The 111766-nt window shown below is 34.7% G+C and overlaps 10 protein-coding genes and 1 pseudogene across 12 annotated transcripts in view; 8 read left to right on the forward strand and 3 right to left on the reverse strand.

The window, feature by feature from the left end:
• Window positions 1-2112, forward strand: part of LOC131843013 (uncharacterized) — a 2681-nt gene extending 569 nt beyond the window's left edge. Inside the window, exon 2 of the mRNA XM_059191604.1 lies at window positions 1-2112. This exon is cut by the window's left edge and continues 156 nt beyond it. Coding sequence (XP_059047587.1) covers window positions 1-1879 — 1879 coding nt within the window. The 3' untranslated portion in view covers window positions 1880-2112.
• Window positions 2113-9523: 7411 nt separating this feature from the next.
• Window positions 9524-15311, forward strand: LOC131843027 (putative nuclease HARBI1; annotated as a pseudogene).
• Window positions 15312-19657: 4346 nt separating this feature from the next.
• LOC131843028 (uncharacterized) lies at window positions 19658-20074 on the reverse strand. The gene has a single exon (XM_059191618.1). It carries the CDS (start codon window positions 20072-20074, stop codon window positions 19658-19660), a length of 417 nt encoding a protein of 138 aa, XP_059047601.1.
• A 1766-nt stretch (window positions 20075-21840) lies between these two features.
• On the forward strand, window positions 21841-22296 carry LOC131843029 (uncharacterized). The gene has a single exon (XM_059191619.1). The coding sequence runs from the start codon at window positions 21841-21843 to the stop codon at window positions 22294-22296; it is 456 nt and encodes a 151-aa protein (XP_059047602.1).
• A 4377-nt stretch (window positions 22297-26673) lies between these two features.
• Window positions 26674-28854, forward strand: LOC131843009 (WD repeat domain-containing protein 83). Its single transcript, XM_059191600.1, has 2 exons — window positions 26674-26885; window positions 27725-28854. The coding sequence occupies exon 2, from the start codon at window positions 27818-27820 to the stop codon at window positions 28727-28729; it is 912 nt and encodes a 303-aa protein (XP_059047583.1). The 5' UTR covers window positions 26674-26885; window positions 27725-27817; the 3' UTR covers window positions 28730-28854.
• Window positions 28855-29018: 164 nt separating this feature from the next.
• LOC131843042 (uncharacterized) lies at window positions 29019-37065 on the forward strand. 2 transcript variants are annotated; one of them, XM_059191633.1, is made up of 6 exons: window positions 29019-29749; window positions 30508-30673; window positions 30863-30999; window positions 33791-34038; window positions 34738-34914; window positions 35470-37065. In XM_059191633.1, exons 1-6 carry the CDS (start codon window positions 29679-29681, stop codon window positions 36723-36725), a joined length of 2055 nt encoding a protein of 684 aa, XP_059047616.1. In that variant the 5' UTR covers window positions 29019-29678; the 3' UTR covers window positions 36726-37065. The 2 variants fall into 2 exon arrangements, with proteins under 2 accessions (XP_059047616.1, XP_059047615.1); XM_059191632.1 differs by lacking the exons at window positions 29019-29749; window positions 30508-30673; window positions 30863-30999 and adding an exon at window positions 32038-32524.
• On the reverse strand, window positions 30895-63694 carry LOC131843045 (uncharacterized). Its single transcript, XM_059191635.1, has 6 exons — window positions 63060-63694; window positions 62279-62464; window positions 61378-61559; window positions 60760-61009; window positions 60314-60402; window positions 30895-30953 (listed from the first exon to the last, which is right to left on the reverse strand). Exons 1-5 carry the CDS (start codon window positions 63227-63229, stop codon window positions 60318-60320), a joined length of 873 nt encoding a protein of 290 aa, XP_059047618.1. The 5' UTR covers window positions 63230-63694; the 3' UTR covers window positions 30895-30953; window positions 60314-60317.
• On the reverse strand, window positions 44044-45261 carry LOC131843030 (uncharacterized). Its single transcript, XM_059191620.1, has one exon. The coding sequence runs from the start codon at window positions 45259-45261 to the stop codon at window positions 44044-44046; it is 1218 nt and encodes a 405-aa protein (XP_059047603.1).
• On the forward strand, window positions 46751-50035 carry LOC131843044 (uncharacterized). Its single transcript, XM_059191634.1, has 4 exons — window positions 46751-46994; window positions 47944-48089; window positions 48536-48695; window positions 49562-50035. The coding sequence occupies exons 1-4, from the start codon at window positions 46802-46804 to the stop codon at window positions 49999-50001; spliced, it is 939 nt and encodes a 312-aa protein (XP_059047617.1). The 5' UTR covers window positions 46751-46801; the 3' UTR covers window positions 50002-50035.
• Window positions 63695-64260: 566 nt separating the features above from the next.
• Window positions 64261-78983, forward strand: LOC131842997 (uncharacterized). The gene is made up of 13 exons (XM_059191593.1): window positions 64261-64545; window positions 65321-65422; window positions 65644-65768; window positions 66753-66895; window positions 67535-67644; window positions 67965-68071; window positions 68660-68773; window positions 69890-70239; window positions 71352-71445; window positions 74643-74701; window positions 75006-75246; window positions 76593-76707; window positions 77015-78983. Exons 1-13 carry the CDS (start codon window positions 64384-64386, stop codon window positions 78080-78082), a joined length of 2790 nt encoding a protein of 929 aa, XP_059047576.1. The 5' UTR covers window positions 64261-64383; the 3' UTR covers window positions 78083-78983.
• Window positions 78984-80234: 1251 nt separating this feature from the next.
• On the forward strand, window positions 80235-110382 carry LOC131843010 (cyclin G). 2 transcript variants are annotated; one of them, XM_059191601.1, is made up of 11 exons: window positions 80235-80752; window positions 100655-100768; window positions 101591-101789; window positions 102673-102788; window positions 103632-103759; window positions 104200-104381; window positions 104850-104952; window positions 105839-105945; window positions 106153-106275; window positions 106731-106819; window positions 107159-110382. In XM_059191601.1, the coding sequence occupies exons 3-11, from the start codon at window positions 101625-101627 to the stop codon at window positions 107238-107240; spliced, it is 1095 nt and encodes a 364-aa protein (XP_059047584.1). In that variant the 5' UTR covers window positions 80235-80752; window positions 100655-100768; window positions 101591-101624; the 3' UTR covers window positions 107241-110382. The 2 variants fall into 2 exon arrangements, with proteins under 2 accessions (XP_059047584.1, XP_059047585.1); XM_059191602.1 differs by lacking the exon at window positions 80235-80752 and adding an exon at window positions 80891-80992.
• Window positions 110383-111766: the final 1384 nt, after the last annotated feature.

A 111766-nucleotide genomic window follows, 5' to 3' on the forward strand; every position in this document is an offset into this window, starting at 1 on the left:
GTTAAAGGAAAATCCGGAGTCGCCAAAATTTGGCTACGGCACTCCCAGATTAGTGTTTAACCAAGAACAAGAAACTTCTCTCTGCGAGTATTTACTGACACTTGCACAAATCTTTCACGGTATAGGCCCTAAAGATGTTCGTCGCTTGGCTTATGAATGCGCTGTAAAATATAATTTGAAGATTCCTGAGGTATGGCACACAAATAAGATGGCTGGAAAGGACTGGCTGACGGGATTCTTGTCAAGGAATGACCGTCTCTCTATCAGGAAGCCAGAGGCTACTAGTTTGAGCAGGGCCACCTCTTTCAATCGAACGAACGTTTGTGAATATTTTGATAAATTGGCACACGTGATGGATCGTCACAAATTCAGAGGTTCGTCTATATGGAATGCTGATGAGACTGGTGTCTCGACTGTAAATAAACCTTCAAAAATAATTGCAGCCAAAGGGAAAAGAAACGTCGGGTCTGTCACATCTGCTGAAAGAGGAACTAATGTAACATTGTTGGTAGCTGTTTCGGCAACTGGATCTTCGATACCTCCAATGTTCGTATTTCCAAGAAAGAAATACCAAGATCATTTCGTGCGAGATGGGCCAGCAGAATGTATTGGTGCAGGAAATGCAAGCGGCTGGATGACTGATACGGAATTCTTGCTTTTTATGAAACATTTCATCACTTATGTGAAGCCAACTAAAGAGTCGCCAGTTTTGCTTTTACTAGACAATCACAGTTCGCACTTGTCAGTGGAAGTGTTGGATCTAGCGAAAAATAATGGAGTAGTGATGCTGTCGTATCCTCCTCATTGTTCCCATAAGCTGCAGCCCTTAGACGTGTCTGTTTTCGGGCCGTTTAAAAGGTATTTATCGTCAGCACAAGATTCATGGATGCGTGGCCACCCAGGAAAAACAATGAGCATTTACGATATCCCAGGCATCGTCCGAACAGCTTTACCTTTGGCACTGACTCCCAACAACATCTCGAAAGGGTTTCAAAAAGCTGGGGTTTACCCGTTCAACCGGGAAGTGTTTGATGAGTCGGACTTCGCTCCAAGTTTTGTGACAGACCGACCAAATCCGAACAATCCAACAACGTCTTCTGTACCTAATGAGTCACAGCCGCCTATGTCTACAGAGCCCCAGTTGCCTATTTCTCCAGGTTCACCAAGTTTGTTAATTTCTTCGCAGCCCGAAGTTGTAGCAGTTGTTTCAGCAAGTATATCTCCTGTATCTCCTTCTCAGTTGTCTACAGTAGGGCCTCAGTTGCCTACCGTCTCAGTTTTGCTGTCCTCAAGTGACCTAATGTTGTCTTCTACAGCTGCTGTTGAAAAAGATTGTCTGCCATTAAGGTCCTGTACAGTTCCATCTTCAAACATTGAGCCTCAACCATCTACGTCAGCTTCATCCTTGTTTGCTCAGCCATCAATATTTTCTCCGGAATCCATCAGGCCTTTCCCTCAGGCAGGACCGCGTAATGTTACCAGCAGGAAACGACGAAAGGCAGCTATATTAACAGACACACCTGAAAAGGAAGCGTTGTCTTTGGAACAAGAAAATAAAAAGAAGAAGAAAATGGTCTCTCGTAAAAAAGCTGTCTCGAAGAAAAATAAACAAGTGAAAAAAAAGATTTTACAAGAAAAAGATACAAATAAAAATAAACAAGTGAAAAGAAAGATTATACAAGAAAAAGATACGAGTTCGAGTTCTGAAGAAGAAGAATGTCTTTGTCTGGAATGCTGCGAGTCATTTGCTGACAGTGTTGCAGGAGAAGGCTGGATTCAATGTAATACCTGTAAAGGTTGGGCCCACGATAAGTGTGCCAAACATCACTCATCATCTCTTGCATACGAATGTAAGAATTGTCAGTCTGATGAAGATTAGTTATTAGTTTTTTGTTGAAAATACTTATTTTTTTAAATTGTTTAAGTTGCTAAAGATGTTACCGATTTCTTTTATGAATATGTACGATTTTGAGATACTACAATTGTTTTAAGATGTTACCTTTATCAAGATCAAAAAGACCAAAGACCTAAAGATTTGTTATTAAGACTGATTATAACTGTGCCTTATAATTATATAACTTAGTTACCAGTGCAAAATAGGTCGCAACATATCTGTCGATTAAAATATAATAAATATAAAGATTATTTATTTTTATTTATTTCCTACATTTGACCACAAAATATGATTTAGTTGTCGTGGTTCTTTTTACCCCAAGACTGGTCCTTTTTACCCCACCTGCGGGGTAAAAAGGACCATTTGACATTACATTTTGTATCGCCCATATTGGGCGCATTGGTAAATTCTGGCCGTATTCACCTATGGCAACTTATAGATGAAGGATTAAACTTTCTATTATTATTAAAGTCTTTCCCAGGAACCTTAAACGTACGTAGTTATGACACAATATACGCAAAATGGACCTTTTAGCCCCGCCCTACCCTACTCGGCTCCTTTCGGCCCTAGATCGTGAGTATGTCTGTCCTTGTCTATTACACGAGATGTGCATTTAAACTAGTTGTGGCGCAAACAAATAGGGATATGAAAAGTTCAACACTGATCCCAGATAATGTTATACCACTATTAGCTACTATGAAAGTTCATCAAGTTTTCTGTGAGAGGGCTGGTGTTCTAATGTATACAAATTTATATTGTTTCAGTCATTGCGGCTTTTGCTCTTGCATGTATACCAAGCTCGAACGTGTACACGAACACGTTCTCCAATTGCGATAACAATTTTCTTTCCGATATAAGCAATCTTCTTCAAAAGCGAGCAAAAGCATTCTACAGTATTGTTTATAGATCGGACTCCGATGATGAGGCCGCTCTAATATCATAAAAAGAATCTTCTACTACGTATAACAACGCGGTACTTGAAAGGCAAATGACGATGCTTTGATAGAGAAGGTATTTGCGTCTTAGTTAAAATGTTTAGCTTAAAACAGGAGTATGATATCTGGGATAGTCCTATCGGAAGTAGAAGATGATGATGAGGTTAAAATTGTGTTTTTTAAGTCAAACGATGATACAGCAACAAAATTTAAATTAGTTGAGTAGTTGAGACTGATATATCTTATGAGCCTTTTGATAATTTAGTTGCTATACTTCTAGAATCTAAAAAAGGCCTGTAAAAGTAAAAGAATATACTACCAATTAGATACACCTTTAAATATAGTACATTTGATAAATAAGTAACTTCAATTTTTCATTGACCCTCTCAAGACAATCTCATTTTTATTTTTAGAAAGTTCATTTTAGATTGGTACATTGCAATCATTTAATTATAACTAATATCGACGTTTATTATTTGTTGTGTAGATCTTAAACTACGTACAATTTCTTTAAATTAGACAACATCGGAGTGAGGCCTTAAATTCTACCCAAATCCTCCAGATATCCATACATTAAGACGTAACTATAGCACATTACCATCGACCATAAGTCTACCCCAGCTCTCCGAGAAATGTGTGGCCATAGGGGTTTATTCCAGCAGTATTACCGCGCAGAGACGGTAAAGTTAGAGTTGAAAAATGTAATAAAAGCCATAAAACCGTATTATGTAATTTAAATGAAAATACATAGTTCAATATTTTATATCCTTCGTAATAAACTGATAATAATATAATCTTGTCTTTGTTGCAGGAAAATGATTATTTTGTGCCTGTCAAGAGTACAAATTTATTTGCGCGTTTAAACATTGATACAAATTTCTTGAAGAAACCCGTTTCTACATGGAAAGATGTCACCTATTTGCAGGAAAAAAAAGGGTTCCTTCTATAAGGACCGTGAATGATACAGCTTAAAAAGCTGTAAAACTTATGCAAGATTTCTATAGTTTAGTCACTGCAAAGGAAGAACAAAAACAATTTTTGCTGCGCTGTATATAAGAGCATAGAAATCTGTATGCAGACTGTAAAAAAAACCCTTAAAAGAAAATATCCTTGATGATTTGTGATGTTCTTTTGATTAATAATACCTATTGTTTTACTTTGATTTTGATTATTCTTTTTTCATTTCATTTTATTACACGTATACAAGGATAAGCGTTAAAGACAACGATTTTTAAAATCTTCAAGGGTCCTATGGCACAGCTTAATCTTGACACACAAAGAAAAAAATCTTTATTTCATTAAGTTTAGGTAGTTTAAAAAGAATTAAGGTATCCATTTTGAAATCTAAAAGAAAATATTTTCACCCGTATAAGGGACACTACTATACAGTCTCCTAAAAGCAGGCACGACATAGATTTTTTTAACACCACGACTCATTCCATAGTGAGCAATATAGGTTCAAGATTTAAATCTTTGAATCAATATTTTAAAAATTTTGTTTTTCCCTACGATGTAAGAAAGTTGAAAAATGTTTCAAAAGAAAAAAATGTCAAGATTTACACACAGTCCTGCGAGTGGGTAAGAACAGCGACTTCCAACCTTACGAATTATACGAAGAATTACAAACAATGGTCCCAAATTTACCAGACTCCATGAGATATGTGAAACAGTTGCTTCAATACATAACCAAAAATAATTTAAAAAAAAAATTACCCGAATATTTATATTGTCATTTGAATTTTGTAAACGTCTTGACCCGCTACTGACCTACATTTGAGTTGATAATATTATTGGCTACAGGGCAGAGGAAAAGCTGTATGGCGGCTATGTATTTGTTTTTATTACCTCCGTTCAGAAATCACATTTAAATCAAAAAGTATGTTATTTAATTTATAGCACATGTTCGCGCTGGTCTTTGCCTCATACTGGGAGTCTATAGCCGTGCACTTAAAAAAAAAAAAGAAAGGCGGGCTACTTGTTCGCATTGCCGCCATTGTCGCAAGGTCGCATCAAATCATTAATTCAATATTAAAATAATTCTGTTATAATTTTCAAATAAAATACAACAAAACAAGAAAAGACTGTATGTGTATCATAATGAGTTCATGAAAAGCAGTGCAGTGTGGTAATTCTGCCGAAAGTTCCCGGGAACGAAGATTGTGCAAGTTTGGCGACAAGGTCAGTGTGCATTTTTGATTCCCAGTACCTATTATTGGAAGTTAATGTTAAAAATATATCATTATTCGAACAGCACATTTAAAAAAAAGAAATTTAACGCGCGACCATTTTGTTCTTACTTATTTGTAATGTTGATCAAGATATTATTAGTTTGGATACTAGTCATGCACTGGTCTTCCATATTAGAAAATCTTAAGTACAAGGCAATATCCCTTTTAAGTATGATGACTAATATAATTCTTAATGTAGACATTAAAGACTAAATTATGAATATAATATATTTAAAACAAATATTTTTTTGTATAAAAGAGGACTCGGGTTATTCATTGCGTAAAAAAAAATATGACACCAATTTTGGAGTCAGAACTAGTCACCAGAATCTCATTATTCTGATCTACATGTCAAGATTAGAAATGTATTTAAAGAACAATTTGGAGTTGAAACACTGTTTAGCTGTTTGTTAGTCCGCAGTGTGAAGCATCATCAACTACTAATGGCTGGCTACATCAGAAATTTTGTGTAATTTTATACAATATTTGTAACTTGCAGAGAGATTCGAAAATTAGGCTTTTATAGAACCATCAATAAAGCTTTAGAAGTGTACGAGGCCATTAAATATTTCTGACATATTATTGAAGCTAGAACATTGGCTATTTACACCGATCATAAGCCGTTGACGATCGATTTTGTATCAAATAAAGAAAAATGTAATACTCCAAGGCAATTCCGGTATCTTGATTTTATATAATAATTTACCACAGAATTAGGTACATACATGTACACGAAAATATTGAGTCTGTAATTAGATTCACTATTAGGGTCTTGCAAGATATCAGCAAAAAGACTGAGAACTGCAATACCTTTGAAACCACGGTACTTCTTTACAGCTTATGAAGATGTATACCAGGAGTAATTCCAGGTGGTGATTTATTGTGACATGTCCATGCAAATACTTATATAACTCCACAATTCCGGAGACCAGTATTTGACATGATAACCTGGAAGCGCAGCTATCACAGGTACAGCTTGTGGCCAGGTTTTCGTGAGTAGTGTGAAGAGTGTAGAAAGTGGGCTACGCAATGCTTGCAATGCCAGAAAAACAAGATTACCCGTCATATCAAATCTCGTCCTGCCACCTTCCTTATTTCCTCTCGTTTTTCACACATCCATCTCGACACTTAAAGACCATTACCTCTTTCGTATGATTACAAGTATTGTATCACCATCATCGACCGCTTTACACAATGGTCTGAGGAATTCCCCTGCAGAAACCTGTGCGACAGCCCTGTAATCTGGCTGGATATTTACAAATTAGATTCGGTTCCCCAGCTCAGGTGACCACAGACAGAGGTCGCAAATTTGAGAGCAATATTTTCAAATATATCACTGCCATGATTGGTGCACATCATTTTCGTACCACCCACCACCTACTATGCTGCAGCCAACGAGATCGTCGAGCGTCGCTATGGACAGCGAAGTGAACCCATTCATCCTCACAATGAACTGACGCATTAGCATTGGTACTTCTAGGTATGCAATGTTCTTATAGAGAAGACCAACATGCAGCAGCCTTGTTTTTTTCAAAATTTGCAAATAGTGGCTTTTGGGCTATCTCTGTCTCTTGATAAAGAGAGTTCTGTTTTGAGTACCAGTAATCCAGGACCTGAAATCTTCTATCGGGCGATGACAGAAATATTTGATCTGCCAGAAGCAATTGTTTACACAGCTACAAGAATACAACGGAAATGTAATAAGAGTTATTGAAAAACCTTAACTTCAAATGAATTTAAATTTTTTGGTAATAGAGTACTCAAACGAAGTATTTAGGGGATATTATTCAAAATAGGAAATTCGTGATGCAGCACAATACAGTCCGCTGGATTACCAATTTATTCTATAGCAACTATAATTACTATGTTCTTTACTCGTTCGGTTCTGTTTTTGAACTGTAGTAATAAAGCATGGAATTCTAATTACAGAGACATTGGTCTAGGATTGTCATTTTTAAATGTGTCATCAATTTAGACTTTACCCAATTAAAATTATAATTTTAAGAAAGAAAAGTAAGACAAATTAATGTTTTACAGAAATATAATAATTTGAAGATAACTTTTAAGCAAAGTTTCAACACTAGTCACAAATACTTTAAAAACTGCGAATTCGCTAGAATCAAATAACTATATGCAGGGAAAAAATGATGAATTGAAGTTAACTTTTAAGTTTCAACTGTAGTCACACAACGTGGAATTCTAATTACTTTAAAAACTGCGTATTCACTACAATAAAATAACCATATCCAGGGAAAAAAATGATGAATTGAAGTTAACTTTTAAGTTTCATCTGTAGTCACAAAACGTGGAATTCTACTTACTCTAAAAATTGTATGTATTCACTACTGTTCGCGATAATTATATTGTATAGTTTTAGTTGTTTATTAAAAAGTTATGATTTCGGTTGTTTTACTACCTAATAGATTAAGGCAGAATAATAAAATTGTGTACATAAATAAGAATAGGTTGCATAGCAAATAGTAATGTTTAAGATTGTAAATAGAAAATAAATAAATGAGTAGCGAGTAGAGGCGGTCCCATTCGCGCATTCCATCCCGCTCGCACCTATACGCGTAACACAATCGTAACCTAGGGCGAGGTGGACGAGGTGCGAGCGGGCGCTGTATAAATAGAGGTGTCGAACGCGGCACAATTCAACATTCTGCTGACCGACGCGCTAGCGAACGAACGTATGTGCCGGAGCCTTCGCGTCCCGCGCCATTTCGCGCCGCGATATGTCTCTGTTCTTCCAATTCCTGGAAAACAAATATCCCGGCATCTTAAATGGCTTTATAGCATTTAAAGCCGCCAAGCCTGTGCACTTAGTGCACAGCTGGTACACGGAGACCGTGTTCCAGGCAGGTTCTTAAAAATAAGCACATTAATTTCAGCCATGCAAACGCTACCTCACTAGGGATTAAGGTGACAGTCCCATCATTTGACGACCATCGTCGTCTCACCACCTTCCTACGGGAAAAAAACATAGGCTACCACACCTATGCTCTCGAGGAAGAGGGGAAGCTCCGCGTTGTAATACGTGGGTCACCAAAGGAGCTGTCTACAGATTCCATTCTTGAGGACCTTCAGTCCCAAAACTATCCAGCGCACGAGGTACATCGTATGTACCAGTCGCGGTCGCGTAACAAGGCTCCTATTGACCTTGTACTAGTCATTCTCGACCTCTCTCCCAAAGTTTAGTAATAAGAGTTATTGAAAAACCTCAACTTCAAATTAATTAAAATTTTTTTGGTAGTACAGTACGCAAAGCAAGTATTTAGGAGATATTATTCAAAATAGGCAATTCGCGATGCAGTCCGCTGAATGGTACATTACCTTAATAATTTATGACATACATTGACATGTCGTCATAGGGACGTTTTTACATTTTTTGACACTAATAGTTTTATTAGTGATTTTTATTTGACAAAAGATACAATGTATCTTTCTAAATCTTCTAAGAATGAAATAGCCACTTTAGTGGCTTATAATATTGACTTCATGAACAGTTTACATGGTAAACTTCAATATAAAAATTGTGACATAACAAATGATTCTATTAATTTTTGTTTAAATAGTGATATAAGTAATTTGACTGCAGATTTAAACTGCTAACAAAGACAAAGGGAAAGCAATTGGAATTGATAATTGTTCATCAGACAAAGTGAATAATGTTCTTTTTCTTTTTGTAAGCTTTCCGAACGAGTGGTAGATAAAAAACAAATTGTTAATGACTATTCAAAAGTGCTTAAATTAAGTTTATTTTAATAAATGATTTTCTATTCTATTATCAATTTGAATCATGCGTTGATCGTAAAACGGCCGGAATGGGCCCGAAGAGTAAAGTCATCTTACAACATGACAACGCTCCATCTCATACTGCTAAACCGGTGAAGGACACATTAAAAGCGCTTAATATTATCGCACCCGCCGTACTCTCCAGACCTTGCCCCGTTCGACTATTACCTTTTTGCACTCACTTGCAGAGCAGCGCTTCACTGATTTTCAAGATGTCGAAAACTGGCTTTTAGAATGGTTTGGCTGGAAGGACAAAAAGTTTTTTTGGGATGGTATCCATAATCTTTTCTAAAAGATGCGAAGTGTGTAGAATCGAATGCTACATATTTTGAATAAAGAAATTTTGGGATACCCTGAAAATTAAGTGTTCTCTAAATAACCGGCAAATTTCAACACACCTGGTAAACATGGACGCAAAAGTTTATTATGTCCTCATCGACTGGCAGAATCATGTTACAGAACCACCTATCTTGAAGCAAATGTCTACCCACGAAATGAAATCTCACATTTCTCGAGAAGAGGACAACAAAATAATTTTTTTGCGTTTAGATTATCACATCAAGCCAAGCTTCAAGAGGTTAGTGAAGACTGTAACTGAAGCTTCATGAAGCCTGTGTACAAAATCAGCACTTGACGGTTTCATCAAAGCTAAGATTGAGTCTCATAAACTTATGCCAAAATTTGATACGCGCTTTAAATATAAATATCGATTTAATAAAAGTAATGCTCAGTATAATTTCCTTGGTGTATGATCAATTAAAACAAGATCCCAGAGGTGGTGCCATTTCTCCTGAGCTGAAAGTATTAACTGCTTTGAGGTGTTGGGGGATGAAAAAAGGTAATTTTTTTTACATAACATTTATCAATCATGTATCTTCATGGTTCAGCCAACATGTATTCATTCAACCCACAGTTAGCAGAATATGCAGGGCGACAAAGGCAATTGCCCAGCTTCTTCCACTGTAATAAAATTGGCAGGAACTGTCACAGAGCAACTGTCTATTATGACAAAATTCGAAAGTGTAGCTGGTTTTCCAGGTGTGACAGAGGCAATAGACTGTATACCTATATTAGAATAAAAAAAACAGGTGATGTAGCCCAATACTACATAAATAGGAAAGGATATAATTGTTTGAATGTGCAGGTGATAAAATTATATACGGGTAGATCGAAATATTCGCGGTCTAACACATAAATACTTGAACTAATTTAATGTAACTGACCTCATTCGATTTGCTTACTCTCTGATTGTTACATTGTAAAATTCTATCGCAATAGCATTATCTGTTTTTAAATTAGGCTGAATTTTATAAACTTAAGTGCAACGTTTTTAAATTGAACAACGTGCGGTCACCTGTTTAAAAAAAATTAACTCCAAAAGAGATTCACTAAGATATGTCAACAACATTGAGAGAATCTGCTCCATCGTATACAACTGTGAAAAAGGGGGTTGCAGAATTAAAACGCGGACGAGAGAGTATTGAAGATGACCCTCGCTCCGGCCTACGACGTCTACGACTGAGGAAAACATCGAGAAAATCTGTGATCTTATATTGGCAGATCGGAAATTGACCAGCAGGGAGACTGCAGACACTATTCATGAGGCATCTCGGATGAACAAACACAAAACATCATAGTCAATGAACTTGGATTTTCTAAGGTTTTTGCGCGGTGGGTACCCAGATCGCTTTCAGTTGAACAAAATAGAATACGGCTCACGATTTCTCGCGACTGTTTGAAGCTGATTCACAGGATTTTTTGACCAGATTTGTGACAATGGATGAAACCTGGATACATCTGTACACCCCAGAGCCAAAACAGCAATCCAAGTGGTGGAAGAAACCTGATGAACCGACTCCAAAAAAAGCCAAAGCAATTTTGTCAGCTGGCAAGGTGATGGCGATATAACGATAGACACCGTTAGCATCTTAAAAAACTGACCTTGCAAAGGTGGAACTATAAACTCGGCTTATTACTGCACCCTTTTACGCCGTTTGCGTGAAACAATCAAAGAGAAAAGGCCAGGATTAGTCAGCAAGAAAATGTTGTTCCATCAGAATAATTTATTTATTTAATTCAGGCTACATGGCCCATATTATAAATACCTTATAGACTAACATACATAAGAAATAATAATAAAATATGAAAAATAAAATTGTCTGTATGGTCACGGCACTGACGACGGCAATCTGCCACGGTAGCGCCGATAGACCACCCCCTTCGGCCAGTAGTCCTCCTTCATGAAGGTGGGCAGCATATTGGTGGGGACCAGGGCCACGAACGCTTTGAAGCTCGCGTTGTGGCTCGATTCCAACTGCGTCACCCTCAATATCAGGTTGCTTTTAGTCCGGATGTAGTCAACAATGTCCTGTTCCTTGGTAGCGTAGTGTAGGCGGGATAGGTACATTGCCGTGGTCGGTGTTGCGGCACGTAACAAGAAGTTGGGCCCTGTCAGTGCTGTGCCACAATGGTTTCGATTGACCCTCTTTGTGCGCCTATTCTTTTGTACCGTGACAAAACCATCATCGTCACGGTCAGCAGACTTTGTACACATAGGGGTAATTTTCAGAGTCACTTTAGGCTCATTCCGCTGAACAGTTGGTTTTTTAGCGGCGACGGTGGCAAAATCTTGGCGCTTTGATAGCACCGCGGACTTTGCTGGTGCTGGTTCCACTTGCAGCGGTGCGGGCGCTCGCGGTGTGCGGGCAGGGGGCGCGGGACGAGGAACGACGTCGGCTCTCGGCGTCACCGCATCGATTGTAGGTGAAAACGCTGACTCGATAGTCGCGGCGGACTCATCGAGGCATGCTCCACGACGCGTGTTTACATTTCTAGCGTCATCAGATGACCTAAATAATTTTCGTGAATCACGTAAACTATCTACTTCCTTGCACAACTCAATAATGGTTCCCTCGGACACGTTTAATCGTCGGCCAGGCACGTGATAGACACACAGAATAATGCAAGTGTTCACACGTCTGAATCTATGACTCAAATTCTCCTGATTGTGGCTTTGAATTACTGCCACATCCCGCCTATTCCTCTGATTTGGCACCTTCATTCAGATTTTCATTTATTCCCAAACCAAAAAAACACCTTGGAGGTCAAAAATTTTCATCAAATGAGTAGGTCGAAGCTGCGGTGGGTGACTTTTTTTAAGGCCTTAAAGAAACTCTTTTTATAACTATGCCCTGTATGCGTTGGAAACCAGATGGAAGAAGTGCATTAAGTTAAGTGGAAAAATAAAATTACTTTTGTTTATATTTTATATTGTTTTCTTGCTGAGGTCGGGAACTTTTCAATCCATCCTCGTATTATGTGTAAAATGTAACTGTAATGTTACTGATTAAAATTAACTATAATGTATAAAGTACTTAATTATTCTGATTTTAGGTTGTTCGTGATGCAAAACGTGTGATAAGAGACTTTGTTGCAAGATGGAGGTGCAGATCTCATGACAGCAGAATATTTACCGAGTCAAATATAAAAGAAAGATTTAATAATGGTCATTTTAGAGGACGTTTACTCGGTGACTCAGAGTATCCACTTGATATGGCTTTTATACCAATTTTGAATTCTGTATATAGAAAGTAAGAAAGGTATAACTCTGCCCATATAAAAACGCAGAATAGTGTGGAAAGGTGTTTTGGAGTGTGGAAACAGAGATTCCAATGTTTATTACATGGTTTAAGTGTATCGCTGAAAAATGGCAAGGCAGTTATAGTGGCTTTAGCTGTGCTCCACAATATCGCTATTAATATGAATATTAGGTATTTTTTTAATGAAACCCTATTTTTTTTTATTTCAATATTATATTTAATAAACATTTTACAATACAAGTTTTTGCACAAACATTAATTTGTGTGCTATGAAATTCCCGTGTTCCCGTGATTTTACTTGGGAAAAGATGGACAGACAAGGTGGAATAAATCTCCTGCCTAACCTAACTAGGCGACGTGCTATCATAATCATAGTCACTCAACTTCCAGGCGCTAGAGAAGCTAAAAATTTGAAGGAACCAGGTGAGCTGTAGCGGCTTTTATTTACGACTACAATAGAACCAAAGGTGAAGTCGACAGCGTGGATAAAATGTGTGAGAGATACAGCGTCGCACGTGGGACCAACGCCGCAACTTAGATGACGGGCTCTAATGAGAGCCCGTCATCTAAGCCTAGAATCCTTGCCGAGAACCATAAGGGCTCAGGCTCGTCGAAATATGTAAATTAGATGGAACCCAGTCTTCAGCAACGACTAACAATAATAATGCTGATCGTTGTGGATATTGCTCGTAAAAAAAACCGCAAGACACGTTACAACTGCGCCATTTGCTAAAAATACTTTTGTTTGGAACAGAAGAAGTTCAGTCTGACATACAAATAGAAGAAAGTACCATTTCATCACAGAGTAGATTATTGAGGATATTGTCAGTGAAATTAATATTTATTCCACCCAATGTACAGGCAAATCTATTCTGCTTACTGAGGAAAATTTACGATATTTTAGCTATACATTGTTGGTATGCATTCTTTTATAGATTATTGGAGCACAAAATTTTGATATCTACTTATAGTGTCTCATAGCTAGCCGATCTAATGACTCTGAAACGATATGAAAAAATACGACGTTATATTCGTTTTACGGACAACAATTATGACAACGGGGACAGATATTATAAGTTTCGACCAATAGTAGAGAAAATACGAAATAGTTGCCTTACTCAAGAGACCGAAAGACGCTTTGGATTGATGAAATGATGATTGCATACAAAGGCACAAAAGCTGGCAAAAGGCGACAATATATGAAGGACAAGCTCAATAAGTGGGGCCCTAAAAACTATCAGGAATGATATAGATTCCTCCGTAATTGTGTAGATAGATGTATTTAGTTTGTGTTTATCATGGTAATAAGCTAAAATTCGTGACTTATTATTTCGTCTAAATTATCGAGTTAGTAACTCTGTAATTGGTGACCGTTGTTTTATCATGAAGAAGAACAAGAGGAAGTGCCTTAAGTGTGGTTCGTCGCCTGCTGATATTCCTGAGACAGTATTATGTATTTAGGTTTCCAAAACCTGGCTCTACAAACGTCACTAGGTGTGTGTTATTTTATTTATTTCTCCTCAAAAACATTAACATATGTCCTAAGTTTGAGGAGGATTTAGTGGAAGTAATCCCAACTTGTCAAACAAAATCTGGAAATAAGCACAATACTGAGGGTATTGTGCTTTTTTCAACACTTTGCAAATAAGTAGAAAATTCTGTACTGCAATATTCTCCACCACGATCAGTACGAAGACATTTTAAAGAAAACCCAGTTTGTTTCTCAACTACGACTTTAAAAATCTTAAATATGGACAACTCAGACTTATGCTTAATAAAATAATGAAATTATTTTCTAGAAAAATTATCTGTAAATGTGAGTAGATATCTAGAACCTCCTAAATTGATAACAGGCATTGGACCACATACATCAGAATGGATGAGATCCAAAATTTGCTTGATACGGTTCTTTACACCCTTCGGAAACTTTTGCATTGCTTGCTTCCCGCATTCTTGCTCAACGCATGACACACATCCTATAACAGCCGCATCATGCTGGAGTGACTGTAAATTAATACCAGTACAAATATTTTTAAGAATACTCACTCCACGATGACTAAGATGACCGAGCCTCCTGTGCCATAACACAGACGATACCATTAAAGCAGAATCCCTGTCGTGCAATCATTGTGGCACTGACACATTTCACTCATAGTCTATGGCAGCATGTGACCAATCCTGCATACCTGCGGAACAAACACCATGCACATGCACATTGTTCAAAACATAAACTCACAAGTCAGGCGCAGAACCGAACGAAGCAGAGGACAAACCGGAAGAGACCACAGATAACTTTACAATCATTAACCTTTTTATAGGTACACATGAATAAAAATGCTAACAACGCTAACGTCATGTGAGTATGTCTAGCAAAAAAATCGGTACAGATTACAGCATAGTCTCAACAGGACAAGCCCAATAAGTGGGGCTTTAAAAACTATCAGGAATGATATAGATTGTCAAATATGAGAGATATTTGACCGCCTTTCTGTCTTTAGAATTTCGCGGCTATGTATAAAGCACTACAGAGCTCGTATCTGGCAATACTATACATCATTTGAAAGGTCTTGACATAACCTACAAAACGACGCTTTGCATGATTAGTTTGAATATTGCGTTCAACAGTTATTGACGTGTAAACATGGATTTTACTAATGCCGAAATTCGCGCTATTTTAAAATTTTTCTTCGTTAAAGGCAAATCCGCTAAAGAAACGTTCCGTGAGATTAATGCTGTTTTGGGGGATAGTACTCTATCATTTCGAACCGCGAAGGAATGGTTTCGACGATTCAGAGCCGGTGAAAACGACACCATGGATAAGCTAGCCGGCGGAAGAGCTGTGAAGAACGACGAATACTGATCAAATCATGGAAAACATCGAGTTAGACCGGCATGTGGCATCTCAAGACATAGCCCAGGAGATGAGAGTTACTCACCAAACCATTTTAAACTGCAGAGGACTAGATACAAAAAAAGCTTGATGTTTGGGTGCCGCATGATTTGAGATTTGAGACGGAGAAACATACAATGTGGACAATGGTGTATTATTATAACTTAGGACATATTCTCAATAATCAACTTTATCCTCCTTAGCTTTAGATAGAATCTTTTTGCTTATATGTACTGCCTTTTCAGCCATACCATTACTATTTGGGTAATGTGGACTGCTAGTTATTAAACTTATATCTTTACTTTTAAAATATTTTAAACATTCAAAAGAACTAAAAGGGTTATTATTTGCAATAACTTCTTCATTTGATGAATTTGATTTATTACACAAAGCTTCACTTATTTTATTCACTTTACAGCTCACTGCCAAGTGATTTAATATCCCACATTTTGCACATTTTTTTCCATATGCAGGACATTCTCTCGGACCATGCTGACTTTTGCAACGACGACAATCAAATTTATTATTTAGATATCTTTGAAACTTCTTCTCAGTTCTTTTATTTACATAATTCTTTACTCGACCCAACCTGTATTGAAGTAATACAGGTTGGATTCATTTCCATTACTTGAGAACGACTAGCTTCTGCTGCTCTGCATCTACTTGTAGCTTTGTCCAAAGTCAAGTTCTCGACTCGGAGCAAACTTTCTTGTAATTGTTTATCAAAAATGCCTTGTACGATATGATCTCGTAAGTAAATCATCCTCTATAGACTCCATATAATTACAATTTATAATCAGTAACCTTAAATTTGAGTAAAAACTTTCAAAATTTTCGCCTTCCAATTGTTTTCTGTCATTAAACTTGTACCTTTCAAAAACGTCATTGCATTTAGGCTTTACATATTTCTCAATTTCTTGTAACACTTTATTGTAGTTTTCGCTATCTTCCTTTGATAATTTGAACGATAATATAATTTTTGTCGACTCAGGACCCATCATGTTCCTCAGCAGAGATAATTTAATTTGGTCTGTAGCCTTGTCACTACCGACAGCCACCAGATAATCTATACACATGCTTTTCCAAGCTTTCCATTCTGCTGCTGCAGATTGAGCTCGAATGTCGAAGTTTGGGGGCAATTTTACTCAACTACGCTCCATGCTGGTTGCAATTTCAATCCGTGGTAAGCTTCAGAATTGATATCGTTATAACCGAAATACACTGTTTAGACTTACAGTAAATACCGCTGCGCCATGTTTTATATGTTATTTTAAAATAATATGCAGTCTATCTTTTATATTTAATATTTATTAGGAAACTTATAAACTTACACAATGACAGATACTTAACAAGAGAGAGAGCAACATTTTTAGATTACCCAACATCACACATTGACATTAACTTTGACATACTTCAAGAAGAATGAGCAAAACTTGTGTGTTGCTCTTTTGAATAAATGTTTTTTTATATAAATAATCACACAATAACAAGAGACATGCGATAATCAATATAGAAACCGCTATGTACTTATTCCTAGTGCAATCACGTAATATTGTCAGCACTATGAATTTTAAGTTTTTCTACAAAAACATTATTATCCTTAACGAACTCTTAAATTTTATAGTATGCTTTATATATATTGTTAGGAGTATGAGTTGTAGATATACGACCTAATTGTCTGTGTATCGATGACGATGTCGTTGCTTAGCATCTTGTTGATTGTAATATCTTTTTATTCTGCTTATTATACGTATTCAATAATTAATATTGCTTTTTGTTCTCAACTTTAATATGGTAGCAGAGCAAATAATAACGACATAAAATGGCCTCCTATGGAAAAATAGAACAATTAAATAAAGATAACTATGACACTTGGGCCTTACAAGCCAAAGCAGTCCTTGTTAAACAAAAGCTATGAAAATACGTAATAACTTCAGACATAGAATATGAGGATTCTAAAATTAAAGAAGAAGACTTGCTAGCGCAATCAGAACTCATTTTATTGATGTCTGCAGCAGAAATAAAACTAATAAAAACAATGTGAAAATTTTAGAGTAGCGATAGAGTCGAGAGACACGTTACCTAAACCAGAGGATGTTAAGATAAAAATTATTGAAGAATCGGAAGCTAGAAAACATTTATCCTCTGCTGATGCAAGCACAAGTAATGAAGAAGTTTATTATGCTTTCTGCAAGATATGTAAGAAAAAAGGACATAATACTAAAAACTGTAGAAAGAAGTCATCATACTACAAAAATAAGACGACTATAAAATCAAGTCATGATAGCAAAGACGTAAATAAAAATAATATTGCGATTTGTCTATATGTATCTAAGGAAGAAAACAAAAAAAAATGGATCATAGATAGCGGATGCACCTCACATATGTCTTATGAAAGAAATATTTTTCAAAATTTAGAGTAATGGTAAGGTATTTTATTATACCATTTTTATTTCTATGAAAAGGTGAGAAGCCGTAATGGCGACTCAAACCCCAGCTAACGACGTGCCTACAGCGCAAGCGAATCCACCGCCCAACACGAAGCAGCAACCGCAAAATGCGAACAAAGAGCAAAAGCCAAAGAAACCATTCCAGCGTCCCAAAAATAAGACGCAGAGAGGTATCCCTCAGCCAAAAAGATTATCTACAACAGAAACACCACTTACAAACGATCCTTTATGGCGAGAATCCTTCGTCATTGACGGAGAAACAGGATTTGTCTCTGAAGAGGCAGCAAAGGAATTCGAAGCAGATGCAGCAGGATACGTACAGCTAGTGGAGAACGAGTACAAAGCGATTTCGGACGTGGACCGCTATTATGCGAAGTCTATCCCCGCCTCAGCCCATGCCTATTATCATGGAGTATTGTATTGTATTATATTATCAGATCGCGCTTTCAGCGCAGAAAAGAGGTACTTCCTCAAATGACCAAGAGAGGCTGATAAGATTCGTTGAAGGTTACGGAACCGCCGTGATCGCATCTGGAGCTGGAGAATACCTAGAAGAAGGCCTAGGAGACTGTCGATGCAACAGGAGTCAGGCATCTCTTACACGCACGAGAGCCAAATGACCAAGGCCACTTTGGTAAAGCAGCCGCACAGACCCACGGTCTTTACGAGACGCTCCCAGCACCAGCAATCCTCTTTGAACGGACCATAGAGGATTTGCAGTCAACCCAACAGATGTGAAATTTGTTGATAAAATTTTCTATAAAGAAAACTTTAATTCAAATAATTCAAGTACAACTGATTATGTAGATCTGATCTTTAATAATATTGAGAAATTAGAGGAGAGAGATAAAAAACAAACTATAATCAGTGAAGAGAACATTGACCCAAATGAAATTGTAAGCGAATATGAATCAGTTAACAATGATTTTGAGATAGATGATGAAAGAAATATCAAGCTGGTAGAAGAAACAAGACCTTCGGAAAGCCAAGCTAAAACAAATGATGTAGAGACACATGAAGAAGTTCAAACTGAAGTTAAAAGTTCACTTCGAAATCGTAATTATTTACGAGCGCCTACAAGATTTGATGACTTTGTGATGACTGCTTCAGAAGAGGTAATGAACTCACAACAAGAACCTGAAACGTACAACGAAGCAATGAAAAGTAAAGATAAAAAGAAATGGCTTGAAGCGATGCTGAGTGAAATGACTTCTCTAGAAGAGAATCAAACTTGGGATCTGGTGGAGCTACCTAAAGGTAGGAAAGCTCTTTCTAGTAAATGGATTTATAAAATAACAACTAACCCTGATGGAAGTATTGATCGATATGAAGCTAGGTTAGTTGTAAAAGGATATTCACAAAAACCTGGTGTGGATTATGATAAAACATTCAGCCCAGTTGTCCGCTTGAGTACAATCAGAGCAATGTTAGGAGTAGCTGCAAAAGAAAATTTATCTCTTTGTCAATTTGACGTATCAGCATTCCTCAATGGGTCAGTTGTAGAAAAAATATTTATCAAACAACCTGAAGGTTACAACGATGGTACAAACAGGGTCTGCTGTTTGAAAAGACAGTTCTTATAATCTTGGTCTGTAGAGTGGCTTCGTAAACATGTCGGCTAGTTGATATTCCGATGAGACATGCTTCACTAATAGATGCCCGTCCATTACACATTCCCTGACATAAAAATGCTTGCGCTTGATATGCTTTGTCCTTTTATGATATTCATATGCAGGGTTGTGAGCTAATTTTATTGCAGATTCATTGTCCACATAGAGAATTGGTTGCTTGTCTAGTTCCGTTAATTCAGATAGTAACTCTTTTAGCCAAATAATTTCCTGGGTTGCTTCACTAACAGCCATAAGTTCAGCCTCTGTCGAAGACAAGGCTACTATTCCTTGTTGTTGACTTTTCCAACTTATAGCCTGAGTAAAGGCATATTATTCCTGTGGTAGAGTGACAAGTTTCTTGATCATCAGAGAAATCTGCATCACTGTAACAATTTAAATTTCCTGTGATATCAGTCTTAAATGTTAGCCCCTTATCTACTGATCCTTTCAGATAGCGAAGTATTCTTTTTACCCCAATAACATCCCGTTTCGTTGGTTTTTCTAAATTTCTGGAGGCAACACTCACTGCGTAACTGATATCTGGTCTTGTCCCTACCATTAAATATGACTGTGCTCCAACTGCCTGGCGATAAGGAAATTTGCTTTCATCTAGAGATGTATCTTCACTGTTTTCTTTTATTATTGGTGTTAAAGCTGGTTTGGAGTCAGACATGCAATTTCTTTGTATAGGCTTTCTGACTTAATGTTATATATCCATCATTAGATTTTTCTAGTTCGAGTCCTAGAAAGTAACTTGCAAAAAATGAAGACAGATCATATATGAAATGCAAAAAGTATGTGAGAAAAATCTGCCAAGTAAAAAAAATTAAATATATGAATAATAATCAATAATTACAAAAATTAAATACAGTAACCTGGCCAATAAAATAAGTCCCACATTTTCATTGTTGTTGCATGAACAACTGACAAATTTTAAGATACATGTTAAGGGTCGCAATTCGACGACTGAAGACAAAATTATAGCCCCCAGACTATATAAGAGGTCCCTGACTTGCTATAGATTTTTAAGAAGAATGTTTTGTCTTCTTGCACCTACAACTTTAAATGTTTTACTAAGTAAGTTTTCTATGAATATTGGCATAAGCAAACAAATATTTGAAATTATTGACAAATACTTCAATTATCAATAAATATCTTCAATAAATTATGATGAAAATTTAATAAGAAGTTTATTGTCCCCATCTGACTCTGTGACATTAATATAAAAAAGAAAAACAAACGTAGGGCAAGCTTTACTAATTACACACGAAAAAATCAAATAAAAAAGGGACAAAAATATATGGACAGACTCTACCTGAATTCTACCGTAAAGTTGTGTCTGAATATAAGAAAAAAACCTGATGTACATAGGGAATCTGTCGCCACCTTCCAGACTGCACACCCTGAAAAACATAGGCAATCTGCTGCACTATATCAGGCCAGGAATACCAAACTGCATAGAGTGATTCAGTCACGGTATAGAGAACATACAACTCTGTGTGTATGGAGTAGCAATTTGCTTTCGAATTTGGCGTATGACCCAGATATTTCTTATGGAACTGACAGTAGTGTAGTCTTAGGTTGTATGACGTACAAGTGTCAGTCGTGTAACGCCTTGAAGTGGAAAGATGAGACACCTGGCACGTGTTGTAGCGTCTGTAAAGTACAACTTGAGCCGTTTACACAACTGCCTGAACCACTTTACAGTCTTGTTAATGATTTACGCCCAAATCATGTACATTACGTGGATAATATCCGAAAATATAATGCCTGTTTTCATATGGCTTCCTTCGGTGGAAAACAAATAAATGAAGGCGGTTTTTCACCAACTTTTAAAGTTCAAGGACAAGTCTATCATTTAATTAGAAGTATATTACCGGAACCTGGGCAGGATATACAGTTTCTGCAAATTTATTTCGTCTCTGAAGATGATGTAGAAGCTAATATTCGATGTTCTAAATTTCCTGGATTTAATACCAAATTTAATCAAATAATTCCAGCTTACGTAACATGAGGTGAACCCATACATAAAAGATCTAAAAACAGCTATTGATAAAATATCGCCTTCAGAGTCATTCAAGGTCGTAATACATGCAGATAAAAAACCACAAAGAGAACACAGGCAGATGTAATGCACCAACGGCAAATGAAGTGGCTGTTGTATTGGTAGATCAGCATTTTGACCGAAGAGACATTATCCTCGAAAGCCGAAGTAACTTACTTCAGCGTATCAGTGAGATACATCGAGCTTATGACGCGCTGCAAGTACCCGTTGATGTTTGGCTGGGGGGATGATGGCTATTCAATCAACATACCACAATGCGATCCCAAACTAAGTTGCCCATGAAAAAAACAGTCTCTGCTGTAAGTTTTTATTCATATAGAATAATTATCAGAGAAGAAGATAACTTTTTAGTGATTTGATCATTTATAATAACAATGTCGTGTAATAAAGACTCGCCTAGTGATTCTACGGATAGTGATACCACGGTGTGTCGAATCGGTGTAAAATTGCCACCATTTTGGCCGGACCAGCCCGCGCTATGGTTTGCGCAGCTTGGTGGGCAATTTGCGTTATCAAACATAACGACGGACGCAACAAAATTTTACCATGTCATATCTGTGCCCGATTATAAATACGCTACTGAGGTGGAGGATATAATAATGAAACCGCCTACAACGGACAAGTATGAGACATTAAAACAATGTAGTGAGCTAACTACCCGTCTGTCTGAGAGCAAGCACCAACGATGCTCCCAACTTTTAAACAGGCAAAAACTGGAAGACAGGAAACCTAGCCAATTTCTTCAACGTCTTCGTAGTCTTGCTGATAATAATATCGCCGATGACTTTTTTCGATCCATGTGGTTAAATAGACTACCTGGTTACTTATAAACCATTATTGCTACCCAGGAACAGTCAAGCCTGGATGACGTAGCTCAGCTGGCAGATAACATTTTAGAGATGACACCGCATACGAGTTTACCGCAGGTGGCCACAATTTCTACAATGCCAACGCAATAAGTGGCAGCAGCTGTATCACCTGCACAAACATTGCAGAAATCAATCGCAAGCTTGACGAGTTGACGCGTCGTTTAGATGCTATGTCGATGCCACGAGGATTTTGCAATTGTAGCAGACACTCCAGATACCAATCACATAGTCAGCAATGTGTCCGTTCTCGCAGCCGTTACAGCGCGGGTGGACAGCGTCTGTGTTGGTATCACGCACGTTTTTATGTAAGCCCCTCCTGGCGCCAAAGCTGGATCCACCTTTCGTCGACACCGAAAAAAGCGGTATGGCGGCCTTTTCACATGTATGTGATGTCTACATCACGACCCATACACATCGAAGTAGTGCATACCCTCAGCGCTCACTCAGCCATCGCCGCCCTAAGAAGATTCATGGCTCGGCGGGGCTGTCCGACTGAGATATGGAGCGACAACGCTGTGTGCTTTAAGGCACTAAAAAAGGAAGGTCAAGCACTATCCTATCCTATAAACAATTACTTGAACGACGAACATGCATGGCAATAGTAGTTCATGCAAGGGATCATTTAATTGCGTAGTTAGCCGATGAGCGCTTGTTATTGTATTTACTACGTGACTGTGCTATTCATTATAATAATAGTGTAATTATGGGATCGAAGCCAAAAAAGAAATATCAAGAGCAAGACAAAAAAGGCGTTTAGGTCGTCGTTGCTTGCCGACGTCTATCATAGGCAGACCACAGCTGTCATCTCAAGAGGAATTTGCATATGATGAAACTCTAATAATAGTTTTTTAAATAATAATATTCGTTAGATTATCACCCTCAAACGTTGTTGATAACCATGGAGATCCGTTAGGTAGAGGACATTTCTAACATGTATGGCTAGAATGAAAAAATGCTATTATTTAATTGCTCTTCAAAATTAAAAGATTATACCTACCCACAGTTGATAGGATCAATTACAACTGCAAGATATAAACCATAGAATTACAAATTAAAGGAATTTAAAAGTAAATTATTAACAGCATTCCAGGTCCTATTGATGTTTAGGTGACGACGTTTATGCAGTTATTTTCCTTGAACGATTACAGAAATATGGTTCTCTTATTACCCAGAATTCCCGAATAGGATGGTTAGTATCTGGTATTACCCACACACAAACTGATTTACCTACACACAATATCATAGTCGGCACAACAATAGTAGAGGTAGGTCAGTTACTGTAAAAATACTGGGAAACAGAGGAATATATGTCACAAGAGTGAAGAACATTACAAAAACACATACACGAACAACCAGATGGACGAAGAAAATTTAATTTGTTTTTCTGTTGTTAGCACTGAATCGATTACTAAATATGGAAAAAAGATTTAAAAACAAAGCAACATCTAAAGAATAATATACAATTTTCATTACAGAATATCAAAATCTTAATCATATGGAAGATGTTATCTACATCTTCCTTAACGAAAAGACAAATCATAAAGTTTATTATTTATCTCACCACGCTATGATTCGTAAAGACAACCAAACTTCGAGTAGTTTTTGATGGTACCGCTCAACCTTCAGACAGGTCATCGCTTAATGATGAATTACTAATTGAGCATACGTTGCAACAGGATATGCGAGATCGTTCATATACATGTGATTATCAGCATCGTAGACGGCGAGAGGATATTCAGTGCGACTATCCGAAACCAATTGTCTTACAACTCTCATCGGGAGAAAGGGAGAACTAGAGACTCTGAATGGGACTCTGTTAAATAGATAAGTTTGTATATTAATTTCTGAATCGAATCTTTAAAATGGTTTATGATCAAACGTGAGTTTAATACAGAAATACATTCGTTCTATGTCAGCCGTTACAGCAATAGCAAACATGCGTAAATTCATCAACAAATCAAAAATATTAGTTTGTTAATTACAACCTCTATAAAGTATGTCGTTAAGTGATAAACCGGACATGGTCTTACAACCAGCGTTGAGAACTATGCGAGTTTTTGAAGTCTGTTTATCAGGGCGATAAATAGCTCTTTGCGGTATATAGTAATGTTCAGTCGTATGTAGGATTTTTTACTATACTGAAATAGCCTTTATCGATATAATCTTGAATAGTGGAGTTATAATCTTAACATAGATCGGGTTGTGAGTCTAATTTATTTTCTAGTTGTAATACTGACGTTTTGCACTAGCGTATGAATTTCCTAATTTCGAGGGCAATTTAAATGGTAGAAGCACAGTATATTGACCTGTGTTATCTCGTGAATAAGTCGATTTAAAATTGTTTTCACAGATCTCGTCTTCTATACTCATATGAATCTTAGATGGAACACTTTCTTCTCATCAAGCAGAAGCGAGTCTGATTGACAGAAAAATAATTTGTTATTATTTGAAAGCATACTGTACTGAGAATGTGAGCCCCAGTCAGCCTTTCCATGACTATATAACCGAGTGTAGTCTCTAAACCATTAACTGATGAAGTAGGTGATGTCACATTATCACTACCAAGCAATATAGAGAACAATTCATTCCCCACAAGACAGACAACACTGCTAGGTCAGTAGATATCATCACACATGAGTGGCAGAGATTGCAAGTGTTCTAATTGCTATACATCGACCACCTACCATCGGCCTAACGCGAACATTCTGTAAATAAGGCTCTATGATATCATGGGGAGATTAAGGAATTATAAATAAAGTAATAATTTGATTTCAATTTGATAATAGTAATAATTTACTTATTTTGGGCATCAACATACCCCACCATATCCTCAATATTATTTCACCACATTAAAAAAGGAACCTGACTTCCCTGTGTACAAGTCTTGAAATGTCATCCGATGAGAAATATTTGAAAAAGTTCAATTCTGTTTTGATAATGGCATTATTTTTCAGAAGAAAAAATGCCATTATCAAAACAGAACAGTCAAGAATGACATAAAAAATAATGTAGGAAAAGATTGGATGCAAACTCCCATGGATAGAGAAGGTTGGCAGAAGATGGATGAGGCTTTTGCCCAAGGGTGGCCCTCATAATAAAAAAAATAAAAAAGATAATAATAATATTTGTAAAATATGTGGTATATGGATATTAAAGCTATAATAATAATAATAATGACATTATTTCATATTCCCTCCGACCAAATGCAACAAATATCATACAACCTAATGTCAGTATTTTAAACAAAGAACAAGTACAACAACATGAAAGAATCATAAAAAGACTGAAATATTAACACCTGATTATATTGATACCTTAGCAACCCTTAATTTGCATACCGTTCTGATTAAAGAACTTTCCTAAACAAGCAACATGCAACTTGCTGACAGAAAGAGAGACGAGATGATTTAGAACCAATTGAACAGGCCAACCAATGTTCTTCCACATCGGCCTATGACTTAGGACAAACTGAGTAAATAGAATGTACATTAAATATCTTCAAAATTGTATAAAATCAAGTTATTGATTTAAGACTTGTATACGACATCTAAACAAAATTTCACCAAGACACGCCGATACAAATCGACGTTATTATTGATAAATGCGATCAACCAATTATACATAATACTGTATACTTTCGATACCAATACAATTATCTACGATAAAAATAGGATTCTTCTCGACTTTGCGTAACAGAGAAACGAATACGAAAAACAATTTTGAGGCTTTGGTGCCTCCTTGCAATGTTCGCAGTCATCAACAAGAAACATTGAATTACAATATATTGCCTCAAGAATAGAACTTCAACCAATAAACTGAAACATTTTAATATAACACCTAAATGTTATTTTAGATTATCGTTATAAATTTCCTCACAAATGAAAAGAAAATTAAAGTTAGAACGATAAAACCGGTTGTCAAACCAAAAGACAAGTTTTTTTTCTTTTTGTGCAAAAGACAAAACATAAACAAACATAGACATTAGCCAATGTGTTTTTTTTAGACAGTTTTGCGTACTCTATACTCAACTTGATGTACTGCATGATTATTACGTCAAGTCACTATATATTATTATAACGTTTGTGCACAAACTATATAAATATATACTATTACAGCAATTTGCCGTACAAAACATACGTCATGTTTTCTATAAAAATTGCTATATGAAATTATGTTTCTTGTAAAATTGTAATAATAAATTAAATTGTTATTCTAATAGTCTAGTTTATTATATAAATCTTTCTTAGACACTACCGATTGAATTTTAATTAATCGGAGTTGATGTACTGTCTAATTGGGCTCAAAAGAACTTACACCCGGAGCCGTAAAATTAATTTTAATACCATGGCGCCCTCTGTTAGTACTAGATGTATATGTCAGTTTGGTAATGACGTTTCTTTGTTTACACTTTTAGTTGTTTTTTTTACTTTTTATTTATTTTGTCATTTGCCGCTTAAAATATAAGTAATAGCTATATAACTTATGTTTTTATCCATTAAAAGTGAAGTGAGGCAATTCACTTCGTAGCGCTTCGATATTTTCAATATCAGGTACCGCAGAACAAATTTTAATGATTAAATAATAGTATAAAATGAGATTTCATATTCACTATCAACAGTGTGGTGGGTATATTATGTATATATATATATATACCCTAATTAGCTATATAAGTATACACTACTAGCTGCCAACGCGATTTCACCCGGACGAAATTTGTAGCCTAGGCTATGTGTTATGTTATATATGTTTATAAAGGTTCTTCAAAATCCATTCAGTAGTTTTTGCGTGAAAGAGTAACATACATCAAAGAAATTATAATGATGGTTCCCAAGGGAAACATGTTGAGGTCAACCTGACATGGTACATTGCTAGCTATGGTGCTATTAGTCCACATTACTAACAATTCCTTCGTCCTTGTAAGCAACGGTTATCAATTACCATCAGGTGGGGTGTGAGCTTATTTACCATTACACTATACATATATAATATTATTTTTCTTATTATATTTGTTCTATGTGTGCAATAAAGAGTTTCGGGGCTGTTTAAGTATTATGTAAACACTGAGGGGGTGGGGGTCTTTGCTTTGCTTATTTTGGATGATATGGGGGGGGTAGGGAAGTATAGATAGTGATTACGTCATCACTAGTTATTTACTTTTTTACATAAATGGCAACCTTCACATTGTCTTTGTTAAAAAAGCTTTGCTTACTTTTGCTGACAAGGGGATGGGGGGGTAAATAATTGTAATAAATCTGCTAATGTAATACTTGAACAGCCCCTTATTATAATATGTATATCTGCATATACTTTGGGAGCACCCTATTTAAACATATATATTTTTTTCAATATATCATAATATACACTTAATAACAATATTTTTCAATTTCAGAACATCAGAATACATATTAGTGTGTCCTGTAATTCAGCAATGGAAGGTTGTCTAGTTTAAAAAGGTATTATAACTGTTTTATACAAGTAATATATGAATGTTATGACTGAACTAACAACTTTGACGACATTAAAATGCAAACAGCAAGCCATACGAGCTGTAAGATTCAACATAGATGGTACCTACTGCCTCACATGTGGGGCAGACAAAAAGATAAAGCTCTGGAATCCTCACAGGGAACTACTCCTGAAAACCTATGGAGGTCATGCTAATGAGGTCTTAGATGCAGCTGGATCTTGTGACAGCAGCTATATTGTATCAGGAAGTGCAGATAAATCTGTAATCTTATGGGACGTAACCACAGGACAACCGATACGGCGATACCGCGGCCAAGCCAGTTCTATAACATGTGTGAGGTTCAACGAAGAATCGACTATGGCAGTTTCAGGATCCATAGACAACACTGTCGCTTTTTGGGATGTCGTCAGTCGAAGACAAGAGCCTGTGCAACTGTTAAAAGATGCTAAAGATACTATAACTTCAATACAAGTAACGGATCATGAAGTTATGACTACATCTGTTGATTGTCATGTACGATTGTATGATATTAGGGTTGGTAAGATGATTTCAGATTATATTGGAGATGTAATCACATATGGGAGCATGACACATGATGGCCAGTGTTACATACTCAGCTGTTCGGATGGAACTATTAAATTATTTGATAAAGACTCTGGGGAATTGCTAAATACTTTTAAAGGGCATGAAAGTAGCGATTATTTGTTGGAGAATGCCGTAAATGAGAAGGATAGCCACATAATATCCGGGTCTGCTACTGGTGAGGTTTTTTACTGGGACTTAATAAGCAGTAGTTGTACACAGAAGTTAGTTCACACTACAAATAAGCCAACTATATCTCTGAGTCATCATCCAACTGAAAACTATCTGCTGACAGCATGTGAAGATGAAATAAAATTGTGGGGTGTTCGACGTGAAGAAAACTAAACTTTTTTTATGATTCTGTATGGCTATTATAATAAAAACTGTTTTAGACATAATTTTTTATTAAAGAAATCTATACATATAAATAAAATTGGAGTGTCTGTTTGTAATATTGAAATAACAGTTTTTTTACTATATGCATATGAATATAAATACGGTACATACACCAAAATGACATTTTTTATTATTTTTGTCTGTTTGTTCCGGCTAATCTTCAGTATTTGGAAGGTAGCTAATGTAATGAGTAGTACAAGAAGTAATTTAGGATACTTTTACTTTAGATTAATAAAGTTAAATTCCACGCGGACGAAGTCGCGAGTACAGCTAGTATAGAAATAACGTTTTTGTAATTATATATTTTGTTACCTAAGTAACAGTCATACATATATCATTGTGACTGTTTCCAGATGAAAAATTGAAAATAATGTAGGTATATATTAACTTCAACAACCGATGATATTCGAGACTTGAATGTAAAAATATTTTCATGATAAAGGCAAAGGAACATAATACTTTATAAAGCCAAAGCCGTAATAAAGTGATTAGAAGATTATATTTTCAATAACTCTTCCCTTTCTTTTGCACAATTGCCAGACAGTTTAGAAATAAAGTGACTATGGTAGAATTTGGAATTAGTTGTTTTCAATGAAGCTCAATAAACAACTGGTACTAATTTTATTTGGTGTATTATACCATTAAATTATTATCAAAAATATATTTATTACGTTATATGCAACACCGATAATATAAATTCCATGTTTATAACTAAAGTCGGAGTAATGGCCTAATTTGATTATAATAACCTGGTAACACCTATCAGTAAATATCAAACTCAAAATATAAATAAACAATATGTCACACCAACTAAATCGGTCGTATAATATGTGATCGTTGATATTTATATCGCTTCTTTTGCTATTTGACAATATTTTACGTCTATATTGAACTTAGAATGGGTGCAACATGTGTTGTGGATAATTGCAAGCGGGAGTCTTATCCAGGTTGCGGGATATCTTTTCACAGGTAACTATTTGAATTTGGACCAGTAGTGTGACCATCCGTTTAATTTCATTTTAAGGACATTCATTTCAGTGTTTGGGAACTACCTACTAAATGGCTTAATCTTCACAAATTTGGAAAGTTTGTGTACATTAAGCCAGTTAGTAGGTATATTTTTAATTAATTGAATATTATAGTCATTTTTAGTTTTCTGGAATTTGTACCTAAGTTATTCTTAAGAAATTTAATAAATTATCAGTAATGAACGGTAGTAGTTTCTATTTATTTATCCTTGTTATTGAATTCTAAAACTTAACTTTTTATAGAAAAAAATTTGGTGTTAGTTTCATACGTATTTACATTGTGTTAACGTTTAAGTGGTCGTTACCATGTAGCATGTCGGTACACGTCCAGTCTCCTGTGACGCAATATGGGGGGAAAAGGGGATTATTAGTAATGTGGCCTAATAACCTCATTACTAGCAATGCACCATGTCCGGTTGCCCTCCACGCGGTCCCCACTGGAAACTGTCGTGTTTAATTGCCATTTTCCAAGATGGACTAACTGACTTCACCTCATTTTCATTTTATCATCCTTCACTGGTGCCCCGCCAGCGTAAACCGTTAGCGCAGGTGCATGATTATTGTGCATATCACCCATAAAAAATGTAAATATAGCCCGGCGAGTTAAGGTACGCACAGATGTAGCGACCGCCTAGTCACGCAAGTCCACAGCAGTTAAAGTATTAATGACGATATATCTATCTGGTATATTATTTTCAGATTGCCTCTTAATCCAGAATTAAGAAAAAAATGGATCGATGTACTTCCTAACAAAATAAGGCATAAACATCCAGTAATTTGCAGTTTACATTTTAAACCAGATGATTATAGGACGGCTAGTCAACAAACATTGAAAGCCTCAGCGATTCCTTCTATTTTTAAAAAGGTATACAAACATTATTTGTTTCTAATCGATTTAATTAGAAAAAATTGTTCTTTAGAACCTTTTTATTAGTTATTCAAATGAAATGTCTAAATAAATAAACAATAGTTGTACAATATTTTATAATATTATGTAAAATAATAGAAGTTAAATATTTAAAAATATATATTTAAAGTTAAATTTATATTCCAGTATAAAAGAAATGTCATAAATATTGGTTCATTACGTGTTCTTGAAAACAATTCATCGGATTCTGAATCATTTCTCACCAGCAGTGACGATTCTGAAAGCGAAGAAGCATATTACACGAGGATTGCGTCAAACACAAGGTAAGTTGTTCCCGTACACAATAAGAAATTGCCTCAATTAAAAGTATTAAAACTTCTTTTTGAACTTTACAATCAGTTTTGTCTAGATCATATTTTTACATTATGTATGTCCCTAGACAATTCACATAATATATACGAACAATAACTATGTAGTCTTACACAGGGTGTCAAGCATGAGAAAAATTAGAAAAAAATCTATCCATGCAGTTTAAAGATTAAGAACATTTAAGAAAAACCTCGAATTTGGTCAAACTGTAACCATTAGTTTGTTAACCAACAGGTTATTGTGGTTAATTTTTATTATTTTTGTTCATTTAAACTTTGGAACCCTAACCCTAAATAACTTTTCTAGGATACACACACAGTCAAATATAATAACGCAATTGCCCTAACTTTTCTAGAATTAAGACTATTTGTTAAACATTAAATTAAAATTTTCAAACTTAGTCGATTTTTGAAAAAAGTGTACAAATGTGCCTCGGTAAGAAACATTAAAATTTCGCGCATTTAATCAGGATTGTAAAATGGTACAATACTTGTTAGTTTCATACTAAAAGAAAACCGAGAAAAAAAAAATAAGCACCTCAAGTTTTTTGCTAACCCATTTTACTCAGTCAAATGTTTTTATTCGCTCAAGTTCTTGGTAGGCACTTAATTTTGCGGCAAAATGATGTGAGAGATGGATAGTGGATAGGTTTACTTGTCCTTCCAAATCATAACAAAAAATTTGGTCACTATATCAGAATGGGACGGCGTCCTTCCATAATTTCATAACCTAACTTGCACTCGGGCACAGAACATTAAATAGCTTGTACATGTACGTACACCGGAATTAAAACAGTTTAGTAAAAATTATCTTAAAAGTATATCTTAATCAACAAACACTTCCCATTTATTTAAAATGTCTCGTTGATATTAATTTGTAGCTCCAAATATTTGTAGATTAATGCTTTTAATAGAGTTGGTGTTACTAGAGTCTGGACTTTTAATTTATTGATCTGTGCATGTTTAACACCATAATCTATTTATAGACATCTTAACTGTCAGTTTAATCGCGCGCGTCATTCATTATAATTTAATTCGGTATGTAGTTATGTACGCTCTCTACCGCGTTATTTAATACCAAAACATTATAGTTAATTATGAAAATGGGTGCTAAAAATCCAGCAAAACTGAAACTCCGGCGGCCCTTGTATAAATGCAACATTTGTGATAGGAAATTATTGAGTGCGCAAGCATTAAAAACGCATCAATATTGTATACATAGGACTTCAAAACGTTTACATGATATTAAGCCTGTAGTGAATAGAGGGCATGTTAGTGTTAAAAAAGGTGCTCCTGTTAAGGCGAGAGGGCTACCAGAGCTGACGATTGAGAGTGTGAGACAAAAAGATGTGCCTGTGCCGAAAAAAAAGAAACTTATCGAATTTAAGTGCCCGCGTTGTGAGAAATTGTTTCCTGTTTACTTCTCAGCGTTACGACATATACAGAAGCACCACTGCTTCGACAGCAGTGGTCAGAAAGTGTTAGTATTCATTTAAATTCGACAACCCCGCCCTGGCTTCGGTCGGGTGCTCTTAACTTTAATAATTTTATACAAAACTAGAGACTTGTCCCAGCTTCCAACTGATGCATTAAAATCTTTAATATTCTCAGATTGTTGTATATTATAACATGCATGTATTATTTTATATAGATAAAACTTGCTGTTGAATCACTCTATTTTAGAAAACTATGTTCAAATCCATTGCATAGTTTAAAAGATAAGTGAACAGAGGACTTTGCTTTGTGCTATGTAATGATAAAGATATATGAATATTAACATCAAATACAGCAAATATTGCCATATGTACACTTTATTTTTGTGCATTGAAGTTAAATAAATAAATACAATACTGTGACAAATAGAAATAAATAAAAACAATTACAAAGTACAAATATGTCAAGTCGGAAATGAATAACTAATCAAATTTAATAATAAAAGAAACTTGTATGTTGCTCTTTATGATCGATTTTTTTTATAAATAATCATACAATAACAAGTAAGAGGCATATAATAATCAACTTAGAAACCTCTACACACCCATTCTTAGTGCAACCAGACATTGTCAGCGCTATGAATTTTAAGTTTTTATACAAAAACATTATTATTCAGTTAACTCTTCAGTTTTATATATGCTTTTATACAAAGGAAGTGTTTTATATGATATATAGAGATATTGTTAACTAACAATGTAAAAAGGAGGATTTCTTCTATAAACCACAATTTTTTTTTTTTTTTTATTTATAGCCTTTGTGCTGACAATCATCAGCTTGTCCCAAGACATAGGCCTCCTCCAAAAGACTCCAACCTCCTCTGTCCAATGCCTTCCTTCTCCATGTTGGCCCGCCACTGCCCTTATATCATCCACCCACCTCTTTTTCTGTCATCCTCGTTTTCTTCTTTGTTCTCTTGGATATCTACGTATAACATCCTTAGTCCATTTCTCTTTCTTACTTCTTATTGCATGTCCTGTCCACTTCCATTTTAGTTTCTTAATGGTTTTGACTGCATCTGTCATTTTGGTTTTTTCTCTTATATTAGTGAGTTTGATTTTGTCTCTAAGTTTGATGTTTAGAATGCTTCATTCCATGTTATTTTGACATACCTTTATTTTATTCATATTTTTTGTTGTGCAATCCCATGTTTGGCAGCCATATGTTAGACAGGGAATAATACAGGAGTCATATATTATAATATAATATATAAACCACTAAGTGTCTATAAATATTTGTTTTTTATTTATTACAGCCAACCAAACTCACCAGATTTAATCAAACCAATACAAGTGGAACGATGCCAAAAATGCAACGGCACTATAGGAACTGAAGCAAAACACACCTGCGGCGATGCAGTCGCACAGCACGAGAGGGGGCTCATAAACAACTATGTGTGCACGGGATGTTCACAGAGCTTCGAGACAATGCAAGTGTTTGATTTGCATATATCAGGGCTGCACAGCGATGATGTGGAGAGCATGTTCTTCCCTACAATGACTGGTAATTACTAGTTTAAGTATGTGTACACATCCCTTTAGGGTTTAGGGATATGACCTACTTGGTTAAGAACATGGCAGCTTCAAATGATACAGTCAAGGGACAGAATAGAAGTGTGACCTTTTTGTACTACTCTAATGCTGTTGGCCGCAGGTGGCCTTTACAGCTTCACCTGACTATAGGGAGGGAGTGCAGATGGCATTCCAAACCAAGGGAAAGAGTTATGGAGCGGCTGAAGGCTAACTCCCGCCTGACGATACGACTAGTCTGAGGGCACTGCTAGTTCGAACCTAGGCCGTCGTAATTTCGATCCCTGTTTGAATAGAAGGGGAATGTGTTTAATTGAAATGTTCTGGTGTTTTGTACAAAATTACATGTATCGTGCGTACACGCGTCACTGTGAGGAAACAATAAGTACTTTTTTTCCGAAGCAACCATTGGAAGTAAAGGATCTGATTAACTGCTATACCACAGAGTCCATCGTTTATTATAAATGTATATATTTACAAAAAAGATGTATATAATCAGTTGTCTATTACCCATAACACAAGCTCTGCTTAGCTAGGTACTAGATGGTGTTGTGTGAATTGTCTTGAGATATTATTATTATTATAATACATATCCCATTTTAGAACGAGAGAGACAACTCTATTAATGTCTAACTTGTTCAAACATAACTTAATAATACATGTCGACTTTCAGAATTTTTATCATGGAAAAATCACATGGAAACGCAGATAAATATAAAATATCTAATATTAAGCAAGTGTAATTCAAAGCACACATATCGATGTACATTTCTACCCAGTGAGGAGCCCACGGACAATATGACGGCTCTGTTCTGTCCATCTAGCATTGTAGTCCAAGAATTCTCTAAAGGTATGAATCCAAACTTATTATATCATCTATACATCTATACATATAAATAAAATTGGAGTGTCTGTTTGTAATATAGAAATAAGCGTTTTTTACTACATGCATATGAACATAAATATGGTACATACACCAAAATAACATTTTTTACCATTTTTGTCTGTCGGTCTGTTTGTTCCGGCTAATCTCTGAAATGGCTGGACCGATTTTAAAGAGACTTTTTTGGCAGGTAGCTGATATATTAAGGAGTAACTTAGGCTACTTTTATTTTAGAAAAATAAAGTTAAATTCCACGCGTGCGAAATCGCGGGAACAGCTAGTAATAAATATAATTATATATACATTGTTTACTAATACCAATGAAAAGGTAAATAGCAACTGTCCCCTGTATTTTAATGCATGTATATGCATAAAAATGTATTGAAAACTATACTATCTCAATCAGTTAGTGAGTATGCATAGTACAAGCTGTGCTTTGTTTGACTAGATAGCGTTGTGTTAATTGTTCTTGGTTACTATTATTGTTTTATTGAATTTTGATTACTATTCTATTTTCTTCAGGTATTCAAGTTCATTATTATAAGCAGCATTTTGGACACCAGTGTTCTGCTTACACACTAATAGATAAATATAAAAAATATCATATAACATCATTCATAGAAAATGCGGCGCATTACGAATATACCACGGTTGTAGAAGAGGACGATAAAGATTTATATGTACAGTTCAAAACGCTAATGGAATCAATAGTATTAGAAGCAGCGAAAGTTAAAATTGACACGTTAAAGGTATTTGTGGGGAAGGCGCTAGAGATGACGACAATGCTAACTAATTACGAGGAAGACGAAGAAATGACATCACTAATAAAATCAAACACATCAAATAAAAATATGTCTGATGACCAAATATCACAGGCATTGCAAAACTTGCAGAACTCTAAGATTCATAAACGGAAATTAGATAATGATGTAGCACCTGATAAAAAAAAGAAACGTAATACTGACATTACTCATTTGTCGCCAAAAATTGTCAATGCATTCTCTATGGCTGGTATCCAGGATAAGGAAAATGGTAAAAAAGATTTAATAGTTGAAAAACAAACGACAATTAGTGATAATGAAGTGGAGAAAACAAAGCAAAATGACACTAAGTCTGTTAGTGACGATGAAGATGCAAAAACACAGAAAGCAAATAAAACAAATAGCGATGATGAGGCTGCCAAAAAGGTATATAACTCATTAATGCAGTCACCATCTTACAATGATACATACAAAGATTTTCTAGACAAGAATTTTAAAAAAGGTACAGAAACAAAAACTATGGTTAAGAAAGGTTCGAATACTGTCACACCAACCGTGAATGTTGCAAACAAAAAAGATAACATCTCTAAAACAAAAGCAGATACGGCCACTAACTATCTTCTAGTTGATGGTGTGAAAGGTATATCCACTTCAAATGTTAGTACAATTGGAAAAACCATTGTCAATCAATCAACTTCAAATATTGTTCCAAAACAGACCATAAATAAAAAAGATAAACTAATTACGAAGAGTGATGTAACACCAAAAACTGAGTCTAAAAATACATCGCCTCTTTTGAAAACAACTGAAATGAAGAAAACTGCTAATGCTGCTCCAAAGTTAGTTAAAAAGCCTGTTGTTAAAACTAAAATAGGTCAATTCAAACCTAGTTTATCTCCAAGAAAATCTACCGAGTCGAATACATCTAACAGTGCTCTTAATAAATCAGCAGTGGATGTGGAATATGAAGTTATGGAACAAGAGGACGATTGTAACATATTAATTTTAAAGATATAGTAGTTTAGCAGTATTGTACTAGTATTTAAAAACGCTGGTGAGAATGTAAAATTATGTATACATTTTCTTCTGACCCCTGTATATTCCTTTAGAGAGAGTTTGTACCGCAAAACTGGCAACATTTTTGTAGCTGTCAAAATTCAAATAATTTTAATCTACACTAAATATTAAAGCTGAAGAGTTTGTTGATTTGATCGCGCTAATCTCAGGAACTATGGGTTCGAATTGAAAAAATGTTTTTGTGTTGGATAGTCCATTTGTCTAGGAAGGTTTTAAGCTATATAACATTACGCTACGACCAATAGGAGTGGAGCTGCGATGAAAAATATTGCAAAGTTGGGGAAATGAAATGCAGACGTAGTTATCGCGCGACGCGCGGGTCAGTTAGTTAAATTATAAATGACAAAATTATTATGTATGTAATTGGAATGATAAACAAGCCTACGGTCCATTTTGGTCATTAATTTAATCTCTGAATAGCTACAAATCAAGTGGCTGAGATATGTCAATTATGAAATCTGCGGTAGAAAAAAAACAATGTTATTTTTGTATTTTATTTTTGAGTTTCTTATTAAACTCCTTATTATTTTTATATTTTATGGTAAGAGTCGTTTTTAATTTGTATGTGCATAAATTTTCTTTTAATTATCATCTAGAAATAACGATGGAATATTGTTCATTCTTCTATCAATTTAAAGCTTGTACGAATATATAATGTTATATACCAGTTATTATATTACTGTAAAAATAAATTGCTTGTTTTAAAAATCTGTTAGTTGTTTTTAAATAATCGTTCAGAAATGATTGATTGGTATTTTTTAAGTGTAATTTTAATTATAGTCTGTGTTACTATTTGAGTTAAAATAATTATTCAGATCAGATAACCAGATTGATAATTGGTTTTAAAAATAACAAATCATTTAGTGTTGTACAACAATTTTGAAATAATTATTCAGAAATAAGGTTTCAATATTGTTAATAGTTAATTCAATAATATACATATAGCTGTGTAACTTTTTTTTAAAGTGACACAACCGGACTTTGGAAGGACAATTTAATTAATTTATAGAAAATCCTATCCAATTATACACTTAAATATTTTTCGGTAATCACTCCTATTAAAATCTGATTTTTGAGGTTCTAACAGCGATAGGGCACTTTTTTTTTGTTTTATTTATCCTTAATGGAAAGGCAATCGTTAGACAGATTCGTTCAGAAATAAATGTTGACAGATAAAACAAATGCCAGATATGTATGTAGTGGTATGAACACTCTTTAATATGTTATTATAGATTATTTTTTTATAATCATTGTATTGTATTATAGTCCTTAGGCATTATATTGATTGAGCAATTAAATATTAAAAAAGCAATATTGATGATTTTTAAGACATTTATTTTAATAATTTTAGTTAAAATAGATTATTATTAGTACTTACTTCCTTACTATAGGGTTTTTTAAGGCATAATAATGAAATGGTACGCTACGCTAACGGTATGCGCTGCCGGAGGAGCACTAGTGGAGGAGGATGAGATGAGTCAGGAGGTCAGGAGGTCAGGTCATCGTACCAAATTTACCACGAATTTGACATGATGGTCTGGTCTGGTTTGACATGAAGGTCAACCTGACATGGTACATTGATAGCAATGGCATTATTAATCCACATTCCTAACAATCTCCATCCCCCGAAAATAATCGTGTGGTTTTTCTAGAGGAACTACAAATACAAGGTAAAATTGCTCCAATAGTCGCTGGTGCAGATTTCATATGGCATGGCGTTCAGCACTCCGCTTTACTTCCGTGGGTTCCATTCCTCGCACGGTACAAACAGTTGTATTCTGGAGTATGATTGTTTGTGTCGGTATGTATTTACAAAAAAGAAAATAAGTATTTATATCAGTTATCTAATGCTCATAACACAATCTCTGCTTACATTGGAACTAGATCACGTGTGAATTGTCCAGGGGTATTATAATTATATGCTTAACTAGGAGACATTCACGGCTATTTCTTATTTTGACAATTGAACGACAGCTTGTGAAACAAGCTGTTTGGAGCTAAAAATAGTGGAGACTGATTACTACTACTACAGTATATGCATGCTAAATAATATAAAGAACGCAAACCGATGGTTCCGAGCATAAAATATTAAACAAGACATAGATTATAGGCTTTAAAATTATATTGTTTTAAACAATACATTTTACTTGTATATGTATAGATACGCTTATAGTAAATGCTTGTGCGCTAGTGGAAGCTGATGGGATGAGTATAGAGTTAGTTTATCGTGACTATTTAATTTCTACAGGCTACATATTTCATGGGAGTGACACCGCGAGCACAGCTGGTGTAGAACAAAAAAAAATTGTCGTAGTGAAATTTGGCTTTAATAGCAATAGCTTAAAAAAAATAACATCAAATGTCAATGTCATACAATCGCTAGTCATATATTGGCGGAAAAAACACAGATCATAGAATCTGTGGAAAACACATTGCCAAAAAATTTGAATGTTGTTGTTGACATTAGAATTTGAATTGTAACGATTATTTAGATAAAAGTTAGTTTTATTTGGAAGTTATCAAAATATATTGAAATAAAATAAAAAGTTTTATATTTATAGTGCTTATTTATTAAAAGTATAAGTTTTAGACATTAAAATATTCAATTTTTTTTATTTGTCACTGAAATTAACTCGTCCTTTTTCTGGTGTGTGAATTTTACGAAAATGCAGAACATGCAGTCACGTCGTATCTTAAAAACTAGTGAGTATATTATTTAAATTAGTTAATATATTTATTTTCATATTGATTATGATTTTTTCGTATAGTCTGTTTATTGATTTCATTTTTGAACAATATTCCATACAGTGTTTTTAAGTATTAACTCGACAATTAATGTTAATGGTATAAAACTTGTGAAGGTTTTTTTGTGAGGGAAGACACCTCCGAACTCTCACTATTGGGCAGTACAGCAAACCCAATATATATATATAATAATAGATATTGAATTGTTAGGTTCGTAGATAGGGCATCAATAAAAGAGGAAAGTAAAATATTATATCACAATTATATTTCTCGATGAAGTCTAAATTTACAGTCTTTATTTTCTATTGTTGTAACGATGACAAGGAATGTACAATTTTCAAATTTAGATTTTCTTTATACAAACTAAAGAGTTATTGACATCCTCCACACCAGAAGATAATTAATTAATCAAATATGTATTCTAACTGTAGAACTACAACAGTTTAAAAACAATTCATAAAATTCACAATAATTATAAGTACTAGTACATGTGGCTGAGTATACGTATATGTCAATAATGTGTGTATGCAAATTTAAAATATTTGAACAATAATAAAAAAAACATATTTAAACATTTACAACAAATACCTACTTGGAATCTTTATGTGTCGACCCGTACGAGTAGTCTGCCCAACCTGTGTGGAAATGGGAACAACATTATTTACCGACCTCGATACCTCTATATTACTATCACCATTCTCCGACCTTGGACGAGACAATACTACCGAAGGATCACTAACTTCTAATTGATATAGTTTTTGGAATGGTCGTATTTTCAACCCCGTTGAAGTTTTTAGTTGAGCCGTTCTACAAACCTGATCTCGACCTGTGAAAATATTTGTCACCACACCTAATGGCCATTTAATCCTTTTTTCATCAGTCTCGATCAATACAACGTCACCTATTTTCAAGTCATTTGTCTTTTCTTTACCTTTCTGAACCAATGTCGTCAAATATTCAGTTTTAAACCTTTGTCGGAAATCTTCTCTTAATTTTTGTATAAATCTCAATCTTTTATTTAAACTATTTCTGTCTAATTCGTCTAAATCTGTGACATCAGATTGTAGTATGGGTTGTAAAAAGTGTATGGGTTTTAATGGTTCTAACGAATTACTTTTCTCATCTTCGATATAAGTTAAAGGCCGTCCATTTAACGTCGCTTCACAATCACAAAGTATAGTTTGAAGCTCTTCATATGTCACAGATGACTTGCCTAATACTCTTTTCAATAAATCCTTCAAAATTCGAATTAACCGTTCCCAAAATCCACCCCACCACGCAGCAGTAGGTGCATTAAGTTTCCATTTTATACCCTGTATAACAGAATCTTGTTCAACTTTTGTCCAGTCTATTTCTGATAGTAAATTTTTTGTTCCGACAAAATTTGTACCATTGTCACTCATCATAATGCTGACTCTTCCTCGTCGAGCTATGAACCGACGAAAGGTCATCATAAATGCTTCAGTCGAGAGTGATCTGGTTGCTTCTAAATGTACAGCTCTGTAGACTGCGCATGTATACAATACGATCCAGCACTTTTGTCCATCGCGTAAAATCAGTGGTCCAGCTAAATCTACACCAGTAATTTCAAAAGGAGCAGAACAACGTGTACGCTCTACAGGTAATGGAGCAGTCGATACCTGTACATGTTTGGCTCTGTAGCGTTTACATACACAGCAACGTGAAATTATTGCCTTTACTAATTGTCTAGCACCTATAATCCAGTACTTACTGCGTAAATCAGCTAACACGGTATTTAATCCAGCGTGTTGCAACAGAGCGTGTCTTTGTTCCACCAGTCTATGTATTAAAATATTCCTCGCTGGTAGTATAACTGGATACTTCGTGCTTTCTGGAAAGTCGGTAAGTAAAAGCTTTGTTTTTGTTCTTATTAAATTATTCTTGTCATAAAAATTACTTATTCCCTTAATTTTACTTTTAATAAATTCTTTACTTTCTACTTGAATAAGCTTGAAGATTCTTCTTTCGCTTTCCTCATATTCTATATAACTTAAATCTCCCTTTAACTTTGTTTCATTTCGAGTGTTGTATAAAAATCTAAGTATCCATGCCATCATCCTTATATTTTTGTTATATTTAGAAAAGTAAGAAAACCATTTATTTGTTACTATTTCTTCTGAACATATGTTAGTACTACAAATTGTTGATTTTTTCAGCTCGCGGTTTACTTCTTCATTATCTACGGAAACAGGTAAGTTTATCCATTTATTATTTTCCGATTTCAGCCATTGCGGACCTTCCAGCCAACCAGAAGTCAATAGAATTGCAGCATCACATCCTCGTGATGGTAAGTCAGCCCAGTTAGAATTTCCTGGAATATGAAACCAATTATTAACATCAGTATTCTTCCGTATTTCTCTAACTCTGTTACCTACAAACGTATTCCATTGTAGTTCCTTTTTAATCCAGCACAATGCTACATTTGAATCAGTCCAGCAATATTCCTCACATTCTAATTTCAAATCTCTACGTGACTCTGCCAATAATCTTGATCCAATTAATGCAGCTAACAGTTCTAAACGTGGAATAGATGGTTTTTTAGGAGGTGCAATTCTTGATTTCGCTGAAATCAATCGTATTGTTATTTTGCCTTTATAGTCAGACCTTAAGAATATGCATGCAGCGTATGCATTATTGCTGGCGTCACAAAACATATGTAATTGTAATATACATTCAGAAAATGGACCTTCTGTAAGTCGCCTAGGAATCTTACAATGTTTAAGTTGGCATAAACTTGTACACCATAATTCAAATTTTTCATTTAAATCACTAGGCAGAGGACTGTCCCATTCCAAATTACGACACCATGTCTCCTGAAGGATAAGTCGAGGTATTAATGTAACAGCTGATGTAAAACCAATAGGATCATAAATTTTTTGAGCTATAGATAATAGACTTCGTTTAGTAACAACAATTTTATTTAAGTCACAAAATGATGACATATTACAACTAAATGTATCGCTTGATGTATGCCAATGGAGTCCTAAAACCGAAATAACCTTGTTTGTATTTTTATGTGACGTAGGAGATATAACCCATTGTCTAAGATCAAACTTGGCTTGATTCATAATGACTTTAGCCTCCTTTTCGAATCTCCATACATCTTCTTCACTATCCAAACTAGTGACTACATTATCTACATAAAAACACTCAGATAATATATCTGCTGTATCTCGATTGTAATTACTGACGTTATTGAGATGATGTTGTATCGTAGCCGATAATAAAAATGGGCTACATGTTAAACCAAAAACTACTCTACGATGTCTAAAAGTGATTAATTTATTATCCTTATCCCACCATAAAAATCTTAACATATCTCTATCTAAAGGTGTAATCGATATTTGTAAAAAAGCCTTAGCTATATCTGCTGTAATTCCTATTCCTCCTTTCCTAAATCCATTCAGTAGCTTAGGTATTTTATCCAGCATATTGATGCCAGTATCAAGACATATATTCAGCGACTTACCATATTTGTCCTTAGCCGACGCGTCAAATACCGGTCGAATTTTAGTCGTGAGACTTTCTTCTTTAATGACTGGTCTATGAGGTAAATAATGTGATGAACCTTTATGTTCATCTGGGTTCGTAACTTTCTCTATAATGCCGAGGTTAAGCCATTCATCAAACACTTTATCATAGCTCTCATAGATGTCAGACGATTGTAATTTTTTCGTTACTGACTGTAGACGTCGATAAGCTAAATCGTAGTTATTTAATAATTCATTATGACCTACCTTCCACGGCAAAAATACTTCATAACGACCCTCGTCGTTAACCGACACATTCTCCTCAAAGTTTGCCAGTACCTCTAATCTTGCCTCTTGTTTTGTCTTCGTTTCTATTGGGTCACGAATACCTAATGTCTCAAGACACCAAAAGTTACTAACTGCATCTGAGGAACAAAACATAGCTACTTGAGTTGACATCATGTTTATTGTAGACGACATATGAGCTTTACCTTGTAAAGTCCACCCAAGTTTAGTGTGTATTGCCACTAACGAATCATATAATCTCACCAGATGACCTGTAAGAATCAGACCTGAAAAATCAGCACCAATAAGTAATCCTATATCATCAGAAGTTTGATTGGTGTCTGTTAGTGTTATGTTGTGTCTAGTAAGTAAGTCTTGAATATCATATTTATTATATTTAGGAATGTTACGACATATACAAGATTGTCCTAATGCAGATAATTTAAAATTAAAGGATTTATCTACACTACTAATATTTATATCATAGACATTGAAATTTTTTGAAGATATTTGTACATCACCAAATAGAGTTTGATTTAAAACTTCGTTACCAATATTAGGGATGTTGAGACGTTTAACAATATCTTCTCTGATGTAAGAACGTTGTGCACCATTGTCAAACAGAACACGTACCATTTCATGTTGTTTCCCGTTGTTAACAATCACTGTCACTGTCTGTAGCAATGTCGTCCCTTGACCGTGTCTCGGTACCGCCGACAAATTAGCTGCGGTACTCATTACTGTACTATCATTGGGCTCCTCTTTCTTTCCATTGCATAAAACAACAGCATGACGTCGCCCACACACAATACATTTAATAAATGTTTTGCATACCTTTGCGTGATGTCTTTTTTAAGACAAATTGTACACATCTTTTGTTTTTTAAGATACTCACGTCGATCATCAATAGACATCCGTTGTAGTTTGTAACACTCTAATGTTTCGTGGTTTCCTTTCTCACACCATATACAAGAAGGTTTTGATATAGAAACTGGTTTTGACTTCGTCAAGAGACAGCTGGCTGTAGGCTCCATCATTTGGTGTTCTTTCACTCTTCCTCCTTTCTCTTCAATAGACTTAGCCATACTAACTCTTTGTTGTGTCTCTACTTCTCTCTTCAAAAAATCTAACAATCCAGTTAATTCAGTTGTAACATCTGTTGTACTTTTTGCTCTTTCCCATAACTGTAAAATTTCCTGTGGTAAAGCACTCTCAATCATGGGAAGCAGAAAGGCAGCAAATTTGTCTTTAGTAACTCCCAAAGTATCTAACGCTCGTAATTGTGCACTCAACTTATCGTATAATGGAGTAATTTCAAGTTGGGTGCGTGGATTTACCATTGCCAATAATTCTCTGACGTAAACTTGTATCAGTAATTCTTCCCTGGCAAATCTGGACTTCAACTGTTCCAAACATTCCTTATAGGACGATGGAATAAATCCCTCCACTAATCGTCTTACCTCAGTATTGGGGGTCATGGATTGTAATAAATACTGGTACTTATCAGTAGGGTCGATATTGGGATCTCTATCAATTTTAGAGAACTGGCCCCAGTAATTCAGCCAGTTCTTCAAACTACCGTCAAAGTGTATAAATTCCAGCTTGGGGAGTAAAATACTTTTCTTACTTACGTTTCCTTCCCTCGAAGCTAACATATTTTTGTACAAAGTATCTATTCGTAGCCACTTCTCTCTGTATTCTAAGGCGCTGTCGATTTCTTTACTTAGTACGTCTTCATCATCACTGCTTCTTAATAAACTCCTTATTTCTTTATCTAATGTAGTTAATTGAGCTTGCAGTTCATCTAGTTTTTTGTACTGTATTTTAATGTCGACAGAAAATTCCGGGCTATCGAATTTAGTTTCAAAGGAACTTACAGATCTTGTGAATATTGTTCTTATGACTTTTCTCTCACGTTTCATCGCCGCAATCTCGTTTACTGATTCGGTCGCCATAATATTGGGCAGTACAGCAAACCCAATATATATATATAATAATAGATATTGAATTGTTAGGTTCGTAGATAGGGCATCAATAAAAGAGGAAAGTAAAATATTATATCACAATTATATTTCTCGATGAAGTCTAAATTTACAGTCTTTATTTTCTATTGTTGTAACGATGACAAGGAATGTACAATTTTCAAATTTATATTTTCTTTATACAAACTAAAGAGTTATTGACACTCACCTTAACTAAAACTAGTGGTATATATGTAAATAATGTAGAATAACAGATAAACAAAAACGTATTCCTGAACAAATTTAAATTATATGTAAACACATTTATTACTATGATATAGCAATACGGATGTTTTACGTGAAGGCAGACAAGATGACAATACATTCTCTTTTCAAATATTTATACATACATCGTCTGCCTCCCTATTTGATCCCTTAAATATTATATCCCACTAGCTTTTGCCCGCGGCTTCGCTCGCGTATGTAGTAAATATTATTGTTAATTAGGTGTAGTTTTTGTAGCTTTATTTTAGTTTAGCGTGTGTAAAAAGTTAGGGCCTACAAAACCTAAGAAGATTTCCACAAACTTTCATCCCCTATTTTATCCCCTTAGGGGTGGAATTTATCAAAATCCTTTCTTAGGGGATGCCTATGTCATAGTAGCTTTATGTATGCAGTCTCAGCCCGATCGGTTGTAAATTGACAAAGTTTCATACAAACTTTCATCCCCTATTTTATCCCCTTGGGTGTAGAACTAATAAAAATCCTTAGCGGATGCCTATGTCATAACATCTACCTGCATGCCAAATTTCAGCCCGATCCAACCAGTAAATTGGGCTGTGCATTGATAGATCACTATGTCAGTCACCTTTGAGTTATATATATTTAGATAAATGTCCTACATGAATAAATGATTTTTGAATTTGATTTTGACATCACTCTCGTCTCTAAATTTACCAGTGTTTCACTACAATATGCATGCTGCATGTATTATACATATAAACCTTCCTCTTGAATAACTCTATCTATAAAAAAAATGGATTCAAAATCCATTGTGTACTTTTAAATATTTAAGCATACATAGGGACAGATAGCAATTTTGTTTTATACTATATAGTGATTTATTTTATATAAAATCTGTCACTGCACACCATAAACGTCTACAAGCATCCCTCTTAATTTTCATTTATTACTAAAAGTACCTACAACTTCGCCTGCATGGAATTTAACATTATTTTTCTAATAATCTAGTAGCCTAACTGACTCCTTATTACATTAGCTACCTGCCAAAGAAAAGGCCCGTCGAAATTGGTCCAGCCATTTCAGAGATAAGTGAGAACAAACAAACAGACAGACAGACAAAAATGTAAAAAATCTTATTTTGGTGTTTGTACCATATTTATATTCATATGCATTTAGTAAAAAGATGGTTATTTCAATATTACATATCACTAACAACATTCAAATTTCAGAATTTGATTAAACCTTCACAAACATTTCAGAATTATCGGAGCTACAGACGATAATTAGCAGAATGTCGTTGGAGGTTTGCTGTGTGACAGTCCTCCCCGAGTTTGGGGTGCGCTGGCGGGAGGTGTCACGTCATATCCGTAACTCCCGTCTCCCTATGACGAGTGTCAGTGTCGCTAGGGTGCTATGCAGACATGCTGCTAAGTCTTTACCGGAGGAGGAAATTGAAGACATAGCGTCCAGGTTACGGTTAAAACGTTAGTATTCACCATTTTAATGGCCTTGGTGGTGTAGCGGTTTAGCCCACAGCTTTACTTCTGATGGCCGCGGGTTCGATTCCTCGCAAAGCATAAACATTGTATTAATGCGTATGATTATTTGCATTGATGTGGGCGTTTTCTATGCATATTATGTACACATTTAGAAAAAAACTAGCTGTCCCGGCAAACGTTGTTTTGCCATATAAATTGATAGCGCTATAAAAAAATAGGGGTTGATGATAGAAGGGTGAAAATTTAGGATTGTATGTATTTTTGTATGTTGTATCATAAAAAAATAGAAACTAAAAATTTTGTCTAAAAAATAAAAAAGTATTTAGGGGTGGACTACCCCTAACATTTAGGGGGATGAAAAATAGATGTTGGCCGATTCTCAGACCTACTCAATACGCTCACAAAATTTCATGAGAATCGGTCAAGCCGTTTCGGGGGAGTATGGGAACGAAAACTGACACAAGAATTTTATATATAAGATATATCTAAGTATTTATACCAGTTGTCTAGTACCATACTATATGTACTATATACAAATATATTGACATAATTTTTCGTAAATACGATATAAACAATCATTCATGAATACAAATGTTTGTACCGTGCGAGGATTTGAACCCGCGACCATCGGAAGAAAGGTATACCGCTTGTCAACTTGTTTGCTATTCATTCATTCATTCATAATTTAAGAGTGAAGCTCTTGTTGGAGCTCTTACCACTTTCCACGATCTTCCATCGTACTTTTTAAACCTCGATACGACACGACTTAAATTCTGTCTTTAATTTGCTTGATATAGCTGTGCCTTGGTCTTCCTCTCCCCCTCTTTCCTTCTATCATTCCATCATTCCCTTATCTTGATCGTGCCATACCAAGTGTCACAACAGTTTTCCTCGTCTATATATTTACATAAAAAAACCTCTTACATAATTTCAGTGGCAGCGAACCAGTGCCGCACTTGGCACGTAATCGAGCTCATGGAGAAGGAAACGGAAGAGGCGATCTCCAAACAGATACACATGCTGCCCAGTCGGGTGACGCAGGCACTGAGCAAGTGCAGGAGTAAGAACATGAGGCCTGAGGTTTGTATCGGGTTTTATTAATGGACTAGCTGACCCCGCGACTTCGTCCGCGTGGAGTTTAACTTGATTTTTCTAATATAAAAGATTTTTTCTAAAATAAAAGTAGCCTAAGTTACTCCTTATTACATCAGCTACCTGCCAAAAAAAGTCCCTTCAAAATCGGTCCAGGCGCGTTTATAGTTTACGCTGGCACCATTGACGGCCTCGGTGGTCTAGCGGTTGGTTACCGCTTTACTTCCCATGGTCGTGGATTCGATTCCTCGCACGGCGCAACCATGAGTATCTTTGTGTATATCCGATACATACATACATATCCGATAATATTTCATATTTTTATCAATTGTCTGATAGACTACAAGCTTTACTTAGCTTAGGAGTAGATAGTGCTGTGTGCATTATTCAAGTAATTTGTGAATACAACTAATTTAAAAAATATATATTTCTAGGTGCAGACAGTTCTACTGGGTGATCTGATGTACATAAGCGTACAGCTACTGTCTGAGAGCAAGCAGGGTAGCGTTCTGTTCGTAGCTACTCCCCCTACAGAGCCGGTCGCGCTGGTTAGCTCGCTCAGCATGACCACTCTACTAAAGGCAGTTGTTGAAGGTAAATATAATACCTAAAAGTAATTTCGTTCTCTGGAATTTGGAATGTCCTAATTCACTGGATATTGAAGCGGTTTTTTTAAATAGACAGACTGATTCTGGAATATTTATATGTATAATATATGTACACCTGTGCGAAGCCGGGGCGAGTAGCTAGTGTCGTATAAAACACTTCCTTTGTAAAGAATCATATTATACAATTTAAGAGTTAAGGATAGTGATGTTTTTGTAGAAAAACTTAAAATTCATGGCACTGACAATATTATGTGATTGCACTAAGAATGAGTGCGTAATGGTTTCTATGTTGATTATAGCATGCCTCTTGTCATTGTGTAATTATTTCTATAAATAAAACATTTATTCAAAAGAGCAACACACAAGTTTATTCTTCTATGTTTGCCCACATGTAAATTATATTATCACTGTATTATCTGTGCAATAAAGGAATAGGTAGTGTAGGAATAAAGATAATATTTTAAGGAAAGTGTTACCTATGAATGTGGATGGTTATAAAGCAGAGGAAGGCCGAAAAAGAGATGGATGGACCGTGTGAATGATGATACGGCAAAAACGGAGTAAATTCAATTCAATTGATTTACTGGAACATGTGTACATAATGGTCTTAAGATTATAATTATGCCAAACATGGCCTGCCGTTTCCGGCGTGTAAAAAATTACATTATTAATATTTCTAATAATAAAGAAATATTTTTAATTAAAATATTATTTCAATAACGAGATGACTGCGAACAGGCAGTAATGGATGAGAAAAACATATTCCACCGACTATAAATGAATGAATGGTTGTAGTTTCGCCCGGATGGAATCGCGGATATAGATAGTTGATTAATATTAATGTTGTTACAGGACTCGGCTACAACAAATATGAAGATGCAAATCTTTACGGGAAGGATATACGATCTTTGCTTCAAATATACGACCGCAAATTTACAGAAAATGCTGACCATCTCACAGAAATACCAGAATACGCGCCCGTACCAGTCACGACGCGTTCCGGCATAGACTACACATACAAAGCATATGATGCAGACTATGTCCAAAATATACTAGGCCCCAACCCACCCCTGTTGACGAATTTAAATATTACAACAACTAAAAAGTTCTACAATCCGTCCGTACTGAATAAACAGATTAATCTACGGGTAACACTGAAGAGTGACAATGTAGCTACGACGTTCAAATCCTGGGTTGCCAAAAGCGCTCTAGCACCTACATCGGATTTCTTCAAAATATTCCATCAAATTAAATCAAATAAAGTTACTTATTGTAAGGAAGATAGTGATTGATATGTATAATTTATATATGAAGATGAAATCGTCTGTGGGACTCCTAATCTCACTCCTACTTCTTAATGGTCGGCAACGCGCACGTGACACCCCTAGTGTTCAGGCATCTATAGCCTACTGTAACCGTTTACCATCAAATGACGGCCCATTTTTTATGTTAATGCTAATGGAATGGTGCACCCGCCTGTGCTAACTGTTTACGCTGGTGGGGCACCAGTGAAGGATGATAAGATGAGCATGAGGTCAGGCCAGTTAGCCCATCGTGACAAATTCACCAGGAATTTAACACGATGGTTTCCAGAGGGAACCGCGTGGAGGTCGACCTGACATGGTACATTCCTCCCCCCAATGGGCCGTATTCTTATTTGCCATCATCCTAGTATAAAAAGTATTGTTGCTGTGCAAATTCCCTTGAAAGCAGTTTTGATTTGAAGGTAGGCATATCCCATGCCAGTGAAATTACAGGGTGTGGAGACAATAAAGTTCTCAGTAATTATAAAGCATGAGTAGGGTGAGGGTTTTACATTACGCTGATGATGTTCATGTTGCTGTTCATAGATATAGGTGACAGTTGCCACTTACTACAATACTACGAGATCGAAATTACGACGGCCTGAGCCCAGTAGGACCTTCGAATCCCCTAGCGGTGCCCTCAGACTAAAGTTGCATTCGTCAGGCGGGAGTTGGCTTTCAGCCGCTCCATAAGTCCTTCCTTTGGTTTGCATTGCCATCTGCACTCGCCCCCTTATCGTCCGATGACGCTGTAAAGGCCAGCTGCAGCCAAAAGCATTAGAGAAATCCGAAAAAAAATCTATACCAGAAACAAAAATAATGCGTGTACAATGTCACTGCTCCTTTATTTTAAAAATCTCAGAAGGGATTATAAAGCGTAGATAATCGATACTAAAGAAGGAAAATACAAAATATATCCCTATGCTAAGACTATAGCAATTAAATGATAATGCTTTAATTGTGTTAATTTATTATTAAATATTTTTAATTAATTAATTTTAATATAACACTTTTTTAAATTGAATGTCCTAATTTGGGAAAAATTAAAACATTTCTGACCAATATGTTGTTTTCAATTTTGTCAAATATTAACAGTTTTTTTATAATGGCTCCATTTCACTTGTTTGTTGATCTAAGAATTTTGTACAATATTGTTACCAATAATAAATTTGATTTGGTTTAAATAAAATCACAAGACCATTCTTTTGTTTATTTTATTTGTAATCACATTCAAAATCTGTATGAACCGGTCTTGGCGGAAAGATCTTAATTCATCGGTTGTTACGAAACAAATGCAGTATCTATATAAATTTAATTTTAAACCAAACTGTGTATAAGTTCGCAAGCATCTCAAAAGTACTAAATATCTGTTCAGTTTTCATATATCAACCATTTGTTTTCTTAGGAAGGTTTTGGGTGTATAATTCGTCAAGGCTTTATTTAAATCAATTGAAGTAACCGTGGCAAGCCGGGTGCCTAATTAAAGTTAATTTAGTTAAGTTTAGTATATTAGTCCTGTGAATAAATTAACAGGTAAATATTATTGCAAGATTAGTTCATTTTTAATTTACTTAGAGTAATTGCATCAAATACTATTTATTTAATGGGAAACATCCTATTTGACGGCCTCGGTGGTATAGCGGTTTGGTACACTAGCTAACTTCCAATTGTCGCAGGTTCCTCGCATGATGCAAATATTTAATCCTGAGTATGATTATTTGTATTGTTCTGGGTGTTTTCTTTGTATGCATTTGCATAAAAAAAGTATTTATCTATCTGCTTTATACATAGAAAACCGGTGAAATAGAATCGAATGTGTTCACTAATTATAATTAGTAAATTGATCCAATTGAGATAGGAGAAGGATTATGAAGGTATGTCAGAATATTTAGAAATTAAAAAATACATATTAAATTTAGAATTCCTAATTTATTTTATAACAACACAAAACTTACATATAGAAACACGGCAAGAGAATTATTCTACATTCAAAATTCACCTATCTATAAAGTGCGTCTATTACATTTAACTAATTGAGCGGTTCGACTTATTAATCTGTATTTTTATTCTGTAGTACAAAATATTTTTTTTGTAGTGAGACATTACTGTACTCAGATTTGTGTAATAAATGTAGGGCATTTTAGAGCCAATTATTAATTAATTTTCGTTAAAAGAATTTTATTCTTTTTGATCCCCTCGCGTCCTTGTTGGCACACATTTGTGACTAGCTCCCTTCTGGACCTCCTTAGCGTGACGTCATATCTTTAACAAATTTAGACTAATAAACTTGCCAACAACTTAAACCTTATAATAATACTGATAAAGTTTTGAATAACTATTTGATTTTAATGAACTTACTACGTTTTCGTCTTTCCCGACAACTGTATTGACTTTATCCAGAAGTCCTATTTAGGTGAGTTCGTTCATTTCAGCGATTCGGAATTTTTGTAAGGTTTTTGTGAATAGTTCCAATATGGTGTTTTAATACATAGATATATCTTAAATTTTGATATCACGTCACGGAGGACTCCTCTCACACTATCGACCCCCTTCCAGCCCTTAATATGTAACATAACCTATGGATGACTCTTTATCGACTTAAGCACATGTTTTTATTCCTTTTTTAAATGTTCCGGCCAGTTCAGACGCCTCTCGAATGGAATATAAAAATATAAATACAAACCTGAGTACACCAGTACCTCTTTCAAATTTTGACAGTTAATAAAGCCCGTTATGACAGCTGTCAAAACGCTACATATTTATATTTTTTCATAAAAATACTACCGAATACAATGTCTGTATAGGCTGAGTTCTTTTGCCTTTCCCTGAAACGGAAAAACCAAAAAAACAAAAGAAAATTATATCCGGCTGACAAACCAAGCTTTATAAATGTAATAAAAATTACGTGAATTTTTATCAATATGGTCTCCCCTTCTCGTTGTGAGAATTATATCTATTAATATTATTAATGTTTAAAATTGAAACTATTATTTGGTGTCTAATGACATTAAATATGTTTTCCTAATAAAACAAAGTCATCGCCACTGTCTGTTCGCTTATATCTTTTAAATTACACAACGGATTTTAATGCAGTTTCAGCAATAGAGAGTGATTCAAGAGAAGTGTATATGTATAATACATGCGTGTTATAGTATAGCACAAATCGATAAATTCAAAGATTTGTATGCATCCATTCGTATGAAGCCGTGGCGGGTTGTTACTTGAATAATATAAGTTTCTATTTTAAACGTTAATAATCTTTATAATACAATGACACAGATTAGCTACATTATTATATAACAGAAACCCAACAATTTGTGTTACATTAAATTTAGACTAGATCAACGAAAACATTGTAATAATAAAAATATTTTTTTTTAGTAGCCCGAATGAAAACAGACTAAGGTTCATTATTTTAGTAGCTACGATGCCATGTTTGCGTCCGGAACTATAAAAAGCAGTCGATGTTTGATCACTTACAGTATAGTTTTGAAAATATTTAATTTAGCCCTTATAAATAAAACAAATATAAAAAAGTCTGGCTGTTGCGTGCTGACAGATTTATTTAGATTAATAGGTGTACCTCGCTGCACTTGAATTTCCGTTAAAAGTATCCTATTTATTAATCTGGTAAATGGTAAAAAAAAATATTTAGACTCCATTAAAATATATCTTAATCCGTGCGAAGTAAGGTTGAAAATAATATAATTCTAATGTATTAAGTAGCGATAGGATGTATAGGGTTGCCAACCTTAAAACACTTAGCCTAAAAAGGCTAATCTTGTATTTGTACGTTTCCCCGTACGGTTGGCATCCCTGTATCGGTGTCGAATATAAATAAATGGGACGACGAAGCGACTAGTATATCATTCTCTTATTCACAAATAAACTTAATTTACCAACAAACATTGATATAAATACATACGGAATTTAATGAACTCAAGCAAATCTTTATTCATGTAGGTCTATTATAGACTCTTATGATATATCAAACCTACCGTCAGTTTCGAGCTAAGTTTTTTTTACACAGTTCTTATTTTGTCAAATGAGCTTATACAACGACAAATATACAGCCTAAAAACTAATTTTATTGCAACAATTGTTTCGAGTTAATATTTTTTTTTAAATATTGTAATGATGTTGGCCGCAGCTGGCCTTTACAGATTCACCGGACGATAGGAGCGAGTGCACATGGCACTTCAAACCAAACGAACGACTTATACGGGCGGTTGAAGACCAACTCTTGCCGACTGTCAGTCTGAAGGCACCGATAAGGGTTCGACTCAGCTCGACCTCGGCTCAGGTCGTTGTAATTTCGATCCGTTTGAATTGTATTTATAAGTCCATTAAATTCCCGTAAGTAGTTATAAATATATCAATATAAAATTAAACATAAGTATTAAAAATTATGTACCAACAGATCTAGAATTATGCTATATTAGTATATAATAACTTAAACACCGTAATTGTATAACAAAAACGTAAATTTAATTATCTTTAATTAGACACGTTTCGCACCAGATTATAGTCAGATTTTTTTAAATTTATAATCATAAATAATAACAGTCAAATATCGAACAAGTAAATGAAAAATTTACATCGAAATCGCTGTAAGTACTTGGTCTTTATACTAGAAATAATAAAAATATATATAGTAACCGCGTAGATTCAAACATTAGTGTTGCCAGATGACAGTATTGTTTTACCCCAAACGTATATTACCCCCCACCAAATTACTAACGGAGAAAATCCTTCTGTCCCCCTCTACAATAAAAAAAAAACATTTAGAACATTTTCCTATCGCAATAATATCGTTCTTGTAATTCAAAATGGCGGCGTATATATTCCCGCCATAATTACAAAAATGAGCAAAGATAACGGCTGCATGGTCTGAGTCTTTTTGCTTTTGACCTTTTCCCCACACAATAATGTTATTCTTGTTTTAGTTTGCAAATTTCCCTTGTTATTTAGACATACATATGCGTGGGAAAAACCCCTAGACCCCTCCAAGGATCGCACCCATATTTTCGCCCCGTCCCCGTCCTCACAAAATCCCCTTAAATTTATGATTAGTCCCCAATCTGGCACCACCATTTACAGATCATAAGGTCGGCAATGAATCAACATTGTCGAATAATAAAAACTAGGCATTTAATACTATAAATTAAACCATTACATTCTTATTAAGGAACAATAACTATGAAATTAGAGTTCCATGAAAATATAGATAAAGGGAAACCATAGTGTTGCGTATACTTTTTATACAGGTTTATTACTTTTTGTTGCTGACGTACTGGCCACATACTTTTATAGTTCGTATATTGTATTTTTCCATAGAATTCTTTTATATATTTCTGTATACAAAACATTTTAATATCGAATGAAGATTGTGACATAACAACAGTTTTTATAATTTGACATATTTCGCATAAAACAAATAAATGATGAAACGCAAGCTTAATTCCTAACACTAAGATTACTTGATATATTTCTTAAAAATTCATTAAATTAAATTATAACAATAAATATAACCTATATTTTCATGGAATCTTAATAAATTACATTAACAACAAAATATAAGGTGTTACAAATTTTCTTGCATTCCCTGCTCCAGAAAATAGTATATAATATAATATACCTTCTCTCTCTCTATGTACATACTCTCTGTCAACACCTGGTTGCCTCTAAAAGATTGCTAATAACGATAAGACCGCCTTTTGTAAGACATTTTTTTTTTCATTGTAATATATAAAGAGTTATTATTATTATATCTATATATATATATATATAATTTACACTACGATAGTGCTAATCAAGTAAACGGTCCATGTGATGGTAAATGGTTACCGTAGCTTATAGATATCTTTATGATAGTAAAGGAGATACATGCCTCGGTGGCATGAAAATATTTAAAAAAACATATGATACCAAACTAAGTATGTTTGAAATCATCATTATATATTTATATACTGCATATAGGACACTTGTCTCTTTCGTCATTTTCTATAAATATCCCTACCGTCCAGTAATCTAGCGATTTCGGTTGGGAAGAACTGGCAAGAAACTCAACTGGTGCATTTTTTATGTTATTATATATTTTTTAACCATCTCTCTTAATTCCTTCATTATATATAAGGAGATCTTTATTTAGGTACTAAGATAATTTAATAATAAACCCTTTGTAAGTATATACAAAAGGACACTGGGACCGAAATGGCAATAGATGAGTGGTAGAATAAATAATAAATATTCAAAAGTACTTAAATTAAGTTTTTTCGATTAGAAATTACTTCTATTTCTAAAGGTCAATCTACACAATGCGAAATGTTTGGTATAAAAATATAATAAGTATAAAAATTATATTTTTTTGATAAATATTTATATATTCCGCACACAAAATTCCACTATTATCGTAATATACATCCAAAACATAGTTTGAAGGGAATCCAAATAATTTGTAGCACCCTATATATCGCGTTGACAGTAAAATATAGATAATAAAATATACAATATGGCAACATTAATTGCACCAATAAATCAGAATGACACATGTAGAGATCAATATATAATAGATCTACAATGAACCGTATTATAGACCCCTCCGGTCGATAACCGTTCAATTCAGTATGAGACAAGGTTCGAAACCTAGCGGTGACCTCAAAAAAAGTCGTATCCGCCAGGCGGGAGTTGGCCTTCAGCCGCTCCATAAGTCCTTGCTTTGGTTTAGAGTTTCATCGACTCGCAGAAAATCCATATCATAACTTAGGTTCCATCTATATACGTCTCATAGATACATTTGTTTTTAAACAATTCTTTAAAATATTTGCCTAGACTTTGTAAAAAAAATCGTTGACATTTTTGAACAAAACCTTGTACCTCTTTTTACGAAATTGCGCGGACGGACAGTTAGAAAGACATTATGCTGATATATTTGATACAAGTCCTGTATAATTGTTAAGCATTATGTTCAGATATATAGTTATTTTTTATTGTGCTGTTTGGGCTATTGTCAGGTGCTTGGACCTGCAGCGCTGTGACCTACATAGATCTATTGTGCTCGCCCTTTTTCAGAGTTCGCTACCTAAACCCATCAGGGACAAGAATTGAAGGATATACTTCGGAGCGATGGTTTTTATCTCCTCAGAATAGAGTGTAAACTTTCCAAAGGAGATGTTACATTTATGCATGAGTGGGCTACAACCACATAAGATGTGCAGTGGTGTTTCCACTTCAGTTTGGCAAAACTATAGATTTTTGTTGGGCATATAGCTATTTAGTACTAGATTCTTCTCGAAACATCGTCTGCGTAACTGCGATTCGCAGAAATAAAAATATACTATGTCCTTCGATGCCTTGCTATTTGTCAAAGAGGACACCGACCGTAACCTGCCTTTTGCATAGTAGTCTAGAGTGAAATTATAAGTTTTGGACTCGACTTTATAATTATTAGAATCATTTGTCCAAGTTCAGTTCCTGGAGGCCTTTATCTTCCAGAGATATGGCGTTTAAAAACTTTGAGAGCTATCAGACTATACCAGACCATCAGGAACCATCAGACCCTTTTGGAAGGCTATATCTCAGGAAGGAAAAAGCCCCCATAACCGGCACTTGGAGATACGATCCTACTAATTATGAAGCATACCCCAAACAGTGAAAATATTTCACTGTAGACCATTATGCAAAATACTAGCTAGAGATATGATAACTAACTAACTAACAGCTAGAAATATGGAACTTCGGCGTCACTTTCATGTAAATAGGTTAAAAGTATAACAAAACAAACGTTTTAATTTATATCAGTTAGGATTAGAACTAAGCATAATATTATATTGTACCGAGTTTATTTTTAGTCTAGATCCGCCGCGTCATTAATTAAGGATATAAAGCTGGCAACACTGGTAGCAGGATATGTAATTTTTAATGAAATGTTATAGAAATTTAATTTAATCGGTTTTCTATTTTATATAAACCTTTTTATTCTAAAAGTTTTCTATCAGCTTTATCAACAGATAAAACAACAAATCTATCAGCTTTATGGAAATTGCGTTATGGCGCTTTGTATCCGGCCTGAAGGACCATGTATTAAGTACAATGACCTTCAAAAATTGCTTACTCATTATAACAATAATTATCTAAACTTACACTTGTACAATTTCACCATAGATTAATTAGACAGTATAACTTTAAATTTCCATCCAAATTTAGTCCATGGTGATACATTAATCTTTAATTTTTTAATTCTTAAATCTGACACAGTATAATGAAACGCAGTACAATAACTTTTTTATACAACCTAACCAATAAGAAATTTTATCTCTCAATTTTCGACTAGTAAAATGGCTTAAAACCTTCCGCAATATAAATATAGAATAGAATTTCGTTTAAAACTAATTGCTTATAGCGTCCTAACTCATAGAACATTATAATCTTAATCCTATTAGAATTAACATACATTTGCAAATAAACATTGAATGTTTCATCCAATATTCCGTAATAAATATATATATTTTTTATATTTATAAACATAAAGTAGACATTCGACCATAGATGTATGTTTTTTTTAACACTTCAAATACTTAGGAGGCTTAAGAATTTTGTTATATCATTACATATCTCTGCGTTTGCTTATTATTCAAATAACCTCTTTCTAGTTTACTTATTAATAAAGAAACTTTTGATTGCTTTTTAAGTCACAAATATAAATCGCCAAAAAACATAACTTTTTTAGAAATAAGAAAACAGACGTGTTTTTTAAAAACATTTAAACTGTTTAACAAAATAATAAAAATGGCGTCTACTTTTTTATATTTATAAGTATAAAATCATCTCATTCTACCTTAAATAATATGTCAAAAAGATTATTCTACACTGCGTGAAATTAAACAATAATAAGCACCACATTTATATAAAAGGAAAACATATTTTTTTTAGTTATTGCAAAATCCTAACTTATCCATAGACAATAATTAATAAATCGACAACACCTCTAAACATAGACGGCTCTTCAAAAAATTTCAACACCTTAAACTATAGGAGGACTACTTAGAGATTTTTTTTTAAATATAATTTTGTACTCAAAAACGGCCGAAACGTTCTTGTCTACACACTTACCATAGATTAACTTGGTCGAACAACTTTAAATTTCTCCCCAATTTAGTCTGTGGTAAGTCATCCATATTGTTCCATTCTAACCTACATCACATTACCATCGATCACAGATATTTGACCCTGCCATCCAAAATTTGCTATTGTCGCGCATACATTAAAAATAAATACGCTATATCATTTTTGGCACAAGTTATACATGTGCAAAAAAAATTGCATTTAGTTTTTTTATGACGTTCAGAAATCGAAAGCACAGTTATTATCTGTGGTTTTATTATATTTCGAGACAAACAATAACCGCGACAATAGCTCCTTCATCTTCCCACATTACAATCTACCCACACTTCTTCCACATTCACTCTCCCAATATCAATACAACAAAATATTGTTTACAAAAGAGTTCTAAGGTATACATGTTTTTTTTTAATGTAATGGGAATAGCAAACAGTCTAATGGCCTACCTATGGTAAGCGATATCAGTCGACTGTATAGATGAATCACGGACACCATGGACATCACGGTATCATATGACTCATGCGTTGCGTTCAGAGATTTAAGATGTCACTTATCTTGGTTTTGTATAAAACCATAAACAAGACATATTTTACTGTAAATATTATTATTCAAATTAGTAAATGATGCGTCATTTACTAATATGAAAATAATGATTGGCACAACTGTACATTTATTTATAATATTATAAAAACAGATAATTTAAAATTATATTAAATCGACCATTGTAGTTTTTTTTTTAATTGCGAAGGAATTCATTTATAGTGCCATTACCTCTCAAATAATTGTTTTATAATAAATATGAATCTATATAGATCAACTGTATTGTATATTATATTTCTGTTTCTAACAGAATGTATTCTTAGATCTCTTTTATAAAAAAACAAAAATAATAATGACGTCGACATCTCGCGAATCCATTAAAAAAGTGAAAAAATATTGTTTGAATTTCGAATCGATAAATCCAACTTTTATTTCCGTTAAATAGATATTTAATATCTCATTTAAATTCGAAATTCGAAGTATATTTTTTATTTTTCAAGATTTAAAATGCAAAGGACTGATTATTATTGATAATAATTGTCAGTAAAAATGTTAAAAATTAGAATCAGAGTTTGTGCAGTTATGGTTTTTATAAGTAACACAATAAGGACTTCGTGAGATGTGACCAAAACATTTTTACCAGTCTAAGTAGGTCTTGCGTGTCGTTGCTCTGTTTTGTTGAGTTCTATCTCTTCTGGGCTCAAAATGTGTGACATTGTCAGATGGCGCCTGAAAATTCAAAAATATATGTATATAAATTACTAATATTAATTTTCTCTTCGTATTTTTTTTTCAACTTCAGAGTAAAAAATTAATTAAAAAATAAAAGTATTGAAGAATGAAATAGTATTTAAATTAAATTTAAATATATTTTTTTTTATTTTCTTTTACAGTAGAAAATTAATTAAACAACAAAAGTATTCAAGAAAACTCAACTTACTTACTTCCTTACAATAATAATTGTAAAATACAACTGACACTGGTTTGAAAACATGAAATTTACCATAAAGTTTTACTTCAATTTTTCATGGAAATAAGAGGTTATGGTAAAAACTGAAAAGTAAGTTTATTAATAAAGCTACATACCTCAATCCCCTCTCGCCGCGGAATGACAAGCTACACAGGTTACAGTGTTTCCATTCTGACCCTTTGTCTTTGTTCTCTCCCATCTCCCCTTTCTCTATTGTCTTTGAAATGTCTATGGAACTATCTGTGTCTATTGGCGTTTTAGTTTGGACTTCGTTTGTCGGCTCTTGATTTTTAATTATGTCTTGTTTGATCGGGGATGTTTCTTTTTTAGTTGAGTTATCAGATTTTTGAATTTTTGGTTTCATGTCTAAAACAGAAAAAATGTTCTAATCAAATCAAATCCAAAATAATTTATTCCTGTAGGATATTTTAGCCGCTTATGGATAAAATAAAATATTAATAATTTTTTTTGTATTAATATTTTTTCCCTACTGTCTAGTTCAGTATACATTCTATTACTGGCAAGAAACTCAACTGAATTATTTTTTTTTGGGATGGGCTAACTTACCTGACCTCATGCTCATCCTATTAACCACTGGTGCCCCGTCAGTGTAAATCGTTAGCACAGACGAGTGTACCATTCCATATTCATATTTTAAAAACAAAAATTAGACCCAAAAAACAGTGCGATAGGATTCTTTATCATACCATTACCATTAATTAAAAATACTTTACCTTTAGTAATTATTACAATTTTAGGCACACCCATCACATTGTCCGGTGACTCGCTCTTGCAGTCATCAGCACTCTTGGTGTCCACATCCAGCATCCTGCTCAGCGGGAGTGCCTCATCACTGGACCCGTCCGATTCACTTCTCGCTGGTTTCTGTTGGCGTTTCTTCACGCGTTTCCTGAACCTATAATCATAATAGTATATTTAAACTTTATTGGCAAAGTTTGCAGCTGCGCGGGTAGACGGGTTTCAAGCCATAATTCATAAAAGAGCTGTATTACTGATGTCTAGAATTCAGGGGAGCGCAAACATCCTAACAACTGTTGTAAATATATCTAATTGTCCGCTCCAGAGGCACTGGATATCCTTGCATTGTGGACCCAGTGCTTCTGAATGTGGACACAGATATATGAATTAAGTGTATATCTCTGTATCTCTATATATATACTAGCTGTACCAGGAAACATTATTTTGCCTTAAAATAAAAAAAAAATTTAGGGGTGGATATAATCTGAAATAAATAAATAAATTATGGTACAAAAGACAGACTTAATGCTATAGGCATTCTCTACTTGAGAACAATGGAATGCTAAGAAAGGTTGACTGAACCTTTCTTAGCATTCCATTGTTCTCAATAGGACTATCATATTTTTTATATATATTGATAATGAAACCTTCATTCAATTAAATAAATTATTAAATATAAATTAATATTAATAATAAAAGGGCAAGCAATAGATCTATGTAGATCACAGTGCTACAGCTCCAAGCATCTGATAATAGCCCAAACAACCCAATAAAAAATACTACACATAAAACCCAGAGCAGAATTCTCTGGCAAAGATGTACAAGGAGACCCAACTCCAGCTGGAAAATGAGTTGGACAGAGAGAGAGAATCTTACTTTTTCCTTGGCCTCTTGCACACTACTATCGCTTTCTTATTCATTTCCTCATTGTTGTTAATGTTGATGTACTTCTCACAGGTTGCTGTTGGTTTCTCTGCCTCGGTGCTGCTTGAAAGTGTATCACTTTTGTCACAAGCAAACAGGTCTGTTTCGTTGCTCAATTCGTTGCTGTCTATTTGGTCGCTGTAGATATTTCGATAAAGAATAATATAAAACTTAATTATGAAATACAAACTGTGCTAGGTTACACCTACACCTACAGGTGTTAAATTTCAATAAAAATGTACCCTATATGTTGTTCTGATGCATAAGCTATATTACTGAAAATTTCAAAATCTGTTTAGTAGTTTTTGTGTGAAAGAGTAACAAACATCCATATTCACAAACTATCACCTTTATAATATCATTAAGATAATAATAGCTCAGGACAACTCACACAGCACCAATTAGTCCTAAACTAAGCAGAGTTATGGGTACTAGACAACTGATATAAATACAAAGATACAATTTTTTTGTAAATCATACATAATATACATTGATAATTTAAAAATTGTAATTATAAGGAAATTAATATTAAAAAAAAATACATAAAAATACTGAGATGATACCAACAGACAGTCATTGTTTGTACTATGAGGAATAGAACCCACTACCATTGGAAGTAAGGCAGTGTGCCCGTGATATACCGAGGTATCCATGCAGATGACCTTGTGGATCTTTGCATTGTTGCCAGATGAACATATAATATTTAGATACTGTAAATAAATGAATGATATACCTCTGTTCAGAGACATCACTTTGGACTTCAGTCTCCAGCTTTTTAATTTCAAACGTTATATTAATCCTTTTATATATCTCTTCAGTGATATGACGGCATTTTTCGTATTTAGAATCAATATTTTCATTTGCCACAGACCAAATACCTTGACTGTTTTCAATCGTGGACATTTTACGATAATATTATACTTTATTCTATATTTGAATGCATTTTCCTCGTGTTTACCGGTTGTTGGCGCGTTTCACGACCGTTGTTAAGCAATACAGCCATATCCGAGGCGAAACGACGAAATTGTATCAGTCAGTAAGAATTGCGAAATTCACCAAGTGCCCATTGCCAATTTATCACTAAATGTAGCAGAAATAAGTACTTTCAGGACACTACTCATTAAAATGTGCACTTACACGGCATTTGTTATTAGATTTCTAGTTGTTTTCCAATTGAAAGTGTCGAAATCCCACTATTTTCAAAACAAAGGATAATCAATCAACATATTTATGGCACGATAAAAGTCAACGCTTTGGGTTGTGGGCGAATTACTATAGATCTATCTAAGACTAGATAAAATTACGGTTGTAGCACACTCTCTAAATTGATTTTTAACAATAATTAAACAAATAACAATAAAAATAAATTAAAACTAATGTCGCCTTTGCGGCTTTTTTGGATTTTTTGACATTTACAAATGAGTGTTGCTTCATTAATTGCTCACATAATTCATATTTTTAAATTTCTTTTACCATAGACAATGGCATTGAACTATTCAACTATTCAAATTCGCTAATAAATTGTGTGAAATTCACTTTTTCGATTTTATTTAACATACAATAAAATATAAATATTGACAAATATGCAAGTTATTGTTATTAAACTATATTTTTTAATATTTGTCATAACTATATACAATTGTCTCTTTGATTAAACTGTGAATACATGCACTGAACACATTTGACAGAGTACTAGGCAGAGAGAGAATGCATTGGTAAGTAGTTCTAACTTTGTTATATCTTCTACCAAGCATCCATACATTGTCTTGGAATTTGACTTCTGTAATTGTCTATGGGAGGATAACTGTATTTTAATGTTCTTTAGCTTTTATATCATATTAAAAATAAAGTTAAAAAAATAAATTACTCCCGCCAAATCTCAGTTTTTTGTTTTGACGTTGTACAAGATTAATTAATTTGTGAAATGTTAATTTATATTATAGAATCTTGCAAGTAACTCTGTTATTTTACTAATATTTACTGCAATAATGAATGTGCCAATAGCATAAATATTTTTTAATTATATTTATACTGTTATTAGAGTTATTTATATAAATATGTCTACCAAGAAAAGTACAACACGTAAAACTAAGTTATTAGCTAAATTAGTCACTAAAGAAAAAGGGCCCTGTGCATTTTGCCACGAAAATGTGGACGACGAGTTAATTTATGGCAAGTTATACATCATTGGCGGTATAAAATGCCACTACTTCTGTGTTGTAAGTAAATTTTTGTACTAGTTTCTTTCCTTCAATAAAGTTTAACTTAGTTGAATTAAAACAATTATTATTTAAAATTACTTTAGTGATCTTATAAATATACCACTGAAGCCATAGTGTTTATTTAATATGTAAGTGATTGTCATCCAAATAAAATCTACAATAAAAGCAGGGTTATTTGCACAGGATATACCAAACATAGCTATGTACATAACTAATGTAATTGAATAACTTACAAAATAGTAAGTAAACTAGAAATTTTAACGTAATCTGTGAATTTTCGTTATTAAGTTGTATGATAGCACAGTTTTATTATAACTTGAACTGAAAAACAATATCAAAATTTGTGTATCAATTTTCCACTTCTTCTTTGTAAATGTTATTCAGTTTCACCCAGTATTCCTACATTTAAGTTTTTTTTTTGTGTATGATACACCCGCTTGCGGTAACGGTGAGGATGATAGGATGAGCATGAGGTCAGGTCAGTTAGCCCATCGTGACAAATTCACCAAGAATTTATCACAATGGGAGTTACTAGTTCCCATTACTAACAATCCCCACCTACATTTAATTTAAAATTGCCATTATATCTATTTATCTTACTAAGTTGCTGAGCACCTATAACACAAGCTATGCTTAGCTTGGGACTAGGTGGTGTGTATTGTATAGTGATATCATACTTATATATAAGCTTAGCTAGCGTAACTTGGGTTTAGATGGTGCTATATGAATTGCCCTGAGATTATGATCTGTTATATTAAAAAATGTTTTACAGTTGCTGTCATGTTGTCTGATGCAAAAAGGCAAAGATGAGGAGGGACTGTTTGGGTTCTTGTACCCAGACATATTGGCTGAATTAGAGCGCAGCAAAAAACATGTAAGGACTTGTTAGAATATATCTCATGTATAAAATTCTCATGTTAAAATGTTAGTTACCATACCCCTTCGAAATGGCTGAAAATGAATGTAATTTAATAACATATATATATTTTTTTTATTCATAGAAAATAATAATAATTTGTAAACAAAAAAAGAAGGTAAAAACTAAAACTTAGTACTCTATATCTATTTTTATAACAAAAAAAAAAATTTCCACAGAAATGCTCCTACTGTGGTCGCGATGGTGCTACCCTGGGGTGTTCAGTCGGCCAATGCCGGAAGCAGTTCCATTTGCCATGCGGAAGGCGGAAGAATGCTGTCTCTCTGTTTTTTGGGACTTACAAGTATGTTTTTGTATTTTCATTCAAATTTGGATTGGTCCACCCGTCTGCGTTAACCATTTACATTAGCGGGACACCAGTGGAGGATAATAAGATGAACATGAGGTCAGGTCAGCTAGTTCATCGTGACAAATTTACCAGGAATTTATCAAGGTCCCACATGGAGTGGAGGTCAAACTGACATGGTACCCTACTGATGACCCCACATTTCTGCCATACCTCATCCCCCGCGACTTAATTTATGGAATGCATGTTAATATACCCAAGACTGACAATTACAAATTTTGTGGCAACAAGAATTAAACAATAGATGATGTATATCATTTGCTGATGGAGTGTGTCAGGAACGAGAGTCTACGACATGGAGTAACGTTAGACCATAAAATAAATATATTTGATGTTGGTGCCATACAAACTGTTTTAGCCGATCCTTCGGGCGGTGCGGCTAAGGCAATTTGTTCACTGGTAGGTAATGGAGTGATTGGTTTTACGGTACAATGGGACTGACATGTACTTAGATGGTACAAAAGTCCCTAAATTTAAAAAGAAAAAATAAAAAAAAAACTTGAATTAAACATCTAGTTAAGCAGCATATATCGAAAAATTATGTTAAAAGCTAGCTAAAGTAATAGATTAAAAAATATATCGTGAATTTCAAAATCAATGCTTTTTTTGCAAATGGAAATATGGAAAAATGTTTAGTATTTCTATGTATATAAAGTATGTATTTATGAGACTTAATTTATGGAATGCTTAATAGACCAAAGACTGACAATTACAAATTTTATGACAACAAGAATTAAACGTCTGGCACTTACTTAGTATTTCTATTATACATAGAAAAGTATGTATTTACAAACAAAAACATATTTATATCAGTTGTGTAGTATCCATAACACAAGCTCTTCTTAGTTTAGGACTAGATGGCGCTGTGTAAGTTGCCCTAAGAAGTAGTTACTATTATTATATTAAGTCTTTTCTATTCAGATCATACTGCCAGATTCATGCGCCAAAACAAAGTGTCGCTGCCAATATAATGGTCAATGCTAAGATGCGGATGAAGAAGTCTAAAAATAAGGAGCAGACTGCTATATCAGACAAATCTAATGCTGACGTCAGCATTTCTGAAGGTGGGATTGAATATACTTTTGTTTTATGCAATTGTAATGGTGAACAAGTTGATGGGAAATTGCAATTGTCTCGGTAGTCTAGCTGTTTGGCATATCGCTTTACTTCCGATGGTAGCGGGTTCGCTCGCATTTCGATGCAAATATTTTTATTCATGAGTATGACTGTTTGTATCGGTCTGGGTGTTTTTTTTTACGGTATGATAATGGAATGATGCATCCGCCTGCGCTAACGGTTTACGCTGGCGGGGCACCAATGGAGGGTGATAAAATGAGCATGACGTCAAGTCAGTTAGCCCATCGTGACAAATTCACCAGGAGGTTATCACGATGGTTTCCAGGGGGAATCGCATGGAGGTCATCCTGACATGATACTTTGCTTACAATGGGGTCAACAGCCCACATTACTAACAATACCCTTCCCCCCTCTCTGGGTGTTTTCTATGTATATTATGTATGTATTTACAAAAAAAAACTGTATTGATATTAGTTGTCTGTACCTATAACACAAGCTATGCTTACCATGGAACTAGATGGCGCTGTGTTAATAGTCCAGGGTTATAAAAAATATATAGCGGAATTAACCAAAATAATATATATTAAATTGTTATATACAATATGATTATGAAACTGTATTCACAGAAACGGTATGTGTGATATGCTACGAAGAAGTGGATGGCTATCCAAGCACGGAGACTTTCTGGCCGCCGTGCTGTGCTCGAGATGCCTGGTTTCATAGAACATGCTTACAGGTATTGTCCAGATTTAATATATTAAAAACATTTGGCATCAAATTAAATCAAAATATCTTTATTTATGTAGATCTAAGTACAGACTCTCATGGTATGTCAAATTTACCGTTAGTTTGGAGTGCTTTCCAGCTGAGAGTAGTAAATAAACTTGCTTTAAAAAAAGAAAGTAGTGTCTCGCCAGTTCTTCTCAATTGCATCTGTATACTGAACTGGACGGTATGAAAAAAATATTAATACAAAAGATTTGACGTTCATAAGCGGCTAAAATGTCCGACATGAATAAATAATTTTTGATTAGATTTGATTTCTTTTTTTTACAGAGAATGGCGCTCAGTGCCGGCATGCACTACTTGAAGTGTCCGCTGTGCAATGACAAGGATGATTTCTACAAGGCGGTCGTTGGTCAAGGATATTATGTACCAGATCGGTGAGTAGAATTGTCTATTGCTAATGTAATGAACTCGCAGTTTGAAAGAAAGAAATAAAAACATTTATTGACAACCATTTTGATACATATATACACATATAACACACGTACATATATATATATATATAGATATTCACAATACACACAATTTGGTAACATGTATCTTAATAATAATATTAAAAACGCGAAAGTTTGTAAGTATTGATGTTTGTTACTCTTTCATGCAAAAACTTTCTTGTAAACTAAGCTTGCGTTTAACAGCTTAGACCGCATCATCACAAATACATACAACAAAATAACATATTTTACTATTTTTGTCTATCTGTCTTTTTGTTCCGGCTAATCTCTGAAATGACTGGACTATTTTAACGGGACTTATAGCAGGTAGCTGATGTAATAAGGAGTAACTTAGGCTACTTTTATATTAGAAAAATAAGGTTAAATTCCACGCGGACGAAGTCGCGTATACAGCTAGTATATTATAATAATACACTGAACAATTTACAATGCGCCATCTAATCCCAAGCTATGCATTTCTATTCTATTTTATAGTTTTTGCGTAAATAAATATTAAGATGATATACACAGGGATGCTGCGTGGGAGCTGGAGCAGAACGCATTCGCTGAGATATACGAGCGGGAGGCCGCCTGCGACGCTGTCAGCTGTTACTGTCGCCGCGGCCGACTCCACGATAGCGACGGGTCTGTATACTTATAATAAATAAATAACCCTGGACAGTTAACACAGCGCCATCTAGTCCCACGGTAAACAGAGCTTGTGTTATGGGTACTAGACAACTGATACAAATAATTTTTTTAAATCTTATTAATATTATAAACGCGAAAATTTGTGAGTATAGAAACTACTGAATGGATTTTGATAAAACTTTACAGTAATATAGTTTATACGTCAGAATAACATTTACGCTATAAATTTCATGCGGATGAAATCGTGGGCACAGCTAGTACTGTTATAAATACTAAAGTTTGTGAGTATGGATGTTTGTTACTCTCACGCAAAAACTATAGCTTATATATCAGAATAATAGTAATAATATAGGCTATAAAATACACGCCGCACACGTGTGCACAGTTAGTACTAAATGATATTTCTATTATCGCTAACATACAACAGACGCGGCAGAGACTTTGTATTTTTTTTTGTGGATGATAATGGAATGGTACACCCGCCTGCGTTAACGGTTTACGCTGGCGGGGCACCAGTGGAGGATGATAAGATGAGCATGAGGTTCAGGTCAGTTAGCCCATCATAACAAATTCAACAATAATTTATCACTATGGTTACCAGGGAGAACCGCGTGGAGCTCAACCTGACATGGTACATTGCTAGCAATGGGGTTATCAATCAACATTACCAACAATCCCCTTCCCACCGGGACTTTGTATTATAATGTGTATGAAACATACAAAAATATTGCATTCTAGGTCTTGGGATATAATACTATGCTAGCAATGGGGTCGTGAGGGGGGAAAGAGGATTGTTAGTAATGTGGACTGATGATCTCATTGCTAGCAATGTACCATGTCAGGTTGACCTCGACGCGGTTCCCCCTGGAAACCATCGTGATAAATTATTGTTGAATTTGTTATGATGAGCTAACTGACCTGACCTCATGCTCATCTTATCACCCTCCACTGGTGCCCCGCCAGCGTATACCGTTAGCGCAGGCGGGTACACATTTCCATTATCAATCATTAAAAAAAAATGGGGTCGAGAGTCTACATTACTAACAATCCCCTTCCCCCGGGACTTTGTATTATAATGTGTATAAAACATACAAAAATATTGCATTCTAGGCCTTGGGATATAATACTATGCATCCTATGCGGCAGCAGCGGCATACATCTACATTGCCTCAACTTGGATTGCGATGCTGACTCCACTGGGGTGAATGTGGACTCCAATGGGAGGAGTTCGGACTCTGCTGGAAATAGTTTGGACTCTACTGGGATTATTTCGGACTCTATTGGGAAAACTTCAGACATTGCTGGGAGTTCAGTCTCTACTGGGAGGCGTTTGGACTCTACTGGGAGGAGTAATGACTTTACTAGTGGTACCAGGGTCCACCCGGAGCGATACGTGTGCCGAGTATGCAGACCAGCCGCTCCTGCGGATCTGGATCAATTGGCCAACAATATAGCAGCAGGTATACGGTCATAGTAATGAGCCTTGTATGGTTAGATTGGACAGTTGAATTACAGGATATGGCACATGACACCAGGGGTGCCAATTGCGCGTTGCTAACCCTTAAGAAACCTGACTATACCCTTCTTGAAAAACCCCATGCTGTAATCTCATGAAAAAAGAACTACCTGCCTTGTACATAGGAGGTAGCTCCTCTGAAACCGCACTGTCCGAAACCACTTACAGGGCAGACCCAATACAATAGTGTATTGAATTGCTCTGAGATATTATTAATCTATTTAATTACATATTTTAAACTTTCACATTTAGTACATATTAGTAATAAAGTTAAACGGATTTACATGATAATAATAATCTTTATTTGTCTCAAACAAAAACTTTTCACACAATACAACTGTTGCCCATACAATAATATAATTTAAAACTAATTAATGAGACAAAACGGTCGATAACTCAGTGAGGGCAGTGAGTGCACCCTCTCTGCTATTCTGTTATAGCCTTTATCAGTAAAATACAATGTGAGATCGACGACGACGATAGCATATTAAGTTTTAAACTACAACTAACAAAGTAAACATAAAAATTGTCAATAACAAACTTAAATATATATAATCTAAACATTATTCAGGATTAGTTATAAGTTACATGCATAATTTTAATGGTAAGCCTAGTTGGCTGCGCTAACTGGAGTTATTGGAGGGAAGGAGATTGTTAGTAATGCGGACTCTTCATCCCATTGATAGCAATGTACCATGTAATGTTGACCTCGACGCGGTTCCCCTGGAAACCATCGTGATAAATTCCAAGTCAATTTGTCACGATGGGCTAACTGACCTGACCTCATGTTCATCTTATCATCCTCCACTAGTGTTCCGCCAGCGTAAACCGTTAGCGGTTTAGCACATACTTCCGATGGCCGCGGGTACGATTCCTCGCACGGTGCCAACATCGGTCTGGGTGTTTTCTATTATGTATGTATTTACAAAAAAAAATCTAAGTATTTGTATCAGTTGTCTAGTATCCATAACACAAGCTCTGCGTGGCAAATAGCGTGGAACTAGATGGCGCTGTGTTAATTGTCCTAGGTAATGTAAGTCTGTATTATTTGTACAGTGGTATTGTCGGAGCGGGCACCTGTACCAGCTAACCTGCCCCGGCCTCTCATGCGATCCAGAATGTCACTTCGGAGGACCAAAGGCGTACGGGCGTAAGTATAATTATATATTTGATGTCCTTTGTAGAATTTTTTTTCGGACTTCTCTAATCCTGTAACTTGCTTTGTAAGTTGTTTTGTTTCAAGAGTGAGTATAACGCAGTAAAATTACAGATTACGGATTTGCTCCGGAACAAAACACAGGAGTTGTCCATGTATATATAAATGTGGTTTGTTAAATTGTTTACCATTTCTTATAATAAAAAAAGCAAAAGATGCAATACCGTAGACTTTTTTTCGGACTACTCTAATGCTGTTGGCCGCAGCTGGCCTTTACAGATTCACCAGGCGATAGGGGCGAGTGCAGATGTCATTACAAACCAAAAGGACTTACGGAGCGGCTGAAGGCCAGCTCCCGCCTGACGGATACGATTAGGGTTCATTCCCGGGAATTCTCGGTTCGAGAATTCCCGGGAAATTCATGGGTTTTGTTCCCGGGAAATCAAGCTCGAGAAAAGTCGAGAACTCGAGAAATCATGTACCTATATAGAAATTTAATTGCCCTTTGTTTTGTTGCGTGGCGGCGCAATAATTTAAGATATTAACGTTTTTGTTTTCTTTCATGTTATTTTTTTATTTTGTAGTAACTATTTTTGTTTACGTTGTTTTTATTTTCTAAATAAGCAGCCAAAAATGGTGCTGTCATTATAAATATATAATATATGTCATTATAAATAAGTCTAATTATAAGAACAATTAGGTCCTGAAAATTTTAAATTGGCGTTTTGTAAGGGAATAACCTGAAGTATTTTTTTTTCAAAATATAATATATTTATTTAATCTAGGTACATAGGTACCATTTCTATTTATGCACTTTTGCCTTTTGTTTTTGTACTTTGGACTGCCCCATCGGAGTTTAATTTTTTCCCCTTGCAAGAAGTTATTAAAATTACTTAGTAAATTTTGAAAAAAATGGTAATCTGTTGGAGCAAGGTCCGGGAAGTACGGTGGTTGTCTTAGACATTCCAACTGAAGCTCTTCTAATTTGGTAACTGTCTGTTGTGCAGTATGTGGTCAAGCGTTCTTGGCGTTTGACCAGCCTCGGTTGTTTAGCAGCTAACTTTTCCATCATGGTTTCTCAATTGCTGACAATACACATTGCCGAAGTGAACAACACCGGAAATAGTCCACCAAACGTTCACAAGTAACATTTTTTGAGCCAATTTTCGCGTGGAGCAGGATTTGGTTGGTTCGCCAGGGTTTAGCCATTGCAATGAGCGTTTCCGATTATCGTACAAGATCTACTTTCCATCACAGGAAATGATTTTATTTAAAATCCCTTCATTATTATGCCGGTTGACTAATGTAACGCAGCAAGCTACGCGCGTTTGTCGATTTACTCCATTGAATTCTTGAGGGACCCACTTTTCAAGCTTTTTCACCTTCCCAATTTGCTAAAGGATTAAAACAGTTTTGTCACTAACACCGCAGCCTGCAGCTAACTCGGACGGGTTTGCGATGGATCCGCTTCCACAATAGCCTTCAATTCTTCATTATCAACCTTGGATTCCGGCCGCCCACCGAGATTGCTTTGCATTTTTTTTTTCGGACTACTCTGATGGTGTTGGCCGTAGCTGGCCTTTACAGCTTCACCGGACGTTAGGAGGCGAGTGCAGATGGTACTCCAAACCCGCGGAAGGACTTATGGAGCGGCTGAAGGCCAACTCCTGCCTGACGGATACGACTTTAGTCTGAGGGCACCACTAGGGGTTCGAATCTCGGCTCGGGCCGTTGTAATTTCGATCCCCGTTTGAATTGGACGGGGGATCGATCGAAGGGGCGCCGGTGTGGAGCGCACAGGCGCCCGGTATGCGCGATATTGTGTGTTTGAGGTCGTCGTCTTCGCCGGTGAGGACGGTGTCGTGTGTATGTGTAAAAGTGTGGTCGGAGTAGAACGGGTGGGCCCGTGGAGAGGTTACCTGCCGTTATGGGGTCGTCGGAGTCAATGAGAACGTGCCTCGGGCGACGTTGTCGCGTATGTCTGATATTACTCCTTGGTGCGTAGTTGACCGCACTGACTATAAGCGTGTTAGGGTGGGATTGGGCAGAGTCGAAGTAGCGTCGGGACGCTTCCTTCATAAACTGCTTGATGGAGGGCAGATTAAGATCGCGGTGGAGGTCTACGCTGCGAACGAACCACGGCGCACCGGTGGCTCGACGCAGAAACCTATTCTGTATGATTTGTAGTCGGTTGATTAAACAGTAGGGTATGTGGGCGAATACGAGACTAGCGTAAGTCATGATGGGACGGATGCAAGCCTTGTATAGTGTCAGCTTGTTGCGAAGCGACATTTTACTGTGCTTGTTAATAAAAGGATAGAGTCGCCCTAGTATAAAGGCGGCTCGGTCGCGGACATGCTTGATGTGAGGACGAAACGTTAGTTTCCTATCTAGGGTGACGCCGAGGTATTTCGTTTTCGAAACCCACGGGATGTTTTGGCCGAATAGTTCGATCGGGTGATTCATAGAGTCGAATTCCCTGCTAAAGTACACTGCTGCACTTTTTTCGGGATTGACTTCTATGCGCCACCGACGGAACCATTCGCCCAGTATCGTTAGGGCTTTCTGAAGCCGTCTGGCTATTGTCGCACGGGACTTGGCGGATGTAAAGAGAGCCGTGTCATCGGCAAACAGCGATATTTCGACTTTTAAGTCGGAGAATTTAGGGATGTCGTTGGTGTACAACGAGTAGATGAGTGACCCAAAGTGAATAGCTGTATAAATTTGGAAATGGAATTCCTAAAAAAGAGGAGATATTTGAGATCAAAGTGGCCAGTACGACAAAACGCCAATTTCATATGTAAGGACCTAATATTATTTCTGTATTTAAAAAAAAATAATTTATTCATAATATTAATGTTTTTAAATATACTCAATAAAAGTTTAATTTGATACTTTTATTTGAGAGGATAATCACTGAATTTTTGACGTTATTGGAACCAAATAATATGAGAAAACGTACGTAAATGTAAATTTCTCGACAACCCGAGAAGACCCGAGAAATTGACCTCGAGAATTCTCGAGACCCGAGAAATTGAAAAGGTCGAGAAATCATGAACCCTAGATACGATTTATAAAATTTAACCCTTAAATTTTCACCCTTTTACTATCAACCCCTACTTTAAAAAAAAAACGTTTGCGGGATCAACTAGTATATACGTATGGTGTATGTAATATTATAATTGTTCCAGAGGTTGCAGTTCGACATCTAAAGATACCGCTGAAATTAAAACTGAAATTGATGTCAAAGGTTTTTATAATTTTTATGTATATTGTAATGTGTCTACATATAAAAAATATTGATCTATTGTCTTTTCATTTGGCGGACTAGTGGTTCAACACACCACTTTACTTGCGATGGTCACAAGTTCGATTTATTGCACGGTACAATAGTATTCATGGGAATTATTATAATTATTATGTTTCTAAGTAAGTATAAGTATAAAAAAATGTATCTAAATATTCTATCAGGTGTCTAGTACACATAACAAGCTCTGCTTAGCTTCGGACTAGATGGCGTTGTGTGAATTGACCTGAGATATTATTATTCACAGACTCAAAAAGGGACACAGCGTCGAGCCGTCAAGAATTGAATCTCAAAGCCCCCAGGCGGCGGCTGGTCGAGGCGACAGTACTCAAGAATATTGGTATCAAATCGCCCGGGAAATTGCTAGAGTACAGTCTCAAAGAAGTCACCAGACAATCTGATATAGTAATAGATGCTGCGCTGTTGGACACCGTGCGACTCAAGTTTAAAAAGCCAAAGCCCCTCTGTGTTAAAAAAAGGATCGTTATGTTAGTAGAAATTTATTTATACACAAATATATGTAAATAAATAAATAAATAGCAAAGCAAGGCCAAAAAAAACATGGATGTGTGAAAGATGAGAGCATGGATGCCTCAGTCTCACCTATTTCAGTTGCCAACCATTTGCTTTGTAAAAACCGCAGATTAGGCAATGAAATTATAGGATAAGAGGCATGACATCTTAGTACTCTGGAATGGTGACGCATGAGTGGTATCACGGGTATCACATGATAACGTGATGTCCGAGCGCGGTTCATTTAAATACTTAGTAATAATGTAAATTGGACTCTATTCTCCGTCTTAGCCTTTAATATTCCGAACTGACGGTAGATTTGACATATCATAGTATGTAATAGACCTACACAAATAAAAATATTTTGAATTTGAATATACAAGTAAATGCAGGGGCGGATCTACCTAAGGGCTGTTTGGGCTGCAACACAATGCCCCGAGAATACAAAGGGCCACACTGAAACGATATTTAGAATATAAAAAAAATGTCTAGAATGTTAAAAAACCTATGATAAGGTTGGCGACCCTGAGATCAATCAACCCATGCAAGCATGGGTCTGTCGAAAGGAACGGGGAATTTCTGGTCGGTGTATTTTTTTAGTTGAGTAATATAATTACGCAGGCCCCTAAATAGATTAAGCCCAGGATCCCCAAATTCACGACCCGCCCCTGAGTATATGTATTTATATAGGGTACGGTTATTGCTGGGTGTGTTACGGTAGGTACATAGTGCTATTCATGTATATTACAATTACCACTTACCATCACATAAGCCGTCAGCTTGTTCACCATTCAATTCCTGATTTGCACAAATTAGTTCTTATAATAAAATATTTAACACTTAAAACACCATAGTCATTCCGATTGTATAAAAACCAATCGATCCACTGTCCAATTCAAACGGCTTTCGCAATTACGACGACTTGACGCGAGGTTTCAAACCCTAGCGGTGCCATCTGCACCCGCCCCTATCGTCCGGTGAAGCTGTAAAGGCCAGCTGCGGCCAACAGCATTAGAGTAGTTTGAAAAATAAAAAATAAGGGAAATACTATATTGTGGAAGCGTCTGTCATATACATAGATGCTCCACGGGCCACATGATATTTCACTTGAATTCACTCACTTTTGCACTCAGTTTGTAATTAAAATTTTAATATAATTAGAGTATGCCCGCGCAAGACAAGGCGGTCCGTACTATCATAGGTAAGGGAAAAAAGCGGGTGACAGAAACTAACGGGCTCTAATATATAATAATAATCTGTGCAAGTATTATGTAAAGTATATATATTGTATTATATACAAAGTATTATATATTATTCATAGAGACATCATCGAGAATATCTTAAGTGCACCAATAAAAGATGCCAAGAACAAGGAGCCTGTAAAGGAATGGTGCTCGCCAAAGAAGCTGACCGATGTCACATGTGATAATGTTAAGGTAATGACCAGTACAATCACTACTTAATGTATTTATATTATTTTGTTTAATTCCGCTACAATTAGCATGTGTGAGACCACAAATATTCAGTGCGGAAACTTGACTTTAAAAATGACGATACTTTCAAACAACCTTTCATAACCCCTTTCAACCCTTATTCCGCATTAAAAAGTAGCCTACGTCCTTTCTAAGGGTCTAGACTATCTGTGTACCAAAGTGTGTAAGAACTGCAATAGTTCTGGTGTGAAATGGCATTTATAATATTACTAAAGATTTCTAAATAACATCACACTTTTTCATTTTACAGGTTGAACAAGAAAATACTTCGCCATTCAAATTGGAGTTCAATCTAGAAAAAACACCAACGAAAACCACTCCAAAGAAGGTACCACCAATAACCATCGAGGAAGACACCCAAGATGGTATTACAACTCCAACGAAACCCGAATGTCTAAACGTTGACGACTCATCCAGTTCCACCTTCCAATTGCCACCAGAGTTCATTGCTGACCACAACAGTGATGACAGTCTCCAAACGCCCAAACTCGAGACAAAAACTGTTGACATACAAAAGGATTCGAGCCTTGAAATATCTGAAAACAACGAGGTCGTTAACATTGATGTAATTAAAATGGAAGACAGCAGTCCCAATTTTGATTTCATCAAGAATTTAAACATAAAAAGCCCAGAAAAAACCAAAAAGTGCGCGTTTAAATTCAGTCCTATAGATAAAGAGTCATTGCAAACGGCTAATGTTGATATAGACGTGGAAAGCTTTAAAAATCAATATTTGAATGAGGTAGGAAGAGATTTTAAGTGTAAATTTAAACATAATCACTCGGATATAGATAATAGTGATAGAAAATTGAGAACACCTATAGATTTCGCGTTAGAGGCGAATAGAAAAAGAAAATTGCAGACTAAAAGAAAAAGCATGAAAAGAAAAAAGGTTTCGAAAGACAAGTATGTGGAGTGCAACCTTAAATATAAAGAGAGAGACGCTGATATTGAACTGTCCAACGATAACAGTAATTTGAAAGTGTCACTGGCCTCTGAGAGACGTAAGAAGAAAATTAAAAAGTCAACAAAATTGTCTATTAATAACAAAAATATCAGAGTGAAAATACGGTGGAGGAAACAGTATTTCAAATTGAAGATAAGCGATTCAAAAAAAAGGAAGGAAAAAATAAGTCCAAAGAGTTTGAAGCAGTATGTTCTTAATTACAAAGAAGGGTCCAGTAAAGAAGTGCTGGAAAAACCCGTGCATGACATAACACCGGTTAAAAGGAAAAGGAAAAAACAAGAAAAAACGCCAGACCATATGAAACAGACTTCTATACAGAACTTTTTTAAACTAGTTCCCAAGACTGAATGAATTTATTTTAGTATGGGACCTGGGGTTTATTTGATATTATGTAGATGTAATGATCCTTAGCTAATGAAATACGTTGAGGTGGGGCTTGTCAATAAATTCTATAATAAGGTAAGACTGAAGTACCTATGTGAATAATTTTAAAAAAATCTTAGGATTTTGTAGCCTTGAAAAGTTCTTGTATTGAGTAATAGAATATAGTTTGTATAACCACTCATTATAGTATAGTCTATAACCAATAATATAGTGCAATGATGGCTGGTTTATCCGTCATACTCGTGAACAGGTGCTGCTTTTAGGCACTGGTCTGTATGGGTTAGAGACACTGATTAGACTTATTATTTATTTTCTTTTGACAAAATTGCAATACCATATGCTGGTGGTCACTCTATTGGCCCTAATTTGAATTTGATACTAAATCTGTGTTTTTGTAAATATCTACAAACTCATTTGATAAGAATAATAACGGAGTTTTACGACCATACTGTAGATTTGACATATCATAAGAGTGTAATAGACCTACATGAATAAAGGTATTTTTTGTTTTGATATGCCTGTCGAGTTTAAGGCGTATTAATAAGCAGTAATGGTACTAGTGCATTCTCTTAACTTTAAGTAGAAAAATAGTACGTTTAAAAACGCGCGGGTAAAATATTCGCGAGTAGCCGTTACAGTTCGCGCCATATTCGCGCCGATAAATGTGTTGGCAGTGCATCACAAAGTATTGTAATTTAGTAGTATTTTTTTATTAAAACTATTTGTAGTATTACAGTGTATTTCTTTATAGCTAATATTTTTAGAATATTTAAAAACTACATTTTTTATTGCAATGTATATATTTCTTACCATATTATGTGTATGTTATTGAACTTTTGTTAATGGTTTTCTTTATATAATAGATAAGTATTTTTCTTTTCGTTTGCGTAATAATTTCTAGAATAAATATTTTTTCTTTATAATAGAGTTTTTTATTACATATTTTACTTTTTATTTTAAAGTACACGACTAAACATTCAAACACTTAGAAGTTTGATTTAGTACCGATTTATAATTTGTAAATGGACAATTTTAGTATAGTCTTTTATACTATTACAGTAGCCTAAACAAGTATACAGCCCATTTGAAGGTACATGATTACCGTAGCCTATGGACGCCTGAGAAACCAGGGGTGTCATGCGCTCGTTGCCGACCCTAGTTTAATTATATCTCTGCAGATGGAATACGCAATTTTTTATGTTGCAGAAATGTCCGACAATCTGTACTCTTGATAAGTGGCAATTGTCTATATATGGGAAGAGTGTCATGACTCTCATGAGCTGCCAATCGGGAGGACTAGGATATCACTGTAACCTGTAATTTTATTGGCATATCACAGCTTCAAAAAGAAGTTATGACTTTTGAAGTTTGAAGACTGGTTGAAATGGCGATGTAATTTCGTTGTAGTTTCTGTGTCCATACAATCGTTTAAACCTAAATAAATAGTTAACCTATATATAACTAAAACTACAAATAAATACTAGAATATGCAGCAAATATATAATATGTGTAGTATACCTATGTGCCTATAATATTATACATACAAGATCTGTAATTGGATTTTTAAAAATCTATACACCACTTGTTGAATGTGAAAGCTAGATAAGAAAACCAAAGCCGAAGGACGCAAAAAATAATATAATATAACATTAATTGGAATTACAAATTTACAAGAAATTGGTTCCCTTTGGCCGATCTTAATACCAAGTCTGTGCCAGTGTTAACATTTATTCACGTACTTGGGACAAATTGAATTTTAAACTTATTAGTTGCAATCCAACAAAATTGGTATTGGATTTTAATTAACATTAGTTTAAAATGACTTCTAAATTCTAATTCGTTGCATATTATAAGCTTCAACAAAGCGTAAAACATATAGTATAAAAAAGGACTACTTAAACATTATCATTCGGTTTGGCCAGAACAAAATGAAAGAAATTGAAGAAAATACCTTCATATTTTAATAAGATTAAGAAAAATGTGTAAAATGTAGTTAAGATTTTTTTTAATATTTAATACAAGATACTCAATTTCATATTTTCGAATAGTAGTTATTTATTTATTTGACTGGCAACACTGCACCTTTGTTTACAATTTTTCGATGAGAACGAAAAGAACGGTGACCGAGTGAAACAAAAACAAGTTTAAATCGTACTGATTTAAAATATTTTAACTGCATTTTTATTGGTAGTGAAATAAGTCGATTGTGTTCAATAAAATAGTATATAAATATTATAATAATTTAATATAAACGTAATAAGTTTGTGATTTCATTATTTTAATTCATATACATTGAATTCCAAAACAGACTGAAGCCTTTGTTTGATTCACAACTGTAAAAAGTGAAGCGACGTTGCCGCTCTTCCACCAAAGTTTTCTATTATCAGAAATTAAATTTCAATACAACTTTTTAGAAAAGCATCTTAAAAATTCGATACCTTTATGAAATTTAAGTGAAACAAGCAATAAGATATGCTCAATTTGTTTGAAATGTGTGCATTTGAACGATATTCAGTTTCTGACGCAATAGCAATCTGGCAACAGCGCGCAGAGTTGGAGTAAACTAGAAGTTTCTGATGTATTAGCAAAACTAATTGGAAACTACCCGTCATTTTCACAGTTACTAATCTTTATGAGGTAAGTTCATAATTTTATTTAAATTTCTCCGTTATAGCCTGTAACATTGCGAAAATAAAAAGTAAAATTGTCGTTTCGATTTTCCCGCGCATGACGTAATTCTGCGCTCTAGCGCCCATCTTTTTTGTAACAGTCAGTGTTCTGTCAAATTTTCTTTAAATTTGTCGTATGAAGTGTAAAATAAAAATTCACGACTCATAAGGTTGTTTTAAAGAAAAAAACCACCACGGAAGCATCCGGGTAAGTGTTAAATGGCAATTTTACTAAAACTATTACAATTACCGTGTCTTTATTAGATAAAACTGTTCGAACGAACATAACCTAATTTAGGTAGATTAATAATTTCTTTTTGGGTCAACCAGTGTCATCGTAGCGAAATTCTTGTTTGCTTGGTTATATTTGCATAATCAACGAGTCGTCTACCTTTTATGTACGTGAAACTTCGTTCTGACATACAATAATGTACTTAATATACTCGGTAGAAAGTTGTGGGAATTCGCTCTGTGACTAAGTACTAAGTCATTTTCTGAGAAAAATCGTCACTATTTAGATATCTTTGAACTTACAGGACCGCGAAATGTAAAAATAGCATTTAAATTACTTACCGTCAATTTAAAAAGTTTTAAATTATTACAATTAGACATCAAAAGATACTTTAGAACTATGGCCCTGTACATGTCAGTACCTGTTCAAATGTTGCATAATTATTCAACTAAATTGGCAACCAAGTGAATTTTAAGTGAAATCCTTTCTACATTTTAATTGCTGAGAACATATGATACATTTTGGAGTTCTCCTTAGAATTTAGTGTTATACCTAAGTCAGTTTCATTAACTGTAGGAGTTCTTATAAAAAATGTACATACATAATCAATTGAAAGTTTCATATATGAATAAACAATTTTGAGTTTCACTACAATTGTGCACAAATATAAAATTAAAAAAATGCTAAAAAAAAAATATTTGAGGTTACAGTTGCACACAAAAGCTGGTTTTGTACACTGTATATAATCTTATAAGGATAAGGCCCATAACCTTAATGTATTGCGTAATCATTAAGTTCCTTCCGCTATCTGTTCTCTTCAATCTTTTAAAATATGCAGCAGATTTTACTGCAGCTTTTAGTAAAAGATTGCAATTCAAGAGGAAGGTTTATGTGTATAATACATGTACACCCATATTTTGCCGGGGCTGATAGCTAGTGTGTAACAAACTATTTTGTATTATTTGTGTTACTGTGTATTTGTACATATTAAATGGTCAAAATAATTTATTATTATTACAACTTTATTTGTGTTGACCTATTTTTTATCACTATCCATTATCTATAGCAGCTGTTTCATTTGAAAAGAAATGGCAAGAAACTTTACTAATACATTGTAAGGTAGTTCAATGATCCCTTATAAGTGCCTATTGAAGCATACTGTGACTTAAACAACATCTGTTTTAAAACCAATTCACGCAAAACAGAATATTTAAATTTATTAAGCATTTCTTTAATGAAATATATTGTAGTTGGAGGAATGTGGGAAGTGGTAAAAACTGCACTGACAAGAGTGGTTCTTAATTTTTTTATGGTTACTAATGAAATGGTGCACCAACTTGTAATGGTTTATACTGGGGGCATCAGTAGAGTATGATGAGATATGAAACATCTCATATATATGAACATGAGGTCAAGTCAGTCAGCCCATTGTGATAACTTCACCAGATATTTATCATATTTACATGATGGTTACCCAGGGGGAACTGCATAGTGGTCAACCTGATATGGTACATTGGTAGGAATGAATCAGTCCACATTACTAACAATCTCCTTCTCTCGAGTGGGTCTTAAATTATGAATGAATTATATTAGGGACATAATAGCAAAAGTTATCTTCACAGTGAATGTACATATATAGTAAAAAAGAACAATGAGCATTACATAATAATGTCTATGAGATCGTTTGCGTCTTTTGTTGATTGCTATCTACTGATAGTGATAAAATAACAATATATAAAGCATCTATGTACACTATATGATATACTATCGGTGAAAACGCGCTAAACTTCAATAACAAATATAGCCTATATGTTATTGTGATTCATAAGCTATATTACTATAAAGTTTCATTAAAATCCATTCCGTAGTTTTTGTATGAAAGAGTAACAAACATCTATACTCACAAACTTACGCATTTATAAGATATACATAATGTTTTATTTTTATTAAACAACTAGCATACTGAATTTCTCGACCCGTTCCATACATGCATGTATTACATATACATATAAACGTTCCTATTGAATCACTCTATCTATTACTGAAGACTACATTAAAATCGGTTGTATAATTTAAGAGATATAAGTGAACAGACAGTGGTGGCATTTTTTTTATAAAAAGTGTATTAAAAAATGGCACAAAATTATGTATTGGTATTGGGTATTTTTCCCCAACTTTTTAATCTGTATGTTACACCTGATTTAATAATGTGTACTATAAAAATGGCATTGTAATTTGTCTACCCATTTATATATGAAACAGTAATTTTTTTGAAATTGTAAAAATGCTATGTGAAACATAGCATTTTTACAATTTCATTGCATATATAAGTTGTTTGTAAACAAAGAAAATCAAGAAGATGCTAGACTAAGTGCCCCCTACGATTAGTGCCCCGTTTAATTCAAACGGGGATCGAAATTACTACGGCCTGAGCTCACGCTCCAACCCTTACCCTAAAGGTACTGGCCTTTACACTAAAGTCGTATCCGTCAGGCGAGAGTTGGCCATTTCATTAGTCCTTCCTTTGGTTGGGAGTGTTATCTGCATTCGCCTCCTATTATTTGGTGAAGCTGTAAAGGCCAACTGTGGACAGCAGTATTATAGTCCGAAAAAAATAAATAGTAACAGTAGTCCATATTACCTTGCTGTTTGTGTTACCATAAAAATGAAATTGACAGGATTAAAAAAGGTTTTTTTTTAAAAATGTTTTTTTTTCTGTTTTTTTTTTCTTTGTGAAGCTAACATGTGTTCTAGAAGTGGCTTCTCACTGAATTTAAACGTGTCTGTTATCATATAACGGTCAAAAGCTGAAGTGATAAGAATATTTAGGACACTGATAATGTTTGAACTGGTTCAACATATACCATAAACTAGGATATAGTGTACCCGGTGTTAGAGTTTTGCATTAAATAATCCACAATTAAAACTTTTAATATTTACAAGACATTTTTATGTTGGATAAAAAAAGCTTTCTTTCATCGTTTTGATACATTTTTTTAGGCCCTAAAATATTTTTTTTATTATTATATTATAAATGCGAAATTTGTATTTTTGAAGTTATAACGATGCAACTTTTATCTTTAGATTTTTTGTGTTAGATTATTTAATATGTTTTCTTTATTTGTCAAGGTCACCATTCCACACGAATGAAGCCTCGGCACGGCTAGTACTTAAACACTCAGCCTATAATTGTTTGTACAATTATAATCTTGGTATTTGTCGGGATTACATTCTGATATGTTATATATTGGAGGTCATTAACATTACACTGTCTTTAATCGTCCACCGTTCAATGTACCACTGTCGTATCTATAATAATTAACTTTCATGCTAATGTATACTATTTTAATTGCGTATTATTTATTTTTACTACACTGACATTGGTGGAACCATACGCGTTTAGATAACAATCAAATGACGTCATATATTATTTAATTACCATACATCTATATTAACAGAACTGCCTTTATAGCATTTTTATTCTTATGGATGACAATGGAATGGTGCACCTGCCTGCGCTGACGGATTACACTGGCGGGGCACCAGTGGAGGATGATAAGATGAGCATAAGGTCAGGTCAGACAGTCCATCGTGGTAAATTCGCCGTGAATTTAACATGATGGTTTCCAGGGGAACCGCGTGGAGGTCAACCTGACATGGTACATTGCTAGCAAAGGGTTATAAGTCTACATTACTAACAATCCCCATCCCCTGTGTATTTAATTATCATACTTCTATATTAACAGAACTTTGCCTCGGTGGTCTTGGGGTTAAGCAGACCACTTTGTTACCGATGGTCGCGGTTTCGAATCCCAACATTCCAATAAACAAATGTTTGTAACATTTGTATTCATGAGTAGGATGGTTTATTTATTTATTAGCTTACAAAACAGATTACAATCAATATAATAATATAACTAGGAGCGTGTAGTTCGGTACAAAACTGGATTGTAATCCAACACTATGTATGCCTAAAAGCTAAATTATATAGACGCATTCAATATACGCTAGATAGCTAGATAAGGTTATATAATGAAAAGTAAACTAAACAGAAAATAATATATAACTACGCAATGCAATAAATTATCATGTTAATAGAATTTTATTTATATTAAAGAAAAAAAAAATTGGTACAATATTAAATATAATTTGTCTCTTCACGGTGGAAATTTAATTGTCTCTTGTTTGTATTGGTCTGGGTGTTTTCAATGTATATTATGTATGTATTTACAAAAAATCAGAGTATATCTATCAGTTGTCTAGTACCCATAACACAAGCTCTGCTTAACTTGGAGTAGATGGCACTGTGTGAATTGTCCTGGGGTATTGTTAATAAAAAACATATGAGCAAGTTTTCGCCTTGTCACGATTTTACGATTTTATTTTATAATATATAAACATTACAATGCGCGGAGATATCGTTTACATACATTCCAAAGTCCAAAGTATATGTAAAATTGACTCTACTTCCGCTTTTATGATCACTGGCTTAAGTAGCGTAATTGTAATCGTCGAATAGGGGGAAAAGGGGATTGTTGGTAATGTGGACTGATGATCATCTTATTGCTAGCAATGTACCATGTCAGGTTGACCTCCACGCGGTTCCTCTTGGAAACCATCGTGATACTCTTGGTGAATTTGTCACGATGGGCTAACTGACGTAACTCATCCTCCACTGGGTCACACGCCAGCGTAAACCGTTAGCGCAGGCGGGTGCACCATTCCATCATCATTCACAAAAAAAACGTTAGAATAAGAAAGAAGCTAAAAGAACTGATGGCTCACCTTTTTTTTATTTATATATTAACTAACAGACCCGTGGACGCGTTGCTGTGGCTAAGGTTCTTGAATAAAATAATATTGCGACTATAAATTGAGATGTAAGCTATCCTATCTTTCAAGTCGGATCAAATTGCACACATAATTTTTATATATTAAGATTTCCACACACAAAGTTCGTGCCTTTGTCTATAGAAATAAATAAAATTTAAATGTCTGTTTGTAATTCCAGTTTGACAGCTTTTATTTTCACTAAATGCTAGAAAGGATATAAAAAAATATATTGTCTGTGTGTTTGTTATTGCTAATCTCTGAAATGGATATGAAAGTTTTATGAAAATATCGTCACATTTTAAGCTGGAAGCTTAAAACTTAAATCGCCTATAGCTTAAATTTATACAAAAAGGACATTTATGATGAATGTTTGTATGTAAATTCGTCATTTTTGAAGCTAAAACGATAATACTTTTTTATTTGTCTTTTGTAGGTTACATTAGTAAATCTTTTATACTGTCCGAAGTGGCGGGCACAGCTAGTTTCTTGTATACGTCATTAATTCAGACTGAACACAAACGACTACTACTTACGCTGTATTAACACTGTACGCCTCCAATATTTGTTCAGATGTTACTATACAGTTATATTACGCATGCAAACCAATCCCTATGAAGTAATTCACACGTTTTCAAACAATAAAAAAACCGACTACGATCGCATTATTAAGAATAATTCGTAAACTACTGGTTATGTCTTGATGTGGTTTATATGGGACCACACGAGAAGTTCTACCTTTCAAATAAAGAATCATCAAAATCGGTTAACAAAGAAGTTTTAATGTGGTGTAGTGAAGATAGTGAAAGGATGCTGTACTCAGGGGAAAAGTAGATTGACTCTGAAATGGTTGGACCTATTTCGACGAAATTTTTTTGACAGGTAGCTGATGTAATAAGGAGTAACTTAGGCTACTTTTATTTTAGATAAATAAAGTTAAACTCCACGCGGATGAAGTCGCCGGAACAGCTAGTAATACATAAAAAAATATAATTTATTACAAGTACAAAAATATTTTCACTTTAAAATGTTGCTATTGAATTGAATGATTCGGTCTAGAATTTTCAAGTGTAAAACTATACAACAGCGCAGTTGACAACTGCGCAATAGTTAACTGCGCAAATGTTTGTCCTTATTTGTAAGTTAATCGATTTATTTGCGAGGTATCGAAGTCTATAAAACGTGTTTATACGAATATGTTTATGAAATCACAATACATAAATAATGGGGATAAGTATTTTGTGGGCTCTTGTTAGCTTAGATTTTGTTGCTACCAATGTACCATGTCTGGATGACACGCTGTTTCCCCTGGAAACTAACGTGATAAATTCATGATGAATTGTACCATGCCTGGTTGACATCCACGCTGGTCCCCCTGGAAACCATCGTGATAAATTCCTGGTTAATATCTCACGATATGTTAATTGCCTTAACCTCATGCTCATAGCCCGCGTAAATCATTAGTACAGGCGGGTGCATTCAATTATCATCCATAAAAATACATATATAAAATAATAATAAAAACCTAGGAAAATTCACACTGCGCTACCTAGTCCCAAGTTAAACATAGCTAGTGTTATGGATACTAGGCAATTGAATTCAATTGAATAGAAATACTTAGATACATTTTTGTCAATACATAATATACATAGAAAACACCCATACTGATACAAACAATCATATTCATGAATACAAATGTTTGTGCCGTGCGAGGAATCGAACCCGCGATCATCGTAAGTAAGGCGGTGTGCTAAACCGCTAAACCATCGAAGCTATCGTACAGATAAAAATACAGATTCATTTGAATTCAAAAATTAGGGAGAGTAGAGTACCACTGGTACTATTGCAATTTTGTCAAAAGGATATAGTCTAATTAGTGTTCTTTTAATACAATTTCATTATAGTTATATATATTTGATCCCCTCCGATTGATCTCCTAGTCCAATTCAAACGGGGTTCGAAATTACGACGGCCGGGGCTGAGGCTCGAACCTAGCGGTGCCCTCAGACTAAAGTCGTATCCGTCAGGCGGGAGTTGGCCTTCAGCCGCAAAGTCCATTGGTTTGGAGTGCCATCTGCCTCGTACCGTCCGCGTCCGGTGAAGTTATAAAGGCCAGCTGCAGCCACCAGCATATGGCTATTACAATTTTGGCAGAAGAATATAGTCTAATCAGTATTTTTTTCAATACAAATTCATTATCGTTACATGTATTTGAAGTAGTAAGCAAACCTAATAGGATCGCACCTATATCGGCCGCGCGTAATTCAATCCAAGGCAACCGCACAGATAACAAAAAGCCAAAGCTGGTTGGCCTTGATTTTTTTTGTCTCGATAACGTTCAGATGGTGTTCGTATGTGTAATTTTAGAGTTGATGTCAAAAAAGGGCGACGGTCCAAAATGTATATGTATAAAAACGATTTGCTGTTCGTTAGTATCCCTAAAACTCGAGAACGGCTGAACCGATTTAGCTAATTTTACTCTTGAAATATTCGTGTAAATCCAGGGAGTTAAACTGTGATAAAGTATTAAGAAATTGCATGTAAAATAGTAAAAACAATAGTTTTATTTTCCCATACAAACTGCTGATACCTGTCATTCGGAAATTTATTGCGTAACTAAACTTCAAAAAACCTTAGACATATTTAATTTTGAGGCGGAATGGAGTTCGCAGGGTCAGCCAGTATTAAATACAAAAATAATTTATTCATGTACAGTTTAGACGCTTAGGGACCGTCCTTTAATTACGTAAGATTCGAAAGGGGAGAGATTATTTTTTCTAATTTACTAATATTTTCTTAAAAAGTGCATTCATAGTGTTCTCAAGTTGTCTATGATTCTCATTGAACTGTAAGAAAATATTTTGATATTAAAAAAAGGCTTGAGAACATACAAGAGCATAATTAAGTAATGAAGTAGTTTCAAACTGAAACAATTATTATTTCGCCCGTGTTTTTTTGTATGTAACGTTAAGCGATATTTGGCCAAAATTTAAGATAAGAGAACACAATAAAACTGTAACAAGGTTAAATGATAAAAGGTTAATTTTATCTGTTTCAGTCAGTGGTTTTACGAAACGCTTGGACGAAAGTAACTGTTCTTAATAATTTGCAGTTGACTAGAATGAGATTAAATATATCTAACATAACTAGCTGTACTCGCGGTTCCACCCGCGATAAATTCAATAAAAATATAGCCTATTTGTGTTATTCTGAGGCATAAGATATATTACTGTAAAGTTACATTAAAATCCTTTCAGTAGTTGTTGCGTAAGTGTAACAAACATCCATCGATACTCACAAACTTTCGCATTTATAATATTAATAATAAGATTTTTGGTCAAACCAACTTGTATTATATTATATTTGTAATATATTATTTTGTATTATATTAGATATTTGTAACAGGTCTATATATAAGCTCTGTACTCTATACTAGCTCTATACCCTAGCTCTATACCCACAATATAAGCTCTGTTTAGCATGGGACAAGATGGTGTTGTGTGAATTGTCCTGAGTTCTTATTATTAGTTACAAAAATAAAATATAGTCTATTTGTAAATAGTACTGTAGAAAGAATAGAATATTCTAGAGTATTCGACGCCGCTATAGAAATAAACTAATGACAAAATGTGGGCACGCGGCCATGGCTTTGACCAAACAGCTGTTTGTTGTTATGAAATCGACCGTTCCCTATAATTAACTCTCTTACTTTACTTTTTTTTCGTCTAAAAACATCCACATTTCTTTCTTTTTGCTTTCTTTCTTTCTTTCACATGTTTGTTATTGTCAGGTCCACTAAAACTAACTGAAGCCTTTATTTCTTCTTACACACTAGTTTCGAACTTATTCTTCATTTGATGAGTCTGCGTTCCGAATGAGTGGTCGAATAGAAAAAAAGTACTATTCAAGAGATTACTTGAATAAAGATTTGTTATATTTTATATGTATATATATGTATGGTCAATTTAGATTATATATTCATAAGAGGGTTGAGCAGACCCATAAGTAAGTTTTCTTTTTATTGATGGAAATCGTATGGTGCTTAATGGCCAGTACGACATCGATGTGAAGCATGTTTAAAAACGGACTAAACTTGACGACCTCGATGGTTTAGTGGTTTAGCACTCCACCTTACCGCTACTGATGGTCGCGGATTACATTTCTCGCATATTGTAAGCATTTTTTTATGATGATGGCAAACAAGTTACAGCCTATGTGATGGTAAACGGTTACCGTAACCTATGGACGCCTGAAACACCAGGGGTATCACGTGCCTGTTGCTGAACCTTAAGAAACATGAATGAGTATGATTGTATGATTGGATTTGTCTGGGTGATTTCTATGTATATTATGTAAGTATTTATAAAACAATGCTACAAAATATTTATTTAATCGTATTTTGTACATATTTTAGATAATAAATAATAATAGATAACCCTGAACAATTCACACAGCGCCATCTAGTCCCACGGTAAGCAGAGCTTGTATTATGAGTACTAGACAACTGATATAAATACTTAATTTTTTTTTTTGTAAAGCACCGTGCGAGGAATTGAACCCGCGACCATCAGAAGTAAAGCGGTGTGCTCAACCGCTAGACCACCGAGGTCGTCTAACATTACTGCTTTAAAAGTTTAAAAGATGTTCAAATATTTTATAAAGACGGTAACCTTCTCACGTAGTTAGGCAAAGATTTGTTAACGGTGTTAGTGATTATTGCCCAATGTGCAGTATAAAGGTAGTTTACATCGCATATCTAGTACAATACTGGTGTAATTCGGAATTAAAACATTTTGAAATTAGACTTAATACCACAGTTATAAAGTGGACTTTCCAAAATTTGTAATTATGGAGTTAAGCCAGTATTATAATAAGTGTGGGACATGTATTGGGAAACTAATTGTATTGGCGCGTTTATATGGAACTAGCTGTGCCCGCGACTACCCGCGTAGAATCGTAGTACTTTGACCAAAAAATATACGTAATTTAGGTTTATTTTTTACAGACTTTGAATGTCATATTCATACATTAATCAACAACCTAAAAAGTATAAATAAGCTTTTCTAGCTTTAAAAATAACGATACTTCCATACAACCTTTCATGTCCTTCAACACCTTACGACTAGTTTTTTGCATTAAAATATAGCCCATGTTCTTTCTCAGGGTCTAAATTATCTGTGTATCAAATTTTATTTAAATAGGTTCAGTAGATTTGGCGTGAAAGCGGGACAGACAAACTGATAGTTACTTTCGCATTTATAATATTAGTAAGGATTGGAATAGCAAACAGTACGATATATGCGAATTATGAGATGAGTTCAGTTCTAATAGAACTGAACTCATCTCATCAGTTCACTCTCTCACTCACTCACTCTCTCAGCTCATCATGGAGGATTTGCTAGGAATTAAGCTTTATCTATCTATATATCTATATGAGTCTGTATTTAATCAAATCCAAAATAATAATAATATAATAATAATAATCTCAGGACATTTCACACAGCGCCATCTAGACCCAAGTTAAGCTTGTGTTATGGGTACTAGATAACTGATACATATACATAGATAATTTTTTTTCGTAAATACATACATAATATACATAGAAAACACCCAGTCCGATACAAACAATCATACTCATGAATACAAATGTTTGTGCCGTGCGAGGAATCGAAACCGCGACCAGCGGACGTAAAGCGGTGTGCTAGACCGCTAGACCACCGAGGTCATGAAAATCAAAATCTGTTTATTCATGTAAGTCTATTACAGACTCTTATAATCAAATATGGCTATAATCCGTGCTATCGAGCTAAGATTTTGCGCGTAACATGTTTGGTAGTGAGATACGTGACGTTTTCCCGCTGACCTCGTGCGTACATGCGCGCGCGCATCGTGTCGCGTTCACACTAGGTGACATAAACAGTTAAAAATATAGTTATCCGGTTTGAAACAGTTTTGTATAACTAACTGAGTCATGCAGTTTCACTTGCATTTAACATAATAATAATACCCCTGGACAGTTCACATAACGCCATTAAGTCGCGATGTAAGCAGAGCTTGTGTTATGGGTTATAATTACTTAGATTGTTTTTTAAATACATATAATTGTAGTAAATACAGAAGACACCCAGATCGATACAAACATTCATTTTCATAAATACAAATGTAGATACCGTGCGAGTACTCGAACCCGCGACTATTGGAAGTAAAGCGGTGTGCTAAAACTGCATTTAATGTAATACATCGCGCCACGGATGATACTTTTAAACTTTTAATGGATGATAATGGAATGGTGCACACGCATACGCTCGTGGTGTACCCTGGCGGGGCACCAGTGGAGGATGATAACATAACACAAAGCGGTGTGCTAAAACTGCATTTAATGTAATACATCGCGCCACGGATGATACTTTTAAACTTTTAATGATTGTTAATGGAATGGTGCACCCGCCTGCGCTAACGGTATACGCTGGCGGGGCACCCGTGGAGGATGATAAGATAAGCATGAGGTCAGGTCAGTTAGCCCATCCATAACAAATTCAACAATAATTTATCACGATGGTTTCCAGGGGGAACCGCGTGGAGGTCAACCTGACATGGTACATTGCTAGCAATGAGATCATCAGTCCACATTACTAACAATCCTCTTGCTAGCAATGGGGTCGAGAGGGGGGCTCTCGACCCCATTGCTAGCATAGTATTATATCCCAAGGCCTAGAATACAATATTTTTGTATGTTTTATACACATTATAATACAAAGTCCTGGGGAAAGGGATTGTTAGTAATGTGGATTGATAACCCCATTGCTAGCAATGTACCATGTCAGGTTGAACTCCACGCGGTTCTCCCTGGTAGCCATAGTGATACATTCCAGGTGAATTTATCACGACGGGCTGACTGACCTGATCTCATGCTCATCTTATCCTCCATTGGTGCCCTGCCAGCGTTAACCTAACGGTTTACGGCGCAGGCGGGAGCACCATTCCATTATCATGTAGAAAAGAAATCTGACATGGTAACAATATACTGTAGTGGCAACAGGAGATATTATACATTAGTTCCAGCGCTGTCGGTAGAGTCTGTGGCCATGAATCTACACAAACAAGGGCGTACCAATACAACCACACGGCTGACCTTATGCAACCCGCGCGCGTGCGTAACTCTCTAAATTATTGTCTGATGTCACCACCGGTTTGGTTAACCGACTTCAAAGAAAGAGGTTGTTAATTAAATTTTTTTTATTTATTTCTATATATATTATTAACTAGCTACCCATGTATTATATATATATATACCTTCCTCTTAAAACACTCTATCTATTAAAAAAACTGTTTCTGATCCGTTGCGTAGTTTTAAAGATTTAAGCATACATAGGGACAGACAGCGACAGCGACTTTGTTTTATGCTATATAATGATTCTATGTATAGAAATAAAAAAATACAATCTACTTAGGAACCTCTTTCTTTCACATTCATTCACAATTAAACAGGTCAAATTCCATCAGATTCCAACAACAACGGGAGGAAGCGACAAGGCAACAACTTAGTATGGCACACGGCCAAATTATAAGTGAATTTTGTGACAAAACCAAATACAAGTTCAAAGGATACACCAGAACGCACCACACTGAAACACCTTGACCGAAATCACGGTTTATTTTAGAAACTGTTATAATTTATTTGGTACACTAAAGAAATCATCAACTATATTAGAATAGAATAGAATAGAAATGATCTATAGTCAAATAATTATTACCCTGGTCAATTAACACAGCGCTATCTAGTCCCACTGTAAACAGAGCTTCTGTTATGGTTACTAGACAACTGATATAAATACATAGTTTTTTTTGTAAATACATACATAATATATATAGAAAACACCCAGACTGTTCTACTCATGAATACAAATGTTGGCACCGTGCGAGGAATTGAACCCGCGACCATTGGAAGTAAAGCGGCGTGCTTAACCGCTAGACCACCGAGGCGTTTTGTATTTACATACTTTAAGGTTCAATAAAAAGTAAAAAATACATCACCGCCGTTCGTCAAAATTTGTCATGGTAAAAAAAAAAAAGATTTCGCGCGGTGTATAAGTTCTTAATATGTGTCGATTATGAAACTCAATGAAAATGGCGCGAAATCGCAAAATGTGAAATCGTCATGTATGCGTCAAATCTACAAATAGAAATAAACCGTAAAACCACAACTGTCATAATAACAGACGCTCGTCAAAAGAAACGGTCGCCGTAATTACCATACGGTACGAAAATCCGTTATGGCTAAACAAAATGGCTGCCACCAGTGTTCTAATTTCAAATGCCTATTTCTGTAGATTATTGACTGAAAGTGGAACGGCGGGATGGAATTATTAGTGTTTAATATCTGTTTGATATTTCGTCGGTTAAATAGAAAAATGACACTTTACAAAATGTACATTTTTTACAAGACAAGCTTCTAAAGTTTTTAAATTTATTTAAATTATAATTTTTGCCTTTAAAGTTTTAACAAAAATTTACACCGAAGTATTATATATCATTTTAAAAGTATTTAGATAATGATTAAGACGGCCTGGTTAATTTGACTTCTATAAAAGGAGGCAATTCTAGTTTCTAATTTTGAAAAATGACATATTTCTATTTGCTCTTAGAGTTTAAAGCATAGGGTTATGGCCAGTACTAGAAATATATCTTTAACTTCTTTTGAATTGGTAGTCCAATTGTCCGATAACATAATTTAAATTTGTTATGTCTAATGTAATATTATTTCATTTAATGTTAGACATAGACACCTATATAAATAGACATTGTAAATAAACTGGGTTTAAAAAAAAAGTAATTCAATTAAGTTTCTTGCCAGTTCTTCTCAATTGGATCTATATAGGAAAAATTTTAAATTATAATGTAAAAATTTGATGTTCATTAGCGTCTAAAATGTTCTAGAATAAATTTTTGAATTTAATATTTTTAAAATTGCGATATGTAGATGGGGCTAAACATGTCGAACAAATTCTTTCTGTATTTATAATATCTTTATGAATGAATAATCTCTTTATGAATTCACGAATGTTTTTCAAATAATCTTGAATCTGAAGAGTCTCTTCATATATCCGTCATAATTCGGCAAAGGATTGGAAGGTAGTCCCTTCACATTTGTATATTCTTAGCATTGACTATCAGTGTGAAGGTCTATTCATCCTGAGGTCAACGGCATAAACACATTTAAGATGTCTGCCAATTCACCCAAGCCAAATGGTCTGAGTATTTCGTAATGCTTACAAAACAACCGTAATTGTTGTATTTGTTACGAAATTAATGCGATGCGGGTAAAATGTTTTTAACAACCGTTAACTGATGGCCCACTTGGTGGAAACTGGTAACCGTGTTTTAGATGTATAGAAAACTAGCTTTTGCCCGCGGCTTCGCTTGCGTTAATTTATCCCCTTAGGAGTGGAATTTATCAAAATCCTTTCTTAGGGGATGCCTACGTCATAGTAGCTTTATGCATACGAAATCTCAGCCCGATCGGTTTAAAATTGATAGTTTCATACAAATTTCAACCCCTATTTTATCCCCTTGGGGGTAGAATTAATCAAAATCCTTTCTTAGCGAATACCTACCTGCCTGCATGTCAAATTTCAGCCCGATCCGTCCAGTGGTTTGGGCTGTTCGTTGATAGATCACTATGTCAGTCAGTCACCTTTGAGTTATATATATTTAGATACTAGCTCAGTATAAGCCTTTGTCTGCGTTAGCAATTGTTGCGAAATCATTTAAAATCAAAATGTCTTTATTCATGTAGGTTGTACAGACTCATCATATGTCAAATCTACCGTCTGGTTAAAATAATCCGAGTACTTTCGAGCTAAGAAGAATCTTATATATAAAATTCTCGTGTCGCAGTTTTCGTTCCCATACTCCTCCGAAACGGCTTGACCGATTCTCATGAAATTTTGTGAACGTATTGAGTAGGTCTGAGAATCGGCTAACATCTATTTTTCATCCCCCTAAATGTTAGGGGTAGTCCACCCCTAATTGTTTTTTAATTTTAAGGCAAAACAACGTTTGCCGGGACAGCTAGTATTTTTATAAAGATGACAAATCCTTTATGCGTGGAGGTCTATCTATATTACACTTGTAACACTATAATATAAAATGGTTATACAAAAATGTGAGCAAAGCCCACCCGGCTTATCTCTAAATGAGATCTCTTCCAGCGAATCTAACGCTGTGATAGAGGTGGTAGTTAGCGGGCAACGATAGTGCTCGAGCTTCTTATCCATATCCTAATAAAACGATATATTTAAGAACAAATTAAAATCATATTTCGATCAACAATTTTTCTTTTTATTTATTATTTTAATTTTTCTTTTTACAATGTGACTGAATATCTGAATTCCAATGTAATAATTATGACATTTTCCATTAAGTAACTTTTAATTAGTATTATATATATGTTATATATTATTAAATTTATTATTTTGAATACTTACAACTGTAATTGTGACATAATTATCTTTAAAAAAAAAATGTAATTACTATTGACGTGCTTTTGTGTAACGAGATTTGTTACATTTGTGAATAAAACAATATGAATATCAAATACTTTATTTTGAACAAAATTGTTCTTTACATCATTTAATCAACCAAGACTTTAGGAGATAGCTTATTTTAAATAAAATAATCTCAAGTATCGGGCCCGAGCAAAGTCGGAGCGGATTGCTAGTTACTAATAAACGTTAGGAAAACAAATGCGTGTAGACAATTGTTCCGGTTTCTTGCTATTAAATATTTAGAGAATCTTTCGCGGTGCTGATTACGGTTTTACTAGTGAAAGTGAAGTGAGGTGGTAACGGCATGTGTTGGTATTCGCATGAATCGCCATATGCAATCCAGTATCCATCGGGCGGGAATTAGCCTTCAGCTGCTCCATAAGTCCTGAGGGTTTGGAGTGTCTGCACTCGCCCCCTAGCGTCCGGTGAAGTTGTAAAGTCCAGCTGCGGCCAAATATCATTAGAGTAGTCCGAAAAAAATGTGTTTCATTATGAACCTCATATAGGTATAGAAAAATGATATTTATTTTAGTAGGCGTTTTCGTGTCTCTCTGTATGGTTTTTAGGCTTTTTTTTATTATTTTGATTTTAATATGTCGCTTTACTATCGATGATCACGGGTTCGATCCCTCGCACGGTAAAAACATTTGCATTCATGAGTATTATTGTTTTTATCGATTTGGGTGTTTTCTATACTATATATTATGTATTTACAAATGTATTTTTGACTGATGACCCAATTGCTAGCAATGTACCATGTCATGTTGACCTCCACACGCTACCCCCTCGAAACCATCATGATAAATTTCTGGTGAATTTATCACGATGGGCTAACTGACCTAACCACATGTTCGTCCTATCATCCTTAACTAGTGCTCGCCAGCGTAAACCGTGACCGTAGGACCCTCCTACGGTCCAATTCATTATCATCCATAGAAAAAACACTAACAATCACCTCACAATGTAGGGGATGAGAATTATTAGTAATGTGAAGTATGGAAATAATAAATTGAGTCACCATTGCTACCAATTCATACATCACTGGTGCCCCGCCAGCGTAAACCGTTCGCGCAGGCGGGTGCACCGTTCCATTATCATCTAATAAAAAAAGTTTCTCTGGTAAAGCAAAAATGTACTTAGTTTGAAATTCGTTATGTTAAGACGTAATCAAGTGGATAGGGAACATTTCCTTGTGGGAGCCTGGCAGTGACCACATTATAAAGTTCTATTAATAGTGTAATAGTATATATACTGTACCTAAAGGGCAACGACCTAGTAATACGCAACACTTACGACCATATGTTACCCAACTGTTTCCCTAATAGTATTTCGAAAGTGAAAATCGTAGAATAACTTCATAATTATCAGTTTGTATGCGATTCTGATGTTAATGAACACTGTTACGTATATTAAATTTTTATAAGTTATTTTTACTAGCTTCCAGTCCCAGTTGGGCGTCATTATTGTAGGGATCTGCAATATTGTTTTAACAATGTTTTTATAGTTGAACTAATTTTTAAATAGCTGGTCCTTACCTATACTTATATAATAATATAAATGCGAAAGTAATTCTGTCTGTCTGCCTCACTAACACGCCAAAACTACTGAACCGATTTAAATGAAATATATTTCACAGATAGTCTAGACCCTGAGAAAAGACAGGCTACTTTTTAATGTGAAAAAAGAGTTGTAAAGGGGAGATTAAAGGTTGTATGGAAGTATCGTCATATTTAAAGCTAGGAGCCTAAAACTTATTTTTTAGGCATATTGAATAATTATAAACAAAAATTATTTTCAAAGATTGTAAATATAGAGATGAATGGAAGGGAAAAGAATATTACGCCAACTCCAAATTAATAGGATAAGGAAGAAGGAAGAAGCAGATAATTATATTTTTGGCAGTAGAAATGTCAGATGTCGGACTTAATGCGTGTCACAGCAGTTGCACACATGAGGGCTATAAGGTCTAAGGCATATATATAATGTTTAGATACATTAATGTAGTCTAAATAGTTGTTATTTTCCGTCAGGTGGGCAGTTTAATTTCCATTCAAGTTACATAAAAACTACGAATTAATTTAAATCAGTGATTCTACAACAGCGGTCATCTTTTTGTTTTTACTCTATGTTTTAACACTAAACTTTACTATATATATTATACTAGAAATTTACAAAAAATCAATACCAGGAAACAATAAGGGGGTCTATCCAAAACCGAAAAATATGGCAAAGGGTCTACTACACCAAAAAGTTTGGGAATCTTTGATTTAAATAAATCAATATCGAATATATTCCATGCCCTTTTCGATGTCGCCGCGAATTAGCCACACAATACTAATTAAGAAGCAGCCCTGAAAACAGTGTTTAATAGTTGCGTCACTCTGATAAAAGCAAATGTAAACAGCTAGTTGTTAATATCGCTGATAAAAATACCATATTGTTGTTTTAAAATTATTAGCAACCTTGTCTAATGTTTTTAGTTTGAATTTATTATCCTACGGTATCGTTGATAAGCATTTGTTTGGGTGTCTTCTGAAAATATTATTTTTGTATTTTGTGGAGACTATATTTTTATAGAAGTAAATAACCACCGTATTATTAAGTGTTCTCACTACTGTGCCATGTTGTGTTATGTAGAATGGAAGAGATCTCTTTCAGAGCTAAATACTCCTTTGTTATATTACTGTTCCTAATTATATGTATGACAAATGACACTTGATTTTCTGTATGTAAACCAAAAAGTTTCGATTATTCATATTTACCTTCATATTTTGAAATAGAATTATACGGCCTAACTATTTTTTTTTACTATGGGGTTGCATTCAAGTATACGTATTTGATAGGAAATGGTTATTGTAACCTATGGACGCCTGTAAAACCAGTCACGTACCGTTTCCGACATTTTAGAAATCTTAATATACCCCTTTTGAAAAGGTAGGTCATTTCATAATCTAAGTTAACGCGGGAGGAAGTTTCTCTGAATTCGCATTGTCAAGAGACCACTAAAGTTCCAGCGTGTGGGGATGAATTCACTGTCCATGGCGAGAGGTGTAATAAGTGGCATAAGAAACTAGATTGATTAGAAGAAACGAAATATTGTAGTCGTATGGAGTGTAAAATGAGTAAAGTATAAAAAATAATTGATTTAAACAGTAAACATGACACTGGTTGACCTTCATAGAAAATAATCCTTATTTTCAACGCTACTGACAAGACAGTGATAGCATAAAAACGTAAATGACGATTGTTCACAATCATTGCCACGTGACAATATGAACTATGTAATGATTTACAGGTATCTGATTCAGCTATACATTTATTGTTATATAACCCAGTCAAGCGACCCAACTCTGAACCTTCGACGGTTCACATAAAAGTAGTACAAAGGGTGTTCTCACCCCGTGTGTACTAGGGTCAAAGGGTTAGACCGTGGCATTTAAGTTTCTTTTAAGCTTTACCGTCGTTGCGACTTGCTTGCGTGAGCGCAACGTACCAGGCCTACAGCGGTGTTCAACCACAGCTGTACCCTGTATCTGACTATTGCTCTGAGAGACGCGACGGTGGCTGGGCAATTGTTTTTCAACAAGACATTGTACCCAGTAACCTCATTGAGCAGAATCCTAAATCCTTAATACTTTGTCCTTGTTGACACCTAAATCTAAAATCCATAGTCCTTTATCCACGTTCATATATTCGACTTTCAACTCAACTTTCTCCTGCGCGTTATTCGATTCTTATACGTCATTTGTACCATCAATATTTTCATCTATTCCTGTAATTGAATTTGGTTTTCAAGTTTACCAAAAATCTATTATAGTGTCATATTCTTTGATTATAAATATCAAATTTCGTTTATTTGACACTTTCTAATTTCATAAAAATAAGACTTATCATTTTTGTTTCTCTAGTAATCACTAGTGGTTTCTTACGACTTTCAATCTGTGTAAAAACTATTTGTGTCATATCAATTAATAAAGTTTCGTCTACCTAGACGACTTATAACATCTTTACATTAGTTTATTCAACACTTTTAATTTTCACACCTTTTTCATCAAACATTTCGGTTCTCTATTCTTCCTGAACATTAAATTTGGTTATATATTTCATACATTCATTCTTTTATCCAATTTTCATTTATCTTCCTACCGGTCACTACCCCTAATTTGTTATAGAACTATCCAACCAGTCCCTACCCCCTAAATTGATCATCGCTCAGTGGCCCGTCGGCCGCAGTGCGTTGACAGCGCTCTCTTCTGGTCAGGTACTAGGGCCTCCGCGCCCGGTCGCTCAAACCGTCGGGTCGACGAGCCGTGGGGGGATCGGCGCGGGCATACACAACGACATATAGCCGCTGCTTGCTCCTGCGCACGCTTAGGTGAGTCCAACAACTGCTTTACTATATTAGAAATTGTAGAAGTATCTGCACCCAGTGGTACTACCCTCGCACGCTTAGGTGAGTTCCTCAACAATATTAGCAATTCTTGATGTATCTACGCCTACTACCCAGATTTACAACTGAGAGGTATTCAGTTCAAATATGGGCAAAGCAAATTATATTTTGACTGTTTAACGGTTTAACACAACGCTATACTTCAGATGGTCGCGGATTCGATTCCTCGCACTGTACAAACATTTGTATTCATGAGTATGAGTGTTTGTATAGGTCTGAGTGTTTTCTATATGTATTATGTATATATTTATAGAAAGTTAAGTATTTTTGTATTTGTAACAGTTGTCTAGTATCCATAACATAAGCTCTGCTTAGTTTAGGACCATTCTTGGGACCAGCGCCATCTACGCTGTGTGAATTGTCCTGAGCGAAGATAAAAGTATATTGTAATGTTCATAACTTGCCATTAGTGAAACCTAAAGTATTATACACCCATTAATTCTGTAGAAAACAGCCTTTAGAAGCACAGGTGCTTTATTACGACGGTCCGACCCTAGTTACGAATCCCTATAGGTGCCCTCAGACTGCGGTTGTATCTTGTATGTGCGGGTTTGAAGTGCCATCTGCACTCGCCCCATATGGTCCGGTTTTAATAATGGTGAAATTGCATAGGTGCCGACATAGTATTATAACATTTTAAGCTTCTTTCTTCTAATTATATATATTTTCGAATACTTATGTACTAAAAAATACACACGATTTTAGATGGTAGATGGTATAGTAGTTAATAATGGTGAAATTGTATAGGTGCCGATTCACCCGCCGCTCGCATAGCCCGATCATGTTGAGAGCGGGCGCGAGGCACCCGGATGCTAACGAGCTCGAGGCGTCCACGTCGTGGCGCCAGGACCAGGATCTGGACGAGCAACAATACGCGACCCTCAACGAGTACCTGCAGCTGGAGTATAAGTTCCAGCCGAGACTGTGCCTGCCTGCTGACTCTGAGGTCAGTAAGCTTCTCCTATTTTCAATAATAATTCGTGACATCGGTGTTTATTCCAGATAAATGAATATCGATTGTATTGTAGACGTGAGTATGGTCCTTTTTTAATGCTGGAGTATAAGTTCCAGCCTAGATTGTGCCTGCCTACTGCCTCAGGTCAGTAAGGTCCTTTTTTCAATAAACAATAATTATAATAATTTGTGGATCGAAGGATTTGAAAAACATTGAGGTCGTCATATATAATACAGATCAAATACTTGGTGCTGTTTTTGAAATCGCAAGTTTTTTTTTCATTCCTATTTGGTCTAATTTTTTTTGTGGAACATTTGACTTAAATGTTTATTTAAGATTAAGGGATAACGATATTATATCCTCCCAGCTGGAGTGTAAGATCCAGCTGAGACTGTGCCTGCCTGCTGAGGTCAGTAAGGTTTTCTGCTCAATGGACGATGAGGGGTTGGATCTCAGGATCGATATTGGTTAAGACGTTGGTTTTAAATCTGCCTGAACAAAGATTCAAAACTCGTATAAAACACTTTCATTATAAAAAGCTTATAAAATTGAAGAGCTTGTAAATGATAATAATGTTTTTGTATAAAAAAATCGATTTTTTTTCTACAATTGCACAAAGAATGAGTTCGTAGCGTTACTATGTTGATTATCGCATGCCTCTTATTTCTTGTTGTGCATTTATTTATTCAAAAGAGCAACACAAGTTTCTTGCTCATCCTTCTTGTGATTAGTCTGCGTTCCCAATGAGTGGCATTTTAAAAAATATGACTGTTCTAAAGTGCTTGTATTCAGTTTATTTGAGTAAAGACTAGTTTTATTTCTTAGTGGTTTATTTATATTTCTTGATAATATTAAAACGTTGCAAATGTTACAGAATGGTGAGGTGACAACTGGAGCCCGGGACGGCGCCGCCCACGTGCTGCGCTGTCTCAAGGTGTGGTACGACCTGCCAGCCGATGTACTTATCAGTGCTGTTAATCTGTTCGACAGGTAAGAACACGTTCAATTTTATTCTTTATACAACTGGAATGGTGAACACGCTGACTGTCCAACGGTGTCCGTAGTGTAGTTTTTTTTTCGGATTAATCTAATGCTGTTGGCTACAGCTGACCTTTACAGCTTCACCGGACGATAGGCGGCGAGTGCAGATGAAACTCCAAACCAAAGAAAGGACTTATGGAGCGGGTGAAGACCAACTCCCGTCGGTATTATTTTATTACTCAATGGATTTGTTATTTTGTTTAACTCTACTATTATTAGCATGTGTGAGACCACAAATATTCAGTGCGGAATCCTGACCTCCAAGGAAATCATGCAAGAAATTTGATTACTATTAGAGAAGGGTTTTCAAGAGGAGTAAATTAAGGTTTCTTGAGGGTCGGCAACGTACGTGACACATTAGTCAAGTTTCCGCAATGAATGTTTGACATTTATCATTATATTTCGCCCAATTTACATATTATCTTTTTAAATTGTAGCCTATATGTTATTCTGATGTATAAGCTATATTATTGTAAAGTTTCATCAAAATATGTTTAATACTTATTGCTTGAAAGAGCAACAAACTTTCAACCACACTCACATGCTTTTACGTTTATAATATTAACTAGTAGTGTCCGCGGTGTCACACGCGTTAAATTTCAATAAATAATATAGTCTATATATTATTCTGTTGCATAAGCTATATTATTACAAAATTTCATCAAAATTTTTTCAATACTTTTTGCGTGCAAGAGTAACAAATATTCATCCATACTTACAAACTTTCGCGTTTAGAATATTATTAAGATACAAAAACATAAAAATATTGAGTATTTGAATGTTTGGTAACAGGTTCCTGACCAAAATGAAGGTGCGGCCCTGCCATATTCCTTGCATCACTGTCTCCTGCATGAACATAGCGATAGACCAGCACGCTGAGGACACTCGTCAGCCGAGGAATGTCACTGTGGAAGAACTGGGTGAGTTCACATTCTGTTAACGAATTGCATCACTTTCTGTTGAATTGCAATGCCTAGTAACTTTAAGCTCTGACAGAAATTATGTATAAAAAAATCGTATTAATTAATTATTTCTGGACAATTAACACAGCGCCATCTAGTCCCACTGTAAGCAGAGCTTGTGTTATGGGTACTAGACATAATTGTGTAAATATATACTTAGATTTTTATATATACTTAGATACCAACAGTCATACTCAAATATTTGCATGGTTATTTTTTTGCGATGGTCGCGGGTTCTATTCCTCGAACAACACCTAATTAACTATCTCGTACAATACTACCCTATGTACAATCTAAGTATTTGTATCAGTAGTCTAGCCATAACACAAGCAATCTGCTTAGTATGAAACTAGATGGCGGTTAATTTGCAGGGTTATTTATTATTCTATTTGTTTTAGTGTCAGTATCCCAATCTGCGTGTACGGCGGGCGACGTGCGGCGGATGTCGCGTGTTATTACGGATAAACTAGCTCTAGCGGCGGAGTGTCGCGCGGGAACAGCTCTACATTGGCTGCGTTTGTTATACAGCATGATGGTTCGAGCTGCTGCACGGCTTAATGTACCATTACCGCCTGTACAGGTGAGTTCAATCTCGTCAAACTATTCTAAGCATCTTCACGTACACTTAATACACTTTATATCGGGAACTCAATAAAAGTAAAACGTGGTAAGATACCGTGATTTTCTAATCTAAATATATATAACTCAAAAATGACTGACATAGTGATCTATCAACGCACAGCCCAAACCACTGGACGGATCGGACTGAAATTTGGCATGCAGGTAGATGTTATGACGTAGGCATTCGCTAAGAAAGGATTTTGATTAATTCTACCCCAAGGGGATAAAATAGGGGATGAAAATTTGTATGAAACTTTGTCAATTTTAAACCGATCGGGCTAAGACTTTGCATGCATAAAGCTACTATGATGTAAGCATCTCCTAAGAAAGGATTTTAATAAATTCCACCCCTAAGGGGATAAATTAACGCGAGCGAAGCCGCGGGCAAAAGCTATACGTATGAACATTATACTTATTTCTTCAACAGGAGAGCGATCTAGTGAATTTGCTAGAGATAGCCGTCTGCGATGCCAGCTGTGTGAACGCGCGCACCGGGGAATTGGCTCTGGTCATAATATATCATAAGCTTGGTGAGTGTAATATAAATTTTCTTTTAAACGACTTACAAAAAGACTTCTCAATTAGACTTATTATTGTACTAAAGACTTGAACTGTAATAGATCTAGGCCCTATAGGTAAAGTCCAAGGATAGTACTGAACTGTGTATATTCCGTAATAAGAATATTCTTCTATTCTATTGTTTAATCAAATTCTTGTCATGAGATAGTTTTCCGAATAGGTTAAAAAAGTATATAAATTGTAATGACTAATTATAAGAATAACATTTATTTCGGAAAACTTAAGTAACATTTTGTCAACGACTCCACACTAAGCTATGTATGCTGTATTTTGGAAGTCAAAGCAAAGTGATGATAATAATTTTGCGTTTATATAACAGTAAAACTGATAATATATGACTATTATTCAGAGGTTCTTAAATGTATGTTTATTTGATTAAAGATTTTCTGGTCGATATTTCGATTAGCTGTATTCGCGACTTCGTCCTCGTGGAATTTATAAAAAAAGTTAATTAGAGAGTTTTTCTAAAATAAAAGTAGCCTAAGTTACTCTTTATTACATCAGCTAACTGCCAAAAAAATCCCGTCAAAATAGGTCCAGCCATTTCAGAGATTAGCCGGAACAAACAAACAGACAGACAGACAAAAATTGTAAAAAATATATTTTGGTGTATGTACCGTATTTATATTCATATGCATATAGTAAAAAACGATTATTTCAATATTACAAACAGACACTCCAATTTTATTTATATGTATAGATTTCTTATTCAAAAGAGCAACTTCTTGCTCATTCTTCTTGTGATGAATCTGTGGTCAGATTGAGTCGTATAAGATAAATAATCTAAAGATATAATAATCGAATAAAGATTATTTCTATTCTATTGTTTAATAACAGAGGAGCAGCTGGTCGATTGGTGTGCCCGTGAAACATCTACGGGTGGGACTGCCGAGTGCGCGTTCTATCTGAACGACTTCGCGGCGCAACTGCAGGCTTATTGTCATGTTAGTATTAACTATGTTTGTATACTGTCTAAAATTTTACGCCTTTAATTTAACAATAACAATCTTCTAATCTTCTACTGTATGGATTATACAATTTTCCTTCAAATTCGTACAAAATTTTTGTTTATAAGTATTTTCCCCACTTTTCTTTGACACGTTAACCCATATTAACGATATATCTGTATGTGATTTTGTCTGCCTTTGTAGATGTCGGAAGCAAGCCTAGTGTCTACCCGCAACGTTGTCCGCGCCGCGCTGTCCCGCTACGGAGCCCGGGGACGGGCGCACCCGCAGAGACTTGTGTGGAGACTCTCCGAACGGACGCTCAAGGTGCGTTCACTAGACACAAAAAGGGGAAAGAGATTGTTATGTAGACTAATGACGAATGTTTGTAATGTATTATGCCTAAAGGATGATAATGTAAATAGTACATCCCGCCTGCACTAATGGTTTACGCTGACGGTGCAGTAGTGGAGGATGACAGGATGAGAATGAGGTCAGATCAGTTAGCCCATCGGGGTAAATTCATCAACCGGACATGGTACATTGCGTGATCTGATCCATAAACCAAGAAGATATAAGAAGGGAATTTTTACGTGGACTAATGCCACTAAGAATAAAATTATTTAAAAGAGCAACACGCAAGTTTCTTGCTCCTTCTTGTGATGAGATACAGTTCCAAATGAGCGGTAGATTAAAAAAAAAATGTGATTAATATTCAAAAGAGCTTCAATGTAGGTTTATTTGAATAAATGATTTTCTATTCTATTCTATAATGTTGTCAGGTGTTGCGCCCGACCGACCGTCTCACATCTTTGTTGCCGACCATCGAGGAACAACACTTCGCAGCAGAACAGACCGCCAACAGAAACAGGTGTGTGTTTTTTTTTTACTAGGTTTGTTTTATTTATTTGAAATTGAAATTTTCTTGATTTGAAATTGAAATTCACGTTTGCGGCACATAAAGTCACCTGCATTTCTTTTACTTGTTCATATATTTTTCTGTAACTCATGTGTATTATGTGTCTCTAATTGGTGAATAAAGAATTTATCTATCTATTCATTTTTGTAACTTCAAAATAATTAGAAATAACACACGTAAAGAACACTCATATCAATATTTGTATCGTGTGAGAATCGAACCCACGACTAAACCGTTAGCCTATCTAGGTCGTAAAATTTAGAAGAAAATAAATTATTATTATTATTACAGATCGGGTAGCGAAAGCAGCGAGAGCGAAGAAACTTCAGATTGGCCCCGAAGCCCTGTACTCCCAGTGTACTGCAACAACTGAACACCAAACACCCGCGCCTTCTAATCGTAAGCTGTCAGTCCGAAATTACATCCATAAACAATAACCATAGACAAAAAATTAAGGCTGTGTGCTAAAGATGTATGTTTTAATTTCGTAGCTTTAAAAAAATAAGTGTATGACTTGGTCTTTTGCCATGAAAGAAAATTATCCCATTGAATTGTTTGTACATTAAATTAATATAATAATGAATTTGAAAATATTTGCGTAGGAAGAAATGTATATTTAATTAATAATTTTATTTTATGGTGTATATTTTTGTTTATTAATAATAATATATTATATGACAATAGTTGTCTATGGTTTGTCTGTATAACGTTGTGCCTTGGGCAGTAAAAAAAAAAAACAAAGCAAATGCAGTATGAGCTCAGAAAGAGGTTTTTATTCTGTGCATAAATTTGAAATCGCCAAATACGTTTATAAATAAAAGCCTGGCTTTTGATTTTAGATTATTTATATTGTTATAGAATAATAATTAAATGCAAATTTTATTAATTAAAATTTTACAGAGTAAAAATCTCTATATTATATATGGTAGCTAATGTAGGAAGGCGCGTTTTCAATTTATAATTGTATGGTATGCGTCGATGTGTGTGTGATCCCATTTTTGAAAATGTAGTCAAAATACCGTGATCCAATCATTTAGGCGGGAAATTTCGGAATTTTAGAAATTCGAAAATGGAACTTAACAAATTTTAAATTCCGAAATTTTGAATATCGAATGGAAGTCAGAGTCGAGCATGGCGTTTAGGTTATCAATAGATTATAGTATTTGAGTTTACGAAGGTGCAATTAAAGTGGTCGAACCAGTAAAAAAGAAAATAAAAAATAAAAAAAGCCGAGTATTATCTGTATGTTCGAATCGGTAATTTTACATTTAGAATTGTCGATTGATTTAAAAAAAAGTATAACGTTTTTATAAAAGTATTTATTTAATAGTTTTTATGTTCTCATTACAATTTTACGTTTTATGACTAAATTGAATGTCAAATTATTGATTCGAATTGAATCGTCATTATGCATTGACGTCGTTTGTTTCCATTTTCTTCTAACAGTAGCTTTATTAATGATAAATGATTATTTTAAGAGTAAATAACGAACATGTGGGAACAGACGGCGTCGAACCATAGCTTTTTTGTACTGTGATTTTTGTAAGGAGGAAAAAAAACTGCAAGAAATTCCATATTTTCTTAGAGAAGTAAGTTATTGAGTATATGTTGACCTATTAAATGTTACATACAAATGACAATTTTGTTTTTAGATATTTTTTTTCTATCACATACTACAGAATTGATATTTGTGTGTGATATTCGTTTTTCTACTATTTGTGTTGTGTGAATGCGATATAAAATGTAAAAATACACAGAAAAGTGACAAAAATCAATTCCACCGAAGTTTTTTTTCTATTATTGTCTATCATTTACTTAAGTATTATAAATATTATGTAGTTATAAAAATATTCACTATCAGACTAACTCCTTTTTGAGTTACAGACCGAAAGTCCAGATTCTTGTTAAAAATAAAAAAAAATGGCATTATTTTATTTGTAATTATTTGTAGTGGTATGATAATTGTAATTGATTTAATTTCCTAATAATTGTAGTCTATAAATGAATAAATGAAAAAAAAATTACAAATCTTAAAAAATATAGAAAAAAATGATCTCAGGTAATTTTTCATAGTACCTGCCAATGTCAGTGGAAATAGGGAAAAAATATTTTTCATTTTAACTTTGAAACAATATTTTTGAACGCATGAGGTCTGTATGTGTGGTTTTCCTTTGCATTCTTTTTCATTTTTGCTTTTTAAAAGTGTGTTTGTGCGAATGAAAAAGCCATTACCACAAATAAAACTTATGCATCTACTTAAAATATAAGATTTTCTATCTATTTTTAAGTGTGCGTGTTATATCCTACGTCCACTAATGAGCGAAAAGAAACACATCCATACAAAGGCATTTAAATTTAGAACAGAATATTGAAAGAAATTATGGCGCGAAAATGTAATAGATTTTATTAAAAATGGCCAGTTTTTTATATCTTTTTAATATATATCCTTTTCGCTCATTCGGTTGGAACGTCGGTTCGTATGTCCATAAAAAGTAATGAATGTACACAATCTCTGTGATATGTCTCGTCGAACGTCATGGCGTATCGAATATTTTAAGATCAGTTTTTGTAATGACACTTTTTAAAGCCACAGACAATCTAGACAAGTGAATCGATGAATCTATAAAAAAAATATAACGTTAGAATTGTTTGAAAAATGTATTCTGCATTCGGCGATTTATTTTTCAGCCGTAATTTTAGTAAATATTTCTGTTAATGTACCTATTGACATGAATTTAGTAAATTTTAAAGTGTGATCTAATTAATAATATAATAGTCTAATATTAATATTGTGTAGTTAATTTTATGTTTAATCTCGAATATGACATATCTTTGGTCCGTCGTTGAAGGTAAATCGCCGAATTTCTGCATTTAAAACACTTTGTTTGAATAGTGTGTTGTGATAGTTACGTATTGTGTCAAATTGTTTCATATTATCTATGGAAGATTTACGAGAATAACTTTAAATTATATTTATGTTTGTGGCCAGAACTTGAAAACTTTGCAAACATTGAATTTGAATTTAGAATAATGTTTTTATTCATAAATTTTCTTTAACATGTAACTAGAATTAAAATAACTTGTCTGGCATTTGATTCTATTCATACTCTTGCTCTAATGGGAGTGTAAGCGAGATGGAAGACAACGCAATCAAGATTTTTTTTATAAATGTTTACTTTCGCGATCTTAGTTTTTTGCTGTTTTAATGGAAACATAATTTATGTAACGATGTTATTATTCTCGATAATTTTCAACGATTATATGAAGCAATAAGATGTAGTAGCATTGATATATGAAATATCTATAATTGTACAAGTAGACTAATAAACAAACCATTGTCTCCATAAAAAAAAAAGTATTGTAAGCGTACGATTGTAATTTAAACAAACGACTCTTAATTAGGTATTGTTATAAAACATATCAATGTGAATGTTACTACATCATAGACACAATGCGATCTGAATGTTGTACAAGTGAAAACATCTGATATCTCGAATGAGAAAATAAAAAGCTACGACTCTTATATTCGTATTTTTATTCCTCTGACCAACTTAAATTATAGGATACGAGTTATACCAACTCTAGGTATAACTGTCCTCTATAATGGCAACGTCTGAGCACCATGAACGTCGCATGATGACGTAATGGCCGTGGTGCTTAAATAAACATGCTGTATAAATCATATTTAATGTACCATGTCAGGTCAAACTCGGCGCGGTTCACACTGGAAACCATCGTGATAAATTCCTGGTGAATTTGCTATAATGGTCTAACTGATCTGTCCTCGTGTTTATCTTATCATGCACTGGTGCCCCGCCAGCGTAAACCGTTAGCGCAGGCGGTTGCATCATTCCATTATCATTAAAAAAAAACTTAGTTAAAGGAGAAACGTATTGGTAATGTGGACTCTTGACCCTATTGCTAACTATGTATTATGTCAGGTAGACCTCCACACGCAACTGTTGTTGTTGCCGGCCCGCGTGGTTACATGTTTTTCATGGGGACCACTTATACACCTGTGGGCATGACTTAAATTTAAATTTATGTACAGTAGTTTATTTTCTGGTCCTTCGAAGAGATGCTGCATAGTTATAGGATATAGCTGACTCAGTTTATTTGACATAGCTCACTAATTAACAATAAAAAAAATGCTGTTCCCTATGTGAGAAATAACATTTTTCAATGCGCTCTTCAACGTGTTAAATTATAGTCGATTTGCGAACACAGGGCGACTACTAGTATTTATGAAAATAAAACACAGAAAAAACGTTACAACAAAATTTTATTCATATTAAAACAATTCACAGAACTAGTGGTTTTCTCGATGGATAATAAATCAGAAATACATACACTATGTAGTCATTATATAAAAAGAAGTCTTTATTTTTAAAACAAAATATATACACTGGAGTAACGAAATTTTTTAAAGTTCCGACGGTCAGAAGTTAAATTCAGTATAATAATAATAATCAATAAAATCTACACGATTCTTTGTAAAAAATATAAACGATGCACAATTAAAAGGCGTTACAATATTATATAAAAAACGTAACAAAAGATTTATATTTCGTAAAAGGACAGCTTTATTCTGAGACAAATTAATAAATGACCATACGCCTTTATAATTATATTATTTATATGTAATAATAAAGAGACAAACCCCTTGTAGTTGTTCCTATTGTTTAGAAAACGTGAGACTGTACTTGTTAGAATTATTTAAAAAACTAACCTAATGTCGACATTTTAAAAACCCTTATAAGCCTACCATGCTATTTACAATGCAATATATATATTTTTCAAGATATATTCTGTTTTTAAAATATTGTTAAGTAAAAAAACATAGGTACTTATGTAAAATAAGACAACAGACAATAATAATACCTAGAAAAGTTACAATAA

The sequence above is a fragment of the Achroia grisella genome, unplaced genomic scaffold (genome assembly GCF_030625045.1).
Source record: "Achroia grisella isolate CSIRO2021 unplaced genomic scaffold, CSIRO_AGI_Agris_v1 utg2716, whole genome shotgun sequence".
NCBI classification, from domain to species: domain Eukaryota; kingdom Metazoa; phylum Arthropoda; class Insecta; order Lepidoptera; family Pyralidae; genus Achroia; species Achroia grisella.

Excerpts from the sequence above, each read along its gene's own strand:
- LOC131843028 (XM_059191618.1), bottom strand. The coding sequence starts at position 20,074 with ATGTCTGACTCCAAACCAGCTTTAACACCAATAATAAAAGAAAACAGT.
- LOC131843029 (XM_059191619.1), top strand. The coding sequence starts at position 21,841 with ATGTCGTGTAATAAAGACTCGCCTAGTGATTCTACGGATAGTGATACC.
- LOC131843009 (XM_059191600.1), top strand. The coding sequence starts at position 27,818 with ATGAATGTTATGACTGAACTAACAACTTTGACGACATTAAAATGCAAA.
- LOC131843042 (XM_059191632.1), top strand. The coding sequence starts at position 32,142 with ATGAAAATGGGTGCTAAAAATCCAGCAAAACTGAAACTCCGGCGGCCC. Across the intron at positions 34,039-34,737 it reads GTTCTTCCCTACAATGACTG|AATTTTTATCATGGAAAAAT; the intron begins GTAATTACTAGT and ends GTCGACTTTCAG. Across the intron at positions 34,915-35,469 it reads AGTCCAAGAATTCTCTAAAG|GTATTCAAGTTCATTATTAT; the intron begins GTATGAATCCAA and ends TATTTTCTTCAG.
- LOC131843030 (XM_059191620.1), bottom strand. The coding sequence starts at position 45,261 with ATGGCGACCGAATCAGTAAACGAGATTGCGGCGATGAAACGTGAGAGA.
- LOC131843044 (XM_059191634.1), top strand. The coding sequence starts at position 46,802 with ATGTCGTTGGAGGTTTGCTGTGTGACAGTCCTCCCCGAGTTTGGGGTG. Across the intron at positions 46,995-47,943 it reads GTCCAGGTTACGGTTAAAAC|TGGCAGCGAACCAGTGCCGC; the intron begins GTTAGTATTCAC and ends ACATAATTTCAG. Across the intron at positions 48,090-48,535 it reads GTAAGAACATGAGGCCTGAG|GTGCAGACAGTTCTACTGGG; the intron begins GTTTGTATCGGG and ends ATATATTTCTAG.
- LOC131843045 (XM_059191635.1), bottom strand. The coding sequence starts at position 63,229 with ATGTCCACGATTGAAAACAGTCAAGGTATTTGGTCTGTGGCAAATGAA. Across the intron at positions 62,465-63,059 it reads AGTGATGTCTCTGAACAGAG|CGACCAAATAGACAGCAACG; the intron begins GTATATCATTCA and ends AAATATCTACAG. Across the intron at positions 60,403-60,759 it reads CGCGGCGAGAGGGGATTGAG|GCGCCATCTGACAATGTCAC; the intron begins GTATGTAGCTTT and ends TTGAATTTTCAG.
- LOC131842997 (XM_059191593.1), top strand. The coding sequence starts at position 64,384 with ATGTCTACCAAGAAAAGTACAACACGTAAAACTAAGTTATTAGCTAAA. Across the intron at positions 70,240-71,351 it reads GGCCAACAATATAGCAGCAG|TGGTATTGTCGGAGCGGGCA; the intron begins GTATACGGTCAT and ends TTATTTGTACAG. Across the intron at positions 75,247-76,592 it reads GTTAAAAAAAGGATCGTTAT|AGACATCATCGAGAATATCT; the intron begins GTTAGTAGAAAT and ends TATTATTCATAG.
- LOC131843010 (XM_059191601.1), top strand. The coding sequence starts at position 101,625 with ATGTTGAGAGCGGGCGCGAGGCACCCGGATGCTAACGAGCTCGAGGCG. Across the intron at positions 101,790-102,672 it reads GCCTGCCTGCTGACTCTGAG|AATGGTGAGGTGACAACTGG; the intron begins GTCAGTAAGCTT and ends CAAATGTTACAG. Across the intron at positions 104,382-104,849 it reads TACCATTACCGCCTGTACAG|GAGAGCGATCTAGTGAATTT; the intron begins GTGAGTTCAATC and ends TTTCTTCAACAG.